Raw genomic sequence first — 144,179 nt, forward strand, 5'->3', positions numbered from 1 at the left:
GGGTGTGACTTTGGAGCAGAGTGAAAAATCAGGCCTCAGACTTGGATGCCAGTGCTTTTCTTAGTGCAGTGTGTAACAGATTTCCAAAGGGCTCCCTTTCCATTGAGATGCTGCAATACACAGTCAGGTTTTCAAAAGCACTCAGCATGCCAGGGGCCTGCTGGGTACAGAATTCTTGAAGATCCAGCTGTGGTTCACAGCAGTCCTATAAAGTAAGGACAGGAATGAAGAGATGCGTGGGCCTGGCACTTAGCTTAGCTGAACCTCAGTTTTTATGCTCTTAGTGACTTTCTAAATAATATTTGCACTGAATTGCTATGCCAACACCATGTATTATTGTTTCTTAATCTGCCATTGACTAAACCCTCACCCGCTCCAGATCTCTGAATGTGAATTTGCTTTCAGATCCTCACAAACCTCTAATTTCACAGGAAATTTTCCAACACAGTTGGTCTAATTAGTCTAAGCAGGAAGTGTAGTGATACTCAGGCCAAAGGCACAAGGGCAGTCACTTATTCGTATGGAATACAGCAACCAAATGACAAAATGAGCTATAAACAATCTATAGACAACCCATAAACAATGGTTCTAAGAGATAAGGCTTGAGTGACAATATTTGATTTGATATCCATTGCAAAGCATCATCAGTAGCCTGGTGCCAGTCTTTAATGAGACCATTAAAATGATAAATAGCACACTCCTCCATGATGTGTGCTATAGTTTGGATTTCACCACACTCCCTAGGGCAGTGATTCTCCACCATGGTGCCACAGCACCTTGGAGGGCCTTAAGATCCTCTAAGGGTGCCCTGGGATGCCATGTAATGTTAGTACTGTTAAGGTGTGCAAACATGATTCTCAAGATGAACCCAGAGATTTCAAATAAAGCAGAAATCCATAGTGTCATAGTTTCATAGTAGCTAGGGTCAGGAGGGACCTGAACAGATCATCTAGCCTGACCCCCTGCCACAGGCAGGAATGAATGCTGGGTTCACAAGACCCCAGACAGGTGATCATCCAACCTCCTCTTGAATTTGCCCAAGGTAGGGGCGAGGACCACTTCCCTGGGAAGTTGGTTCCAGATTTTGGCCACCCTAACTGTAAAATATTGCCTTCTGATCTCTAACCTAAACCTATTCTCCATCAGCTTATGACCATAAAAGCATTCTGACCTGCTGTGGTTCTTCTGTGTTCTTTGCAATGAAATAATTTATCTATTATTTTTCTCTAGTGAATAAAACAGTGAAAACTAAGAGCGGGCATTTTCTGAAGGGCACCTCAAGTCGAGTAAGGGGTGCCTCAAGTCTAAAAAGGTTGAGAACTGCTGTACTAAGGGAAAATGGTCTGAATACTTTGATCAACTAATAAGTCTGTTTTAAAAGTCATATTGAGTCAAACAACTCTGATGACTAACTAGCAACACGCTTCTCATGTACCTGCTTTGAATTGGAATATGTGGGGACTTTTGTTTTCAGTAGCTATTGAAAGCATATGCCAATGAATAATATAAAAATATTTCTATTTCATAATAAAAATTAAACAATAGAAATATGTTCATTTTTAAAACTTGGATGACCTAAATAAAAATGAAACAATAACTAGCTTTGCTAGTTAACTACAAGAATCCCAAAATCTTGTTTTTTAAGTGTTTGACTCAATATGACTCAAACTTCCAAAAGAGCATCAAGAGCAGGGAAACAGCCAAATATATAAGAATATCACAAGGAATACTGTACACAAGCAAAAGTGTTGAAAGAGATGAATATGCATCTAATTAAAGGAAGAAAGGACGATTGATACCAATATATAGCAGCACAAATGCAACAGGTCTTGGAATGGAAATGCCAGTGGATATGACTAAAATGTTCCTTTTTCCCTTATTTCACTTGTCCTGTTCTCTCACTTATATAAGTCTCCAGAGGAAAGACATTTAAAAATAGAAAGCAAAGACATCAAGACAAAATTATGCACATAAAAATAAATGTGGCTTTGCTATCTTTATACAGTTGCGTAATAGCCCAGAATCTGGCCAGGAGTTCCTTTCTTTGACTGATACTCCATTTTACTCAGGCTGGATTTTGGAGCTCTACTGAGAAATTTCTGTCATCTCTTCTAATCACATTTTGTTTCCTCTGCACTAGCACAAATATCTGACACGCAGTGCACTTACAATCTTGTGTTTGTAATCGATAAAAGATCAGACCCTGTACAACATCTTGCCTAGTTTGTTGACATTACAACATTTTTTAAAATCCCCACACCTTTATTCTCTGTAGGTTTTAAAAGTTCAGTAGTCTTTCTCATTTTTTTCTTTAAAAAAACCCAAAACACTGAGCTCAGATTTTAGGCTTACACTTTCTCAAAGAGTTCTTTTTAAGTGTAAAAGCCAGAAACTTTCTAAGCTTATCTCTATTGGACTTCATAGACTGTCAAAATAGCCTTTCACTGAGTGAGAGCATGCAAAGGGATTCACACTATTTTGGTTTGTATAACTCTTGGCATGTGGAGTGAGAATTGTTTTTAAAAGGGATCATTATTGTTTGCGTACAATAGGCTTATATTTAGCAACAAAAACATGTTCTTAATTCAAATTTGTGTGAAAAAAATCCCAGTAGCTTCAATTAAGGGGAAAGTTTTTGCAAAATTAAGTTTGTAAAGCTGAAAATCTTTTTGGGAAAATTCTAGCAGTTTCACCCACAGTGTTGTCTCAGTCCTTGTGTGTGCCTAATGAGAAGAGACTGCATGATTTGTTTCTGCACCAGCTTTAAGGCAGTTTCATATATTAGTCCGTGTTACTTTAGATTCTGGCTTTAAAGGTTTTTCTAGTAATATATTTCCATATAGCACCCTAAAAATAGAGGCATTTGGCATGTCTACAGTGTCTTCTCCCTGTGTGTGTCAAAGTGCTTTTCAAGCTTGGATGAACTAATCCTCAAGCACTTTATAAAGGAAGAGACGGATGAACAGAAAGGTGAAGTGACCTGCTTAGCATACGGCCAGTCAGTGTCAGGGCAAGAAGAAGGCCTTTGATCACCAGACTCCTGGTCTTACATTACAGTGACAGACTGTTTCTCACCAGGAAATTCATTTATAATGATCACTATTATTATCACAAAATCTCTTGCCTGGTATATTGAGAGGGAGAGAAGCTTCTTGTTACGGTCTATAGCTGGTGCCCTGATCAGAGCTGTGGCTGGCAGTTTGTGTACATCTCCCCTAACACCAAATACATTTAAAACAACAACAACAGAAGCTTACTCTTCGCAGCCTTGTTTAACTTTCTTTGTTCTTTGTCTCCGGCCGACCTGTGACCTCAAGGCTAGTTCTCACGCTATACAGAGCTGTTGCACTAAACAAAAGTGGCATTTTTGCCATCTCTCATTGTAGCTAAACATGATCAGGGTTGGGAAAGGGAACCAAAAATAGTCTTGGAATAGATAAGAAAATGTTACAAGAGAACAATATTGCTCACAGTTTGTCTGAGAAACAAACCTGCCATTGTCTTGCTATCCTCCCCCCCTTGCTGTGGGCAGAAGCCTAGTGAAGAGAGCAATTATTTTATAGCAGGAGTGTCAAACTCACCTGTGGCCCCAGATTTGGACCATGTGGCTCCTTGTGGGCCATATCCAGACTGCAATGAGATCTGGACCTGGCATCAGGAAAGCAGTGAACACGTAGCCCTTGCTCACCATACCCCACTCCTACTGCCAACACTGCAACACTGGGAATTTGGGCCCTACTTCCTCCTCCTCCCCATGAACTGATTGAAATAGGTCTGCAGGCTATATCTGGCTTGGAGGCCATATGCTTAACACTGCTGTTTTATACCAAAAAATAGAGAGCGTGGCCAACCGGTTACGTCAAAGCAGCTCTCTGAGGGATGGACTTTCCCTATGACTCCAGGCTTCTGTCTGGAAAAAGGGATTCTGATCCTTTCTCAGGTGGCCAGATACTGCTGGAAGAGCCATAATAAATGTTTTTCTCAGGGCTATAATATATGCCACAATGAAAGGTTTTGCTCCAGCCCGCTATCTCCAGATTTTTAGTTTCTAATTTAGCTGCTTCACTGCCAGTGGGGACCATTAAAGGAGCACTCTGCATTCTTTTTGTCCGGTGCATTTATTAGTTTTCACATTCAAGGCCTTTAGAGGCTGTCCCACGGGATCAAGCTGCAGATGACACGGGAAGTGCTGTGTATACAAGGGCACATCTCTGCAGGCAAGCAGCCCACAGAGAACTGAAAACAGGTCGGCTTTGTAAAACAGCACTGGACACCAAGCTACCTCCTTGTCCCAGAGGTGTTCCCATGAGGGCAAAGGTGAGGCCTGACAGTTGGGGCGATGGCAGGGGGAGTCTGCTCATGAGCTCCCTCTTCCACAAAATAAACCCAAGGACTGCAGCCCTTGGTGGTGTCAGTCAGCACCTCCCAACAGTGCCCAGCTTATAGTGCCATTTCTCAAAAACTGGGGAGGTTTGACACAGTGCACTTGATCCAGACACCGTGCTGCCGGTTGGGATTCGTAGGCCTTAAAAAAAAATAAATGTGTGCATTTGATGCACTGTGTAAAAAGCTGTCAGGACAAACCAGGGAGCTTCCTCTTGCTTTCTTGCCTCATTTCCGCTTGCCTGCCAGTCTGTGGATGGAGACAGGCTGGCTTGGTGCTCAGGCACTGCCAGGCTTCCTCATGGCCTCGACTGCCTGCCGAGTGCCAGTGGCAAGTACCTCGTCTCCCCCAGCATCACGAGGGGGGAAAAAAGGGGGTTCCTAAAAAAGGAAGGCACATTTCAGGCCTTTGTGCCTCCCTGGAAAGCCCAGGCCAAAGCTGCCTGCCGCTGCCCGCAGCTGTGCCCAGGGGCCACCTCCTCTGCTCAGTCACTGCTTGGGGACACTGGGACACCCCAAAGCAAAAGGAAGGAGGGCAAATATTCCCCTCCTCGTAGAGCCCTCTCTGCGCAGGAGTCCCAGAGTGCTGCACACCTCCCAGCAGCATTGCCAGGTCTTAGGGGACAACGACAAAACTGGACCCGGAGACAGCGAGGAAGACAGCAACAGGATCAGCAGCAGTGGAAGTGACAGCGACAGCAAGTAGGACAGTGAATGAACTGCAAATGTAAACCCCAAATGGAGGCTAGGACTAAGGGCCTGTGATAGGGTTAGGGAAAGGGCAGCAGGTGGGTGTGCGGGGGGGCAGGGGAGTGGGTGCGTTTATTGTAACGGGTGCCCTGTTTCTTTATGTGGTTTAAGGTGTGTGATGGAAAGTTTACACTAGGTGCTGTATATATATAACTATATATACTTATAGAAATATATTTTTACAAAAAACCCACCTATTGTGAGGTCTTAAATATGTAATTATTGTATTGAAACCTCAAAATCATTGCCTTTGCTGAAAAACTATCGTACACTGAAAAACATGCAAATACATATGCAAATAAATATACAAATAAATCTTCTTATTTACTTTCTATTGCTCACTGTAGCTCGCCAGTGAGTGAACGAGAACTGGGTCATCACAGTCAAAACATCTGTTTATTTTCATAGATGCTAGGGTTTCGGAGGGGCTTAAATAGATCATCGAGTCTGACCCCCGTTTTGGGGTAAACCGTGATGAGAAAGTGCTGGCTATAAGCCCAAAATTTGGTGCAGGGGTATGGGTGTGCAGATTTCTTTGTGCAGTTTAAGGTTGTGATAGAGGAGGTGTGTGTGTATACATACATATCTATATATTTTAATAATTAAAAAAGCCCCCCAAAATTGGTTGATCCTCTTTTGGGTGTTGCATTTGCTGCGTGAATGAGCTTCCTCAGAAGTTATCGTGCACGTTGGACACTTTTTAACTAAATACATTTTTTTAAAACCCCCAAATTGGCTGATCCTCTTTTGGGTGTTGCATTTGCTGCATGAATGAGCTGCCTCAGAAGTTATCGTGCACGTTGGACACTTTTACTCTGAAAGCATCGCGCACGTTGGACGCTGTTGCTGTTCTTCACGCTCGTGTCCCGGGGCCGGCACGCGGACCGACACGCCCGCACACACGCTGCGGCCCCTCCCCCAGGCCGAGCCCGGAGCCCGCGGTCTTCAGCCCGGGCTGCGAACGCCGCGCTGTCACTCGCGGGGCCGCGGCCAATGCGAGCGGAGGGGGCGGGGCGAGGGGCGGGGCTGCCGCGGGCGCACCCGGCGCCATTTCGACGCTGCACCGGCCGCGCCCGGCGCCCTTTGGCGGTTGCGCCACCTGCGGCCCCGGCTGCCGCTGTCAGTCGGGTCCCAACATGGCGGCTGCGGCAACTGGGGCGGCCGCGGGCTGCAGGGCCGGCTGGGGCAGATGGAAATGCTGATGACCGTCCGGAGACTCGCCTCCATCTGTACCATGGTGAGCGCCCGGCTTGTCCGTGGTCTCCACGGCAGCGGGCCCCTGCCCCTGTGCGGGGTGCGCGGGGTGCCCACAACGGGCAGTGCGGGGCGAGCGGTGCACCAGCCCCTCCTGGGGCCAGCGGGTGCCCAAGGCGGTGAGGAGCAGCGGCCCCACTTTAAACAGACAATTGCCGGGCTTTAAGAGCCCCCCCCTCCCCCTCCCCCCAGCCCTGACCCGTAAGAAGGTTTGCAGGAGCTGGTCCAGGGGCCCGGGCCGTGATGCACATGAAAGGCCGTAGGCAGTGACCGCGTTTCACGACCGAAGGGGACTAGCGGGGCTAAGTGCTGCCGGGACTATCGAGCGTCACCCTTACTTTTCTTTTACTGGCATGAAACAAGCCTTATTCTGGGCAATAAATGTAAGTCACCTCCCAGCGGTTGAACGTGTGCAGGAAGGACCGCGGGGGTTTCACACGATGGCGTTGTGGCGCTCGGGTTCGCGGGGCCGCGGTGCTGGGCGAGCTTGTCTTTACGCCGGGTTGTAAGTCTAGAAAAGACCGAGCAGTTAGTTCGTTGCTTCGCTAAGGTACAGTTGCCTCAGAAGCAGCATATTGCATCTTGTCAGCGGCGAGGAAACACTGCAGTAATTTGAGAGATCTTGTTAATGCAAGGCCCTCGCTGATCCAGTACAATTATATCTACCTGGGCTTTAAGGTGGCAGGACTGGTTGTTCCAGTTGGAAATGGACTTTAATACCTCACTCTTCATATAATCCAAAGGGATCTGAATTGCCATCAGCAGTCCGACTTCCGTTTTACTTTTTCCAGAAAGATTTCTGCCTAGCACTGTATCTGCACAGCTTGGTGGGATGCAGTGTCAATTCAGTATGGAGCTGAAAAGAAGGTGCTGTTCCTGATTTTCAGGGCTGCTACTCGCTGTCTAGAGGGGGGCTCTAATTTAAAATCCTGACCAACCACTTTTGATTAACTTGAAATCGTTGCTGGACCACGCGATGTGGTTGGATGCAGTGTGTTTAAAGTGCGTAGAACCTATTTTAATACGAAATATGAATATGTTCAACTAATCTTTGCTGCTGAATGCCTCCTTGATCTCAATGCTTTCCGGTTAACTGAAATGGAAAATGTAATATGTCTGTAATTTTCTGGGCTCGTGAGGTTTTTCCTGTAGTGAACTAACTGCAGTTTCATATCCTCCTCATGCACCGCTTTGAAAGTGTTTGCTTATATTTGTACCTGCGCTTTCCCACCACAACAGCAAGTGAAATTAAACCCATAGGAAGTGGGTGGACAGCTGCAGAGCACTCCATTTAAGTGGATAGCCTTGGGACTGAAAAAATGCTGCTCCTGATGTGCACATACTCCAGCTCAATGTAAACAGCACTCATGAACAACAGGAACAGTCTGCTAAACTTTTTTCCCTTCATTTGGGCTGGTGACTTTATTTCTCATTTATTTCTTTATGCTTCTAATGGCAACCTTGAAACTGACTGGACCCGGTCAGTTCAAGGCTGTTTGAGAAGCCTTATAATTGACGGTTCCTGATCTCTTTCACAAGTTGCGCAGTTAAGTACATAAAATTATCTTATAAAGTAGGCAGTGGGGCCAAAAAAGGTACGGTTAACAGACATGTCAAGGAACAGCATGAGCCAGGGATGGGCAATTGTTTGGGCTGCAGGGCAATTTAAGAAGCTTCTGTGAGCTGCTGCAGGCTGAGAGAGTGGGTGGGGGTGTTTCTAGCCCAGTGGGTGGGGGAAGGGCAATTGATCTTATCCAGCCTATCTGCCCTGCACCCAGGGCTGGGAGTGCCAGGCAGGCGGAGTCTCCATAGAGATGAGCCCAGGATGTGCTCAGCCCAGTGGATGGGATTCATAGAGTCATAGGGACCACGGGCAGGTGGGGAGCGGTATGTGAAGTGGGACAGGTGAGCAGGGCCAGGTTTGCAGAGCAGTGACAGAACGGGACCTGCAGCAGAGTTACAATCCTCCCTGCATGTCCCTGTGACAGGTGTCAGTTCTGTGGGCAGGGGTCTGTGGGGAGTGGATTGTGCCTCCACCCCAGGCTGTGGCCTCACTCCTGTGCTGTCATTGCCCTGTGATCCTGGCCCTAACCCTGCCTACCCATTCCATTCCCAGACGATGCCCACCGCCCATCCGTGGTCCCATCCCATCTGCCTGGCTAAGCGTGTCCCATCTGTGGGGGTCCTGGCTAGTCTCCATAGGGACCTTCCGCAAGCGAGATAGAATCCCTTGGTGGGCCAGATCTGGCTGACCCCTGGTGTGAGCAAAAGGCTTGAAACTGGGGCTGGTGTCATGTTATGCAGTTACAAGAATTGTGAACCTCTGCCATAAGTAAATGCACTGTACTAGCTGCAGAATTCCCTGACCAAAGGCAGCTAATGTTTTGGACACATTCCCTAACCCAGGTAGCCAATTATCTGGTTAAAAAGGCAAATGTAAAGCAGTGCATTTCCTGTGCTCATATCACTAAGACTCCCTTGCAGTGTTCAACGGCTTTTTCATAGTAACATTTTCATAGTGGCTATTAAGTATTAGCTTTTGGATTGTTTCTCTTCCTGTCCTGATGTTGCAGTAGATGAACAAGTAGCAGATGATATCCATGTTGAACCAGCACTCAGCTTGAAAGTCAGCTTTGTGCAAGAGTGAAGGTAGTTACTCCTGGTTATCTAGCTCACCAAATTACAACTTTATGGAACCACATTTTAGATGCATAAATCACTCTTGGTTCAAGGGGAGAAGTTATTTATTACTTCTCTGGCAAAAACTGTTTGTGCCTCTGGCAGCAAAGAATGACAGCCTTTACTCCAAAGAAAATTATTCCCAATTTATGCACTTCAGAGGTTGTAACAGCATTTGCCAGGATGAATGTACCTACAAAATATAAAGTTATTTAATTTACTGTGACTTGAGTTTATTGTAAAGCTCACCCATAGTTTTATTTTCAAGTAATACAGAACTTTGGTCTGTTGTTTGTAGTAGTTTTAAGCAAAACTATCATAGTTTATACCTACTTTGAAATTAATGACTAGTAAGAAAAAACCCCAATGCATTCACTTTTACCATAACATGAAAATGGATTGCTTGGCAGAAAAAAACCATCATTTATTAAACTAAATAATTTATTTACTTTAATGAGGTGTATTGAGATGAAATTTGTTTTAGGATTTTATTAACACATGGTTCCTACTTCAGTACATATCATATAGACAGTTCTTACAATATGTCGTCCTGAGAAAACTAAAGCACAGGAGGTGATTCTCTGACTCCCAGGATGAGTTACAGGTAGACGCAGAATTCTTACATTTTGGAAGCTAGGTCTCCCAATCTGTCTCGTGATTGATCTGCTAGACAGTAATGCCTCTTTAAATTATTAGTTGTATTCTGTTTATTTTGAGTTCCATCTCCCTGCTAGGAAAGGTAACATGTAACCAAGCTTCCTATCCTAAAAGGATTTCCAAACTTCTTGGAGTTTGAATCATGAAACTGTCTCCCAAATACTCTGTTTTGTGTACGTGACCATGTCTCTTGTGTTGGTGATTACATAATATCCTGTGGTAACTGCACCAGTGACAAGCAGTGGAAACTCATAAGAAAATATTTAGTGTGTTTTAGCTGCCTGCTGGAAAGGAAAGTCAACATCATATGACTAAACAGATCCTTACAAACTACCAGTGAGTTCTGCATAGACTAACATTGCCTGAGTATTTGTCAGATTTGTCTGACTTTTTTTTTCCTTTCTGATCAACAATTGTCTATGTCAAATGCTTCAGGAATGTTTCTGTCTTTGGTAAATGACTGTGAGACTAATCAAGAGTCTGTCTTAGAGAGAATATTGGTGACATTTCATTTTATCTTATGCTACCAAGACAAACACCAGCATATTTTCCCTGATGTTATTTAGCATCTGATAGCTGTGCAGGGGTGTTCCTCTGTGTGTCCATAGCAATTGCAGTAATTAAAATGATGTTCAGTTTGGTTGCTGCAGTTTTCCTGAGAAGGAGAGGAGAGAGGGCACTATTTTTCATAATGGTAGTGCTTTTTTTCTGTATAGTTTCTCCCTCGGCTTCAGACTTACCCTCAGAAACGATTTAGTCAGAAGTCACCTTTTAATTTTTTTCTTTTCATTGTCAATAGCACACGAACACAACCAAATGCTTTTACAGCTGTTAGCAGTAAAGCACCAATCTGATCATTTTCCTCCTTCAGAAAATGCAACAGCAAGTAGCTAACTAAAGTAATAGTACATTTCAGTAAGCTAATTAAAGCCACTTCCCACTAGGTCCTTGTCTAATTGCTCTGAAAAAACTAGCAAGGCATGCCTGGAGAACCCTCATTCAGCATTTACATTGATGGCAATCCTATTTTTGTTCTCCATTTAAGTATAGCATGGACCTAATTATTAGTTTCGGTTCTGGAAGGGGGAAGGAGGGGACCTGAGTCATTTGCAAATAAACTCCAGTCCTAGCTACATACACCAAGAAAATGATGTTATGTCATAGAATCATAGAAGTAGGGTCAGAAGGGACCTTGTAGATCTTCAGGTCCAACCCCCTGCCTGGGCAGGAAGAAAAATGGGCTCAAATGACCCCAGCCAGGTAGGCATCAAGCCGCTTCTTAAAGACCCCCAGGGTAGGAGCCAGCACCACCTCCCTTGGAAGTTGGTTCCAGATCCTAGCCGCCCTAGGTCAAGGATGGTTTTGCATTATTTTGTTTTTAAAAGAGGTGTAAAATGCATTTGCAAGTGAGATGGCACTATCTTATTGTTAAATATTTTCTGTGCACGGAGGGGGAATCATTCAGCTTCAAAATCCATCCTCCATACTGAACTGTGTTCCACTTCTTGATTTAAGATTAAATTAAAGGAGGTCCTCTTCACATTGAGAGTTTGTTGATGAACACTAGCAAACTGTACATTTTAGGGGAAGATATGTCATTGTCTGCAGCCTTGGCAAGCCATCTGCTAGATTACTTTCTACAAGATTCATCCACTAGCTTTTAATGCTCCAATTTAATGCAGGGCATAGGTCAGCAGTGACTTGGGGAGGGGCGCGTGGGGATATTCCAGGCTGTTAGCAGTTCTGAGACTTAAAGATGCAAGGATATTTAATAAGCAAATGAAGACTGTACATGCTTTCCTGAAGGGTCAGTTCTGCCTTGTCTTCCTCCATGTCTGTGGAGGGCCTCTTTGTTACAGAATTAGCGTGGTTTTACTTTCCGTTGGTAGTGCTCTCTAACTTTTATCTCTCTCCAGACATCTGCTGCCTCACTTTCTAATGGCTAGCCCTGCAAGGGCATAAGGGACCAGCTGAAGAGAACCCTTTTAGCTTAAATGAAAGTGTTAATTTTGGAGTTGGGGTTTTTAGTCCCAGCTACATGGGGTTGTTGTGTGATTTGTCTAGTAATTTCCAGTTGGCATCACATGGGTTTCTTACAACAGAGTGGAATTTGGCAAGCTCATATAGGGGCTGTGCACTCCTATAGCTGTGTGTGTGTCTGCTTAATATGCTTCAGTGGGGATTTGCATGTGAGGCCAGTGGCCGTACTTCATGGCTGCATTGACGTAGTGTATTGTAAAAGACATCCTACAGTTGCTTAGCTGGGTGTGGTGGGACATTTGGCTATCACCATGGACTGCACTAAAGGGAGGTTTGAATCTCGGATAAAGTCCTGGGTCAGCCCCCTTCTACAATTCCAGTGCCCTCCCTGCATCCAGCAGTGAGGCCTAGGCTGTGCTTCTTGATAATCATTTCTAGTTCTGGTGTATGCTTGTGGTTTTCACCTGTCTCTTGACTTGGTCTCTAGCTGGTAGGTAGCTGCTAAATTATTCCAGGTCATGTTCTGATAGTATTGCACACTTAACAGTTCTTTACTTGCTGGTAAGACCACTTGTCTCATGGAGCAGTAGCATGCCCATAGGCTTTTTCAGCATATGTACAAAAGAAAGAAACACATGACTTCTCAACCAAAATCAAACTAAATGAGAACTGTGTGTCCTGTTTTTGTAGTTTAATAGGTCATATCATTGGGTATCATGCTGTCCTTTGCTGTGAAGCACAGACTGTAGCAAGCAGTGGCTGTTCTTGCATGCAAAGGAGAGCAGCAGCTGTTACTTCTCTTTCCTCCAGACACTTCAGAAGTCTCAGGGGGCCATAAAGCTCAATGTGGAGGTAGTGAAGAACATCGTATAGCTGTTCTCTTTGGTGAGGTGGGTGCAATTCTGACTCTAGGTACTGATTTGCAGCACCCCCCATAGGTGGTGGAGTTTTTGAGTGTGTGTCTATAGGCAGTGCATAGTAAGGTAACTTCTGAGGAAACCTCTGGAGGTGTAGGTCTCCATATGGAAACTTTTGTGGGCAGTGATGTCCTGATGTGTACCTTGTTTTAAAGATATCCAAAGGTTTAAAGACTCAAGCTCATGGCTGTTCATGCAGTGGGAGACCTGTAATCTCCTTCCTGTGGAACCACAAGGAGACTGTGGGAAATGTGCAGCCCATCCCAGGGAAGCTGTGATGCATTATTTATTTGAAACAATACCTCAGTGTTAAAAGCCCTTCTGACATTTTTCTAGGACCAGTTAAAGCAGTGATCCTTAACTTTGCTCCACTTATTCTTAGCTTTCACTCATTTCTTGATCACATAAAGAGAGTAGAGTAGTTCTCCTGTTGCAAACAACTCAGACCATGACAAGTTAGAATGCTTTTGACACTGCTGATTCCTTTTTGAAATCTCTGGGCTTTACCTTTGAAATGACGTGCAAACATCTACACACCTTGTATTGTACAGCATCCTGTGTCACCCTTAAAAGGATCTCAAGGTCCTGTGTCATCCTGGTTGAGAATCACTGGCTTAAACAATAAGGTGTATAATTAGTTAAGGAAAGTCAATAAAGTAGCAGAACAGATCAGTTAATTCAAGTGGGTTGCCTGTATTATTCCATCTTCCATGCCTGGTACAAGAATCAGGTTTTAGGAAAAATAATGTAAATGCATACACATCCCTGATGCCTTTATATATCTTTTGTATGCCCTTCTGCAAAAACATACCAGGCTCCAGTCTTCCATCTCGCAGATGTCAGTATGGGAGGTCTGTCATCTTGTGGTCAAGATAATGCATTGTGTTGTAAACAATCATTTTGTGTTGTCTTCTCTGCCCTTTCCTGCTCCTAAGTTTTTGACTGCATGCCCAATGACTTGCCTACTTAAGCCCTCATGCATCAGGGTGTGATTGCAGCTACTGATAGGTCTTGGGACTGAATTTCTGTACTCCTCCATTTCTGTGCTAACTTAATCTGTATGCATTTAATATCTGAAACTTCATCCCTAGCATTAGGCTTTTCCTTTCATCACCACCTGTTTCCTTTATTTCATTGCTCCCTTTGGTCATTGTGTTGGACTGATGCGTGAAGAACAGACTGTGTTTTTATTTATGGTTTGCAAAATACTTGCTGATAATCTGTATCTGGGTCCAGGGGACCCAAATGTGTTCTGGTGAGCTCATTTCTATCCAGAAATATTGCCCTTTAAATCTGGAAATTGTACTGGGAGGACACATGACTGCTCTGTCTCTTCAGCGCTGGGTCAGACAGTGGGAACACAGAGACAGGGAGTGATCCTAGAAGGGGCTCTCTACCTCTTGCATATACCTGAAGGGAGCAGCAGTTGTCTGACAGAAAACCTCAGCTTCAAGAGGCTATAGAATACTGGAGACAATGACTAAAGCCAAGAGACCAAGGAAGGAAGCAGGACTATTGGTTATTTTGTTTCAGATTTTAACCGTTACTACAGAAAACTTTCAGGGGAGAACTGGAACCATCTGATAGTTTGGAGTTTAACTGCACCTCCCCTGGCTGGTGGATCTGCTCATCAGTAATGTCATATTACTATTGGACAAAGGTTCCAAGCAACTTGTTCAGGCTCTCAGCTTCTTCAGTTGGTTCTGTATCACCTACCCTTCTAAATCTCCTACCCCCCTACCTCCTTTCATATCTCATTTCTAACTGGAGGTTTTGCAGCCTCATTTTGAATACATACATTATCACTGGAGTGCATGAATTACAGCATCCCCATACTGAATTACTACCTTGTATGTGAGTAAATAAGGACCAGATTCTAGGAAGTTACAAAAGCCTTCTGCTCATTGTTTTCTTTTCTGTGCCTTGCTGAATAATCACATTAAATTAAAATGGATTACCAAACAGATGCTACTGGTTTAGTTAAAAAGTTCAGTTTCAGTTAGTGCTCCATAGGAGTAAATTGACTTTGCATGATTTTGTAGTTTTCAATGAGGCCTGTAAACTTTGAAAATTAACTATGGCACCTTGCAGTGTACATTCTTAAGGAGTTGGCAAAGATGGTCATTTTTTTTCACTCAGTTTGTAAAGCCTGTAGATTAGTGAGGTTCAGCTTAGTGAGATTCTGTTGTATTTACCAGTGCAGAAGTGCAGTGTATTTACCAGTCCTGCCAGATCTTTGATACTGTTATGCTGATTCATTTTACCTGCCTAATAATAGTGTTGAAATCAAAAGTTCAAGTTACTTGCTATGCCTATTTGAAGCTTTATTTGACTAAAGCAAAGGAGATCACTTTAAAACATAAATCATAGCTAGACAGGCTGAACTGACAATTTTTTTTATATCCGCATTTGAGGCTGTTGTACTATAGCAGCACAACTCAAGAAGTTAAGGTTTGGAAATGAAAATCTCGTTTTTGAAGGCCAGTTTTGGTGTACAAGTCCTGTTTCTGAAACAAAATGTGGGGAAAGGTACATATTCCACAAATTGTCTCAGATCATGTTGAAGAAAAAAATACAAATACACTTTAAAACAAAAAATGACTATTTAATTGCTCAGGAAATAGGAGCAGCTGCTTGTGGCTAGGCTAGCAATGTGAAGGCTGCTAGACCTGATGAAACTCCTCACTCTATTCAGTTTCCTTGCTCCTACTCATAAAGTTCTAACCGTTTCTGTTTTGCCTGCATCTCGTTTTTCATCTTGGGTCACTTCTTTACTCATGCTGCAAGTGTACCCACTTGGTGGGGCCCCATTTTAAAGCCCACATCCTCTGATTTATCCTCAAAGCCTAAAACTTGTGCCAACTTCTAAAAATAATTCTTCAGATAAAACAAATGATTAGCCAGAGACACCACCAGCAAGGCTTATTAGGCAAGTACTAGATTTTATGTACTGAGCTGTACTTATTAGGCATATAACACATTTTATGTACCATTTTCCCTGTTTTGCCTCATCATTCTTGAAGATACAAGTTCTTTGGGACAGGGGAAGCATCTTGAATGTCTCTGCAGTCTTGGCTGCTAGTTCAGTGCAGTGAGGTCGAGAGCTGAAGCATCAGCAGTGTCCAGGCTAGTATCTCATATGACACTTGTTTATTTTAATACATACCAATTCTCTAGTTATTTTGTGGTTTCCATTTGATTTCATAAGGTTCCTCTGAAATGCTGCAGAGCCTTACTAGACCAAAACATATGGTATAAATAAGCATCTGGTTGAAAGCTACTTGCAGAGGCTCTGTCAACTATAACTTGCTTAATTTAATTGTACTGGCATGTATTAACTGTAACGGGGTAGGGAGCATTCAGTGACACTCTGCTTTGCTATGAAATATGTGATGATGGAGTAAATATTCTGCACTGAATTTGAGTGTTATTGTAACCAAATTATTTTGACAGAAAGTTGTGTGGTCAGATTTCCCTGCTATATGTGAAATTGTCTATCAAGGCACCATTTTAAATGAGCCAATGGCGCTTCTGTCTCTTAAGAATAATGTTAGAAGAAAGTATTATGGGCCAGCAGTATTTTTGGGCAGAGTGCCAAAAACACCCCAACCTCGACCTACTGTAAGATGTTGGCATGCCAGGGGCAGATGGCGGGGGAGCCGTGAGGGGCCTGATACTTGTTGCGGCAGCACAGCCCCAGCCCCTTCCCTGCCATCCACTCTGAGGTGCATGTGCTCAGCAAAATGCCTTTGCATGCCATGCTCTGGCAGGTGTGCCAGGGGTTGCTGACCCCTGTATTATGGTATAGTCTTTGAATATATTCTAAATAAGGTAGTGACTAATTAAATTTGGGGTAACTTTAACTGTGCATAGTTTTTAAAATAATATATGCTGTAGGGGTTGTTTCTGTTGTTCTGAGAACATTTGTACATTCTATTGAATGGTACTGCTGATTTAAGTAATTCGTGTGAAAATGTCCTGTCTCCATGTGAGTTCTGAACTTAGTGTCTGAAATGGCAGAATATCCTAAAATTTGCACATCTATACATTAGCCAGATGTTGTCAGGATGATTTATACAAAATCTCTACAAGAATCTGAGTAAGCAAACTTATACTAGCAGACCAGCTGTACTTTAAAGAAACCTTACTGAGGGTGCAGGAACAAACCATCCTGATATGCAGGAAAACTAACAAGTATGGCAGAAAGCCAGCTTGGCTTAGCAGGGAACTCTTCAGTGGGCTAAAACACAAAAAGGAAGCTAATAAGAAATGGACACGTGGACAAACCACTAGGGAGGAGTATGTGAGTATTGCTTGGGCATGCAGGGATGAAATCAGGAAGGTCAAAGCGCAATTGGAATTGCAGCTAGCAAGGGATGTGAAGGTTAACAAGAACGGCTACTACAAGTATGTCATCAACAAAAGGAAGATCAGGGAAGGTGTGCATCCTTTACTAAATTGGTGAGGCAACCTAGTGACAAATGATGCGGAAAAGGCTGAAATACTCAATGCCTTTTTCATCACAGTCTTCACAGACAAGGCCAGCTCCCAGATTATAGCACCTTGCAGAACAGTTTGGGGAGGAGATGAGCAGCCAAGAGTGGCAAAAGAACAGGTTAAGGACTATTCAGAAAAGCTGGATGTGTAAAAGTCCATGGGGTTAGATGGGATGCACCCGAGGCTGCTGAGAGAGTTGCCTGAGATGAATGCAGAGCTGCTCGCCATCATGTTTGAAAACTCATGGTGATTGGGAGAGGTCCCAGATGATTGGAAAATGGCAAATATAGTTCCCATCTAGATTCATCAAGGACAAGTCATGTTTGAGTGACCTGATTACCTTCTATGACAAGATGACTGGCTCTGTGGATGCAGGAAGAGCAGCGGACTTGATGTACCTTGACTTTAGCAAGGCTTTTGATACGGTCTCCCACAGCATTCTTGCAAGCAAACTAAGGATGTACGGGTTGGAGGAATGGACTGTAGGGTAGATAACAAACTGGCTGGATCATCATGTTCAAAGGGTAGTAAGTAGTCAATGGCTCAGTGTCTAGTTGGCAGCTGGTATCAAGTGGAGTGTCCCAGGGGTCAGTCCTGAGTCCAGTTTTGTTCAATATTTTCATCAGTGACCTAGAAGATGGGATGGAGTGCACCCTCAGCAAGTTTGTAGATGACACCAAGATGGGGGCAGTAGTAGATATGCTGGAGGGTAGGGCTGGGATTCAGAAAGGTCTTGACAAATTGGAGGATTGGACCAAAAGAAATCTCATGAGTTTCAACAAGGACAAGTGCAAAGTCCTGCACTTAGGAAAAACAATCCCCTGTGCAGGCTGGGGACTGACTGGCTGGGCAGCAGCTCTGCAGAGAAGGATCTGGGGCTTACAGAGGACAATAAGCTGAATATGAGCCAGCAGTGTGTCCTTGTTACAAAGAAGGCTAATGGCATACTGGGCTGTATTAGTAGGAGTGTTGCCAGCAGATATTGAGTAGTGATTATTCCCCTCTATTCAGCACTGTTGAGACCACATCTGGAGTACTGTGTCCAGTTTGGGACCCCTCCCTCCCCCCCACTACAGAAATGATGTAGACGAATAGGAGAGAGTCCAGCAGAGAGCAGTGAACATGGTTAGGGAGCTGGGGCACATGACTTATGAGGAGAGGCTGAGGGAACTGGGCTTATTAAGTCTGGAGAAGAGAACACTGAGGGGGAATTTAATTGCAGCCTTCAAGTACCTGCAGGGTGGTTCCAAATGGGATGGAGCTGGACTGTTCTCAGTGGTGACAGATGACAGAACAAGGAGCAATGGTCTCAAATTGCAGCAAGGGAAGTTTAGGTTGGATATTAAGAAGAACTTTCTCACTAGAAGGGTTGGAAGCATTGGAACAGGTTACCCAGAAAGGTGGTCGAATCTCCATCCTTGGTGTCTTTATAAGACCTGGCTAGACAAAGCCTTGGTCAAAGTAACCTAGTCAGGCATATTCCTGCTTTGAGAAGGAGTTGGATTAGATGACCTCCTGAGGTCCCTCCCTAATTTTCTATGATTCTAGGACCAGTATTTTGGTTGGGAAATAAGGAGGGACTTGTTCTAAGGCTTAGTGGGTTTTGTTTTCCATTTTCTTTTTGTTTTACTTTCATGGTATTTTTTCCCTCCAAGGAAAAATCATTGCAGAAAAATATTTGGCAAGATTAGTGTCTTTTTGGCACTTATAATTCCTACATTCTTTCAAAATAAACTTTTAATTTGTCTCATTAGATTGAGTTATGGTTATTTCAACAGCAGGAAAGTCAGGTATAAACTTGCTGACTGCCTCATGCTTTTGTATATCTTTTTAAATGTAATATCAAGAAAGCTGTGTAACTTGAGCATCTTGGAAATACCTCCTCTACTGAGTTAATACATACGTTTCAAAATTATGATTAATCTTATGAATAATGATGTTAGAATTTCTCAGGGTTGCACATGAGAATAAAAAAATAAAGTGCTTTAATTACTACTGTCAAAAGAAACACATGAAGTGAAAACTAAATACCTTAAAGGAAAGTAACTACCATATCCAGATAAATAATATCTGTTTTGGATGCACAGCTTGTAATCATTAAAAGTAAAACAAATGAACAGATGTGGCAGTAGTTCATCTCACCTGTTTTCTTTAATGTTTGGTCAGGTGGATACAGTCAGATGGGGGCATGTTTTGAGTCAGTTTAGTTGAAAGAGGGGCAGGGGGAAAGCAAAGGATCATTCAGCTAATCAGGACGGAAAAGACTTTGCTGCTCACCCTTTGTAGTTGGAAAAAATAAGCCAGTTGTTCACCATATACTTTCTTTTATTTTAAGAATGTCTATTAACTCTCTTTTGAGTTCCTTTTAAAAATGCAGCTTGCTTACTTTATGGTGTCTGCTTTTGTCTTCCCTTCCTTCTATTTTTTCTTTAAAAAATTGGGTAACTATGACCTATGTGGTTGTGTGCACACATTCATGCATGCACCTCTTCTCTGCCTCACCCCTCTACAGACTTCTCTCTCTCAAATTTTTGTCCCGCTCCTGTCAACCTCAACTGCTTCTTTCTTGATATACAACTTCTTTTCCTTTTGTCCCATTACATTACAGTGTCCACCCCAGTTAGACAAAACTCTTGGACTCGATGTGATATCTTTTTTTAGACCAACTAAATAGTAGCAAAAAAAAATCTTTTTTTTGCAAGCATATGGGTCCAAACTCCCTTCATTAGGCAGAGGAGAGTTCAAAGACTGTAGAAGTTCTCAGTTGGTCTAATAAAAGATATCACATCTACTCAAAGAACCTTGCTTGCCCGGGTAGAAAAGAAACTTCATCTTGCACAGGGGAGGTAAAGGATGGTGAGGTTCCCCTGGGTTTCAGAGTCCATTTGTGAAAAAGTTGCTCTGTGAATATGCAGATTAGGCAGAGAGACAGCTCCAGCAGGTTTCTTCCCTGAAGGTGGGAGATGTCAGGCAGGGAGTTGAGTTTTGCTTATTTCCTGTTTAGCAATGAAGTTTACATTTCCAAATGGCTAACTATAATATCTTCCCTGTTTCAGGGATATAGTTTGTAGCAGTGTTAGACAAACAGAGCTGGCTACAAGCTATATCCCTGAAACATGGAAGATACTCTTACCCCATTAGGACATGTTAAATAATGTATCAGGTGCTTAATAGCCAGTGGCCTCTACTAAGATCCAAGCAACAACCAGATGAGGAGCTTGCATGATTCTGAAAAGCAGCCCTGAGACTGACACCAGATTGTTCATTTCACTATCTTTAACTTTAGTAAAGTTTGTCAGTAGCAGCATATGCACTGGTGCAGTCTGCCTCCAAATTTGGGAATGTAACTTTGTATCAGTTTTATAGCAGTTTCATATTTATAAAGATGCCTTTGTAATGGCAAAGAAGTTTAAGTAAAAGCTTGCATTCTGCTAAAATTGACATCATTCTTCCAGAAGGGAAAAATATTTTCATGCTGTGTGTGAGAATTTTTTTCAAGCCCTGCCTTTATGTGAAGTTAATCTTCTCTGGCTTCAATACTGCAGGAATTGTGTAGGACTGTAGTTGAGGCTGTCATCAATATTCCAGTAGTGGTGCATCACAGTTTTTCTGCCGTGGCTTGTGGAGGACTAAACTTGTAATAGGATTTGGACTTCAGTGCAAGTTGAATGTATTTATAATTGATAGTACCATACTTAAAAGATACAATTGTAACTTAAAACTTGAGGTTTTTATTTGGACACAGATGATTCTCGTCCCTAGACCGTAATTCTCTCTTTGCACTGTGCGTTTGTTCTAAGCTACTCACTTCCTTTCTTTTGTTCATATGAAGCCTGAAGAGCCCCTCGGGTACTACAGGATTGGCAAAGTTAATAACCTCTTTGCAAAATCCAACTATGATCTTTTTTAGCTTCCTTTCCTCCAGACTTTGTTACCTTCTGGACAGGTGCTGGTCTATAATCCATTCAGCTGTAGAAAACAAATAGTAGCTATGAATTTAAAAGAAGTTACGACACGTATTAATCTCTGATCTCTTGAGAAAACTACTGTGTCCACATCTGAATCATTTAAATCTGGCCTAAGCAAGGCATTCAGATACGCTGTTGGAATAATCTTGCACCCGGGAAGCAGTTTGACTTGATACATCTCTTCCTCCAGTTTCAGCAGTTCTGAGAGCTGGCAACATAATTGGGCTGGAATGTGGGTGTATGCTCCATATTTTCACTTGCGTGAAGTGTTTCTCAGTAAATAAATCCTTCAGCCTTCATCAAGGAAAAATGATTCACTGCTCGCAGGGCACCAGAGATGAGTTCTCAGTTCCACACTTGATTTCCAGTCAAAACTGGAGTCAGTTGTAGGGCTTTTTCAGGCAGCTTGTGAAGGACTTGCTCAGATAGTGCCTCAGGTTGAGTGTTTTTGAAAGCTGGTCTCTTCACCTCACCAAACTAAATACAAGCTGCTTTAAAATACTGTTGTTTGGGGTTCTTTGGCTCAGTGTTGCTCCATGTTATTCAGTCACTTTCATTCTGCCTTTTTTATTTGTTTGAAGCAAATATTGGCCGTGTCTTCATTGAATCAGTGTGGGAGATGAAAGATGAAATCAAAGTTTGTCTGTAATTAACTGTTTTCTATGGATCACTAGCAAGGTAACAGTTTCTAGATATAAAATGTTTAAAATTACTTTTAAAATCATATATAGATCACTTGCCTTTAATATCTTCTGTCTTGCTCCATTATCTCGAACCAAATTTATTTTAACTTGGTTTGTACCCTTTAAAAGGATATTCTTTGGGTCTGATGCTGGTTGGCAGGGAATGAAGTACAGTTATTCTTGGAAAGTTCTTCCTAATGAGGATGCATGCATGAAGCAGTGCTCTTTGGGAGAGTCATTTCAAGAACTACTGTAGAAAATACATCCTCCACAAATGCTGATTTCTGATCACAGTTTAACAGCTGGCAGTATTTCTGCTACTTGCATGAACAAAGAGAAATAGATGCTTTAAATTTGCATGATTATTCTTACTTTGCAAGAATCCTGAAGGTAGGCTGACATCATTTTAGGTGGAATAAACTGCAGGGTGGAGATTTTGTCTCCTGTCAAAAATTGCAGAAAAAGTTAGTACCAGAGCTCTGAAAGTGCAGTTGAAGTTGTTAATCCTGTTCAGAGGTAGCCAATCATTTGGGACAGGGGTTTTGAACCTTTTTTAATCAGTGTACCTCTGGCAGCTGGATGCGGAGCCAGCGGGGGGAAGAGGGGGTGATGCGCAGCCGGACACGGAGCAGCAGTAGCATGGGGTGGTGGGTGGCAGTGGTGGCTGCTGCATGTGGTCTCCCCTCCCACTCTCTCCTCCCCCCCCCCCCCAGCTGGCTGGTTGGGCAGCACGTGTGGCCCACAGAGGGAAACCGCTGCCCTTGCCCCAGTCCCCACCCCCTCCGACTCTGCTCCTGGGAGGTGGTAACACAGGGTGGTGGGTGGCGGTGCTCCATCCCCGCCTGCCCGTACATACCCCCTGGGGCTCTCCCAAGTACCTCTGGGGGTATGCATACCCCCATTTGACAACCCCTGATTGGGATATTTCCATGGACCTCAGTGGGCTTTGTAGCAGTTCTAAGTTACTGGCGCTGTTAGGAAAAGAACTCACAAGGTATCTATCAGAACACATGGCTGTTATTTCTTGAAGCCAAATGCGGTATGTAATTTGCTAGAATTTGTTAATGACAAGTATTAAAATTTCAGTAGCGAAAATGGTTCAGGGGCTGTGGCATATGACTTTGAGGGAACTGTACTTATTTAGTCTGGACAAGAGAAGACTGAGCGGGGATTTAATAGCAGCCTTCAAGTACCTGAAGGGAGGTTCAAAAGAGGATGGAGCTGAACTGTTCTCAGTGGTGGCAGATGACAGAACAAGGAGCGACTGTCTCAAGTTGCAGCAAGGGAAGTTTAGGTTAGATACAGTATAAGGAAAAACTTTCTTACATGGAGGGTAGAAAAGCACTGGAACAGGTTAACCAGAGAGTTTGTGCACTCTCCATCTGTGGAGGTTTTTAAAACTCAGCTACCTTGGAAAACAGCCTTTGTACAAATGTGTATCTTGTACAAATCTAGTGCAAGGGCAAAGCAGGTCTTTATAAACTATAAAATTGGACTGGAACTTCTGTTTTGTGATTCCATTGTTAACAATGCACCACAAGACTTCCCTGAATTAATTCCTGTTTTGATTACTAGAGTATGTCTTTTTAGGGAAAAAAATCTAGTCTTGCCTTGAAAATTTCCTGTGATATCAAGAAACATGGTGCATAGTCCAAGTTGTTCCAAGGGCTAATTATCCGCATTATTGAACAGGAACTTATTTTTTTTAGGCAATATTTGTCTAGCTGTCAGTGCTTGATACACCTTTATCTGTTGCTTTGAAATCTCTGTGCCCTGTACAGGTACTTAGACTTATTAAATTGCCCCCTAATCTTTCGTTAAGCTAAATGGATTAAGTCTTTTGGCATTGGGTGTGTTTTCCAATCTATGTCAATTGTATGGCTCTTTTCTCACCTCTTTCCAATTTATCAACATATTTTTTGATCTGTGACACCATAACTGGGCACAGTATTCCAGTAGGAGTGCCAAATACCCTGATAGAAAATATGTGGAAGAAACCAAAAAACCAGCTGCACGCCAGAATGAATGCATAAAAATATCCAATTACCTATGGGTGCACACTTCGCATATGTCAGTCACTCCGTGTCCAATCCCTCACTTCTGATCCTCAAAGGAAATTTACAAAACACCTTCCATAGACAAACCTATAAACTTCACTTCATAAATCTACTGGGTACAAAAAATCATGGATTCAGTATCAGGGGCAATGCGTAGAGGGTGCATGTGCACCCCCAGCACGTGGTGGTGAATCCCCTGCCAAAAGGCACTGCCGCTGGCGGCGTCTGCAGGAGCTCCCTGCTCACTGCCGCTGGGCTCCTGCCAGTGCAGTGGTGCCCCCTCAGCTGCTGGAGTCACGTACCATTCATGCTCACTGTAGACATTGGATTTATAATGCATTACAACCTGCCCGATACCTGATTCACTGGGTACCTGGCTGACCTTACCATTTACACTTTTCTTCCCCCGCCTTCCTTCCCTCCTTTTCTACTCTTTGTCTTCCTAATTTCCAGCAATTTGCTGTTTTCACAGACTGCCTCTCTTCTACCTTGGAGAACTCAACTACAGTAGAGTCTTCCTTACTTACCTTTGGCATTATTTCCTCCTCGTTTCCCCTCTCCCTTCCCTTCTCTACATATTGGTTTCCTAATTTCCACCTATTTACATTCTTGCTGACATCCTGTCACACTTTTAGCTTCTTTCATTTCTTGGAGATCTTAGAACAGCAGAACAGCAAAGATTCCCAATGCCTGAAGAAAGGGTGCTTGTGCCTGAAAGTTTGCAAAGAACTTTTTCCCAACTACTCAGTTGGTCTAATAGAAGATATCACATCAACCCAAAGAAGCTTGCCTGCCCCGTGTGTGTGGATTTTATTTATTTATTTATTTTGGAACATAATGTGAGAATTGTGTGTGTGTATGCATGGTTTTTTGGAATTTTTTTTAAAGAATATAATTGAGCAATTAATTGAATCGCCATACTGCTTAAGAGCGTTTCATCTTAAGTCCTGCAACATAATGGTGAGAAAAGTTTAAAATATGTTGCTACTTGGGGGATTTTATAATTGCTTGTGTGGAAATTTTGTTCCTCATTTCTGCAGGCTAGAGTACAGTGGGTGCCTGCACCATCACTGCAGTTTTGTGTCTCATGTTAATAGGGTTTACTGATTTGTTTCTCTAGTGTTAAACACCTGACACAAGATCATAGGGAGGATAAGAGGAAGTTCCTGCAGTCATTTAAACAGAGTTTTACATGTCTGAACAGTGTTGATCTTTCTTCCTGCATAATGTGAAGACAGGCGTATCTTTAGGCTGTTCTCAGCCTGTTTTTATAGACTCTAATAAACTCTTGAAAGTATTTCTTCCCACATGTTTCCACATCATTTAGCAAAATAAGGTTCTAGTTCTTATTGTGACCATTCCATGTTTTTGTAAGATAACAATATGTTGTTGTTTGTCTGAAGCCCCATTTAAAGAGATGAGTTATAATACTAATGTTTCTTTCTGATAGTTCGTTATTCCTGGTGTCATTAGTAACTGTGTTTGTCTGCCTAAATTCCCACTGCTATTTCGATTGCATTCAATGTTGTTCATTTTCTTCCTTGACCTTTGCAGAGTATTGCTGTGTGCTTTTAAGTAATTGTTGATTATCAGTTGTAATAGAACTAATTCATGTTTGTATTACACTAGTGTGTAGAAAATTTTCCTATGAGTAGTTGATGTATGTTCTTTGAAAAGCTATTTGTGATGAAAGGCATTATGTAAATGTAACAAAATAAAGCAGTTTGACATGGTGGGAAAGACGATATTGAAGGTGACATCTCACTTCAATTAAGAGGATATAGCTTGTAACCTTAGCGAGGAAATTTTCCCAAGGGATATACATAAAGAAACAGCCTTTCAGCTTTGAAATTTTGTTGTGTAATGATTTACTTTACTCAGAAATATGCCTTTGTTAAGCATGGCTGGGGTTTTTCTCATGTTTATGTTTAATTCATATTAGTGCTAAGGAGCTACATAAATCTCAAGGTGAGAATAAACCTTCTAAATGTTAATTTGGTTCTTGGTGTTTGGGATACCCTGAATTTTTCCTCAAGAAATTCATAACTGTTACAGCCTGTGACCCTCAGTAAGATGCAAGCACACTTCAGGTCCCTCATATCTCATTTTGAGCAGACAGAGCTCCAGGGACATCACTACATTGTAGAAAAATGCAAATGCATCAAAAGCAAGAAAACTACTTTGGGACAGGCACGTTTGGCAAAGACAAAAATGCTAAGTGGGCTGTTTGTTAGCAACACTAGACCTGTTGTTCCAGGTACCTACAACAGCGTTTTTGGGAAAACACCCTTCACGGCAGTACTATTAGTTCAGTTGCAGTGGCCATAAGAAATGATAGGAGTGTTCCTATAGATAACAGTGGTCACACTAGCACTTTTATCATTGCTGCTGTGGAATGGTGATGGCAGCATAGTGCCCAAAAAATTAGTGTAGACAGAGCTTCAGAAACACTAGTACATGGTAGGAAAAATGCAAATGCATCAAAAGCAGTATCTTCCAAGAAAACTATTGTGGGACAAGCACGTTTGAGTGATGGCATGTTGTTTTTAATCAAATGTGAAGACTGAACCAACTGTTTATTAAAAGTAGTCTGAGATCTTCAGACCAATAATAGAGTAAACCTGAATTAAAACACTACAAATGCAGCAAACATTATCAATTGCACGCATACTTTTGAAACTTTTACCCTTAGGAACCTAAGTCCCATTTTCAAAAGTGAAGTAGGTAGTTAAAAGTATATGCTCAGTGAAGGGGTCTTAGGCTTTTACGTTAGTTCTGAAAATCTCTGATGTTCTTAGTTTTAATATGGAGTTTTAAATTGTTTTACCAGAAGATTAGATAGAAAAGAAAGGACGCGTGGGTGTTTTTTGGAAAGGAACCGTAACATACTTGGTTTCAGTTCTTTCCTTTCTCTTCATAGGTAGAACTGCCATTCAGTACAACTAAAATCAGGTTTGTGTTTTCTCCATATTACTGATAAAGGTCTTTTTCCTGTCAGGATTATGTCATCTTTGTTGATAAGTAGAGCTGGATGAAAAATCAATAACACAAGGTGCTAAAATATTTTAAAGTACTGCTAAGATTTCTAACCTTATCTAAGGATAGTCTATAAGCAAGGATCACAAACATGTTTGTGTGTTGTTGGGGTTTGGTTTTTTTTGGGCGGGGGAGTTGTTTTTTGCTCCAAACTTGGGAGGAAGGATAAAGATTGAATATGCAAAGGCACTTTTTTAACAAACAAACAAAAAAAATTGCCAAAAAAATACTCTGTTCTTCACTCGTGTTAGACCCTCACATTGTATTTGGGCCATGTGTGGATCTACCATTAATGTCAGTGAGTGTGCGGGGAGGGAAATAATATAGAATATTCTGCCCTCCAGCTACTCTTCAGCTAAGAGAAGAATTGTGCCTTTAGTCTAGCTAATATTTTCCTTTAATGTTGATTGAGTTGATTAATGATGAATGAAGAACAATGCCCTGCCATTTGAGGCTTCCCAAATGAAAGCAAAGAGAATATGGGACATAAAAGTAACTAGGCCAGTGATGAAATGAAATAAAAATTATCATTACAGTAACACAAGCTGATCTGTAAATTGTTGAATCATTACAGCCGTGAAAACAAGGTTATGCAATGTTAGCATATTGTTCAGTGTAAGACCTAGCAAATCACTTGGGAATGCTGTAGTTTGGAGATAAATATCTGTCTTTTTGCATATTTTAGGGCAGGGGCAGGCAATTATTTCAGCTGGAGGGCTGCTTAATGAGTTTTGGTGAGCTGTCAAGGACCACAAAGGTAGCCTCATCCCTTGACAGGCACCCCGCCCACAGTCATTATCTTGGGACCAGAAGTCTTGCCCCCTAACTCCTGACCTTTGCCACCAGAAGTCCCTTCCCTCGCCCCCAGAAGTACTTTTGGGAAGAGGATTTGCCATCTTGGAACTAGAAAAAAGGCAAATTATATACTAAAAATCAAACATTGACAATAACATATTTTAATTTTTTGTTTTAAAAAAAATATTTTTGTCCTGATTTGTGTGCATTTGCATTGCATATATAGAGGTGATTGCATAATACCTCAAAATGATGTCTTACTCTTATATATTGCGGGGAGTGTGGTGGGGTGTGTGGATGGGTATAGGGTTTGTTGGGGGCAGTGTGTGCGGATGTGGTGGGTGTGGGTGGGAATGGTGTTTGTAGGGTGTGTGGAGGGGGAAGGGGGCTGGGGGGGGTGTGGGGGGAGTATGTGAGGTGTATGCTCATAGTAGTGAGTGGCAATTCCCCCCAGAGGTACATGGGTGTGTGTTTGGGGAGGGGGAGGGTGTGGGTGGGTGTGGTGTTTATGGGGTGTATGATTGTTTGTGGGGGAGGGTTTGTGGGTATGGTGGGGTCTGCATGGGAGGTCTCTGTTGCATCCCCCTGAGCTGGTCAGCACTCACCCCCACCCCACAAAAGCCCAGAGCCTGCGCACCCTGTGGTGCCTCCCCACCACTGCCAACAGCGCAGTCTCAGCCCTGCCCCATGCCTACTCCGGACTGACCCTGGCAGGAGTGGATCAGTTGGACCACCTGCACACACAGACCAGACCCCAGCCTGCTGCGTGCCTGCTCTGAACTGCCTGCCGGTGGCGCGTCCTGCCACCCGATGAGCACGCAGCGGGGCTGGGATGGCTCCGTGGCTGGACTCCCTTTCCTAGACAGCCCAGGCAGCAGCGGCTCCTTCCAGCTGCCGCTACTGGTCCCAGCCCTGCAGTACTGGTGGGGATCTGCATGCATAGTTCCAACCTGGTCCATCCCGCATCTGCCTCAGATTCACCTGTGCTGAACAACAGTGATGGCTGGGTAGAAACTTGCTCAGTGTTGGGGAAAAGTGGCCCCTTCCCCTCGCCCCTGTTGGGCTCTTCCTGCTGCAGCCTCCCAGAGCTCACGCAGGGCTGCCCTGCAGCTGTTCTGCACTGTCACCGCTGTCCCGCTGTGATGGTGGTGGAGACGCAGGGCAGCCTGGCATGGGCTCCGTGCAGCTGCAGCAGGAAGAGCCCGGCAGCGGCAAGGGGGAGGGGCTGCTTTTCCCCCATGGTGAGTAACAGTTTCTGCCTGGCTGCCACTGCTGCTCAGCTCAGACAAGTCCGGAGTAGGCGCGGGGCAGAGCGGAGCTAAGCATACGGGTCCCCACTGGTACCATGGGGCTGGAGCCAGGTGTGGTGGCAGCCAGAAGGAGCCACCACTGCCTGGGCTGCTTAGAAAGGCATTCTCGCTGCAGAGCCACCCCAGCCCTGCTGGTGCACAGGGGGTGGCAGGATGCACCATGGCTGGATAGTGCCTGGGCCAGGTGAGACCAAGGGCCCTGCTGCAGGCCAGACAAAGGCCCTTGGGCCATATTTTGCCCACCCCTGTTTTAGGGGATTAGATGTGTCTTTAGATGTCAAATCTGTTTATTTGGTAAATTGGATTAATTTAATGAACAATTTAAAAAGGAGAGAAGATCATTTGAGAGCACTTTTTTCTTTACTGTGTAAAATTTAAAAAAACCCTAACCCAAAACAGTCCACTCATTTCTCTCTCAAATATGGTACTGAGTTCTGTATTCTGTCTTAATGCCACGATCAGCTGAAAGTGTGATCAACAGTAATCCCATGGTAGGTCTGTTTAGAACAAAACACAAATGTTTTAGAAAGAAGTAACATTAAATCAAGATGTTTCCCATGTTGTCTTAACACTCTCTAATGTACTTAGGCATTTTCAAGCACTTAGTTAATACTTGCAGTTAATTCCCTGGGGGTCAGATATGGCCAAGGGAAATGTGCTGTGGTTGCACTGTTGCAGTGCTTCCGGCTGCTGTCAGTTATTGATTTTATTGGATGCTTACAGTTGTCTGTATGCTTTAAAAAAACAGTGTGCAAACTCTGACTCATTTAACATTGCAGTAAAATTCCACAGTTGTCACAATGTGGAATGAATCTGTGTCTTGGGAATTTATGTTAAATTAGAAAAGAAAGAAAATCCCCAAATTTCACAATGGAAGACATGGAGACAATATAGAAAAATAATGAAATACCCTATTGAGTGATATCTTTATTCTTAGCAAATATCCTTTGTGAGCACTGTTACATGCATTTGAATTGCAGTTCATATTAAAATGGAGACTGTGATTACGTGCAAAGACCTATGTTATGGTCCTGTAGTAAGCCATCAATCTCATAAAAGCAAGGGTAGTCCTCATAAAAGCTGCTTGTTTTAAGCCTATCATATTTAAATACTTAAGCGTTCCCTGTTCTTGGTTAGCAAGTGTTTAAGTGTGGAGACACATTTAAGCAGAGCAGACCCAAGTGAGGCGAGGGTGAATGTGAGCTGCTCTCTGTGGGCTCAGCGCTCTCAGCTCTGCTCCCTTTGCCCTGGGAGCCCCGTGCCGGCTGCATGCCCCCTGCCCGCCCAGCAGCGGAGGGGCACAACTTGCTGCCCCCACTGCTGCTAGGTGGGCAGGAGGTGCACAGCCAGTGCGGGGCTCCTGGGGCAAAGGCAGCAGAGCAGGAAGCCCCAAGCCCACAGTGAGCAACCTGCATTTGTCCTATGCACAAATCTGGGGGGTAGCATATTCCCCCCCATGCATCCCCTGGGGTACGTACACGGTAGAGTTGTGCAAAGCTATGGTAGCAGATTAGATTTGGAGGAGATTTGCCCGATTCGGTGGCCAAATCTCTGAATCAGGAGACCCATTAATCTCTCTGAGTCGAATCAGAAGCCTCCAAATCTATCTGGAGATTCAGCCATAGACTGTACATGCAGGCACTAGGCAGTGCTGGCAGGAGCAGTTGAGGGAGTAGCTGGACGAGCCCCAGCTTGAGCCAGTAGCCCCAGAAGAAGCTGCAGCTTGTCCGGCTGCTCATCTGGCTGCTGCCCGCCCACCCCCCCCCCCGGCAAGGCAGGCAGTGCTGGCAGCCCCGGGAAAAGCTGCGTAGGCTGGGGGGGGGGGGGGGGGGGGTGATTGGGGAGCTGGGGGAAATGAACAGGGGCTTCTTCAGTTCCTGGTTCGATTTCCCAGTTCGATCCCCCAGCTCGCTGATCGTTCCTTCCAGCCCCTGAGGCTTTTCCCAGGGCTGCCAGCACTGCCTGCCTCGCCCTGGCAGCAGAGCAAGCAGATGAGCCACGTTTTTTTCTGGGACTGCTGGCTCAAGCTGGGGTTTGTTCGGCTGCTCCCACCGACACTGCCTGCCTGTATAGTCTATGGCCGAATAAGATTCGGTGCCAAATATCTTTGGATTCATCTGAATCGAATTGGGAGAGTGATTCGAGTCAGCAGATCGAATCACTGTCCTTCTAAATCGCAGAATCTGAAACGAATACTTTCCACTTTGCACAGGCCTAGTGCGCAGTGGTTGGGAGCCACCCCCTCCCTACATCTCCTGGATGAGCTGCCCATGGCTCCATCCTGCCCCTCACCCCAGCCCTGAATCCCATGCACACCCTGGCTGGGCAGTGTCCCCAGACCCTGCCCCACTCCTTCCCTCACTGTGGGGTTCTCAATCTGTCCCACCACCACCACCCCCTGCCCCTTCTCCTCCTTAGACGTACCTGCAGGGAGCTGCTCTCCACGGTGCTCAACTGTATTCCTGGCCACGTGCATGTGTGTGGCCACACACATGCACCCGGAGCCCCCTGTGGCTTACTCTCAGCAGCCCCAAGTAGGGCCCCTTGCAGGCTAGAAATGCTGCCTGCCTGCCAAGGGAACCCAGGCATCTGGGAGCCCTGTCCCCATGGGGAAGAGGGAACCCCGGTGTCCTGGGCTCTGGCCAGAAGGCATAATTATCAGTAAACATTTCAACTACAATGGCCCAAAAAAGCTGGTAGTCAATAATGTCATTTCCTCTTTTACCAGGGTCAGTTCAATATTTAACTGATATATCGGTCTAGTTTCCTCTTACGTAAAAATAAAATTTGGTGAAATTCTGTGATTTATCAAAATGGGTACTGGTGCCACTGAATGATCAGAAATGGTTGAATAAATGTGTATTGAATGTTGAGAAAGTATAAAGCTGCTAGCCAGTATAAGTACGTCACCCTTTGGGGAGCATATCTTCCAGGAATGTACATGTTTTGCAGAAAGGCATCCCTCTTACAGGGCACTGAGCAATAATTCTCCTTTTTTGGTGAAAAAATCTGCAGCTATCACTCCTGATCTTCACTTGGCACTATCCACTCCCATTCCTTCATCTGTTGTATCTGACTGCCATAGGCCTGTCCCTCAAGTCAAATCCATATAGCAGACTCAAATCATTTCACTGAAACCATTGATATGAACCAACTGTACAGTTGGGATAGAGTGGGATGACAACCATGTCTGTTCCAGCCATACAGTTGGTCCAGTAAAAGTACCCACAAGAATTCTTGCCTCTCATTTTGAATTACCTTTTAAAATCTGTTCCACATCAGAGATTTTTAAAAATATAAATCGTATATACCACAAAACTTGACATATCAGATGTCCAGTATTTGGAATCTTACTGTGCTGGGTGATGTGATTCATCAGGCTTACAGCTGCCGTACCAAACGGCATTAGTTAAGAGCTGATCTTAAACAAATATATAGGACATATAGGAGCTGACTGTCTTCAAGAGCAAGAAGATGCAGGGGTATAACATTGTATGCAAGATGGTCTGAACAAGTAGAATATGTCTTGTTAGTTCTCTCTTTCTCTCTTTCTGGTATTATTTTTCCATTGCCTGATTTCTAGAAATGTTCGAGATTTTTGCCAGTACATATACTTGTCTCTGTCTCTTTAATTACACTTGATCTTATTTTACTTTTTTTTTTTTTTTGGTATGTTCTTAATTAACATTTCATACATAGTGCAGTTCTAAATTTCTGGATACCTTTAGTTTTTCTAGTGTGTGGGGGAGAGGGGAATCTCTGCCTACTCGTTTAATTGACACTGAACATGAGTATCTCTGCTCCTTCAGATCAGATCAGTCTTTTAAAGCTGATTAATATAGTGGGATGATGGCAGCAGTGTGTGGCATTTCAATTTGTTATTCACTCATGTTAAAGAGCGTTTATCTCAAATTTATAACATTGTTACAGTAATTGAGGTTAATTAAGCCACAAACAATATGAGCAGGAGCAATTGGGCTATTTTTAAGCAATCTGAAATGTCATTTGACAATAGAATTAATTTGCAAACTTTGAAGTAATGGCAACAATCTCTGCACTCAAAGCCTAATGTCATGGGGGCAGACTGTTACTATCATCTTGATCTTTCGGAAGCAATGTGTTTTAATAACACAGTTGTCTTGCACCTGTTTGTTTAGCTGTGCATAGTTATATATCCTAACATGCTGAAATGTTTAGTGTAAACATGTTGGCATCTTGTACAACCCTGTTTCACTCATGACTGTTGCAGATTAGTTTTTGGAACAAAATGCTGGGCTTTGACACATTTGCTCGCAATACCTTATTTAATTTTCTCTGTTTCAGTGACAGGAACACAGGCTAAAGGTCTTACATCTGTTGGCTACACATATGAGCAGGGAGAATCTCAGTGCTTACCTTTCTTAACTATTTATCAGCTAAATTACAGAAGATCATCTGCTGCTCCGGTCTCATGATTCCTTTCTGTCTTTTTATCTAGGTCGTTCCCTAGGTCATTGAGTGCAAAGAACAAGATCTGACTACAGAGCTTCTATTCCTCCAGTTAAACTAGGCCCTTTTATAGTATGCTTTCTATTTCTTATAACAAGCTGCATCAGCCCAACTACAAAATCTTCTTGCCTATCACTTATCCTAGTGACTGATAATAAAAATGTTTATGATATCTGCTCATCCATCCCAAAACATTAGAAGTTGGAGGGAAAGAGATGGGGAGAACTTTGCAATGCTGAACAACAGTGAACTTAAGTTACTAGGCACTCATCATGATACTCCAAATGACATGACACGACATGAAGATATGGCTGTACAAGAGACAGTTAGATGGTCCTGTGAAAGATACAGGGGAGAAGGAAACAACAGGTGGAGAAGAGAGGCTAGAGACATGTAAGATGTCATGAGAAAAAACTTGAAACACAGAATGAGAACACAGTAACAAGGCATTGGAGTATGGAGCAAATTACAAAAAATACATAGTGAGACAGTTGTGAAGGGGGGGAAATGCATTTTTGATACTTTAGGGTTTATGTATAAAGCCTAAAAATGAGGGAGCTAGGAGGGGGTTTTCTTTCTCTTTTTTTTTTTTTTTTTTTACTGTTAGACATTTTGGATCATCTCTAGACTGGAAGTCTTCAGCAATTGAAGAATCAGTGAAATGGTGACCAGAGCAAGTGTTGCAACTGAACATCTGACTATTTTTAGTCAGATTAATTTTAAACTTGACTAAAACAATATTTGGTTGAGTTAGAGAAGCTCTTTAAAAAGTCTGTCATGTTGGATAAAGTGTTAGCACTCTTGCTCCATAAATTGAATATTAAGAGCTATCGATCTTTGTGATTTCCTCAGAGGTTGCAGGAAGAAAGAGCAGATGTAATGTCTCTGACATTTCAGAATTTCTGAGAGAGAAAGCAAACAGGAAACCACTTCAGGTTTCTCTCTAGATGGTACAGAACCCAATCAAATGAAAAAATTCTTCCCAGGTCACCTTGACAGGTGAGCTTCCACTGAAAGCAGCGGGTTGTGTAGTGTATTTGCTGCTTTTTGATATATCAATAAGGCCTAAGGAGATGTGTGGGGCATAATTTTAACTTAGTAATAAGAAGTGCAAGTCTACTCTTTGTGGTTTTACTGGAGGATTTGTATCATGCCTGTAGGGACATACTGTGTATGAACTTTCGTTCCCTTGTATGAGGAGCAAGTTAACAAAACCAAAGGCTGTTTTAAGCAGTCCAGATAATAATAACTTCTACCACTAATGTTTTTCTGACCTAGTCTGTTTGTCTTAATCTTGCCCATTTTCCAATTGCCTATACTGGTTGCCAGGAAAAATAACAATTAACATATAAACAAAAGCAGAAAATATAAGCTTGGGAGTAAGGGTAAGGGCAAGCCTCTGTCACATAACATACAGGTGCAAAAGATGTACAACCCATTTTTTTCTCTGCCCACCTGTCTTGCTTACATTTTGCTCTGTTATACATTTTCAAGAAAAGCATGAGCAAAACCGACCAAATAGGTATTTGTGTTGAAACATCAACTTTTGCAGTTCCTGATTTCTTGTATGTGATTATTCAGTTGTGCAGCTGTTAAAATATTGTCTAGAAATCCAAAAATTTTAATTTATTTTTTTTAAACTGATGCAGCAGTGAAAAGATGTAAAGAGACTTTTATGAGTCTTCAAGGCCTGTTGGAAGTGTCTTGATATTTTAAAAAGAGACAGGTAAAATACTTGTTTTTAGTGACTCAGATGCCTTAAAAATGCTAAAGCTATAAATAGGCTGTTCACACAAGACTTGATGGATACCTAGCAACTGATAGGAGCAATTTTAGACTATCAATGCTTTATGTATGTTTTCACGGATAATATACTCTGGGAATTCAAATTTTTTGTAATTTGACTTCTGGCAAATGTCAGACACACTTCCCTTTCCTGCAAAGCCTACTCCTTTACTTAAAGAACTGTTTTCTCTCAATATCCTTTTTTGCCTAGACATCTTCCTGTCCTCAAATCTGTTTTTAATCTATCTATAAGCTAATTTATTTTGGGTTCCTTGTTTGTTTTTCTAGCACATGCTTCACTAAATGTAAATGACATTCTTAGGTGACAACGATTACTCTGAGATCCCTTTAAGTCAGTGGTTCTCAACCTTTTTAGACTCAAGATGTCTCTGAATAGACTTGAGGCACCCCATAGCAAATACCCACTCTTAGTTTTTACTCTTATTTTTTGTAATTAAAAATGAAAGAGTTTTTCTTTTGTAAAGAATTCAGAAAGACTACAACTATGGTTTCTGTTTGAAATCTGAGTTTATCTTACGAATTATGCACGTAAGCCTAACAGTGCTAATGTGTGGCATGCCACAGTATCTCTCAATTCTTTGAGATTCCCCAAAAATCTCAAGGCACCCCAGTTCTGGAGTATACTTCCCCTCCCCCTCCCCAAAAAGATATCAAAATCCCTTAGTTTGACTAGGATATGATGTAGACTTCATCTCAAGTGAAGTATATTTTTTAGTGCAACATTGGGCTGTTTATAAAATTGAGTCTTTAACCGGAAGCAAGATGAATTAAAAATAGAATGTTGTACTATATTGCTGTGTTGGGAGTTGGACAACTAACTGCTAATAGTGTCTTAGGCCCTAAACCCACATAAAGTGCCATGCAGTTACTGCTGTATACTTATTCACATGGATACACTATTTGGTAATACTGTTGAAACTTTCAGATTTCTCAAATTATTTTTTCCATGTTAGCCTAAAATGTCAGCTACAGCTGTTGCATTTTAAAACAGTAATTTGTACAGAGAGCTCTCGTGGGTTTAATGCTCCAACAAATCATGTAATATCTTTGGAAATGTTCAAAATGAGCATTTTAAAAAGTTGCTAAAGGAATAACACTTTCCTGTTTGCTTTTTCAATTCTTTCCTTACTTATGAACAGTTAGTCGCTTTTGTGCGTCAGAGCGCTGCTCCTGGTAACTTATCCTACTGGAGTTGGCTGCCACATCATAGTTGTCTGGGTGTTATGTATTAATATTACATTATTTCTAGCCACTCCTATCTGAACCAAAATGTCTTTTGTTACTGACTTCATTCCTCCTACCACACATCACTGTGCACTAAATCAGTGTTTGAATTAGTGTTCTGGAGTCCAGCAAGTTCTCTGTACCGTTCAAATTTGTTGCAGTTCAATATTTGACGTTCTAGCAGATGATAATATAGTTCAATTTATTCGTCTCTAAAAACACTTACTCAGTTACTTTCCTATTCTCCTTTGAACCTGATAAAGAAACAGTGAATTAATTTTTGATAAATGGAGACTTACTAATTAGATAAATAATGGTACTAGATTAATGGCTAGCTCTTACTTAATTTAAAATATTATGTAGTAAAACAACTCTCTCTCTACGATATTCACTGAAGGTTGCAATCCAAGCTACAGGCTGAAGAACTCCTTTTAATAAAAAAAAAAAAAATGCTCTGCATCTACCATTATTAAATATTCTGACTGCCTTATGCAGCCTGTAAAACTGTGGAATGAATAGCTGTGTTCCCACTTTCTCGGTAGGGTTTTTTTGGAGATATTTTTCTCTTGTAGTCACATAAGTTTTTTTTTCCTAGGGCGCCAATGCCTCTGCTTTGGAGAAAGAGATTGGTCCGGAACAGTTTCCTGTGAATGAACATTATTTTGGCTTGGTCAATGTGAGTGACTGACTTATTACTTTTTTGTGTGCTGTTTTCTGTTTTGGTCCTTCAGAAAATGACTGGAATTTCTTTGAGAACCTTATCTGTGGGTAGGTCTGGCACAAAGTGAGAATCTGCTTAAACACATCTGTAATCTGCTTGCAACATTTTATATTTTCATTATTAAAAATAATATTTATTTTACATTCTTATTTTGCTGTACTTATGAGTAAAAAGTCTAAGAGAAGGACTCAGACTTGAGCATGTTTTAAATATAGGATCATAGTAATCAGAACTGGAAAAGGTCCATTAAATGATGTATGTAATGTGATTTAAGATCTATCTTGGACATTAAAAATTGCCTAACTTATGATATAGCCACTAAATTAAGAATTCTGAAACAAATGCAACATTATAATAATCCTGTTGTTTAGGATAGGGGTTGGCGACACACAGCTCACAGGCTGGATCCAGCCCAAGAGCCACTGGATCTGGCCAACAGAGCCTTCTGGCTCTGCCCAGGCTGGGGCTGCACTGCTGCCATTTCTCCCCACCCCCTAATCCCTGGCTGCAGCATGGGTGCAGTTTCCAGCCAGTGGGAAACTGAGCTGGGGCTGGCTGTGCCTGGGCTGCAGCAGGGGTGGAGGGAAGGGTAGCAGCAGTGTAGACAACTGCCTGGCCTGGGTACATCTTCCCACTGGCTGGAAGCTGCAATCACTCCTCAGCCAAGGAACAGCAAGGCTGGGAAAAGCAGTGATGGCACAGGCACAACTCCCAGCTGCCTGGCTGTGATGTGGGTGCAGGCAAACCCTACTTGCTGCTGACACACCAGCAAAGCCACCTGATCTGTGCTGGACTGCATCCTGGTCGCTCCAGTCCGTGGCTTGAAAGGTTGCCAGCCCCTAGTTTAGGACATCAGACTAGTGCTTTCAGATTGAGAAAGCAAGTATTGTACCTGATCTGTAGCATCCTTTTATTAATGACAGGATGTAGGAAATGAAAACACATATAATGATCACTAGGTATAATTCATTTTTAAGGCAGAAGTACCCCTTCTGCCACTAATGGGTATTTCACATCAAAACTGAAGAACAAACTGAAAGTATTTTTGAATACAGTTAATGGATCTATTAAATATAGTTTGTATAGGGCTACATGTCTACAACCAAGTTTGATTTAATTGATTTTCATTTTGTCTCTAGAAGATGGTGTTCTCAGAGATTAACAATCTAAACACTCTGACTCATCTTCCTTACGTGTCATATTAACTGCTGTCCCAAGCCTGTTGAGATTTGTCTCATAATGGGAATGGAAGGCATGTTCAATTGCAACATAAATAGCAAAGCTATGGATAGTTTGAAGAAAAAATAGCATTCTAAAAATAACAACAAAAATAATGTTTTGCCGTCCACACACACTGTTCACAAGGACACAGATGGCCAATATTACTGTACTTAATTTCCTGTCATGAATTCTTTGGGCACTCACTTTTCCATCCAACTCCATTGCCAATTCCCTAATTTTCTTCCTCCCAAATTATTCCCAGCCCTCACAGTATACTTTGAAATCAGCTGGATCATACAAAGAGATACAGATCAGTTTTAGCCCACTTTCTGAAACATAACATTTTCAATTTTCAAGACTTTTGTCTTGAAAATGCAGCCTATGAGAACCCTTTGATGGGACATGTAAAAGTACTTTAAACTGAATTAAATTTCAAGAAGGTGAGAGCTAAATATCTTTACAAAGCTTGTTTCAGTGAAAGAGTTGTGTGGGGTTTTTTGGGGGGATGTTGTTTCTTTTTTTATTTTTTTTAATAGTTAAAAAAATTTCAAGCTATTTACTAGCCTGAGTTCTCCAGTCACATTTGCCTACATTTTAAAAAAATCTCTGCTGTCACTGTAAAAACATTTCTCTATAGTGAAAGAGGAAACATTGAAATTCAGATGCAAAGTGCTGGTAGCTGTCAATCTGGCCAAACAGCAGAAACCCATCTAATTTATAATATATAAATGTTGGTTTTCGAGAGTGCTGGTCTATAATACAGATAGGTACAAAGTCAGTAGCTGTGGGTCTTGGACCCTTGGATGATATTCTGGCCCTGCTGAAGTCAGTAGGAGTTCTGTGGAGCCAAGATTTCATTCTTGGTTTGGTTTTACTTTTGTCCTTGAGGCTCCAATATAATATTTGTGGTATGTGCCTCTTGCATTAATGAAGTATCCAGCATGCTTTTGGATGCAATATCATTAAACTACAAACAAAAGGCAGATAGGTGATTGGAGGAAAAATATCTCATATGTTAATATCCAATAATCATCTAAGTAGTTGCTAGTAATAGAGCATATTTTTAAAAGAAGGAACATGTAGGTTTTTTTGTTTTGTTTTGTTTTGGTTTTAAGTTGACTGTTTCACCATATTTCTTAGGAGACTATTACAATTACACAGCCTTTTACATCCTGCTTGTACAAAGCTTTTTTGTTAGTTTGTCTTATTCATGCTTTTGGTTTTGGATCTCTCAGTTCAACTTATTCGTTCTGTCCTGGATATTTATATCCTTTAAATGTTTGAAGACCTGTATAAAGTGTTTTTGTGTTTCTCTCCTAACTACACTGCATATTTTTACTTTTTCCCCAGTCCCCTATCATTCTTGTTTCTCTTCTTTGAATAAATTCTCTTCCTTTCACCTTCATGCCTTGGAAATTTGCACCAAATTGAGGCAGTATGCTCATACTAGTGGTGTGCACAGGGTCTATTTATTCCATTCTCTTGTGATTCCTGTGGGTGAACAGTCTAAAAATCCAAGTTGCCTGTTTGCTTTCTTGTTGTAGCACAAACTTTAGTGCCTACTATCATGTCTACATTCAGCAAAGCTCATTTCTAGGTTTCCACTTTCCATTAAATGAATGTGAGTTCTTTTCTTCTGAAAGTATTACTTACCTGCTCTTCTCAGAGGAGTCTTGGTTTTTTTTTTTCCTCTGCCAGTGTTTTTAATTATTCCAGGTCCTATTTCTCTGTTCTCACTGGTGCTGGCAACTCTTACCAATTGTCTATCTTCCACAAATTATGCTAATGTGATGCTTTTTCAGTCATGTGTATCAGTTAATAAAGATGTGACTTAGCCTGACTTGCACATTTGTTTTGGTCATATAAATAGCAGTTCTAACCATCGTTTCCTTTTTCTTATATTTGCATAAGCTTCAGTTTGTATAAAGTATATACGGCTGTAACCTTTTGAGCTGTATGAATTAAACTCTGATTTTGTATTTGCCCGCTCAGCGAGTTGGCTGTCAGTGTTCAATCACCCTGCTATAGTAATTATATAAAATTCTGGTGAGCACTGGTAGCCATGTTCTCAGAGTACCACTTAATGTTATTATCAGCATTCTACACTCGGATCATCTGTACGTTAATTTTGTTTGTTTAAAATATTTCCCTCAGAATGCTCTTGAGATGCAGCATCTCATTACAGAAGGATCCTGGGGAATGGGAAACCTGGAATCACTGCTGGCTCCTTTGCAGAAGCAGTATTGCACAATCTAGCCATTGTAAAATAAATGGCATGTGCTACCATAAACAGAAGAATCCAAACCAACAAAAACAGGCTATTTCATGTAGCTGTATAAAAGCATCCGATTTTCATGGGTTAAACATTTCTCCTTGTTAGGCAATCTGGGATCCTTTGCATCTAAGACATTGCTTACCATCATTACTGTCCTTTTTTCTGTAATGACACGGCCTTCAGATAAGGCAAATGTAAACCAGCTGCTCTCTAGATAGTTCCACATAATACTTCTGCCAATGTTTCACTGTAAAAGGTTGCATGTACTGTGATATATTGTACAATAGTATTAAAAGGGGTTTTGGTGTCCAATGAAGGCAAGACAAGGCTTTCTGAGTAAATCCAATATCTTTTATTAGATCAATTCAAATAATTGTAAAACATCTTCTTAACAAGTTTTCGGGCACAAACACCTTTCTTCAGGCTGCGGAAGCATCTGCAGATGGTCTGTGCTCTTCCTGCCAAGAAGAATTTTTCTAACAATTTGAGTTGCTCTGTTAAGGTTCTTTGTGTAAATCTTTTGTCTGCCTATGTCTTTAGACCAACACGGCTACAACCTACACCCCTGAAACAATGAAGGCAAATTATTTCACAGTTTTATCTTTGAACATTTCTTATTTTAGTATAGCTGATATGAAGGAACATGGTGATGCTTTCAGTTCCCATCTTGTCATTTTGTTTGTTTGGCTTGTGTACCCTCCAAGAACTCTGTGGCCCCTCTTCGTATAGACCACAGCAGCCTCTGCCCTGCCTAGGACAAATACCTATATCCCATGCTGTCCCTTGCCAGTTTTACCTGCCTGGGCGAAGTTTGGAAACAGCCATAACTTGAGCCAGATATTAGGATTCTTTCAAGAAACTAATTGTATTACAATTCATTTAATTTACCAAATGAATTAATTTTACTACCACCTACACTACACAAGAAAACCCCTGCAGATAATAAAAATGGTAACAGTAGTATCCATCCTCCACAGCTTTGAGAAAGGTATTACTGGTATGTCCTACCTCAGCTCTCATAATGGAGAAGGCTTACTTTTTAATTTCCCCAGCCTGCTGGAAACTGTGACCATAATTTGAAACTAGCAGTGATTTTTCTTTTGTCTGCCCATACCAAGCCACCATCCTGGGGCTTCTTTTCCAAAACTTTTTTTTTTGAGTGGGTGGCTGGGGAATGAGGGAATGCAGGGAGAGGAGGGGAGAAGCCTTTTGAGGTATATTGAATTAGGACCCAAAACGTTGCTTTATAAAAATCTTGGTCTGTGAATCTTTGCCTGTTCATTTGATTCTCAGTGGGTGTCCATCCACTGTTCTTTTCTTTCTCTCTCTGTTTTTGTTTGGTTTGGTTTGGTGTTTTACTGTTGGGTAGACTATTAATAGCATCATTGGCATTCCCCACTCAAACTTGAAGATACCCGCTGATACTAGTAGTATTTTTATTAAAGCAACATAAAAAACTCTTTAGCATTTATTTAACAGCCGCCAGATAAGCTTTTGGGGTAGAGAGGGGGATGTTTTGTTGTCTGTTTTGTTTTTTAATTGAGAGCTGCCCACAAGAGCATCACCCATAAAAATAAGCCTCCTCTTCTCACGTTAATATTTATGTATTTAATTGGTGGAAAAAATCAATAGTCTTATGCTTTACCATCAATACCGATATTGTGCTTCTAAATTGATCATCGCTCAGAATGCCAAATTTCATAAATACAGTTAGTATTACAAATGGCACTATGAAGCTAAAAATTGTATGCAGAAAATATTTTTGTAAATACCAGATACAATCGATATAATATGTTAAATATCTGAAATAAGTTTCTCACTTGCTTCTAATAATTTATGCTCTTTTGTTTCTTTCACTTTTCTGTCTTTGGACAGAGAAATTGTCACTCTTTCTTGAGGTTTCTCACACTGTTGTGTTAGGTTTCCAGTATTTAAGGTGTAATATCTTGATTAAAAAGTCAATTTTTAGTTTTATAAATGTTTCTTTACCTATTAGTCTTTGTAACACCTCCTGTCTTTGCAGTAGCAATCTTAATGTTCTCTTGTTACTTTGTAACAGACATAATGTGAAAATGTGTATTTGTTTCTTTCTTGGTTTGTTTTAATCAGTTTGGCAATACCTGCTACTGCAACTCAGTCCTACAGGCACTTTATTTTTGTCGTCCGTTTCGGGAAAAAGTTTTGGCATACAAGGTCCAGCCCCGGAAGAAGGAAAGCCTACTTACGTGCCTCTCCGATCTCTTCAATAGCATTGCCACGCAAAAGAAGAAGGTGGGGGTCATCCCTCCCAAGAAATTTATTTCTCGATTGAGGAAAGAAAATGGTAAATGAATAAATGAAGTACTTGCAAATTTCCATATTGGATATTCAAACTGCACATTGATATGTGACAGTAACTTTCTTTTCAAGTGTATCTAAATTGACTGACTTTTACAAACTTTAGCAACCAGATATTGAAAGGTTCTGGTCCCAATTTGTGATTCAAGTTTTCCCCACTTTTGTGGTATAAAGAAGGACCTGATGTCCTTGTAGGTGGGTTTTCCTGTTGCATCCATTTTAGTACAGGTCAAACACATGGTAGAATATATGCCAAGAACTCACAGTACTCTGTGTCCAGACTCCCTCTTCTTCTTCTCTGCCCCAAAGTAGTTACCCAGGGTAACTTTTTGCATTTTTGGCAGTCAGCACCCATTAAACTGGAGAGCTGAATTAAGTTTTATAAACTTGCCTTTCTTGAAAAGCTAAGAATTAGGAGGAGTAATCTAGAGTACATAAACATCACTGTTAGAGTGGTATCATGCATGTTTTTTTTTATAGCAACTTCAGTCGTATATCCCAAAATGATCTGAACAGTTCAGTAATAGCTGTGGCTTAGAAAAATTCTTGATTATAGATGAGAGTAGTACCCATGCAGTGATTCCCATGAGCAGTTTAACATGGCATTGTTAGTTTTAGCATATTACGCTCTTTCATTCTCCCAAACCTCTTCTTTCCAGAGTTGTTCGATAATTATATGCAGCAAGATGCACATGAATTCCTAAACTACTTACTAAACACTATTGCTGACTTGCTCCAAGAAGAGAAAAAGCAAGAGAAACAGAATGGCAAACTCCAGAATGGCAGCATTGAGAGTGAAGAAGGGGAAAAGACTGATCTCACGTGGGTCCATGAAATCTTCCAAGGAACACTAACTAATGAAACCAGATGTCTTAACTGTGAAGCTGTACGTTTAAAAACCAAACTGAAAAAACCCTTTTTTATTTGATTTTCAAAGGTCTTCAACCCTTTTCCCCTAACTCTAAGCAGTTTTTCATTTATGAAGGTAGATGAAATAGAACAATGTGTGTTCTAATTAAAAAAATAGAACCTAACCTATTTTATGACTGTATCAGCTGTCCATTGAAACTAATACTCGTTAAGGTATGTTTCATCCATCATCCCCTTCCTGCTTTCCCCACAGCAATCTGTGCCTGGCTGATATGAGCAGTTTTTTTGTCTTCACATAATTTTTTGGCAAAGTGATGGATAGTGTACGTTGTTTTTATATGAGAGTAACTCACCATTATTTTACCTGTTGCAATAGCTGAATATAATAGTATCTTAAGTTAAAAGGATGAATTTCTGGGTGTTGATCAGTACTCATTTGAAAACAAAAAGCATGCCAGAAAGACTAAAACTAAAAGAACCAAATGACCTTTAGGCCAAAAATTTTGTAGTTAGCTACATAGTAATGAAATCCTAGCAGAGGAGAGAAAAGAGAAATGATAAAAATATCTGGCACTAATGCTTTCAAGTAGCTCTCAGTGTTAAAAGTGTTTCTGAGTCTAAAATTATGGCTATATTCTGAACCGAGACTTTGTACAAATTTCATTATGGGGTTATTCCAGACTTTGAGCCGAATTGTAATTAATGCACAGATCAGAAGATGGTTTTCCCTACTGCCAGTATTTCTGTCTCAGGAGCTGAATGAAAATCCATCTTTCTTTCTGCTTTTATACCATCCCTATATTGGAGAAATACAGCAGATAATTTCACCAACCTGCAAAATAGGTTGGAATCCATTTTAAGTCTGCAAGAGAACTCACTAGTAAAAAAAATTACCAGTGAAGTAAGCAGAAGTGTTTAAGGCAATGTCTGTTCCCCTTCTGGGCCAAATCCAGGACCACTGGATAGATATTATAGCTAACTGTGTGTGGCCCTGAGCACACACCAAAGATGCCTGAGTTGGAGCACAGCCCCTGGGGTATGCAGTCTGGAGTGCACCAACCCAGTTACACTGCCTAATTTTCAAGTTCTGGTGCACATAAGGTAGGTTCCTGTGGGCAGGTGCCATACACATCAGGTGGCAGTCCCAGGCTTGTACACAAGCCCCTGAGGGTACAAGGGAGATGGAAATTTTGTGGAGGGAGGAAGCAACCTTTTCTTATTTAGTCTTTTTGGGGACTGTTCTGATTCAGGCTGTATCTGTATTTCTAGAATTGTTCAAAAAAGAGCCCCTGAGTGCATTCATCAAACTATGAGATGTTCTCATTTCTCTCAGGACCTGTGCCTTTTCAGGTGTGTTAAACCATTCTAAATCTGCCAGATTACAAGCTGCTATGATTTATTTCTCCTTATTTTTTCAAGGTTAGTAGCAAAGATGAGGACTTTCTGGACCTTTCGGTTGATGTGGAACAAAATACATCAATTACTCACTGCCTAAGGTAAATGAAAGAGAGACTCTGTGGGTATATGGAAAGGACACCAGTGCACACATTCAGAGCAGAATGTCTGGTTTAACTATCAAATTGGGCAACAGTTAATGTTCACAGCTTACTGTGAAATTTTTCTGCTCACAATCCTGTTGTGTGTCATTTCGTTAACGCTGTAAGGAAGTATCCATTTAGTCAGATCTAATAAAGCTGCTGATTTCTTAGTATTCTTGGGTACATCAACACTTGCACTTTACTGCGGAGTAGACTAATTAGCTGCACAGGAAAACGTCACTGTCTACACACACACACCAGTATTAGGGCACAGTACACTAATTAACTCCACAGTCGGAGACAGTACTCTCTTATGGCAGAGTAATTAACTGTGCTGAAAGACTTGTAGACGATGACTGGGCAGGGGTCTGACTCCTGGCTGCTGCCTAGCCACAGCTCCACAGGTTATGCACCCTCATGCTGCAGTCAGCCCCAACACCACCATCTGGAGCCTGGGACTGACTTCCTGTATCCCCCCAGCCCCCCACCAACCTGGGCCTGCCCCATCCAGCCTCAAATTGCTGCCATCCCAGGCACACAAGTAGGTGCTGTGCTTGGGAGCAATCTGTTCTGGCTCAAGCAGCTCCTCAGTTTATTGCTTCACCTTAATTCCATGTGTAGATGCACCCAGTGTGTGTTTCGTAGTGGGAACTCAGAATAGGATGTATCTTTTTGATGGGGATTTGAAGGGCTACTTGATTTGTATAAGTTTTAGCAAAGTTAACTCCATGTATTCAGAATATTTTTCCCCTTCATTTTGCTGAAATGCTTTTGATCTTTGCCAGGAGAGGGTTGAGTTTCTTGGGTTAGGTGTTGTTAGAATTCACTGCTCTAGAATTCACTCTTTTTGGGGGGGTGTCTGGCAATGCCTGTGCTTATCAAATGTAAGGATGCTTTGCAAGATGCACATTGAACCTAGGTTTTTAATACCAGGTATGGGTTGTAATGATGACTGAAGGTTGGGGAGTGATTTGATCATGTGGCCAAATGATAGTTAATGATCATGGGTTTTAATTTTTGTACCAGCACCTGAATAGAAATGTGAAATAGATAATGTTACAAACAGTCATGGTCAGATACCAACCAGTTTATGTATGGAAAGAAGCCACGTTCAAGAAAGAAACAGATACCACAGGGGGACAGATAAAAGTAAAAGTAGTGGCTTGGAGATGCCCTAGTTTGAAAGAGGGGACTTTTCATCATTTCTCGTACAGGTTTCTTTTGCCTGATGTTAGTAGGGTAGTAGCTGATAACCAGATGGAGATGACTGAGTTTTCCTGGGTTTTCTGAGTTTGACTGAGTTTTCTAGTTCAGTGTTTTTTTTGCATTTAATTTCCACAGGGGGTTCAGTAATACTGAGACTCTATGCAGTGAATACAAATACTACTGTGAGCAGTGTCGCAGTAAACAGGAAGCACAGAAAAGGTAAGGTTAGGTTACCCTGGAACATGATGATGCTTTCTTGGTGCTGGCAGGCACCTGCATAACTATACATTGTTAATCTAGTAGTGTTTCTTAACACGTTCTGATTGAGGGTGTTGTGCTTTCTTTTCTCTCTCATAATCAAAGGAGAAATCAGTAGGTCAGTTTCACATTTTTCCTGTCTTACCCAGCATACTATTGTAAATCCATCTTTTACACTTCTTAGTTAATAGCAGTTTGGATACAAGGGCAGAGGCTTATTCCCTTTCACTTCCGTGATGTTGATATAGATTGTGTCTAGCACTGGCAACCCTCTGTCTTTCATCCAAATGTCAGTTGTATTATAAATCTTTCCCACTCTTCCTAGAGTTACATTTTTTTGTGGCAGCAACCTTTCTGCCTTCTAGCTAGATTATTTTTTGGGAGAAAAAAATTCAAGGGCTGCGTTGTAACATGTTTTCTTTTGTTTTTTATGGTCCAGAATGAGAGTGAAAAAGTTGCCCATGATTCTAGCTCTGCACTTAAAGAGGTTCAAATACATGGACCAGCTGCATCGATATACCAAACTCTCCTACCGTGTAGTCTTTCCCTTAGAGCTTCGGCTTTTTAACACTTCAGGCGATGCTACAAACCCAGACAGAATGTACGACCTTGTGGCTGTAGTTGTTCACTGTGGCAGGTATGTCTCATGCTTTTAGAGATTTAGGTGAATTTCCATGAGAATTGCACTGAATTGGTCTTTCATGTTCTACTCTATGCCACTGCAAGGAGCACTCTTAGTAACTCAGCTAATCTATTGAAAGGATAAAAAGTGGTTCAATAGTTTTAAGTCTAACACTTTTTGGAAATTCTTTTATACTACTTATGCCTTTTCATAGTCTCATGCTTGCTGGGCTTTTTATTTATTTATTTTTATTCAGCTTAAAATATGCTAAAATTTCATTCACGCAGGCCTTGTCCCAGCAAAACAGGAGAGGAATCAAAAACTACAAGTGAGCAAAATAACATAAAAGGAACTGTTTAAAAACTGTTACTAAAGTGGAATTTGTACATCCCATCTTGGTACTTGATAAAATTTTCTTTAAAAAAAAATGGTGCCACCAAGTGGCTAAATTACATACTTCTGATTTTATTTTTTTTTTAAACAGCTACGTAATTTTGACCTCACCGGTTTGAAACTGATTTAAAACCATTGCAAGTAGTAGTTTGGTTTTTTTTTAAACAGTACACATAGGGAAAAGCACTCAAAACATTGGTTTGTCAGGAAAAGTCTTACACTTTTAAGAGAAGCCAGAAAAAAGTGTTTAAAACTGAAATACCTCTTGAAAGGTAAATCTTAAAATAACTAGAAGTCTGGTGCAGTGTCTTTATAGAATATCAGAAATATTTGAAAAGCATCAGTTAGGAAAGCAGAGGATCAACAAAATCAGTACACTGGTGTTGAAAGTATTAATGATAAATCTGTGCTATACCTAATTCTAATCTGGATGATATTGTGAAACCACTCTGCTGCGGTCACATTATTGCAGCGGCAATTTGCTCAGATCCCAACCTTGCAGGTTTTTAATGTGGAAGCTAAACCTCTAAGATTATACTTGTGTTCATTGTAATAACCTTCAACCATGGCACACAAAAATGGTTATAGGGAGGATTTTTGTTTTACCAAATGACTCAGGAGTTCTGCAAAGCTGCTGTCTTGTAAACCTGGGGCTTTTTCAATGAATCAGCAGTTTTTGCTATTTTTAACACTTATCAGGCTGGCACTTACCAATTTATTTTCTGATAGTTTTAGATTTTTCAATACATCTGTTAAAATACTTTTATGGTTTCGCTCATTCATTTACTTAGACAAGCTTTTATTTAAAAGTAGGGAAAGCATTAGGCAAACATAAAATAGCTATTGTTGTCTGGAATATTATATTATTTTCCTTTGAGGACACAAGTTTAACGCATCATTGGTCTCCCTTTTTCTGGCAGTGGTCCAAACCGTGGACATTATATCACCATTGTGAAGAGTCATGGCTTTTGGTTGCTGTTTGATGATGACATTGTGGAGGTAGGCATGCAGGTTACTTTTTTATGTCCTCAAATCTGTGTAGATAGCATGATTTTTGGCTATATGCAAGGGTTCCTTTTTAATTTCTAAGATATTACTTTGTATCTGTAAAAGGATTTTTAGCAGTGGCTGTACAGAAGGGTTCTCAAAGTTCTGACTTCCACAAAAGTAAGTTTTGTGTTTTACAGAAAGGCTTCTTGTATGAATTGCCTGGAGAAACCCAAACCTAACTGAGGGCTGCATTGACAACTGGGCAGAAGCCCTCAAGATTATGGCTCTACAGTCTAAAATACCTTATACGAGCTATAACTTCAACTTTAGGGGTGTAAAACACTAGTTCAGTTTTCTCCACCTCTTTTTTGCTCTATCTTAGGACCAATAACTATATCATCATGCTGATTTTGACAACATTTTGCTTTTATGTTGTAAAAGGAAATTAAGAACCACAGAAATTGAAAAACTTTTTTGGCATATAACTAATTTAGATACCAAATTATCCATATAATGTTTGGACTTTTAGCTGTAGTGTATGTAAACATGTTGGTAAAACAAGTATTCTGTACTTTACAGAATACTTGACCTATAAATAATGTGCATCTAAAATGTACATGCTTCAGATAGAGACACCATCTTACACCCAGCTCCTACTTATCGTGTGGGAGCCCAAATGAGGGATATTTTTTTTAAAGCTGCTTTTAAAAATGAATGTTTGTCTCTTGTCTTTTATTAGAGCCATTTCTAAAGATCTAAGTCCAAACTTTGATTAATAAATAAGCAAAATTTGTTTATCCACATCTGAATACCAGTGATGATATGGGAGAATTTTCAGAATTCTTTTTGATCCATCACTAGCTTCAAGTGCTACGACGTGACTTCTCAGTGCTGTGCCACACATCATCTCTTCGTATCCTTGGTTGATCATCCTCTTCTTTGATGGCACACCACCATTCCCTCTACAGTTATTGACTCAAAGTTATTTCCCTTCATACAGCTGGTCTTAGCAAAGTATGTTTCTTAATTTCCACAATAGACCACTTTTCTCCAATAAGTTTTCTAATATAAGCAGTTATTCTTTCTGTCTGGAGATAAGCTTGTCTATAATCTTTAAAAGTAGATGTAAAATAGCCTTCTTACTGTTTTCTTTCATTTATTCTCAATCAGTGACTTCCACGTTATCTCTTTCTCTCTGGTCAGAACAAAATTTCTCATTATCTGCAAACACTGACAATTTTTTTGGATCTCTCCAAGAGCAGAACGGTTTGATCTTTTGTATGTGTGCTGGTGTGTTTGGGGCAGTAAACTTGAGGAGTTCTGACTATGAACACACTGTTACAGATTTGTTTGAGAGATGCTTTTTTTTTTCCTAATCTCTTTCTTACCTTAGTCATGGTTTAAAGTAACATGACATTTAATTGTTACAGTACTACCTAGTTGATTTGAAAATAGCACATCCCTTGTGTAAGGGATTCCCTCTAGTCTTCACAACTGTTGGGTTAGAAATCTAGTTTTTCATGTTGCGAGGTAAGGGAAAACTTTTCCCCTTACATATGCAAGTCAGCTTCTGTAGAACTAGTTTTCATTTCAGAATGATTTCTTTCCCATGTAGCTCTGAAGGCAAAAGCTTGAAAAATTGAGGGTTGAGGGGATTTAGCACAGTCTGGTTCAGTCTGTTGTGAAGAAGGTGATTCCTACCAGGCTGTGTCCCTGACCAGGGCCATCCCTATGGGGAAACGAATTGGGGCGACCACCCCAGGCCTTGCACTGTGGGGGGCCCCGCGGACAGTGCTGTACAGGCCCCGCTGCTGCCACTGGCCACCCCCACCCCTCAGCCCTGCACAGGCTGATATGCCTCATGCCCCGCACACCCCTAGGAACAGCTCTGTCCCTGACCTCTTCTCACATTTGTCTTCATATTGGCATTTGTCTAATAAATACCTGATAAATGTGAAGATTGCCCTCATGCTGGACTTGGAAGCAGTTCTCTCTTCTGTCCCCCTACAGCACCCTTGAATATGTGCTTGTGGGGATCATCCTAGCTATGGAGATAGAATGGTCTCTGCTACTCCGCTTGCTCACATTTCAGGCAGCTAGAATAAGGTTGCCTTTGAAGCTTTGTCTATTCTACCCCTCCCCATCCCCCAATCCCTTCTTTGGTCATTTTATATGAAGTAGCTCAGCTCCCTGCTGCTGCTTTAGCTTTTGTGAGCAACAGCAAAGTAAAACTGAACAGATTCCTGTCAGGTTCATAGTTGCCCACAGGAGTTTAGATATCAGCTCTGAAGCTGACCCAAGTAGTTACACTTTCGGGCTATTGCTGCTTGACATCGTAGAGCTTCTTCAGGAAATAGCCCTGCATCAGGGAGCAATTCTCTTCCCAACTGTGAGACCTAGGAAAGTAACTTAAACATGAAGATTTGATTCTGTAGTTGTCATCATAGGACTTTCCATTTGCCAAAGGGAACTTCCTACTTACCAGAGCAGAACATGCAAAAGGATTTGGTCATGCTCTAGAGATTGTCTTCTACATGTGAACCAAACACACAGTGAAACAAATAATTTGTCAGTACACTCCTGAAGTCAGGTCCAAAACTTCTGTGCTTGCTCATATGTTTTTTGAAGCAGCTGCAGAGCAATGGGGGAAAACTTTTATCCCTTACAGTTTTACAATACACCAGAAGCTTTATTGCACATTTGTTATAAATACTATGATTAAATACATTTGAAATGTATATAGGAAGCTGTTTACTTTTACTAGCCTGAAGCTATGCCACATGCCTGTGAAAGGGTGAAGGATCAAATTTCAGGCAAAATATAAAGTAGGTAAACATTTAAATATATGTAAAACTCTGTGTATTGCAGCATGTGACAAATTATCACATCAAATGCAGAATGCAAATTGTTCAAATGAAAAAGCATGCAAAGCCAGATTGCTTGAAAGAGCTGTAGGTAAATGTTTGTTTCCTGTACTGGTAGCTGTATAAACTATCAGGTCAGAGCAACAGTATTGTACCACAGTGGCAACTTCTGTATGGAATGGAAGGAAAAGTGTCTATCCAAATTGGGTTTCCCAAATTATGATGGAAAAGTCAAAAGAATGAATGTATAGCCTAGTAAAGTATGCTTGGGTAAGAGAGAGCTGTTACTTGGAGGTTGGAAGTGGTATCAAAGAAAAGGAATTGTTTGTTGTGGACTAGAATAATATAATAGTGTGAAAACAAGCAAAGAAATACTTGAGCTCAATAATAAAAATATCCCTTATGTCAGGTCAGTTAGGTATAGAACAGTCTCCAAGAGAAACTTCAACCAGTTTTCACTTTAAAACTAGACTGGACAAAACTCTTGAGTGTGCTGTGGGGAGCAGTCCTGCTATGGAAGGGGGAACAAAAAAAGGTAATCATAGTTCTTTTCCATCTCCAATTTGTTGTTCTGTGAATAGTGAAAGTCAAAAAGAGTTAAGAGATGCAGCTATGCTACTGAAGACACTAAAGAGCATCTGTGGGATAAATGAATCTTTAAGAACATTTCTGAGTTCTGTTTAAAATGCTAAGCTGTGGAAATAGATTTGATTGCATGGTAAGTTAGTTAGCAGTTAAATTTAAATAGTGGCAAATATTTACAGAACTGCCTGACATGAAGTCTGGAGAATAAACTGTTGTGATTAGTTTTTTGGGGTTTTTTTTCTCTCATGAATCCTTCTCTGCAGTAGTTTTGTGCAAGGCTCTGAGAAAGTGTTTTGGAAAAATAGACCTTTTTATATACCTCTTCCCAGGACTTCAGAGCACTTTGAAATACCTGCATCAAGGACTTTTGGATTTTCACACCATTTAGTGTCATGCATGTCCTTGTTTCAACTTGCGTAATGTGTAATTCCATCTTGCATATGATGCATCTTTCTGGTGACTTATTGTATGTGTGTGCGTGCGTGCACATGTGTATGATGCCCCTTCCCCAGAATGCTTAAATAAGCAGGTTACATTATACATTCTCTTCAAAGCTGAGGATACTGATGCTTTGGTTTATATAACCAGCACTTTCCACAGGTCATGAAAACAGTTGATGACATTATGGACCTGTGCAGGCAATGTTCAAAGAGCCGCTGAATTTGTTCCTCCTGTGTGTTAACATAGGAAGGAACAAATTGATTGTCTTTCTGAGCCTCATGCACAAATCCACACTTCTAGGTTCACCTGTGCACTCTGCATTTCCTATACTGAAACCTCCTGAAAAATGGTTGTGGTTAGTATTGTGCTGGACAGTCAGCCTCAGTATTGTATATGAAGCCTCATTTTTACCCAGTGGGTCTAAGAGGAAGGGCTTTGGGAGTCCCTTTTAGCTTTCTTGAGTTGCTTTTCTGTTGGCCACATTTTCATTTGTGTTGAACACTCCTGTTTTTATCATTGCTGGTACACTGTAGTTGTGATTTTAGTTTGCTCTTTTTTGTTTTCATTGGACCACCTCTATTGCCTTAGAATGGCTGGCAAGCTAATGACATTCAGATGACAGTCTCTGTAATGTGAATATATTCTTGACAGCCCTACATTCATAATGCTGCTTGTGCCTTGTTCCAGTATACCTACTCAGGCATGTTCTGTGCCACTTTAAATTTTTAAGGCTTCCCAAGGACCTGGGGTATCTGGTCTTGGACAGACCCCTCAAAGTAGGTAAATGCAATTGAGTTGGTATTGAGCTTTTATCCTTTAACACCAAATTTGTATGATTCCCCAGGAACTTCTGGTATGAGAGAGCAAACATAGTCCAGGTAGTCCAAGCCCTGTGTACCAGTGCTGTCTGCGTACTGCTGCATGCTTTTTCTCATACTGAGCAGAAAAGATGGGAAGAGAAGAAATGTCAATCTTCTTTTATTCTAAATATTGGACTTTATGGCTCTTTGGGTTTAGAATGAAGATGATATTGATGCTGTCACTCAGTCATATGAAGTACTGTGCCCTTTTGTTGCTGAGAGAGCTCCTTGGCTGAATCCTAGTTTGGTGCCTTCCTTTCCCTTCTTTGTTTAAACAGATAATGTTCCTTGCTAATCCCCATACTGTCCAAGGCAGAATTTCTTCTTTGGATAAGAATGTGGGCTCCGTGGCACCCCAAAGTCATTTCTGCTGCCATTTGGATTATCATTAAAGGTCACCAAGCTTTTTTCATGTCCTGCATTTCTCTGGTTTCTAAATCTTTTTGGGGAGGCATAATAAAGGAGACTATGACATCACTGGTAGTAAGTAGTCTGTCGTCCACTCGCATTCAGGCCACTTCAGCCCATTGCCTCTTATCTCTGTAGATTCAGTGCCCTGTGACCTTACTGGTATTTTAAAATACTAAAGGAGATGGATTGCTCACTGAACAGCACAAGTGTCATCACAACCACTTCATTTCAGTGATTCAGCTACGGCCACTGAAGAGAGAATCAAATTCAGGGTCTCTTCATATTCAGTCTTGCATGGGATTAGGTAACCAGGAAGGTATTAGTTCTTCCTGACTGTGACTTCCCAGTACAGCTGCATACAAATTAGCAATGGGAAACAGATCATTGTCAGAAGAATCTCTTAGCCCCAGGTGATAATGATCCTGCAGCCTTGCCCCGCTGAGTATAAATTGAAATGCTCAGTTCATTTTTCTCTGCTCTCACAAGTTTTTCACAACTTAATTTTATGTTTGTTTAGGCAAGAAATTTAGTTTTTGTATAAAAAGAAATCATTTCACTATCAAAAGAAAAAAATCCTTGAGGCCCCTGATGTGTTCTGCTACACTGTACCAAAATGCCCCAGAAAAAAACAGTGAAGTACAGACAGTCAAAAAGTCTGGGGCTGAATTGATTCAATCTTTACAGGTTAGTCTAAGCTTTGTAGACAGAACCAATAAGTAAGTGAACAGACATTTGCTTTTGATTCTGGAAATGCAGCCACATGCTTGCAGTGGCCCAAGCCAGAACTTGGGGGCCACTGGAGCACACCTCCCTGCTCCTCTGCAGCGGACAGCTTGGACCAAGGCTAGCCCGCCTGCCCTGTGTGTGTGTGTGTGGGGTGGGGGGGGGGGGTTGCAAGGGAGGTGCAAAGCATCCTGGGATGCTGAGGGCCTGTGAGTTGACTTGAGTCTGGAAGGAATCAGGGACAGGGGTTCAATAAACCAATTTAACTTAAATCGGTTAAGTGCGATGCTTCATCCATCCAGTTTTATCTTAAACCGGTTTCAGCCACTTTGAAAGCAGTTTATGTGCCCTGAACTTCTGTTGTGTTACAGATTTGAACTGTTTTCTGGTCACTTATACTGGTTGATGTGTAACTTCTGTCCCTAGCCAACAAGCCCAGTGCTGACATTATCATGCAGATCATGTGAAAAATAGAGATTGAAGGTTGTAAGCCATAGATGAGTAAAATCTATGTATTTTTAAAGCTCCAGTAACTATCCTGTGTACAGCAAACACCTTACTTAGGCTGCATGTTGAATTTGAGAACTTTATCTCTGCACTCCCAGTTATGCACTGGCTATATTTCCTTCAGTCAAAAGCTGAATGCTTTTCATTCCCATACGCAATGTGTTTGAGTAGGGGAAGGTAACTTCACTGAGTATAAAGAGCTGAAGGGTGAAAATATGTTGAACTTTTAAGAATAGGTCTTTACAAATCCTCTCTGTGAGTGGTATTACAACGTGTAATTTATTATTTTGTTTTGTCCGGTAACCTTATCATTTATCCTCATTTCCTTTTACTTTTCAAAGTGAAGTAGGTGAATAATCTATTGAAAAAAGTGCTAGGCATCATAGTGTATTAATGTTGGGTATCAATCTTTCCTTGTAACTGGCTGAAGGTGGCAGTTAAGTTGGGTAAGAGGGATGCATGCTAAGTGTATGTTTTTTAGTGTTTCTAATGTTAATGCTTTTGTTGATTTACAGAAGATCGATGCCCAGGCCATTGAAGAATTCTATGGGTTAACATCAGACATTTCCAAAAACTCAGAATCTGGATATATCCTCTTCTACCAGTCAAGAGACTAAGATGAAAATGATAAATGTGTACAAATAAAAAAGGGATCAAGGTTATGTCCAAATAGGACATCATGGCGACAGCAGAAACAATTCCTCATCGTTGCTGTAGGATCATGAGAGATCCAGCAGGGAGAAGAAAGGTTTACCTCGGCCATTTCTTGGAGGATTAGTGCTGACTGCCATAACAAGCAGAGCTTTTGCTCCACTTTTCTTTCTAGGCTTTTTTTACGTGCTATCTTCCAAAATCTGTGTTACCTCGACTTGAAACCGGGCTGCTTATTTTGTTTGAGAACTGAAGAAAGGTTTTTAAAGTAGCATCGTAGAATTCTTTTTTTCCATTCAATGTTGGCCTGAAGCCATACTTTGGTTTCTATCATCATCGTTTTTCTGTATTTTAGCAGAATGATTTCAATATTCAGTGTTAGCTGAAGACATATTTTAGAATATGTGCTGCAGCTGATTGCTGGATATTTTTGGTGACTCAGACATGAGAAACAGTACAATGCTAAGACATATGAGAAATACTGAGTGTGTAATTTTTAAACACTTAGATAAGAGATCTCTGCAGCACTGTAAATTCCTCAGTATGTATCATTTTGGTTTTAGATAACACTAATAGCACCCTGTTTTATATATTTTTAATTCCTTCCTGCAGAAGATGTAAATGTTTTTTCCATATTCAGACTAATCTTATTGTACTTTTTACTTTTTTTAAAGTGGAAGTTTGTGAATTAAAGCCACATTGCTGCAGATTAAACAGGAGAAAAACAACAAACAAAAACCGGTCCAACTTTTAAAAGTGCATGTCTGGCAGCCAGTTGTAGAAAGTTTAACATTGCAGTATTTCTTGGAGCTATGACACAAGCCAAAAGTGCCCTCTTCTGAAACAGCTGTTCAGCATTTCATTCAGTGTATAGTAAACTGAAGCAACTGGGATGGGATCTATGCTAATAGACTGAAGCAGCACTAATTGTGAAGGGTTAACCAAGGGAAGCATTTATTGACATAACTAATCCAGTTGTTCTTAGTCTTTTGAAATAATGGATGTTTAAGGAAGGAAAAAAAAGATATACCCACATTTCCTTGCCAAGTGTTCCCTCCTCATCTGTTGTTAATGTTAGTTGTGACATGGGAATCATTGCCCCTGAAAATGCTCTCTGGTTTGTTGTGTTTCTATAGACCTTGCTTAACAGGGGGAAAGTACATTAGTCTTATGAAGACTGACTTGAGGTAATATTCTGTTATGTGTCTGTGTATATGTGTTATAATCTCAAGGATAACTAGACAGAAAAGATTAAATGGAATTTATAAGAGATCTCTGAAAACCTTATGTAACTTCTTTTCTTTTCTGTTAACTGTGCCAAAGCTTGTCACAGCTGGCTCTAAACCATGAGTAGAAACTGATATTTTCCTTTCTTCATCTTGTTAGGTAACATAAAAGCTGTCTTCAACCTTGTTGGTCCTGGTACAGACATCTGTAGTACGTACCTGTGATTGTTATTCATTGAGGACATTTAACTTATGCAATCTGTGGCTTGTACAGGATTTAAAATATTTTACCAAAATACTGTCCTCATGATGACAACACATCAGATGCACACCATTATTTTTGATGGCTGTACTCCTTCTCTGTTCCCTTTTGCAACCAGAAACATCTTGCTAGCCATGAATTCCTCTCTTCAAAGTGAAAATTAGTAAACCATGTTGTACTCCAACTGAGGACAAGTTCCATTCTCTCCGCACGCCTCCTCCCGAAGATAAAGTGTAGACATCTGACTGATGATTTTTAGTATGAGAAGTCATGTCACTTTCAGAAGCATTATCCGTGACAGCAGAACCTTCTTGTCTTTTTGTCCCTACCTGTGTGAAGATTGCTCTTGGTTGGGAATCTTCTCCCCTTGTTGACACACAAACCCAGCGCCCCCTTGTGGCGGCACTAACAGAAGTCTGTCATTAGTGAATCAAGCAAAAAAAAAAAAAAAAAAGAGAGCGCACTGAGTTTAAAAAAAAAAAATCTCAACAGTAAATACAAAAAAGTAACATTAGGACATTAGACATGTATTTTGTATATCTGGCGATACATTTTTACAAATAAAATACCTGATTGAGAGAGAATATTGAAAGATATATACTATAGATTAAAAAGACCTGTTAAAAGTGCACTTTTGCTACAGATTTATAAGGAAACTAAATGGGATTAAATTGGAAGAAAATGGTGTGATGTAATTCTGTATAATAAATGACCCCAGCTGTCTCCAATAAAAGTAATGTATGGTCAAATGCACAAGGCCCCAGTGTTTTTCTTTTAAGGGTGTGACTCTTGCTCAGAGGTGAAAAATAAAGTAATTGATTGGTTTGTTTCACCCTAGTTGGGGGCCTTTTCTGTTTTATTCTCTTTGTGTTGGCTGGTTTAGATCTTACTGGTGGTGACTTGTAACCAAGAAGCTATGTTTCCCCTGTCCTTTAATTGTTAGATTTGAATCATGTTGACTGCAAGTTGTTGGAAAGGCTGTGCAAGTAAAGGGGCTATGAAAGTCCTCTTGGCCCTTTCCATGAAGACTCTGTAAGACATGGCTACTGGAATATTTTGTTTTGCTCATCTGGTGTAAATCCAACTGAAAAATTGATAAAATACATAATAGCACAATGCGTGTGCTTCAGTCTCCCCAGAAAAAAATAAAGGTTCCTCCTTGAACAGTTTACACAAGTTAACCACTTTGTTTGATGGGAACCCTTGATAAAGTATTACTCAGCTGAGTAAAAGTTTATAGAACCAGAGCAGACAACATTTAAGTACAATGTAAGCAAATGCAACTTTGGAAATGTCAGCTCTCTTTTAAGACACCTTTTAAAATCCAAAGTGCACATTAACTGTAACCAAGAAGAATTATTTTACACAGGGAAGAATGAGTTCAGCTATTATTGGCTTCAGTGGGAAATTAGCTCATTTGTACTTGCAATGAATCAGTTCCGTTTTGGTGTCAAATTAATATAGAATGTTTATATCTGATCATGATAGGTTCATATCTTGATTCACAGCATGGTTCTTCTGGAATAACTCCTAGCAAGATTCTGCCACCTTAACTTGCACTTAGTAGATTGGTTGAGAACTAAGCCACTTCCATGAGACTGCTCTAGAAGAAGACTACCACCCAATGGGCACATCTACACATGCTATTACTGTGCATGAATAAACTCTGGAACAATAAGCTCCGGAGTTTATTCATATGCAGCATGTGGAGCCAGGTCGGAACAACCCTGGCTGACAGGGCTCCCAGGGGTCGGCCTCCCAGCCTGGGGCTTTTCCCCCTCAGTTCAATGTGCTGCAGAGAGGCTGGTCGGGGCACGAGGGAGCTTCAGTAAGGGGCTAGGCAACAGGCAGCCTCCTCCCTAAAGCACCCTTGTGCCCCAGGTATCCCCTCCAGTGTCTACATGTGTGCTGCTATGGTATTTTTTATTTCACAGCAGGATAGTACTTTTATTTGTAAGTATTATCCTGCTGCAGAGTAAATTAGTTTATTCCAGCCTAATAGGAGTGCATGTGTCGATGCCGAGATGTTTACTGCACAGCTAATTGGTCAACTGTGCAGTAAATCCTTGTGTAGACTCTCCCACTCTTGCTGTCAGTGGGTGACCCTGATCCTGTATTTGCTGTTCATTATTTATCACTGCCAAATGTGGCAGAAAATTCCCCTCCCTTCCATTAAACTTATAGTCCAGTAGATCCTACAAAATAGTTAGACAAGAGTCCCACTCTTCAGATTTTACAGACTAAGAATGTTATTTATGAGTTTGTTATCAGCACTAGAACTGAAAGTCAGCATGCCAACTCACTTTAGAGCACATTTAAAACAAATCAAAGGTGCCTGGTATAAGGAGGCAACTAGACTAACAAAGGTCCCTGAGTCCTCAGAGAAACAATCCTCTGAAAGGTCACAGATTCTCTAAAATAAAGTCCTACTAGCAGTTGCTACTGCTGCACTAATTAACCCTCTGACTTTTGGATACTTTCCCCTCCTTCCATAAAATCTGTGCTATCTCTGTACAAAGCTGCTTTTGTCTACCCTTGCTTAGTCTGTTCAGATTTTGGTTCCTAGGTGTAGTGGTGGAACATGATTTAGATCTTTTTTTTTTCTCTCAGCAATGAAGTTAGGCAGTGATGGTTGACAGCAGGAGCGCCTACACAAGATGCTTAACTGCGCAGTAAGCATTCACGTCTACATGTGCGCACAGTTACCACGTAGTCAAAATCCCTAATCGTGAGTAGATGTGATATCTGCAAATGCAAGTATCGAATTTACCTGTAATTAGTTACTGTGCAGTAGCACACGTGTAGATGCGACCCAGGAGCAAATTTGCTCCCAGGTCAGCCCTGCCACTAAGGGACTGGCCTTAAGTTAGCTCCAAGCTGGGAGCCCCTCCTACCCCAGGACTGGGCTGCCTCAAGCCTTTAAAAGCCTTTAGGCGTTTTGAGCCCTGGGGCAGACCAGCCAGCAGCCTGGAACAACTCCAGGCCTTGTGTCTCCCTAGGTAAGCTGCAGGCTAGCCTCAACAGCCTGCTTGCACACTGGCACTGCTGCCTGGCACCACAGTGCTGCGCACCTGCCAGGCCGTGCTGTCCAGGCCTTCAGGCTGCTGCAGGCTCCAGCCAGCCCTGCCAGCACCCAGGCCCAGCTGCTGGCAACTTCTGGCTGCTGGGGCCAGCTCCAGCTGCCCACAACCCACCCCCAGCAACCTGGCTGGAGCCTGAAGGTGCTGCAGGGCATTGCCGCAGCTGTCACTCCCAGGCTGGGCCCCTGTGCTGGGAGCTGCAGGCAGCTATCCAGACCCAGCCACACAGGGACAACTGCGCAGAGGCCCAGAGGGCACTTGCCTGTGACCCACTGTCCAAAGACACCTCACGGAGCTGAATGTCATTGCTGATGATGCCAGCTAGGCAGGCACGGGCCTCTCACATACTGAGGGAAGCATCAATGCTGGTGGCAACATCCTTCTCAGCAGCGTGGGGCTAGGATGTATAGCGCAGCCACAGGCTTTTCCAGATGGTGGAAAAGTTTGTGAGGCAGGCCAGGCTTGCCCCCCACACCATTGTAGCTCAGGGTCCTGTGCCAGGTGCACAAGTTTGCCTGGGGCACCATTGCCATGAGCAGCAGCAGGGCAATGGTGGGTTGGACACCCCTTGGTCTGTGCAAACAGCTCCTTGCACAGTGCTGAGGACACGTGCAGCAGGGGCATGAATGGGGGAGTCTACCCAAAGACTTCTGCAGGGAAGGCAGGGGTACAGGCAGCTGCTCCTTCCAGTCATCCAGGAGCCCCACACCTCCTGAGCCTAAGTACCATGATCTGGGTGGCAGTGCAGGAGATGGGCTGGCCTGCAGGAGAAGTCAGGGGCAGCAGGGTCTGGAGCCACAGCAGCAGGTACTGCCAGGTCCTGCCCTGGGAATGGGGCGGGGGAGGCAGGCTACCTGTGGCCAACACCCAGTAGCCTGCTGACCTTTGGGGAGTGAGTGGGAATGGGATTTAGCCGGCAGCCATCTAGGCCCAAGCCTGCCCGCCCAACTTACCATGGTTCCTGGGCACCCGTGCATGCCTGACTCCTCATCTGAGGCTGGGCAGTGCACAGCACTTGGTATAGAGCATCTTATCTCCAAAGTGTTGTAAGTGAACACAAACAGCTTCTTTCTCATGTCTCTACAGGCCCTGAAGCTGCACATGGGGGAGAGGCCACACTTGGCAGCTGGGATGTGGCTTCCAAGTCGCCGGGGCCCAACAGATTCACTGGTTCTGCTAAAAGAGGACCCTGGACAGGATCCTCCTCCTGGACCACCTGGTCATGGCATCAGAGGACCAGCTGGCAGATGCTCAGTGGGCAGAGGACATAGCCTGCCAGGACAGGTGGCAGTCAGAGGATGTGGCCTACAAGGGTGCATGGGACTAGTGCGAGGAGGCACGGGACCTGGTGGAGCAGCAATTGTGCGTGCAGCTCCTGGCCCTGGAGCGTGAGCAGGTGGAGGCGCTGTAGGAGCAGACCACAGTGCTAGGGTGGGGTAGTGCCAACCATGGACGATGACCGCTGGGTGCTGGACACCATTCTGACCCTGGCAGTTGCCTTCATGCTGCTTGCTTCCTGGTCCCCAATCCTAGCCCCACCTGCCCCTGGCAGCCACCCATCACCCAGCAGCAGCCAGGAATCCCTGGCCCTACCCCCGTCCCTGGGCCTGTACCACCCATCCCTGCTGCTCACCCTGGCTCCATGCAGGCATGGAGCTGCCTACCGTGGGACCAGGACTGCACACCAGCCCTGTTGGCCCTAGACACTGTCTGCTGGAGGGGAAGCTACCTGCACTGGGGGACCACTGACCACTGTCACCCCTGGATGAGCCCCTTGCCTGCCACACCTGCTGCAGCGTGCACACCAGTGGGGGAATGGCTAGAGGTTTGGGTGCCGGCCACCTGTCCCCAGGCTCTGCCCCCTAGGCACTCTCACCCCTTGGCCCCCCTCCCAAGGACATCACATAAAGGACATTGTACATAGTTTTCACAGAGAAGGTTTTTTATTGTTTGAGGGAGTGGAGGGGCTCTGTTTGTTGTGAGGGGCTCTGTTGGGGAGGGAGTGGGAAGAGGGGCTCTGGTTGATGTGAGGGGATTAAAAACTTGTTTTTCTGAGATGTGTCTGCAGTGAGCATGTTGCAAGAGGGGTGGGGGGTCCATGGGCAGTGATGCAGGCGGGCTAGAGCAGGGAGTGCTAGAGGAAGTGGACAGCCAGAGCCTCTGGCGCCCAGTGCCCTGGCTCCTGCTGGCAGGTGTGCTGCCTCAGGTGGTATTTCCACTGCCAGGCATCCTCCACACATTGCACTTCCTGTGCCCGGGCCTTGCAGAACAGCTGCCCCCTGGCTCTCACAGATGTTATGCAGCACGCAGGCTGCAACAAAGACCCGGGGGAGGTAGTCTGTGATGAACTCAAGGCAGATGGTGAGGGTGTGCCAGTAGCCCTTGAGACGGCCGAGGGCAAACTCCAGCCCAAGCAGTAGTTACAGTGGGACTGGCAGGGTTCCAGGTGGCTGGTGCAGGGCCACATCAGCCAGGGCAGGAGCAGGTAGGCAGGATCCCCTATGTGGAGGGGTGGGACCACCACAGCACCCAGCTGCAGGTCCAGCACCCCCGGCACGAAGCGCCCACTCTTCCCCAAGCCCAGCAGGCCACAGTTCCTGAAGACATGGGCATCTTGGGTGCTGCCCACCCAGCTGGCACTCGTGTGCGTGCAGCCCCATGTGGTGCTCCAGGCTATCATGGACCACCAGAGTGAAAGCCCCTCCAGCTGTAGTAGGAGCAGTCTCCATGGGGTGGGAAGGTGATGGAGATGTGGGTCCCATCCAGGGCCACGATGCACTGGGGGAATCCCAGAGCATAGAACCCCGCCACCACTGCCAGGGGGTTGTGCATGTGGAGCGTGGTGTCCCTCAGCACGTCCTGGAGAATGCCGCACACCTCCAGGATGGCCTCCCCAGCAGTGGCCTTGCCCACACCAAACAGGTGACCGATGCACTGCAGGCAGGTAGGCATGGCTAGCTTGAGCAGGATGAAGGGCTGTTGGGTGTCCGTGGGGAGGGACGATCACATGGCAGTGTCCTGCTGTACCAGATGTTGCCAGAGCTGCTCCAGGAGATTCTGGAAGGTGGCCTGGGTCATCCTGAGGGCCTCCAGCCACTGTTCATTGTCCCAGGCATGCTGGACAACCTGCTGCCACTGGTCCTGGCTGGCCTAGCAGGCCCATAGATGGAGGGGCTGGAGGCCCAGGAGGGTGAGGATGGCCCCAGCAGTGGCATTGTGGAGCCTGTCGTCTGTGCCCCAGCCAGGTGGACGGGGTCAAGGTGTCAGGTGTGTGGCAGCAGCCCTGGGACAGCGTGCAGTAGTCGGAAAGGTGGTGGCCGGGAGGTGGTGGTTGGCGTGGCAGGCCAACAGGGTGAGGGCACTGGCCAACAAGAGCCTGGGGTGCTGGTCATTGCTGCCAGGGGCAGGGGCAGGGGCAGCCATAGTGTGGGGAGGCAGAGGCGGAGAGGAGAGTGCTGCCACGTGCACTGCGTACACTGCTCCTAGCAGCAAGCCGGCTGGCTTTTGAAAAGGGCTGCCACAACTGTGGCTGGAGCCTGGAGCTCTCCCCAGTGGTGGTCACGGCCCATTGCAGGGGCCCCAGGAAGCAGGAGCAGATTGGCAGCAAATCTGCTCCTGCTTTGCTGAGTGTGTACATGCCTGCCTGACACAGTTTACTCACAAGTAATTTACTCACAAGTAAACTGGTGCTGCAGCAGATGCATGTGTAGATGCGCCCACTAGCACTTATTAATGGAACAATTGCACAGGGTATATATATAATGGGTTAAACTCCGCATCATTTCGGTCTTTTTAATAGGCTATTTGCAAAAATTAAAAAAACATACTTTATTGGAAGAAGCAGTGTGTTACTTCGGCCCAGCTCTGTAGCATCTTTAAAGATTGGGCGCTTCAGCGGGGCTTTTTGATGCTTTTAGCTAAAACTGGGTCAATCTGCTATTAGATAAAAGTACCAAAAAAGCCCCACTAAAATACAGCTGTCAGGTGAGCTGGGTACAGCTAAGATGCTGCCTCTTCTGAGTATGTGCTGGGCTTGGTGCTGGAATGCTCTGAGTTTGAAGTGCCACCTTTTTTTTTTAACATCTGCAAGCAGCCTAAAGATCAGGTGCGGCTGGTGAACTCTGAGACAGGCGAAGCAGGTGGAGAATCACACTGTATCATCCAGTTTCAATTTTTTTTAATTTTATTTATTCAATTTTTGTTTGTTCGTGAAAACAATGCTATAAAACATAACATGTTATATTTTATGTTTATCAAAACTAAACCCCCCAGCTCCCTGGCTGCAACCCCCCACCCTCTCCGGTATTTCTACTGCTCATGCGCCACTTGGGTGGTAAGGAGATCGCCCCAAGGTGCTTACTGAGCATACTCAACTTTTTGTTGTGTATGTGTAGTAGACAAGCATAATCATTGATTATGTTACTAGCAGACAGAGGCAAGAAAAAAATTATTACTACTTTTGTTTATATTGTTAATTCAACTGACACTGTATTAGATCCTTCCAATTATTGATACTATTATTTTTATTTATTTATTTAGCTGATGCAGTTTTTATGTGTCTTTTTTAAACTGGTGGGGCAGTGCCTGAGCACACCCTGTTGACCAGCTGCCACTGCTAAAGATCAAACACTTCTGCAAATGAAAATACAAGGTTATGTTTTATCCTTAGCCATTTATTTTTACCCACTCATCTTGCGCGGGAGTGTGCTGCAAACAGAAGTGCATTAAGCCTACTCCACAAGATTACACTTAACTTGTACTGCAGTAGCAGTGATTCTCGTAGCTCAAACTCCACTGTGCTAGGAGCTGGACAAACATGACGCAGTACATGACTGTTAGACACATTCACACCACTTCTAAACTGTCTGCATAAACTGGAGGAAACTGTAGACTAGAGCTGATGCAGTCATTTATATGCTTTGTTATTTGTGATATGATAGCACTGAAAGACTATAGTCAGGATGGAGGCTATGCTGTGCTATACAGGTGAAAACTGGCTTCCTCTATACAACTGCTGATAGAGAGGGGGTGTGTGCAGCCAGAGTAGGCATACCGGAGCTTGCCATCATCTAACAGTGAACATATAGCAACATAACCTGTACAGGGACATGGAGACACTGAGCCATGTTCTCTGCTTGCTAATTGCGCTGGAGGACATGTTACGGCAGCTTTGCTGAGTTTGTTACCCATGCTAGCTGTATGGCTATGTTAGGGTCCTTAATCATGCTTTTGTTTGGCTGTGTGGGCCTTCCCTCAGAGAACAGGGGAAGAGAAGATGAGCATAATATAAAGGAAGTGTCATTACTCAGGCTACTAGCACTGTGCCTGTTTTGGTGCTTCTGAGTCATGTATAAAGCTATTTTAACAGAAGAGATCTAACTTGAGTGGATGTCAGCAATTCCCACCAGGCACTAGCATAGTTTCTAGTCATAAATTAAAAAAAGAAAAAAAACTAGCTACCAAACCTTGTCCAGGAACTGCTACAAACTGAGCTTGAAAGATATTATCATGCAGAACTTTGGGCAAATCTTACTTGTTGCCTGGGACTAGAGCACGTGGAAGAGGCAGTTGATACTACTAAGGAGTTTGGGGATGTTGTGATACCTCTAAGGAGCTGTGGAGACTGAGACCAGTCAGCCCTGTTCCACACCTCCTTTAAGGGAATGAATACTCAAGAAAGCAGCAGATTAGCTGTGGAATAGGGCTCAGGTGGTAATTAGGTACTTACCTCCTGAACATGCTGTTGGGTGACTTCATGGGAGGGAGAAAGAATAGGGCAGCATGAAGACAAACCTGCCAGAGTCGCTCAGCCCTGAGGAAGACGCCTTGTTGGGTCCCTGCTTCAGAGGGAAGAAGTGTGTGAGTCCAGTGCGGGTGTTTGGTGGAGGGGGCTGGGACTTGGATGCTGCTGGGCTGGAGCACGTGCTGGCAGATCCCTAACTGAAGGAAGCAGTTGTAAGATGGGAGGGAGAAGGATGCTGAACCTGAAACCATGAGAGGAAAGAGTTGGGTCAGGAAAGAGACTATTTTGTAAAGGATTCCAAGAACGGACATGAGAGGTGCTCTGGGGCCTGAAGATATTACTGGAAGAACTAAGGGAGACCTGAAGGCAGAGAGCCTGCAAGGTTACACTGAACTATGGGGGAACATGGTTTGGGACAGAGCCTCTGTTATAGACCACAAGGCTGGCAATATATTTCTCAATAGAGTTTACATGGATTTGGTAATTGTTACTACAAGTCAACAAGGTTCTTTGGGTAAATGTGATATCTTTTAATAGACCAAATAAATAGTTGGAAAAAATATTCTTTGCAACTTTTGGGCACAAACACCCTTTTTAAGGCATAGGGAGAGTCTGCTGTTGTTTTGCTTTCTCCTGGATGAACTAGAAGCCAATATGCAAAGTGCAGGTCTGTGAAAATGCAAATGCGTGGCAGTGAGGATCTGAGGTGATGGTAGACAGTACATGTGAGATGAGTAGGTGGGGAGGGGAGAAGGGGGAATGTTGATCTGGTGCAAGAATGTAGCTGGTAAAATATAGAGAGGTTACCTGGGGTTATTGATGGCAGGCAGGCTATAATGTGCCATAAATCCAACACACTGGATCTATATGTAGTTCGTGATGTTGTGTATCCAGTAGATCTATGAAGTGAATTTCATAGACTCATCTACAAAAGGTGTTTTGTAAATTCGGTTTGAGGATTAGAACTGAGAGATGGGAAAGAGAGTAGTTGTCTTGCAAGAAGTAGGCCCCCACAGGTAATTGGGTAACTGGGTATTTTTGTCTTTGATAGATTTCTGGTGTGCGGTCATTCTGGTGTGCAGTTGTTTGGTTTCTTGCACATATTTCCCATCAGGACATTTAGCGCACTGGATGAGATATGTTGCATTTCTGGAGGTGCAGGTGTAAGATCCAGGAATGATGATGGCTCTGTTGTGGGATGTAGTTATTGTGGGAGTGGTGGAGACGTGTTGGCAGGTTTTACATTTCTTGCCATGGCATAGTCTCAACATATTCAGTATGTTTTGGGCCGTAGGAAGTTTGCTTCTGGTGATGAGACTGTCAAGGTTCGGTGCTTGTTTAAAGGCTAGGATGGGTGGTTCTGGTGGTACTATATATACACATAATGTTCTTCATAAGTAGTATTATTTACTAAAAGTCTGTATTTACAGACCATTTTTGAGATAGCTCAGTCCCATGGGGCTTACAAACTAATTCAAACAAATCATCTAGGGTTGAAAGACCCCAGAACAGAGCAGCGGGGGGCTGAGTTATGTGAGCTGGTGAACACACATGTACATGCACACGCGTGCATGCCCACCTTGTTTCTTTTGTAGCTTGTATTTAGATGTTAAAGTGTGCTTAATGTGATTTCCAAGGGAGGGAAAGTCATTCTGGCTCAAGAACAGGAGGAGGAAGAGGAGTAACCTGAGATGGAAGCAGCGATATCATGAAAGCAGTCAGGATTTTTTCAGCCTCAGGAACTGGGGAATAGAGGCTTCAATTGGGCAATAGCAGAGAGATTCAGTCACTAGCTGGGACTGAGCAGCAGGCACCAAAGAAAATGGAATCTGATGGAGCTTGAGTTACTTCCCTCCACCCTTTAAAAATGCAGATGCAAAAAAGAGAAAATAACAGGCCATTTTTATTAGGAGTTGGAGATAATGATCTAATCATTAACACGCTCCTAATAATTAACAAGCTCTAATAGAGTATTAATTAGGAAGCTGTTTCCTTTGGTGAGAAACAGCCTGCCCATGTGGCAATAACATGATGAGTTATCAAAGGCAACAAGGTGATGAGCCACAGAGTGAAACGATGCATCTGTGCAGCTGTGATCCTTGATTATGTGCTCTCACCTCTGGGAGCCTTGTGGAAGCAGGTGATTTCCAAGGAAGGGGTGCTCAGGAGCAGAGGAGGGTTCACTGAGGATTTCCTTCAGTTTACTCCAGTTGTTTTCCCACCTACAAGATCCTAGGTTTACTGTGTCTTTACTGAGGACTGGGATGTACTTTGGTGCTTTTCTGGTGTGCCTCAAAGCCATCAGAAACCACAGGGCTCAGTCTCCAGTGATGTGTACTTCACTTCACCACCCTGCAGTGCAAGCAGTAAGCATCCTAATGTGATGGTGAAAGCCCCTAGGTGAGGGTGGCAATTATTTGGACCCAAGGGCCATATAAGGAGTTTTGAGGAGCTGTTGTGGGCTGGGTCACCTCCCACCCCCAGGCAACTCACTAAAACTCCCTATGAGGCTTTGGGTTGGTGGGGAGCAGCATTCAGGAGCGAGACAGATGTGATCCTCTCCCTGCATGCCCTCGTCTGTGAGAGCAGGGTGTGCACGTGTGGTGGGCTGCCTGGGAGTCAGCTGCAGGTGCAGGGGGGGAAGGGGAGGCAGGGCTGCATGGGAGTGTGTGGAGGGGGCAGGTACATGAGTGGGCCTGCCTGGGAGCCTGCTGGGGGAGAAGGGAGGCACATGCAGCAGAGCTTGCCTGGTCGTGGCTGTTCCTGCAGTGCCCCACATGGGGCTGAGCTCCTCCCAGGGCAGCCAGCGCTGTGCTCCCACCCACACCTGCCGGCCCTGGCCCCAGCCCAGACTTTGGCCAATGTGCAGCTTCTGGCGGGGCTGTTCCCAGAGTGGTTGCAGCCAGTCAGGCTTGCATTGTCACCGGGAGGCAAGGGGAGCAGAGCAGCAGCAGGCCAGCTGCAGCCACACCAGAAACTGCTCACTGGCTGGGGCCGGCGGGGCTCTTCTGCTTCCCTCACCTCTAACTGCGGCTGCTGCTCCTGCCCCCTGCCATGTCACTCTGGGTGGACAAGTAGGAAGCTTCAGCCGGGAGGCTTCTGCCCAGCTCATGGAGCTCCGGCCACCTTCCACCCGCTCTGCCCACCCGATGCGATGAGCAGCCCCTGCGGGCGGATGGAGCAGGTGGAAGGCTCCTGGAAGCTGGAGCCAGAGCTCCATGTGCTCAGCAGCAGCTGCCTAGCTGAAGCTTCCCCGTGCCTGAAGCGGCGCAGCATGGCAAGCGCTGCAGCTGGAGGTGAGGGGAACAGAACAGCCCCACTGGCCCCGGCCAGCGTGCAGCTTCTGGTGGGGCTGCTCCCAGTGCAGCTGCAGCTAGCTGGGTGCTGCTGTACCCCGCTTGCCTCCAGTGGCCACTCCTCCTCCCACTCCTGCTGTGCTGTTTTGGGTGGGCAGGAGTGGGTGGGGGGACGCTTCAGCCCAGCTGCTCCCTCTGGAGGTAAGGGTAGCAGAGGAGCATCCATCCGGCTGCAGCCACATTGGTACCAGCCCTGCCAAAAGCTGCATGCTGGCTGGAGCTAGCGCTGGTGGGAGTGTGGTGCAGGCAGCCTCAGGGGGAGCAGGTGGTACTCCATCCCATGTGGAGCAGTGCAGGGGCAGCCGCAGGCCAGATCCAGCCAGTTGGTGGGCTGGATGCAGCCTACGGGCCATATTTTGCCCACCCCTGCCCTAAGCCCATTTGCGAGCGTTGTATCATTTGAACTTCACTCAGGCAGGCAGCAGAGCAGTGACATCGAGGAGTCTATTTTTCATGAGTGTTTGAAACTGCGTGAGTTTATTTATAGGGCCCCTGGTCAGCAGAAGGCATAAATCTGTTACAGCCCTGGGTAAAAGCATGTGGCCTTTAGGTCATGCAAAAGGGCCTCATGCTGGTCTGTCTGGAGGTCCTCAGTTCATTTCTATGATGTGTGACTCTACTATGGTCACCTAATCAAATCTGGGTGCTTGAGAGCATGTTTACAGAGAGAGTCTGCAACAGGGTCAAATTGAAGTGTGCTTTTGAAAGCTGCACAGTAATTGAAGACACATTTTTTCCACATCTATTCAAGCTTAATTAGAAGTCAGGAAAGCTGAGTGGTTTAAAACACTAGATTTGCAGGCCTAGCTCCTTTCCTGGGTGGTTGTTCTGATCTTTGTATGGAGACATGGGTTCAAGTCCCACTTATGACACATGTTTTTATCCAAGTTTGCAGACAACACCAAACTGTGGGGTGAGTACACAAACTAGAGGGCAGAGAGTGAACCCAGGCAGATTTGGACAGGCTGGGGAAGTGGGCGGAACAGAATGGGATGCAGTCTAACAAAGATAAGTGCCATGTGTTGCACCTGGGGAGGAAGAATCATCAACACTCCTATAGCCTGGGAGGTACCTTTCTAAGTAGCACAACTGCGGAAAGGGATGTCGGAGTCATAGTCGACTCCAAAATGAACATGAGTCACCAGTGTGATGAAGTAATAAGTAAAGCTAACCTCACTCTTTCTTGCATAAGTAGGTGCATCACAAACAGGTCTAAGAAGGTAATACTTCCCCTCTATGCAGCACTGGTGAGGCCGCAGTTGGAGTACTGCATCCAGTTTTGGACGCCTCACTTCAAAAGGGATGTAGATAACCTGGACAGGGTTCAGAGGAGGGCCACCCGTGTGGTTAACATTTTGGCGGGACAGTGTTTTGTTCTGAGTTTTGTTTCATTTCGAAACCGCTGTTCCATTTTGTTTTGTCAAAGTTGTTTTGCTGTTTCAACACTGTTTTGATGTTTCTCCCATAGGCTATAATGGGGAAGCATGAAACTGCCTATAACTTTGTCATTTCTTCCCTGATTCAGTTGAAACTTTCAGGGCTGGTATTCCTTTCCGCGGCCAGGAAGCCTGCCAAATTTCAAGGAGATAGGTGCAGGGGGTTCTGGGAAACAGCACCTCAAGCTGCTGACACACAAAACTTATGACATGTGTGACTCTGTGTGTGTGTGTGTGTGTGTGTGTGTGTGTGTGTGTGTTAAGGCATAGCTGTTTTTCCGTCCCTCCCCCAGAGCACTGGGATTGGAAGGGACCTCAGGGAAGGATCACAATCACTGGCCAGCTACACAGTCCATGTGAGAGCAGTCCTTCCCCCACTCTTCCCCCTCCCTCTCCTTACTGTCTGGTTCCCTGCAAGCAAGCCCAGCTTTGAAATTTGAAATGTTTCAAAACTTTTGAAACATTTTGACTGCTCTCATTTTGTTTCAAGGCTGTTTCCAAAGATTTTTGTTTCGTTTTGAACTTGAAACAAGTTGAAATGAAACAGCCAGCAAAATTTCGCACAGCCTATTGGACATCAGGAAAAAATTCTTTACAGTAAGGGTTGCCAAAATATGGAATATATTGCCAAGGGAGGTGGTGCTATCCCCTTCCTTGGAGGTATTTAAGAGGAGATTGGATAAACACCTGGCTGGGGTCATCTGACCCCAGCACCTTTTCCTGCCCATGGCAGGAGGTCAGACTCAATAATCTAATAGGTCTCTTCTGACCCTAAAATCTATGAAAATAAATCAGTGATCAAGCATATTGTTAAGCATGAAGCTTTTCCAGTATCTTCCTCTCCATCTTCACCCCACCAGCCTCTCATTTTCAATACAATAATGGTTTCACTAATTGCGTGAGATTGGAACATGCTGCCAAGAATACTATTTTCCCCCACCAGTCCTATTACATTTTTATCTTTTGAACTGTTCATTTTCAGTTTTTGAGTCACAATATTTCTCAAAGAGAAAGGGCAGCATCTTGGGCAAAATCCAGTTCATTTCTTACATTTTATTTGGAATTGCTTCAATCCAGAGCAAAAATGAAAGTGTCAAACCACTCGGGCAGCTGTTCTGCATATAGATCTAAAAACCCTGGCAGGCTTACTCAGCATTGCTCATCTGACTAATGCAGGATAAAGGACTGAAGCATTTCTTTCCCTGCTGTGGGCTTTCAGCTGCCACGATATTTAATCCCCAACTTGTCCTACCTATGCAAAAAAGGATGAAAGGAGTCTGGAACGGCCTGAGTATTGAGGTGGTAATTGCAAGTGTGGGGACCAATTTATTCCAAGTAATGAGGATAAAGCATGAAGTTAGGGCAATCAAATGCAGCAAGGGCAATTTAGGTTAAATAAGGTGGGCAAAGCTGGTGACTATAACCTGGCAATGAAACAAGTTATGAAAATGCCCTTATTCAAAACTAAACATTAAGGGTGCTGAATGAATTTGTTCCAAATGAAGGGGATGGGAGTAAGTGCAAGTGTTCTAATAAACCTAAAACCTAGAATGAAAGAAAGATATGGGAAACCTTATACCATATAATGGTCTTTGTTCCAGCTATGCACAATTCAGAGCTTCAGGTTTAGTGTTATATGAACAACAGAAGACTGGATTGGAGGGGAAGTTGCTGGGGTGTCGTTATTCACTGCTACAGAACGCTGGTGCACGCTGTAACATCTTCTGTTCCCTGTGATCAGAGCTGGCTCCCCCCACAGAGAAGTGGGTAAAAGGACTAAATGTCATCTCACTTCTAATGAGATGTAAATAAAATAATGTGAGCTGTAAATGGAAACTCAAGAGGTGGAGATGGATGGCCAGCTTCAGATAGGCTGATCGCATGTCTTTAGCCAATGGCAAGGAAAGTTAGAGTAAAGCCAGGTGGGGGCAGGGAGGCTTTGGAGATTAGCAGCAAAGAGGACTTTCAGGACTGAGCAAGGTGACAGGTTCCAGGACGTGGGAAATGTCCAGGCAAAACAAAATGTGAATATGTTGATTAAGTTAACCTGAGTGTGAGGCTTAGTGACAGGATAGATTGAGCTTTTGCCCTAATTTTGTACTGTGTTATGGAGGAAAAACTTGATATAAATATACTTAAGAGGGTCTTTTCCCACTTTTTCCCATTTGAATGAGTCAAGTCCACCTAGCTTAGTACCATCTACCACATCTCAAGCCCTCTGCAATTTAAAAAATAAGCCAACAATGTTGATGAGATCTGATGTGCTTGAGAGTTGATCATGTTATTTCACTTTTTCAGGCTTCAAATGTTTATGGCAAAACAAAAACCTTTCCTAAATAACAAGCCTGAAATCTAGGGGTCTAGTTTAGTGCTCTCTAGAGACCACGGCTCAATTCCTGGCTGCATAATTGTGGGTTGGGAGCCACAATTAAAAGGGCAGTAATTAGAATGATGCTGTTCCTTTATCCCCTGAGGCATGTCCCTACTGGAAGGAAGTGCTGGCAATGAGCCAAGGTGGAAAAAACCTGTTGCATTAAAAGGCTTGTGCTGGAAAATCTTTGCATGCAATAGCAGCATTGCAGCCTTCTTTAGGAGCACTGTGTACAGCCATGGTATAAAAGAGCAAAAGAGCTAAGGAAGATAGATGAGGATTTCAAAACCAGTGGGCAAGAAAACTTCCCACTGTGATCTTGCCTGCAGTGAATTAGACTCCTGGATACATCAGTGCTTATGGCATGTAACCAAAAGATCAGCAAGACCCTTTGGTTGCTCTCTATCGGTGCAATGCTCTGCAAATGAGGTACGTGGGAAACCAGCTGATTTCTGCATGTGCCCCTTGTGTCCCAAGTGGGTCTAGAAGGGCATTGTGGTTACAGGATTAAGTGTGTCCCCGGCCTGTGGTCACCTGTGACTTCAGAGATCATGCACAGGAGACCATCTTAATTGTTTTTATAAGAGCAAATCAGCATCAAACCTTCTGGGAATTTTGTTGGCTGTTTTGTTGTGGCTGCTTGGTTTCATTGCATTCATCACTCACCAGTGGATTATTAATGCTGTGAATCCTCTTCTGGGAAGAGAGTGTAGAGGGGCTTGAAATCATTGGGAAGGGGGAGAAATGATGTGGGGTTGTTTCTGCAGTGCTTCGCTTCCAGTGGGGGACAAAAGAGTCTGCTGAGAGCTGCCTGTATTAACACCCATGGCAGCTGACTGGTGCTGAAGAGGTCTGTGGTTATTTGTCTAGTTATTGAGATGGTGACTGTCTCTGGTATCTGGACCTTCACTGCTGAGCAGTGCCATTCTAAGCAATGGAAATGGATTGAGGCAATCATGGGATAAATCCAGGACTTGCTGTCTGGGCCCCTTTGGTAACATGGATGATAGCTCTTGGCTGGGCACTTTGATTAGTCACTTCTTTAACAGCCTCCTTCCCCCCTTCCCCAGTTCCCCAAAAGCTCCTCTTTTTCCAATCAAACCACACTATCACTGCATCTTTGCATCACATCTCCTTTCCTTTCAACCCACTACCATACACGGCCCTCACACTTATGTCCACACCCTCAGCAACATCCCTGGTCACCAAAGGTCCCATCATCCATTCACTTCCGTGTTCTTCCCTTGTTCGTGTGCCTAGGCGTTTTTTAAATGATTCCCCAGTCAGGTCTCTGTCCCCTTGGATCCTGGCTGAGGGAGAACATTGGAGAGACTGTAACTCCTCCCAGGCCAGGCATTAGAGAGATGAGCTGGATGCAGGAGGCAAAGGGGATTGCAGGTGGAGGCTAGAACCACGGGTCGATGCACACAATAGAGCCTTCTTCCAGCATAATGGAAAGAGAAGTGGTCCAAAGAAAGCACACCCTCCCTACTTGTTCTTACACCACACACACCAAGACCTGAAAATGAAGTGATGCCACCTCAAAGTGGCCCAACAGTGAGCTCAGGCTCTGTTTTAGGCACACGCTGAAGTGGCAGCATGGCCTTTCTTCTAGGACTGGGAGATAATGGAGCAGGAGTCTGTGGATAGAGCCTGCTTCATGGCAGTGCTGAGGAGGTGAGCTGGGATCGGCTGGTACAAGCTGCCACATGACCGGGTGTCTCTTCACCTCCTGTTCAGGGGACCAGATATTTTGCCTTGTACCTGCATGTCAAGAGAAAAGCTAGTGCCTTTGGACACTGTTTTGGGTTGTGCAGCAATTGCTGGTGTACCCAGGGGCTGTCAGGCATGAGTCATGCATGGATCACAAACTGCTTCTTAAACACTGTCAAAGTTTGTGTTTTGTGTGAAATGAGAGGTGGCTTCTCAAGCTCTTCAACTGAACACCCGCCCTCCCCCCCAACCCATTTAATCATTTGCAAGTTAGTCATATGCCTAAGAAAAGAAAATGCAGCAGGAAGGTGAATGACAGTTACTAAAGAACTGTAACTAATTATATTCTGGCACAGTGAAAAATAGCATGAAAAGCTGGAGTAGTTTTCTGGAAGGAAGCCCAGCAATTCCTCTTTGAACAACTGTCTTCAAGTCCAGGGATTTCTGGTTTCATAAAATGACTGTAAAAGCTTGAGATTCCCCATTAGTGGTATGTCTTCTGGTCACATGCATCCCCTTCCCTGGCATCACAACCACCTTGCTGACCACCAGTTTAGGAAGAGAGGTGATTCATACAAACTCCACCTCAGATTTTCCACGGGAGCCAGTGTTTCCGAGATGGAGTCGGTCAGAAGCGTTCAGTGAGGCTTCTACAGACCTCCACCCGAGTCTTATTCAATAAAGCTGCATTACCATAACAAGTTGCTATCTACACAGTGGTATTGGAATATGCTGCTCATAATTACCTCAATAACTCTCATATCAACTTTGTTTAGTTTACCAGTTAAAAAAAGGACTTTTTCTCACTTGCCGCAGACTCACTCATTTACTCGTATTGCCATAAACTCACTCTGGGTTCAGAAACGTGGACTGGGCTCGTTCCATCTCGTGCATCTTTTGCTGCTAGTGGCAGCTGCTCTAGTGTAATATTGCCAGTGTAGCCCAGTCCTGCAGGTATAACATTTTGCTCAGGTATAAAAGTGAGAAGGGCCTTCAGTGTACCACCAGTAGCTATTTTCTGTGAGCCTGAGTAACCGGCAGGATGTCAGTGTTGCCTCCAATGACTGAGAAAGGAGACAGAAGAGAGGGGTGATGGGGGAGATTAAGACCTCTCTCTTGTCCCTGTTGAGCTGGCAGCCGGATGTCCACATGATATCTGAAAGGTAGGCCAAGATTCAAGGTTAAACAGCAAGAGGCAGGGCTGTAGCAGAGCAGATCGGCAGATGAGTTTGTATATATAGATACGATGGCCCAGAGATAGGGCGTAGATGGAACAGAGAAGGGGACCAAAGGCAAAACCCTAAGGAATCTCCAGAGGAAGCTGGTAATCGGAGGGTGCATCTACACGAGACACTACAGTGATGTAGCATTGGCAGGCATGAACTGTGATGCCAATGCTTGTTGCTACTGTGCAGTAGGGTCAGAAATGACTTGTGTGCCACCGGGACTGTGCAGTAATGGTGGTTACTGTGCAGTCATTTAATACTTGCTTTAGCAACTGTACACTCGGGTGCAAGTGTAGATGCACCCAGAGAGAAGTAGAGGAACACAAAGGTGAATAAGTGCCTGGTTGAGAGGTTCTTCAGGGACATTTGGATTCTGCTGTGTCACTGAATATTGACTGATCCTCCAGCCCTCTTCTGATGCTTCAGCCTCCTTGCTCTGCCCATTTGAGGGTTGTCTCTTCCCCCTGGCACTGTCTATAAGCAGTTCTCTCCTGAGTCTCTCTCACTTAGCACAAGCCAGGCTCCCCTATGTCCTGAGGTGGCAGAACTCTTGGGCGCATGGTCTGGAAGAAGAAGGGCTGTTGGTAGAAATGCTGTGAGCATGCACCTGAGAAGGTGTTGAAAACCCCAGCTGCACAAGTGAACCATGTCCTCCTGCCCGAGAGGAGATGTTTTGCTGTTGTCTGGCCCTAGCTTCTTTCTCTAATCCAGACACTAGCCTCCACATAGCTGAGGAGGTGGCAAATTTCACACTGCAGAAAAAAGATCAGTGATGACAGTGAAGTGAAGGGATACGAAATCGGAGTGTTAGCGAGACCACTCAGTCAGGTCAGGGCAGTGTATAGAATTGATGGGGCCAGATTTCAAAATCACAATTACTTGTAAATCACCAGTGACTGATGAACTCAGTGGGCTTAATTGGGACTTTATACTGACCCAAGTTAGATCAGATCAAATCAGAAACAACCCTCCCTCGCACAAGAATCGCTTTACTGGATCAGCCCCACAATCCAGCTGGTCCACTGGCCTGTGCCCAGGAGTGGTCAGCGCGAGGTAGCAAGAAGCCCATAGAAGGCCGTTATGAGATAGATAGTGTCCCCTCACTGTGGGGCTTTTCCTGATTTCCATCCATTAGACATGGTCCTGAACACAGATTTGTGAGGTAGAAAATTTAAATATTTAAAACACTGGATCTTCTTGTCACCCATATAAATATCCAGTCCATTTTTACACCCTTTCTCTCTCTGAATCAGAGCAGGGTGCGATACATGTCACCTGCACCCACTCTGTGCAAGAGGCTGTCAGAGGAGGAGTGCTGCATGGAGAAGCTTTTGTGTCGTACGGGTAGGAGCACACATGACATGGTGTTTAAGGTGCTGCCACGTTCTGCTGGTGACAAGGAAGGGAGCAGCAATGAACGTTAATGAAGAGTTGTTTTTAGGGGTCTCTTTTCTTTCTCAAGTTTAATTAGTGGGTGGTCTGACAGGGCTCACAAACCTGTCCCAATGTGCAAACATTGTGCCAAGATTTCTTACTTGGCTGTTTCACTTCACTTATTTTATGATACTACAGTACTCATGTGAGGGGGTCTGGGAGCCTGGGATGTGACTCCCAACTCTGCTTGTTATCTGACACATGGTATTTCTTAATGAAACATCACTCCTCTTCCACAAAGGGAGGTTTTCACCAGATGTTAATTCCTTAATGACCACAGTCATCAACCAAAATGCATCAAGGAGAGGGCAAACCCAGCAGACTCAAGTGGGGTATTCAGGGCTTGGGAGGACTGTCTGAAGGGTCTAAATCACAGCAAGGTCAAAGGAAAAATGGATCAAATTCTGCTCCATAGACCAGATTCTTCCCTATTATGGTGGCTTAAATCTGAAATAAATCCACTGAAATCAATGGAATCACTGCAGACTTCATTTTCTGTGACTGAAGTGAGGCTCTAGTCTAAGCCTTTAGGTTTATCTTCAGACATGACATTTGTAGTGTTTCCTCCTTTTTATCAAACACACAGTAGAACCTGTATTGTACCCATCCCCCTCTGTCCTGTAGGCAGCTAAGATGCCACTTGAATGATCACCTATCCATTGGAGTCCATTGCTTTTATCCTGGGGAGGAAGCTATAGTGAAATGCCTTATGAAGAAAGGACATTGTATTATCTTGAGCACAATCTCCTTCTGCTATCTCAAGGACCTGTATGTTAGTCATGCATAGCAATATTTGGCTTCCTAAAATAATGGATTTGTCATCATTTTCATGATAAAGCCCTATGAGTCAAACTTTTCTATATATACAGATGTATAGAGGCTAAGTATTAAATTTACCAGAAGGGAGAACAATCAAGGGCTTTAAGTCTATTTTCACCAAAGTTAAAAATATTATCTGTTTGGGTCTCATGCAGCTTTGGGCAGAAATGTACATGTTTTAAGGCCCAGGGTTTATGACCACTGGATCAACTAGTCTTATGTCCTGCATAATACAGGCCATAGAGGTTCATTTATTTACTCTTGTAGTGACCTCACTAACTAGTGATGGACAACTGCAAATAGCCAGCCAATCTTGTGAGACAGCAACAGGGAGATGTGCAAAGTTTCAGTGGCTTCTTGTGAGCACATCAAATGCCTTTGCTTCGAATAATAAATTGAAGAAGTGATGAATGAACAGGCTTGTACGTGTTAGACTCATGTGGGGTGTAAACTGAGTGCCAGTGGAAAGGGCAGACTGACGGGGCTGCTTCTAGTCTGTGCCACATGGGTTGTGATCCCAAGGCATTCTGCTGAGCGAGCAAAACTGCTTTGGCATTTACAGAAATGCGACTGAGGAGAATCTGGCTTGGGCACCTCAGCTTATCAGGTGAAGGCCTCACATAGGGCCTCCATCATGAAGGAGGTGACCACCTTTGTGAGGGAAGGATGGTATTTTCAGACTCCACAGACTGAAAAATGCTGAAACTTTAGCTTTTGCTGAGCCAGGCATGAGACAGACCGAGGGGTTCTGACCATGGATGTGTATCTATTGGATGGGGGTGCCACCAGATTCATTTGACATACAGCACATAGCAGCCATCAAGCAGCAAATGCTACTTTCCTATCCCAGTGAGTGAACAGTGAAAGCCTCTCTGTCCACCAACAACTGCCTGAACATCCTGGTCCTTGTGAAATACAGGCAGTCCTTGACTTACAACGTTTCGAGTAACAACATTTTGCACTTAGAACATTTACAAATTGTCACCCTGTTTCAACTTTCTGACATCATTTTCAACTTTACAACGCTTGATCCAATGCAATGCCATGTCAGCGAACAAGTTTTCTGCATCGTTCATCTCCCTGGAGAACATCTGTCCAAACTTCCTTGGGCGCTTTCTTTAAGAAAGCAGCCAAGACTCCAGAAAAACCTGCAGCTGAGACTCCTGAGAAGACTCCAGTCTAGAACCCTTCAAAAAGTCCAGCAAAGTCACCTCAAAGAAGTCCTTCCAAATCAACATGATTGCTAGTTACAATATAAATACACTAATGTAGCTATATTACTCATCTATAATTGATTGAGTACAAAATTTTGGGTTATATTTGGTGAAAATAGGGTATTGGGCCTTGGTTCAGGAGCCAGTCCCCCATTTATAACATTGTTTCCTATTGGAAAAATCAGTTCCAAGTTACAACATTTTGACTTAAGATGTGGTTTTCAGGAACCAATTGTGTCGTAAGTCTGAGGACTGCCTGTACATGCATTGCTTTAAATAACTCCTTTTCCCCCAGTGACATGAATCAAGGCAGAAGTGACAGCTTCAGCTCTGAATTTCATGTAAGTTGTAGCTTTTAAAATGCAATTTTGTTATCTTCTAATTTCTTACCATTTATTGGTCTTGCTTTGGGATTTAGTTTAGGCACACGCCAACTTATATAAGGTATCAATTATTCCCAAAACTAGGCCTGAGACACCATCCCCAACTGATACTCCGTGTTATGGCTCAGAGCATTTACTTCACTATGTATAGCAAGCTGTGACCAATAAAATAGAATCCAATATTAAGAAAAACACTTGGGTGAAATCCTGGCTCCTTTGAAGTCAATGGCAAAACTGTCAATTACTTCAGTAGAGCTGGGATTTCTTCTTTGGTGAACTCTGTCAAAGCCAAAGATCCAGTAAGGTGATCCCCTAGGAATCTGGACATACCCACTGGGATTTACACTGGACCCAGGACTTATTGCTTAAGTCTTTTAGAACTGGACTAGCTAAAAAACTTAGAAACATAGAATCATAGAAAATTAGGGTTGACAGTCATATAGTCCAACCCTTTGCTCAAGGCAGGATCATTCCCAACTAGATCATCTCAGCCAAAGCTTTGTCTGACTGGGTTTTAAAACCTCCAAGGATGAAGCTTCCACCACCGCTCTGGTATCCTGTTCCAGTGCTTTACTACCCTCCTAGTGAGAAAAATCTTCTTAATATCTAACCTAAACTTCCCTTGCTGCAACTTGAGCCCATTGCTCCTTGTTCTGCTATCTGTCACCACTGAGAACAGTCCAGCTCCAGCCTCTTTCGAACCCTCCTTCAGGTATTTGAAGGCTGCTATTAAATTCCCTCTCAGTCTTCTCTTCTCTAGACTAAATAAGCCCACTTCCCTCAGTCTTTCCTCATAAGCCATGTCCCCCAGCCCCCTCAACATTTTTGTTGCCCTCTACTGGACTCTGTCCAGTTTGTCCACATCCTTTCTGTAGTGGGGGCCCAAAACTGAACACAGTACTATAGATGTGGTCTCACCAGTGCTGAATAGAGGGGAATAATCACTTCCCTTGACCTGCTGGCAACACACCTACCAATGCAGCCCAGGACGCTGTTAGCCTTCTTGTCAACAAGGGCACACTGCTGGCTCACATTCAGCTTATTGTCTACTGTAACTCCCGGGTCCTTTTCTGCAGAGCTGCTGCCCAGCCAGTCAGCCCCCAGCCCGTACTGGTGCATGGGATTTTTATATCCTAAGTATAGGACTTTGCACTTGTCCTTGTTGAACCTCATGAGATTTCTTTTGGCCCAATCCTTCAATTTGTCAAAGTCAGTCTGAATCCTAGCCCTACCCTCCAGTGTATCTACTACTCCCCCCAGCTTGGTGTCATTTGCAAACCTGCTGAGGGTGCACTCTATGCCATCTTCCAGGATGTTGATGAAGACCATGAACAAAACCAACCCCAAGACCAACCCATGGGGCCTTCCACTTGATACCAGCTGCCAACTAGACATTGAGCCATTAATTGCTATTCTCTGAGCCCAATGCTCCAGACAGTTTTCTATCCACCTTACAGTCCATTCATTCAGCCCGTACTTCTTTATCTTGCCTGTGAGAATGTTGTGGGAGACTCTATCAAAAACCTTGTTTTGTGAATGTACTATGAGAAATATCCTGACACTGGTCTCGGAAAGGGACTTACTATGATGCATTAGCTGCCACAGTAAGCACTACTACAGGGCTTCACCCCTAGGTGAAGGGAGCCCATAATATCCTCTTTGCATTGTCCATTTACAGCATCTAATGAAATAAGCTGTCACCTATGAAAGCTTATGCCTTTCTGAACAAGTTAGCCTCTACCTGCCTTGCCTTCTGCCTAACTTCAGACTAAGGTAGCTAAGTACATATCTCTGTTTGTCCTGAGCAAGCTGCTACACAATTATACCTCTGCTGGTATAACTTACACCAATATCTTTTTACCCCTGAATCTTCCCAGGGCAACTCTACACCAGATTTCGGTGCCAGATGTCTGCTCCCTGTTTACACCAAAGTAAGGGGCAGTTACATCACAGTAAATGTGTCATGTGTCCAGGCCTTTAGAAAGGATCAGATTGAATGGAAGGCTGTCTAGTTTTCCTCTCTTAAAGAAAGATAAATACTGCAGTGGATACAGACAGATCACACAGCATAGAGCTCTGTATCCTGCTCTTATGATTCAGATCTGTCCCAGCCCTTGAGTGCTGGTATCATCGAACCAGGGCTGCAAGCCTCAACCAGTCCTGTGTGTATCTGCTGCAGCAGCTGTAATGACAATAATGGCAGGTGGTGCAGAGAACACAAATAAAATGTACCTTTCCCTGTAAAGGGTGACAAGCTGTAATAAATGCACTGAAACCCTTCCACATTGCCCTGGGGTTGGGAGTCGCATGCAGTGGGGCAGTCTCCCTGCCAGCCAGGCTCAAGCTGGCTCTGCATCAAAGGGAATTACACTGTGTGTTTCTTCCTGGCATGTCTCCCTGCTGTTCTCATGGTGAATCAGGGAGAATTTAAGCTGAGCTGTTTTTATTTGATGACGCTACAGGTTCAACATTGTGGGTTTGCAACAAAAGAGCGGGTTGTATGCAATTAATTTGCATCTGGTACTCAGACAGTACCATTATAAATAAACCAGCTTAGCTATTAATCAGAGCATCACAGAAACACTCTCATCCACCTCCTGCTAGTTCAGGACTGTACCTAAGAATAGGGGAGATACTAATGGGTTCTTGTCTGGAATATTGTGAGTGCCCCCAGGAAGGAGGAGTGAATATTACATCTGGGAAAGATGAACATGTTCAAGGAATGCAGTTCATCACATGGCTCTGCAGTTTATTCTACGGACATAATCACTATATTATTAGCATCATCATTATGATTTATTGGACCTTGTCACTGAACATGACAAGGATGGAGATACAATCTTTGTGCTGACGGGCATGCCATAGCAATATGGGTCAATACAGGTTTCCCTCATTTTATGTGGGTTCTGTATGTGCAAATTCATTCTTTTGCGATGATCCTTTTTATACCAAAAATTCATTATATGCGAGGTGAATTCACTATTAATGGGATCAGTGTGGTGAAAGCCCACAGTCAGCTGCTTTGTGAGGGTGCATTGCACAAGTGACGGGCATCGAAACATAGTCTCCTATGTGGATCTGTGCTCCACGCTCGTTGTCTGTGATGCGTGTTTCTGTAGTTGCCGTCCCAAATATAATAGTGCCCTGTGTTTGTGTGTACTGTCTACTGTTGGTGAGTACCAAAATTGTCTTGTAAACGTGGTAGAAATGGGTCTGGGGGTCAGTATAGTTAAGGTCTTGGAACGTCTCCCTATTTGTTACATTGTAAAGTGGGTTCCCTTTAAGCAAATCCAAGTTATGCGCTATTTTCCAGGAACACATGTACAGCAGAAATGCACTAGTTGATCTCATAAGGGTATAACATATATGTTGTTGTGGTATTTGACCAAGCTGAGAACCTCCCGCTCATCTCGCACACAATTAAGGATTAGCCAGCACCCCACAGTTTCCAAACGTTCTGGTTTGTTTGGGCTAAGGCTGTTGGTCTGGGCTTCTTTTCTTTGCTGTCTTCCAGCTTTTGCACTGCTTTCCTGTCTTTGGCCTGGCAGCTGCAGTGCAACCAGTACATCCTGCTGTGCTTTGTTGCATCCTATAGGACCAAATTCAGAAAGTTCCCTTGATGCTGCTGGGGAAACAGGTTTGGGAGGAGGGTCTTGGTCCCTGTGGACTCCTTTCATTTGGTGACACAGCAGACTGGGAAGAGATGTTTTTCCTTGTTTTTCTTTTATACAAAATATCTGAAGGGTTGGTCTTTTTTTAAGGGGTTGGAGACTAAAAATAGATGTTTGCTTGTCTGGAATATTACAGCATGAATCTCCAGCAGGCTGCTATTCACCACTGACCTTCAAAGCTGAAAAGCCAGCTGTGTTAAGTTTGTTGCTTCCTGCTTTCACCTTTGTGAATTGACTGGTGACTGTTCCTGCACCGGGCTATTTAAAGGGGAGATTTGCCTCTTGTACACTGCAGAAAGAGCCAGTTGATAGAAACTGTGCTTGCTCCTTCAAGTGGCCAGCAGATTTACACAGAAGAACCCAAACTGACGGATCTGGGGCTCAATCCAAATCAGTCCAGGCAGCATTTTCTGAGACAAACTCCTCCACTGAGAAATGATTGCAGCTGCAAAACAGTCTTTAAGGACAAGAACATGGAGTGTTTTTTCCCCACTGGGGCCCTGCTTCATTCAATGCATGGGATGACCCTGCTCTGGTCCACAGATCAGAGTTGTGTAGGAAAAGAGACTAGTGTCTGCAAGACCCCTGCTTCATTGGTTCCAGAAGCTGCACGGTGTGGCACGGCTGACATGGGGGGGCTGCAGGAAGAGCGGTGCTGGCTTTAGGGCTCGGGTAGTGGAATCCTGCCCTCGAGAAGAAGAGTCTTGTCCAGGGTCACACAGGGACTGCGTGGTGGAGGCAAGTCACTTGAACCAAGCTGTCCTTGGATGGTCACTTCCTGCATGTTCCCCATGCCTGACCTGTAGGCTCTAATTTGCCACAGTGTTGAGCATTCACAGCTGTGCCTGAAGTTGGTGAGAGCTGTGCATTAAACAAATAACATCCTTTATAATGCTGAATACTCTCAAAAATCACATCCTGTGTGTCTTGGTTTGGGAAGCCAAATTGACCTCCCTTTCTGTCTGGCTCAGGGTGAGATGTGTAAAAGGACCTGAGCAGTGAGGCTCTCCCACACCCCTGCTTACGTTCAAAAGTGCCATCCTCAGAGCCCTCCACAGCTGCTACCTAACCCTTGAGGCAACTACAGTTCTTCTTAATCAGTGGAGCAGGGACTGGAAGCCTGGTCTTCCTCCTCCCTGGGGAGTGTCACCCGTCTAATGTGTTGAGGGTAGAGCGCCATCCTCTTCCTTTGGCCGATGAATCTCTACAGGCAGTGTTTAAAGAGGAACAGCTTCAACAAGACACGCTGAGAATGATCCACCCCAGATACTCTGCTGAGAGGTACGTTTGAATCCCTTCCCTTCAGCAGGATAGATCTGGTTTCTACTGGTGCTGGGATCACTTGTCTTTTGCTTATCCATGGAACAGATATGTCCTGGGCAGGGGCAACACATCTGCCTTTGGTGCTGTCAATATGGCAGCTCTGGCCAGCATAGCAGTCACTTGAATGGGTCCTGGAAGCTGTGCACTAATTACTTGAGCAGATTTTGTTATCTCCTCCTTAATATCTGCCACACTGTCACTGCAGAAAGTCTTTATGATTCAAATTTTATTAGTGCACTCATGAATCTGCCCCCAGAGATCGATTACACTGAAGCGCTGGCATAGACACCTCGCAAATCAGCACGAGGACACCAACAGCTGATCATTCCATTAATGTAGTCTCTGGTTTTATTTTCATTTTTTAGAACAATAAATCAGGGGAATGAGGCCCCAGGTTTCATTCCTTGTCAGCAGGGAAATCACATGAAGTGTCAGAGATGACAAGGGAATGAGTGAAATGGTGACAAGAGAGGGGCAGAGGAGCATGGCTCTTCCTTCCACCCCACTCCTCCCTCATTCATGGAATCAATCAAAGAGCAAGCTCCTATTTGCTCCTTCTCCAGCATGCTCAGAGCATTCCTCCCGCTTCCCTTTGGGATTGAATTTTCCCTTTTCTACCAAGGGGTGAAAGGCAACTCTCATGAGGCTAGTAGGACAGAGGCTACAAAACAGGAGAAAGCTAAATTCCTAGATCCAGCGCTCACATATTCACACTCATTTATGATGCATGCATTTCTCTTGGAGAGTCCAAATTCTGCTGGATCCTTCTAAGACATGGCCATTTTCTCCCCCAAAAGACTCCAATCTGAATTTGATATGACACAACAATTGGGGGCTTTCTATTTACCCTGGTTTGTCCTGCTGTCGTCCTAATATTGTAGGGTCAGGTTTCTAAAATGTTTGGCGGTACCTAGAAAGATCTTCAGCAGATTCCAGGAGTTTACATCCCATTACAATTAGTAGAAATTTGGCACCTAGACCCTTTTGAAAATCCCACTTGGCCCCACTCTGCTTGGTTTCGAAATACCCGCAAAACCCAGGCTGTTAGCACTTTCTAGAAGAGAGACATTGGCCACAGCAAGGTCCATTGCAGTCTTCATGGAGCCTCTGGTTCTTTTCCTTATCAATCAATCAATCAATCAATCAATCAATCAATCAAAAAAAAAAGAGTGGAGTGCCAAGTAAGGATACTAAGTAAGTAAGGACAATAATTACCATAGTGAGACCATGACTATCAGGAACATGGGAACCCATGAGAGAGACCCAACACATGGCTTACCTAGTGATCCCCAAATACAGGAGCCCATCTCAGGGCTTCCTGGTTCTGAGTGTTACCTCACAACGGGGAGACAAGAAGCTCTGACCGATCAGGCTCCCAGCCCTGGGGCAATTTGCAAAAATTCAGGCTGGATCACATCAGAACCAGGCCTTGGGTTGGGCAAGAGTTCATCAAACCAGAAATGTTTTGAAGTAAACCTTTCAGGTTCAAAGAATGGGCATTTTCTGATAGAACTTCATCGAAGCATTTCCACCAAGTTCTACTGAAAAAACACCCAGGGGAAATGTGTTGAGGAAATGATTTCCTGTGAAATACCATATTTTCTTGCATACAACATGCCACCAAATAAAATATGCACCTTGTGTTCGGAAGACAGAACATAGGAAAAGCAGATTTTTTTTTCCAGAGTCACACCTGTCCGTGTGCCATTAAGTAAGTCTTCCTGGGAATATAAAGTGTCCAGGAAGCATGGCATGCCAGGAGCCAGTCTGCGTGATGAAGTTCCTGGTGCCAGCTGCCTCACCCAGACAGTCTCCTGAGATGCCACATTTGCTGAACACTGTTTCCAAAAAAACTTACTTGATGCCTCACAAGGTTAGGTCCCAGACCCTTGCAATGGCAGTAGCAATACTGTTGGTTTTTCACTGTAAGTAGTTCTTTATATAATTTCAAGTCACTAAAGCATTGTTTCCACATCACACGCCTCGTCAAGATAACTCCCAGAAGTTCACTAGTTCAGGCCAAAGCTACAGCGCTCAGCCAATAGCTACGGCTGTAAGAGGGTTAACACAGGACTTCACCCTTTCGGCTTCCCGAGCCAGACAAGTGTCAGACATCTTCGAAGCTACATGGCATGCACAGTGTCTTTAGGCTTGCTTCTTTTCCAGTGAGGAAAACAGCTTCCCTGCTTAAAACATGCACCCCAGGTTTGGTGGGCTGATTTGAGGGAAACGGTGTATGTTGTATGTGAGAAAATAGAGTATTTGGTCAGCTCAGTGTATAACCAATAGGGGTGTGAGAAGTGAGCCCTATTTGATTCAGATTTGGCCCGAATCAGGGACCGTGATTCGATTACTTGATTCGGATCACTGTCCCCGATTCAGCCGAATCTGAATGTAAAGATATGATGCTGATTTGGAGAATCAGCGATTCGGACATAAATACAACTTTAAAAGTTTTTTCTACATACCTCGAGGTACCAGCGTGGCTCATGATCGCTGCAATACTGGGGCACATGGAGCGTCCCACAAGAATGCGGGGGGCCCTCCACATGCTCGGCAGTGAACCTGGAAGTGGACCAGAAGTACTTCCGGTCCACTTCTGGGTCTGCTGGGGAGCACGCTGGGTCCCCCTCCCTGCCCCCCATTTAGGTGAACAGCTGCAGGGGGACCCCAGGCACCCCCCAACCCCAGAGGCACCAGTCACCAAGCCAGGGAGGGTGCTCCCCTGCATGCTCCCCAGCGGACCCAAAAGTGGACCGGAAATGCTTCTGGTCCACTTCCAGGTCTGTTGCTGAGTGCGCTGGGGAGCCCCCGTGCTTCTGTGGGACGCTGCATCTGCCCCAGCACCACAGTGTTCAGAGCCCCCGCTACCTAGAGGTATGTAGAAAAAACATTTAAAGCTGTATCTATGTCCAAATCTCCAAATCTTTTGGAATCTCTCTGAATAGATTCGGAGGGTTCCAACACGATTCAGAGAGATTATCGGGTCCTCCGATTTGATTCAGAGATTCAGCCACCGAACCAGGCCAAATCTCTGCTGAATCAAATCGGGGTCTGAAGCTTTGCGCAGCCCTAATAACCAACAATTACTGTCTGCACAATTACACGTGTCACTGAGGGTATCCCGACTGCCTTGTTACTTGGGTTGATGTGGGTGGAGCAGGACTGGATAGGTGGGGCTTCTTCCCTTGGTGGCACAACTGAGCTCTGTTTTTGCAGCACAAACACACCTGGAGGGACCCTCGCTGTGCTGGGAAAGGTTTGAAGCTCTTTTTTTTAATCCTTTTTGCAGTCTAACCTCAAGGCTATTCTGTTATAAACGGAGAACAAATGATTCAGGCTGTTGGCCATGCAGCTCATCTGGCTATACACCTCAGAGAGAAAGGATCATTGTTTCGTTGTAGCTACATGCATCAATGCCCTTTACTCTAAGCATCAGCAACTGAGTGCCGACACTGTCATATTAAACCACTGAAATACAACCGCTCATTCCATTCTTCAGCACATTGAAATTAGGCCTGTGCGAAGCGGCTAGTATTCACTTCAGATTCGGCTGATTCAGGGGACAGTGATTCAAATTTGGTGATTCGAATCACTGTCCCGAATTGATTTGGACAAATCTGATTTGGAGGTTCAGCTGCTGCCGACTCTCTGAATCAAACAGGCCCCATCCCCCGCCTGTTCCCAATGGCTGCCCTGCCCGCTCCAGCTCCCGACTCTTTGGAAACCCCCCCCCCCCCACACTCACCAGCTCCTTTCAGGCAGGGGGCCGATCCCCACTGCCCCACGCTGCGTGAGGGGCTTTGCCACAAGCCCCCAGCTGCAGCAGTTGGTGAATGTGGGCTTTTGGGGGTTTTTTGGTTTTTTTTAAAAGGCCAGAGCTGGGGCAAGCAGGATCCATGGTGGGGCTGGGAGAGCAGGCAGGGGATGGGGGGCTCATAGCACAGTCCCCCACACAGCATGAGGCAGTGGGGGGGCAGCAGGGATCACCCGCCGACCTGGCAGCACCCAGTGAGTCGGGGCTTACCAGCATGGAGTCCAGGTCCAGCTCCCTGCTGCAGCAGATGGGTACTGCCTGAATCACCAAAGCTCTCCGAATCTTTTCCAAATCAATTTGGAGAGCTTCAAATCGATTTGGACCTTTTAATTGGTCCCCTGATTCGATTCGGAGATTTGGCCACTGAATCAGGCCAAATCTCCTCCAAACTGAATCAGCACCCGAAGCTTTGCACAACCCTAATTGAAGTGCCACGTTTGGTCAGTTCAACGTATAGCCAGAAAAGGCTGATAAATCCCAGAGTATTAAGCGTTAAAAATGTTTCCATTGTTTTGTTAGCTCTATATTATACTGCCTTTTTTATGACCCACCATCTTTCTGTGCTTCTCTTGATGTCTATTTGACAGATGCCAGCTGTCCTCTAGGCTTGCAAAGACAAATGACTAGGTCTCACTGACTTGCCTTATCAACTGTTATTTCAGCTAGATGATATTTTAAAGGTTTTCCCCCTCATGAGTTTTGTGTGTGATTCTAGGACATGGTTTTTGTTTGGTTGTATTTTGTTTTTTGATTGGGTGGGAGGGAGAATAGAAGGGAGTCTACTTTTACAGTACAACCAGACCCGACGTGCTTATTCACAACTAGTTTCTTTCATTATTCTTATTAGTTTGTGTTACTGTGTTGGACTGTAGCTCCCAGCTACAATATTTTTTTGTCTAAAAAATTGTCCATCAGAGTAAATGTGAATAGAAAATAAAAATCCATCATCATAAACACTGAAACTAAACTCCAAGTGATTGTACGTTAAGGTACCCATCCAGGATTTTGATATAAACATAAACCATTACATAAATATTACTTTTATTTTTTACGAAGCAGAAATGCTAATGATGCTGAAAACAGCACAGTCAAGCCCAATGTCCAGAACTTGTATAGGTTTTGACTCAGAAGAAAGCATGCATACTGAATTGTTAAGGTCATTTTTGTGAAAGTTAGACTGTCCTTGAAGGACCTCTCTCTTTGCTCAATCAACCTGGCTGCTTTCCAGGAACCCTTCCGGAAGCTAGGCTGGGTGGTAGGAGCTGATAAAAGGTTGGACCTTTCTCTCTGTGTATGCTGGTCTCTGCAGTGGTGAGACCACCAGACCCCCAGTCACTCTTAGGGGGCAGGCCTACAATCAGTGCAACCCTTACCAGCCCTGAAAAGCCACTCAAACCCACTCAGTGCATACCAAAGCAATGAAGATGCTGTGAAGTGGCCCTGAGCATGTTGCAGGACATATACTTGAGAAAGAGACACAAAGAGCAGTTCAGGGCACTGCCTCAAACCTCCCTTTATCTTTGTGGGCTGGCGCACACTGAGCAGGAACGGTTGGGTGGGGAGGTTCAACAGGCATTGCACAGAGAGGGGGTAGACCCTCCTGGAGTGGTTCAAACTCCCTGCAGAAGAAGATGAAATTTTGCAAGAACTTTGTGAACTGTCGTGTTGCCCCTTTTTCTCTTCCTACTTCCAAAAGAAAAAAGTTTCCTTCTTTTTTTTATTTTTTTTTAATAGGCTGCTCCTTCTCCAGTTAGTGTTCCCGGGGCTGTCTAGTCCTGTGTTGTCCCAAGCAGAAGCCTCCCCAGTTGGCCTCTTGGGGTTTCTACAGTCTTCTGTCTCTGAGCATTCGAGAAATGAGGACTGAGGGCTCTGATAGCCGTCAGTTGTAGCCCTCTGGTAGAGATTCCTAGATGCTCAGACAAGAAGTGGGGGTTATGCTTCTTGGTAGAGATGGAAGGATGACAGAATGAAAAAAGCAGTTCATCCAGGTGACAGCAGTTAGCTAAGAAGAAGGAACAGGAGAATGGGATCTGAGGAACCACAGATGGGTTTAAGGTTAAATAACTGGTTCCCCCTTCTAGCCCCTATGAATTCTCTGACATACTCTGATGTGATCAGAGAGCTTTTACTGTCAAAGAGAGGTGGTATGAAGAAAATGTGTACTGTGTCTGCCCAAGCTGTTCCTATCCATAGTTAAATAGAGGGCTTCATAATCCTGGGTCGTCTATCTGGTATCTTTTGGCAACACCAGGTAAAACAATTTACATGACAGTAAAAGCACTCTGATTGCATCTTAATATACAACAGGGAATCATAAGACAGAGAATTCCCTGGCTTAAGAAGAATGATGTGGGTTCAATAACCACGTGACTGAAAGTGCTGAAGGAACAATTTGATATGCAGTTTATCCCAGCTCCTTGAGTGAATATTTCTATGTACTGGTTAAGAGCTGACGCAGGAGAGGGTGTAGTGAAATGGTGACTGTAGGTTTAGTAGTGTTGTCAGTGAGATGCACCTTGTTATCTTGCCTCTGGTCAAGGGTGTGGAAATCTCACATGGGTTTATTCCTTGATGGAAAGGACTTTATCTGGCCAAACTTGCTCCTGCTACCTATAGCTTGCCTCCTAAGAAGTTAGAAATAAACTTCCCTTTGACTCAGGACCAAGTCACATGTGCACAAAGGGTCAGGTTTTATTCTACCTGTTAGGCATCTAAATTCATAGTTTCATAGTTGGTAGGGTCGGAAGGGACCTGAGCAGGTCATCAAGTCCGACCCCCTGCCATGGCAGGAAAAAGTACTGGGGTCGAATGACCCAAGCGAGGTGTTCTTCTAACCTCCTCTTAAAGACCCCCAGGGTAGGAGCCAGCACCACTTCTCTTGCAAGTTGGTTCCAGATCCTAGCCACCCTGACAGTGAAGTAGCGCCTCCTGGTGTCTAGTCTGAATCTACCCTTTGCTAGCTTGTGACCGCTATATCTAGTCACTCCTGGTAGTGCTCGGGGGAACAGGGACTCCCCCAATACCTGCTGGTCCCCTCTGACCAGTTTGTAAACGGACACTAGATCCCCCCTCAGCCTTCTCGTGTGGAGGCTGAACAGGTTCAGGTCTCGTAGCCTCTCCTTGTAGGGCCTGCTCTGCTGCCCCTGATCATGCAGGTGGCCCTCCTCTGAACCCTCTCAATGCTGTCCACATCTCTCCTGAAGTGCGGCGCCCAGAACTGAATGCAGTACTCCAACTGCGGCCTGACCAGTGCTGCATAGAGGGGGAGGATCACCTCCTTGGACCTGCTCGAGATGCATCTGTGGATGCATGACAGGGTGCGATTGGCCTTCCTGACCGCGTCTGCACACTGTCAGCCCATGTTCATTGTGGCATCAATAATGATTCCAAGATCCTTTTCTGCCTCTGCACTAACAAGAAGGGAGTTCCCCAGCCTGTAGGGCTGCTGCTGGTTCTTCCTCCCCAGGTGCAATACCTTGCATTTGTCAGTGTTGAAACCCATCCTGTTCTCATCCGCCCACCCCTGTAACCTGTCTAGGTCCAATTGCAGCCTATTCCTCCCTTCTAGCGTGCCCACATCCCCCCTCATCTTAGTGTCATCTGCGAATTTGAACAGGGTGCTTTTTACCCCCACATCTAAGTTGCTGATGAAGATGTTAAACAGTGCGGGCCTGAGGACCAAGCCCTGGGGAACCCCACTGCCCGCATCCCTCCAGGTTGACCTGTCCACCACCACTCTCTGGGTGCGCCCCTCCAGCCAATTAGTGACCCATTTGACTGTGTAGGTGTCGATGCCACAGTCCCCTAGTTTTTTAATGAGAATGGGGTGACAGACAGTGTCGAAGACCTTCCTAAAGTCCACAAAGACTACGTCCACCATGACACCTGCATCTAAGGATTTTGTGACCTGGTCATAGAAAGCCACCAGGTTGGTCTGACAGGACCTGCCTCTAATGAACCCATGTTGGTTGCCCCTAAGCATAACCTCCCCTGCTGGTCCCTCGTGGACATGCGCCAGGATAATTCTCTCAAAAAGCTTACCCAGGACCGAGGTAAGACAAACTGGCCTATAGTTTCCTGGGTCCGCCTTCCTCCCTTCTTTGAAAATGGGAACCACATTGGCCCTTAGGTAAGCGTGATTCTATTCTATTCCACCTTGATTCAATTCCACCTTGCGCAAATCTTGAAAGTCCAGTAGTGCTTCTACTTTAAGTAACATGCCATTATCTTACTCTTAGACTGAGTCACAAAAAAACAATGAGGAGGAGGAGGGCCCACCCACCTTTTGCATTAATGGATTTTCAGGGACTTGAGCATAATGAAATAGAAACACCTAGTTTACTTACACCCCTAATAGGGTGGAATAGGATCTGGTCTATAGTCTCCATTAATGCTTTGAACAAGCATGGACACAGCAACAAAACTTAGACGCATGCAAGTACCCTGATGATACTCCAGCAAGCTGCAGCTCTGTTCACTAGCTCCACTCAAGTGCTCCTAATACAGAAACCAGCCTCCAGGTACTGTGGCAAATCTGTGCCACACTTCCACATCAAACATACCGCAGCCCTTGCTACAAACAGGTGCCTGTCTACTTGCTAGTAGGTTTAGTGTTACCTTGTCCTTGCCCCACACTCCCCATAAGTCCCTTAATACACTGAGGGTATTTGTTATTAATTAATAGGGTTCAGATCCTTGAGTGATGGCTCTGGGCACTGTTCAGTGCAAACAGTAAATCATTATTTTCACTGAGTCCAAATCACCTTGGTGAAACTCATTGGCGAGCAAGTTTTAACAGAGATGCCCGAAAAGGTGCAGAGGATAGCTTGTCTTTCTCTACACTAGCATCTCATGCTTTGCTCTTTCACACCAATTCAACTGCTCCCATTCCTGATACCCACTCTCAGAGACAGGTAATGTTTGTCGTGTAGATAAGACTGAAGCGTCTTAAGCACTGAGTCATTCAGCAGAGCTTGTGCAGGGATGAGGTCACCTCAAATACATCTTCAGTTAATGAATGTGTTTTTTCCATATCTTCCCCACTCTTGTCACAATCATTTCCCTCTCTCTCCTATTCTAGAGACTCTTGAAGGTGTCAACTGAAAAGTTATCAGGTAAATAAAGTATCTTTCCTCCACTGTAAGTAAGCATTATGCCTCGGGGAGCTTAGCTGTGCTGCCCCCACATGTCTTTCACAGTACACACTAGTCACTTGGCCACAGCTAAAGGGACTACACAAAGCTAGAGCACCCTCAGAGGTAGCATTACAAGAACGGGCCAGTGCAGAGGTGTAACTACCAGGGTTGTAACTACCAGGGTCTGTGCTTTCAGTGGCAGAAACAGCAGTGGCAATGGTGGGGGCTGAGCTGGCTGCAGCAGCAGTGGTGGCTGGGCTGTCAGAAGCAGTGGCTGCCATTCTTGTTCCCCCACTAAGTGGATGCCCAAGTTGCCCCTGCTCCCCACTTCATTATGCTACTAGACCAGTGGAAATGGGAGGTTCTGGTATACTGGGATGCCACTGCTATACCTGAACTTACTTAGGAGGACAGGCCAAGTCGGGTGGATTTCATGTGAGATCCTTTCCCTGACATCAGTGAGAGTTGGCCGAGACTGTTACTTACGAGTTTAGAAGAACGTACAACACAGGCAAGGCAAAATCATTTTCATGCCATCCACGGACTCTAACTTCCTATGACTCTTAGGGATCCCAGATCAATCCTCCACCAGGGAAAACATTCCTTTGGGGCCCTTGGTGGGTTTTGAGCAGTTGGTTTAGCCTGTAAAGTTATAAAATCAGGGGGATATTTTCTGTGTTTTTGTGAGAATGAACCCCATAGGTCTCTAGCCAGCTAGAGACACGGAAATATATTAAAAGGTTCTCTCAGTCCATTCCATTTACTATGTTGTGGAGATAATTGTTATGTGGAAGCACTGAAACTGGTGATTCCCTGACTCAACAACCATGTGACAAGTAGTAAATAAAAACAATGACTAATGTTGTCTTGAAATCAGTGCCTGTTTCTTTATTGCATTCCCTTCTCTGCTTTTATTTTTAGCATTTTAGAATTTATGAACGAAAAGGATGCTACTTTCAGGCACACACACCATATGGCATTGTTTAGAGTCAATTAGAGTAGTTATTAAAACCGAGCTAGTACAAGATGAGACCAAACACAAATACTCCCAAATACCAAGACTAAAGATTATAGGCCAGGCTCACTGTAAACATAAAATGAACGTGGGCTAGTAGGACAACCTCAGTAATGTCCATTCAGAGTTATGGAAGGGTGAGCAACATAGCAATGTGAAGTGGGGGTTCAGAAAAGTTAGCCCCCAGTGACAGAAGATGCACTGAATTCTGCTGATCATAGTAGAAAGAATAATCATGTACGTTTCTTTCATTCGAAGCATTTAACTGAACGAAATCAGCTGAAATTACCGTGTTTATACAAAACAAGGCACTGTGGCTAAAAGGCGTCAATGAACAATACTATTTCTCTAATGAAGAACTCTAAAGTCAGGGTTTCCCAGAAGGAGGGAGAAGAACCAGAGGCAAAATCACATGCTGATGTTCCAGTCTTCTGAGGTCACCGCGCAGCCACTTGGCGCCGTGGAGCCATGACTGAACTGTGCGCAAACTGAAAACTGATTACCAGCGTGATTTCAAAACGGTGGGCATGCTACTGTGGCATTGCGACTGAATAAATAATTCCATAGAGCTCTGGGAAAACAGGAAAGGGCAAAATTAAGTCAATACAATTTTAAAAAGCAACAAAACAAAACAAAATTAGCTGGAAAGCTTATTGGTAAAACTGTGGGATTATAACAAACAGTATAAAACAATGGAAAACCCATGGCAGAAAGTAGTCTGGTCTGGTACTAGAAAGGGAGTAGCTACTTCAGGTGTTTTCCAATCCTAACTTCCCTGACACAGTGGGCTAATTTGCAAAGATGGTGAATAACCTCGGGACTTTCAGCTACGGGAGTTTATCGTCTTGGCAAGCTAGGCCAGTCAAATACTTTCTCATGAACTAAACTTTTGTCTCATCTAAAAGCAAATTTGATGCTGCAATGCTGAACAAGGACCTGTTCTCCAGCTACTTTACCCCACATGGAATTGGGCCCCAAGTTAAGAGGATACAAAAGACAAACCCCGCATGGAATTGGGCCCATGTGCTGGATGGAAGAGCCTGGTGGGCCGTATTTTGCCCGCCCCTGTGCTAATTGTACATCTGCAATCAATTCCCCAAGAGTCTCTCCCTCCATATCTTTTCAGCCTCCTGCAGACTCCCTTTGAAAGGCCTAATGCATAGGTAGAACAGCCCATATTTTTCACTCTTCCTGTCCAAAGAGTTTCCAATGAAGTTAAACAGTACCTTGAAACAGGGATTTGCAAGTTTCTGCTTTTTAGTGGGTAGCCACTAAGTAAAGCCACATCTGGTAAAGCTGGTTGAGTGTGAAGCTTCTCTTAAAAGTTGTGGTTAACTAGAGTTTAGCTGACAGCTCATTGGGATTCTAATTGTTTGTGGTTGTGTTTTCTCCATCATAGAAATCCATTAGCATAATTAAGGTATTTCTCACTCTCCAAGGAGAACTCACTGAAGAATCTCTATAGCAACGAGCAGTCTGTTCCTGTTAAACAAGTGAGTCATCAAACACAATTACACTGATATCAGTGAAGATGATCATGACATGTATCTCTGACGAGAGCTGACCTTTTGGGCAAAAAAGCAACATAAAAATAATGACAAAAAATGTGATTGGAACAGCAGCAGTTGACAGAGGTCCTTTTCATCTGCCCTGGCAGAGTCACAGCTTTTTTGGTTGGTGACTCCCAGAAGAGGGCCCTATTTACCAGCAGATTATTTTGGTTCAAGTACAGCTATTTAATAGGTTCTAATATAATAATATGCCCTCTGTCTCTGCTGCTATCTCTTAAGGCCTGATACACAGACATAAACTTCAACAGTTGTGGGGCTCCAGCCCTGTTTGCAGGTGTCTGAAATCCCATGTTATTCATGTATGATGAAGCCAAGAAGCAGTGACGCAGCTTGTTCCAAATATGAGCCAACATCCTCTTTCTACTGCTCCACTGAATCATGCCTTTTGTACACATGCCACATGTACAATAGTCCCCACTCACCAATGGTCCCCACTTTAGAGGTGAACAAGAAAAGAGATTTAAAGATACCCTGGAGGCCAATCTGAAGAAATGCAATATTAATATAATTACCTGGGCGATTCAAGCACTGAATTGTCCCCAAAGGCATCATAAGCATTGATTATTTTTCATAAATCTGCCTCCCTGTGGAGGTGGATAGATAAGAGAGATCAAGAGAGAGAGCCACGGCCTGACATCACCAGGATCTGCTCGTTGCTCCTGGAACTACAGTATTTGCCACATCTGCAGTTCAACATGCAGATCTTGAATCAGCCTCCTCAAATCATTTGTGGATTCACTAACGATTCCCCTATTTACTGGAGGACGGTTCTCTTTGTATCAAGGGACTACCATTGACAATGATGACAGTGACAATGATGAACATGTATTTTAAAGCAGGATCTCTCATCATTCTCCAGAAAACACCATTGGCCTCATGTACAGCTATAGAACAGATAGCCATACGTTGATGTAAAGATTTTGCCTGGTGCTGTATTTCCTTTCTCCTCTCTCAGACTGCCTTTATTCCATGAATCTAACTATCCAGACCTGAGCAGGACGAATAAACTTCCCAGGAGACCCATAGTGTTTTTATCCACTGGAAGATCAAGATTCTAAGGTCATTGATCCCATAACCCACCAAGGTGAGAAGCAAACACCTTGCAGCAATTAATAAAGCCCTAAGAAGTCACAGGATATTGGATTTTATACATGTCACTGGATGAGGCCTGAGTTTGCCCTGGGCCATAGTCCAGAGTAATTTGGAGGACAAATTGCATAGGTGGCAAAGAAGGAAATATTTCCTTGGCAGATTGAGTTTTAAAATGGCAGCTGTTAGGAGCCAGTTAGGGGTAGAGAATAGGAACGGTGTTCCTGCTGAGAAGGATCACCGCCTCGAATGCAGCACAGGTGCATGATATACTCCATGTGTCACGTGGATAAGGTCATATTAAGCAAACAATCACAAGCCAGGTTTGTGAGGGCTGGGGGAGGCAGAGACCACTCTGCTGGGAAGTGTTTGGCTCAGACTCAACACTCAGGCTCCTGGAAACGTCTCCTTTTTCACGGAGGGGTGTTGTGTCAGGATTGACAGTAGTCTTATACAAAGTTTAAATTATGGTTTTGTATGGGACGGTTTAGATAAGGACGATCCTGCCTCAGGCAGAGGGTTGGACTAGGTGACCTCTGGAGATCCCTTGCAGCCCTACTTCTCTGTGACTCTACAAGAAAAAGCTACTCCCTGCAGGGAGAGAGCACAGCGCTCTCCGCAGCCTGGCCCTGCCTGTGTGCATGCATGTGTACACGTATTCTGTTCCACGGGACTCCCTGGCTGAAAGGGAAACTTCCACTCACAGATGCACTCTGTATGCGTGCTTCAGGTTCAAGGCTTTACTGTGTCATCTGGCTGCGCTGCCCCTGAAGGGCTCCTACAGTAAATATGGGCTGGTATCAGGCACAGCAGTGGGGCTTATGCTCAGTAGAGGTGGGGGGGTCTCTGCAGTGAAAGATGAGTTTGCTTGTTTGAAAGTCAGGAAGCCTTTGCCATCACTCTTCAAATATTCATGGCTAGAAAGAGTGTTTCCTGCATAATTGATCAGGACATGAATTCACATATATACACTGAGCTACCAGATGGAATTGTACATTTTTCAGTGTTAAATATGCAGTCCTCACTATCTAAGCTGAACTACTTCTGCTCCTTTTTCCTGCAGTAGCAAACACGTGGTCCTTACTGCGTGGAATTGTCCTGTGGATTTTCATAGGGATTAAATCAAGCATTTCCTATGGATGGTAATCAGATGTGGTTCTCACCATTTTTTAGATGCAAGGCACCCCTCATGCCCTCAGAAAATTCCAGCTTTCAGCTTTCACTCGTTTTTTGACTATAGAAAAATAACAGAGCAATTATTCTATTGCAAAGGACTCAGAAAGGCTACAACAGGTCAGAATGTTTTTGGCAGCATGGATTCCTTTTTGAGATCTCTGGTTTTATATCTAAGTTATGAGTCATGAGAAGTCTCCTATAGCACCCTTAAAAGGATCTCACCGCATCCCAGGGTGCCGTGGCATCCTAGTTGAGAACCACCGATCTAAACAATTATCTTTGTGCACAATGTCATGGATATCTGCAGCTCTCACAAGGCTGTTAGGGTGTATTGACACGTGCTTCAGGGTGGGAGTAGGGGTGGGGGTATTTTAATTAGAGCATTTTTCAGGAACCTCTCTATTGAAACTCCTGCAGCGTCTCATATTCAGCATCCCACACTTCAAAATGGCAGCGGGGGCACTTTAACTAAACCTCATTTGATAGGCTTTAGATAAAGTGCCCCCCCACCATTCTGAAATGTGGGGTTGCTGAATACATGTGATGCTGCGACTGATGGAGCGCAATAATTAGATTAATCGAGTCTGCTCTGACTTAGAAGTCATCGGAGCAAGTGTTGAGCCCGTTTATAGGTGCAGCCTCGTGGCAAGCAGTAAAAATTAAACTGATAAAAGCCATGATCTCCCCAGTCACAAATCAAGTGTCTAAGGGTGTTGTTACATGTTACAAATCACACACATTGAGGGTTAATATCCTGTATAATGTGCACAGCTCTGACTTGCCATTAGAGGGCTGGCGACCAGGGGCATGGCTAGGAGCTGCCAAGTCTGCTCCATGCTCCCCTGCTACTCACCTGTCCCCCTGCCCCATGGCTCCTGGAAGCTCCCCATTCATCCCACAACTGCTCCCTATTCACCCATCCCTGTGTGTCTCTCTCTGGGTCTCTTGTGTGTGTGGGGGTAGGAGGCTGGGACCAGTGTATCCTCAGATACTAAAGGACCACAAATTGGTGGTCTGCCCTGTAGAGCAAACTGACATTATTGCAACACGAGCTGCTTCACACCAGCTGGAGAGAATCCTCACCCAAAGAGGTGCAGCTCTGAGAGGCTTCGAACCTGCTTAGCTCATCTTTTCCTGCCATAACATGCAGGAGTGTTCCTGTCTTAAGAGCATTTAACACAAAGGAAAGGTAATGTCTAACAATACCCTCACAAGATCTCAGGCCAACTCTGGTGTTAAGACATTTATTACTTTCACTTCTATCCTCTAAACCCAATACCTCTCCCAGCAGAAAAAGAGCACATTAAACATACCCTTTCAAATTGTGTCCTGTAGGTTTGGGAATCAAGCAAACAGTGGAGCTGTTAAAAATTCATAGAAAAATGTCTATGTCATTTTCAGGACATTCCAAATTTATTAATAATAAATTATAATATATTGCACATGCATGGATCCTTTTCTATACAGACTGCAAAGCAATTTGCAGACTTTAATTACTCAGGCCTCATAACATATCAGTGTGGGGAAGTGTTGTTTTTCCCAAACTACTGTATGGAAGATGAAAGGGAGGCAGGGCAAAGTGACAGCAAGTCCTTAGAAGACCTGGGAGGTCTCTCATGCCACTAGATTTTGAGAGAGACAAAGGTCCTTGTGGGTATCATCTTGAATTTCCAAGGTTCTTCAAAATAATTATGCTTAGAACCTCAGATTTCAATGAGATCAAGTTGGCCCCACAGCCTAACTGTATAGAAAGGGGAAATTCTGTCATTTTGAATGTCTTATAATGGTTGGTGAAGTGGAAGTAGCCCACAGTGACTAGAGAGTCTTTACCAGCAATTGGTTTCACAGGTGTCTAAAACCAATTTATATCTGTGCTTCTACTGTATTGGTTTTGTCCAATTATTCACTATGTGCAGCTCCATTGCCACTAATGGGAACTGGGCATGTACGTTAATTAATTCTTCCTGGCCTAACTGTAGGATCCTTAGATAGAATAACTAACAAACATGCAAAATACTTCTAACAGTGATTTGGTGCAGGCATTGCCCTACTAGGAAGTGCACTGAGATGTTCCAAGTTTCACATAGGGCAGCTGTAAAAATAGTCATGCTGAGTGCACTGTACATGGACCTGTGGCCTAGAGGTAAAAGTCTTCATGACTTCTTACAATGCCCTCAGATATTTATTTCCTGTATCTTTCACTTTGGTATAGTTGTTTAAACTTTCCCTTATTTTTTTGTCAGATCCCATTTTAGATGATGGAGGCAGAAGGCTTGAATTGGTAGTCCTTATTCTTGGGATAAGTCCATTTGACTTTAGTTGAAATACTTAAATGAGTAAGGTCTGCAAAACCCGCTCCAAAATCTTGTTAATTCTCTTCCCCTTTTTTGCTCGAACATTGGAGGTCCTAAATAAAGAACACCTACAGTTTGGCTTGATTGGGGTTTTTTAATCATCCAAAGATAAAGTAGTGTTGAAATGTCATTAAGGCATCAATCCCAATCACATCCTTCCCCCATGGAGTTGTACCACAAAGTTACAGTCCCGTCCCATGAATTCACAGGCCAATTCTCACCAAAGGCAGACTAGACACATAGTGATATCAGTGACCAGGCAGCAGGACACAAGCGCTGCATTCTTCACAACCCTGAAAAGACTCGGCTGAAAGGGCAACCTGGGGTACGTTAATTTATGTGCATGCTGCTATGGAGTGTATTCTTATCCCTGGGATGACAGCTGTACCATCTTAGCTTCCAGTCCTACTGTGAGCTCTCTGTATGTGAAACCTTTAGGTATGCACGAAGTCCCACTGATTTCAATTCAGGCACTGCCCCACAGGAAGCTCCTTGTAGATCAAGGCCTCAGTACCCAGCAATTGCACTGCTTATTATGAAAGTCATCTGGCACTTCTCATTGTAATGTCCTGTTTATACCTGCTTCTAACCTTGCCAGCTTTGACTGTTAGGGATGACATTTTCATGCTAGGCATCCATTCCAGACTGGTTTGGGTTTAGGTTGAATACCAGCCAAGATGTTTCTGCCATTTCAGAGGAAGCGATTAAGAAAAAAAATCCATTGTTTTTGCCCCTGGTAAATAAAAAATGTTGATGACCTCTGCTTCAAAGGCTTTGCAACAGGGAATGAGTGGTATTACCTGTCAGCTCTGTGTTCCTGAGGGAGCCCTGGCACCCAGCTTGCTGGACTTACAAAGGACTTTTTCTATCCCCCCCATCCCACTCCCCCACACACATACCTCATCTACCCAGAACTAAGCAGAAGAAAAGTTTAATGGGCATCTCAGGCCATACATTCCCTGGTCCCAGAATGGGAGGCCTATTTAAACTTGATTGACTAAAACTCAGTCGCCAGGTCAGAGAATGCTGAGGCAAGAGACCGAGTCAGAGGGGTATGGACAACATTTGAACAATGGTTAAGGGTTGATCACAGCATCCAGCCTGTTGGAGACCTGACCACAAATGCTGTCATACTTTTCCCAGGATGACTGGTGGAAGTCCTCCTCACAAAGTTTATGAACATTTCAAGTAATCCCCTTAAGTCTGTTAAAAGACTACAGTAAAATCTGAAAGTCATGCTAAGCTGAGGCTTATTCACAACAGGTAAAATACAAAACACTGATCCTGACTTCACAGTGCAAGCATAACTAGGCCATCTGTGAAGAAACAATGTGGTATCCCTTCCAGTATATCTTCTATATTCATCATAATTTCAAGCTGGCTCCTAGATATCTACTTACTCCTTAAAACTTGATGTTTTTCCTGGTTGTTAATCAGTTCCTTGAGATGTTCCAAACCAGATAACCCCTTGTCACTGAAAAAGGTAATTCATTTAAATGTAAACTGTTTATATAACAGGGTTTTCCCTGTCGATTATGGCTTGGGACCCTCTTGATTTACACAATTAAAAGAATGTTTTGAAGAGGCTGGACTAAGGTATAAGAAAGCTGTAAAGCAGCAAACAGTGTGCTTCAAGAGGGAGAAATCTCTCTGACACCATCTGCTGTTGTTCTTGAGAAGCTGGGAGAAACAGATCCTAGAAGGATCTGCTGGGAACTTTGCTTGTCAACAAATCACCCAAGTGCCTTGGAACGGGGAGATCCCAGCTCTTGCTCACTCTCTCTTTCTCTTTCTCCCTCTTTCTCTCTCTTTTTCTTTTTCTCTCTAGGCATAGCTTTCTGAACCTGAATTTTCTTAGTTAAGCTTGAGCTAGGTTTCCCCAAATACTCAATTAAACCAGGGTAATATTGTAATTATGTTTGTTTGTTTTCCCTTGCATGGCTATTACCACTAGTACCATTATAAATTTCATATACTTAACAATAAATAACTTTTATAGTCAAACTGGTGGTAACCGGGTATATTTTTCCTTCTCTACTTCCCCTTCCCCACTTGTTCTGCAGCAACGCTTCTTTTTCCTAAGCCAAAGATCCCTGTGAAGCCCAGAACTACTGTGGGATCCTCTCATCAAGTGGCTACAACTACTAGGATAGTTAGGACAAAAGATTGGGATGTGCTGAGTTCGAGACACACAAGGGGATCAGCTTGTATATGCTGATTGACCCAGTTTGGCTCAGACATGCCCTAATGAACTGAATGCTGTCCCATGAGGGTGTCAGCTGGACACCCAGCTGGATTCAGAGATATTCTGTTCACCTGTGTGCTTGTGTCTGACTGCATTTTATTGTTACCATAATGAACTGATTCCTGGCATATGAGGGTGTCAGCCTGTACATACTGATCAACCCAGCCAGGTCAGGCGTGTCACGTTAATCTGTGTGTGTGTGTGTGTGTGTGTGTATATTTGACTGGTTTGGTGGCTGGAGAAACCCAGCCCCACTGAAACTGAGTCCTGCAAGATAGCTCCATTGGGGGTGAGGACTTGCAGAAGGGAAAGATACAGCTCAATGTAGAAACACAAGTAACACAAGCAGCACATTAATAGAATTACCAAGACCTTAGAAATGTATCCCTAATAAATGAGCACACCCCAAAGTGATGGGCAAATCTGGTAACAGTGGGAATGTCTCGACAAGGGGGCTAGGGCTAGAAACTAGTGTGGGAAGATAGACTTGATAAGGATGCAGGGATGTTAGGGAAGAACTGAGATGGACTGGGCTAGCAGACTGAGACAAAGTGCCAGGGAGGGTAGGAGTGAGGGGGTCTAAGACTACATGAGGAATCCAAGTTGGGGGAAAAGTACATTGCTGAAAAACATCTCAAAGGCTTATAACTCAGCCAGTTCTGCACAGATTCTCATAGAAAAGGAAAAGGCACATTCCTTACACTTACCTGCCAAATTTCAAGTCCCTGCTCCAGAGCCTCAGAGCAAAAGAACCTTTCCATGAAAATGTCCTAGAATGTTTTAACATTGGCAACAACTTCCCCCTCCCCTGCCACCACCTTGCCAGAGGGGGGAAGTGTAAAAGGGGGATGAATTAAGGTTGCAAAGGAAAACTTAATTTTGGTGTTTCCTAACTTCCGAGTACCTGGCTCTACAATTTTAATACCGTTCTTAATGTTTGAATTAGAACAACAAGATGTTATAGGAGAAGCGGGGAATGAACTGCATTCTTGTAAAAGAAGTGAGAAGCTGAGAGTCAACAAGTGCTTAGTAACCCCTTCTATGCTAGTCTGGGCACCTGTGTGAACGCAATCAGTCTGTAGTGATATGTGACATTCTCTCTCCTTATACTCTGCTTTCTGCATGTCCTTTCATAGCATCTGTTGAAATGACCTTGGGTTCATGAAAGCTTGTGCTCCATATAGACATACCTCTTAGTTAGTCTATAAAGGTGCATATCCATCCTGCCTTCTGGAGAACTGTTTGCCATAAAAGAGCAGAAGAGCAATGCTGTGTCTGGAAAAAGAACCTTGAAACTCAGCTGCGTTTCCCAACCAAATAGGTGTTAGGGCTGTGCAAAACAGCACCGCTCCGTTTCGACTTGCATTTCAATGGAACAGCATTTTGCTTCGAATTTCATTTCAATTAGAAACCACTGTTCTGTTTTGTTTCATCAAAACAGTTTCACTGTTTCTACGCTGTTTCAATGTTTCCCCCAGAGGCTATAATGGGGAAGCTCAAAACAGCCTATACCTTTGTCATTTCTGGCCTGATTTGGATGAAACTCGCAGGAATGGTAGCCCCCTCTGAGGGCATGAAGTCTAACAAGTTTCAAGGAGATAGGTACAGGGGTTTCAGGGAAACTGCACCTCAATATCTTGAAAGCAAAAAACTCATGTCACATGTATGTGTTAAGCCACAGCGGGGTCAAAACTGCAGGCATGCTAGCCCCTGCTGCAGCCACGAAGCCTGCCAGCTGTCAAGGAAATAGGTGCAGGGGCTTCTGGGTTCTGGGGCCCTGCACCTCTAGCTGCTGACAAGCAAAACTCGTGACATGGGTGGGTGACACTGTGTGTGTGTTAAGGTGCACCCTCATTCAACTGACACCAAGGCAGAAAGCAGGGCAGGTCAAACCATGCTGCCTTTTCTGCAGTTTTTCCATCCCTCCTCCAGAGCACTGGGATTGGAAGGGACCTCAGGGAAGGGTGACAGTCACTGACCAGCTACACAGTCAATAATGAGAGCACTCTACCCCCCCTCCTTCCCCCTCCCTCTCCTTACTTTAGTTTCTGTTTCCCTGCAGGCAAGCCCAGCTCTAGCTTCAAAACTCGCAACATTTCAAAATTTTTTAAACGTTTCGACTTGCCTCATTTCGTTTTAAGGCTGTTTTGAAGCTCTCTCTTTCGTTTTGATTTTGCTGTTTTGAGCTCAAAATGAGTTGAAACAAAACTCCCGGCGAAATTTCTATTAAACTATTAAGCTGAGTCTCCCTGCTCCGCCATTGACTGAACATCTGATTTGAAAACAAACAACCCTCCTGCTCCCCAGACAACAGCATGACCCTCTCGGCTAGAGTGAAAGCACTGGCTTTGCTCCATAACCTGGCTGTCTTTGATGTAAGACCCAAGATGATGATATAGCACTAACACCTCCATCAGCATAGTTTCTGGGTGTGAATACACGACTTAAGGGAACAAGCAGTGTGAAGATCTGTATTGTCCGCTCTGTCCTTGCCTTTCTCTGGGCAGTATGGTCCCTGGGGAGCTGCATATGTGGGGTTACTTCTAATTAGTGTTCCGCATTTTCAGTTTTTACTGATTTTCACCGATAAATTCCCTGATTTTTTTATTGAAGTTATTTGGTTTTTACTGATTTACACCCATTTTACTGATTTACACCTATTTTTCAGTTCACTCAATTTTACTGGGTACAGTAAAATCCCTGTCACTGGCACTAGTGGGAAATGGCTGGAGGTGCTGGTAAGCTAAAAATGCCGGTTACCCGAGGCACAGGTTTCCAGCCAGATGTGGGAAAGTGACTGCACACAGAGGGGGGTACGGTGGCCGCATGGGGGCCAGGGAAGGATGGGGGGAGCTGCTACCTGGGGGCGTGGGCTCCCAGCCCTGATCCTGGGTGGGGTGGGAGGGGCCACGGGAATCTGTCCCAGGGCAGGTGGGTCCCAGCTGCACCCCAGCAGCTCCAGATCACACCCTGTCCTTAGCACTGGGAGCTGCGAGCCCTGCTGTGGGGGCAGGCAGGAGAGCCTGGCCCCTGTCCCTGCAGCGGGCACTGCACCCATCTGCTCTGCACGGGCCCACAGGGCTCCCAGCTCTGACCCTGGGTGAGGTGGAGGGTGCTGGTGCTGGTGTTGGGGTCAGGATCACCCTCTCCCACCGCATCTGGCCACGCACCACTCCCCCCCAGCCCCTGGGCTGCGCCATGCCATGGTGCAGGCAGGTGGTGTCGGCTACTCCTGAGACTGCTGCAGCAGGGGCTGGGGTGAGTCCAGGGTGCATGGGTGTGGGAGCTGCCTGCACCACAGCATGGCGCAGCCCAGGGACTGGGGTGAGTAGGGACAAGTGGAGCCTCGGGGGGTTCGGGGCACGGTGCAGTCCAGCAGCTGTAGGCAGCTGGCATTGGCCACTCCTGGAGCCACTGCAGCAGGGGCTGGGGTGAGTGGGGACAAGCTGTGTCATGCCCTGTGCCCCCCTGGGCTCCGCTTGTTCCCACTCACCCCAGGCCCTGCTGCAGCAGCCCCGGGAACAGCTAATGCCAGCTGCAGAGGGAACTGTAAGTCAGTGGGTATGGGGCGTGGGGTGGGGGGCATGGCTCTTGCTGCTACATGCACCCCGGGAGGGCTGCGGGCTGGGGGACTGCGCCAGGCTCTTCCTGGGGGGTGCGAGACCCCGGATCTGCAAGCCAGATGAGAGCAGGCTGCCACCCACCCTGAGCACTGGGAAGACCCCGGTGCTGCTGCTGGCCCCAGCCGGTAGCAGCAGTTTGCTCTTATCCTGAGCACAGATCCCGGGGCATGCACCCCCCAGGAATAGCCTGGCACAGTCCCCCAGCATGAAACCCTCCCGGGGTGCACATAGCAGCAAAAGCTGTCCCACCGCCCCGCACCCACTGACAGTTCCCTCTGCTTTGCTCCCTGCTGCAGCCCTGGGAGTGGCTGGTGGGCTGCGCCACACCCTCCCCCTGCCCCTTCCCTAGTCCTAGCCTTACTCCCTCCCTCACTGCCATGGGAATGTATTATTATTTTCCCAGATTTGAACCAATTTTTTTTCTTTTCTTCCTTTTATCCCAATTTCAACTGAGTTTTATGTTTGGAAAATAAACCCTGAAAAATGCCCAGATTTTTTTTTTTTTTGAATAAAAGCTGAACATGCAGAACAGTACTTCTAATTCAGGGGTAAGCCCCATTCTCTGACCAGATGAGAGCATGATAGGGTATTCTAGCAATTGTTCTGCAAACGTGTTTGCCATGGAAAGACCCATCCCAATTCCCCTTGCACTTGCTTTTCTCTAGGAAGATGTATATGGGTTGCTGACACACCAGTGCTGTGACACAGCTTGTGATAAATGGATGAAAGGCCCTGCAGGATACCTCAGAGTATGTGCTTTAAGTCAAAAGCACACACTCCATTACCAACAGCAGCTCAAACTTGAAAAAGATACTGGGATATTTAATTTACAGGCCTTCAAGAGGTGCTTAGGAAACCAGCTACCACTGCCTAGGCATATTGGCAAGACTGATGTAAAATGCTGACCTGGATTCCAGCCAGCACTTGAGTGTGAAACTATTGAAGGTAGGTGTGAATGCCTTTCCTCTGGCTTGTCTGGCTGAGGGAAAAACAGCTGAGTTTCATTAAGGGCAGGTGGCCTCTTTAGCATTAAGCAACCCAATTAAGGTAGCCTGATAAAGTCACCTAGTTTCCATAGCTGGAAGGATGTGGAGTGTAGTGGGAAGGTGTGAGTTCTGGGTCAAAATACTGAGGAATAGAAATCTGATCTAGGTTTGAGGTTCTTCTTGGGGTTTTTTTTTAAATATATGAGGGCAAATAGAGCCAGGTAGTCTGCACTGAATGCTTAATCTCTGTTTTATCTTGCCATCCTGTCAAAATTCACTCAGGATAGTTCTCTCATGATAGCATGCTAAATAGCTGGCTTCCTAGGACACTTATTTGAAATACATGCACACCAGACAGAGGGCAAGGAGAGCTTGCCTAGGATATGTGCACACCAGACAGAGGGCAAGGAGGCTTCCTAGGACACTTAGTTGAAATACATGTAGACCAGACAGGGCAGGAAGAGAATCTAGAACAAGAAAGGAGAGCTTGTGAGTAGGTGCAGTTCCTGTTTTAAGATCAGAGGCCATGATTTGAAATCCACACAAAGCCCAGAGTATTTTTGGGTGAGGTGAGCTCCTGCTGCTCTTGTTTTGCTTGACTTCAAAAGCAGGGCATTTGCTCTTCTGCACGTCTCCCATATCACCTAGCAGGAAATGAATTGGGAGGTTTGAAGTCCTCTTGCTACCACTTCACATTAACCCTATGTGCTCTCAGAGGTCCAGCCTGCAGCTTTCCCCTGTCACAATGCAAAGCTACCCCATGCTGTCTTTCCAACTGAAAGGTTTGGAAGGTGACAGTCCTACCCCTGGCTGCTTTCTCTGCATTCCTCTTTTACTTTGGGAAAATGACTGTGCCTTCAAATATTGCTTCTGTTCTTTGCACTGAGTTGTGCACTAAAGATGGCCTTGAAATTTCTGCCTGGCCTGGAATCTAAATTCAGAGTTAGAGCTTGGGAACAGCCCTTCCTGAGATCACCTTATTCCTCTGAATAATAGAGCCCTAGAAAACACTCTCCAAATAATACAGCTTTCTGTTTGTCTAGGACTAAGTGTGCACTGTTGTGGTCTTCTGTTTCTGAGATCTTGGGGGCTAAATTAGAGATACCCCAACTCCACCTTGTTGATAAGCATGCAGTATTACTAGCCTCAGTTCTACTGATAGGGGTTGCCCTTATCTGTTAAAGGCCAGGCAGATGGAGCCTTTTTTTCCCATTCCACAGGCTCAGGCCTTGCCAAGACCATGTAATCCCACTGCACCGACCAGCCTCTGCCACAGCTCAGAATTCACTGATCATTCTTTAAGGGATGTTTCTCATTCACTATTAGTACAGAAGATGAGTGTCTTTGGCCAATGGGAACTCCCTGGGGGAGTGGAGGCAGCAATCCATGTTGCTGCTGAAACAGCATGGGCTAACAGCAATGCACATCCTATCACATTCCAGAGATCATAGTTAATAGTATATGTTAGGATGCCCTATTACAGGCTGGGGAGAAAAAGACAGGCAGGGGGTGCAGTGATCTGAAGGCAAGCGTGGGAGCTGGTTATCAAGATTTGAGTCAAGCTTTCCCCATCTGGAAAATGAAAACTGATTCTTCACTGCCTCACAGCAGGTAGTGAGCTAGCTAATATCTGTCAGTGTCCTGATACCTTGGTCACAAGAGCAGGGAGAGACAAATGCAAAGGGGCTTTCTCCTTGCCTGTGAGGTGCAATTTTTGCTTTTAAAGAGATTGAGACAGAGAGCAGAGACAGATCCAGCAGAGTCACGTTCCAGACCCACACCCCCCCTTGCAGTGCCCAAAGCCCTGGGTGGGAAGAGACCTCTTGCAGAAGTGCTTGAAGAAGAAAGGAAAGGCCACATAGCTCCAGACTTTGACTCATCTGCTGATATGTGGTGCCCTGCCTTTGAATGGACTAAATGCTCCATAATGTCCACTCAATGCATTTGCATGCAATTACTGCCAGATGTTATACTACCCCTTCCTAGCTCTGAATAACACTATCTATTCCCAGATGAGAGTTGATTGAGAATCTGTGTAGTAGTAAAGCAAAGCTTATACAGTAATCTTATACAGACCTACCTTCCCTCCTTTTCTTTTTGTTCCTTTTTTTAACCTTTGCTTTATTCTTCATTGTTTCTGCCTTTTCCCAGTCCTACATGTCACCTGTTGATGCAAATCAAAAGTCTGACTTGCCCATCGGTTCAAGTCCACAATTGGTCATATCTTTTTTTAATCTCTAACACCACATGGCTGATTTATTCTAAGGTCCCCGGGATTTGGGCACCCAAATTTAGACCTCTTGAAGGAATCTAATTTTTAGAAACACTCAGCATGCAGCCTCTAATCATAAACCCCTTTCATGCCCCCATGCACAACCCTCCCTAAGTGCCATGCATTTAGAAATGTGTATTCCATTTGTGCTGTTAGGGGGTGGAAATGTGTTATTATTACCGTATTCTATTTTCAAACATAAAATTGCACAAATTACCATCGATTACTGTTATTATGTCTTTTGCTTACTCTAATGTGTATTTGCATGCAGTGCTTACTGAAAAGTAGTTAAGGCAAAAGCAGCTCATTGCTAGAGGAGAACTGTGCTGAATGGGCTGAATGAGTAGCATAAATAGCTGCTCTCAAGAACACCACCTTTTTTTTCTTTCCTTTTATAACTGTATTGGCATTGAACCACAGCCATTCAGCTCATGCAGAAGCAGATCTATTTTTTTTAAAGGAAGGTAGTTAACAAAGGGAGATTTTCACTCCCAAGGATGGGCTATTGTTCTGAGAACCCGGAGAGATTGTGGCGTCTGAAGCACAGACTCAAATGCCTGCTTTGCAGTTGTAGCAGGTTCAGTGAAAGCCTGGCTCTGGAGATTCCTTCCCATCAGAGTCTGTAGGCCAGTTTTCTGAGTTTTATGAATCACCCATCTGTAGTACGGCTTGCAGGCAGATTGAATGGCTCTCCAAGAATAAATTCCTTAAAGGTCTCATTCTCTCTGAGATGCCTAACATTATGCCTGACCCTTTATTAGGAAGCAGGATTCCTCTGACAGATTGTTTGTTTTCATGGTATACCTCAAGTCTGTCAATCTTACAGGTTAATTGGTAGTGAATTTAGCACTCATGAAAGAAGGACTGTTAATGTTGATTGACACAGGCACAGCATGGACACATTCCTCCCCACATACTGTAACACTGCCAGATAGCTTTCACTCTTGACCTGCAGCTTCTCATGCTAATCTGGCTCTGGATTTTGCTATAGCTTGGCTAATAATGTGTTCATTCCTGATATAGCCCCACACTATTCTTGGGTTCAAATACCAAGTTGTTAATAGACCTGAGTTCCAACTAGCACCATCCTCTGCTATTCTATAATCTCTGATTCTGGTACAGATTTGCTACTACACTTCATGCTTCTGTCCCAGCATATGGGAACCAGCTCACAACCACTTCCACCGCAAACACAAGCCAATACACAGCTTTGCCATACTGACCTACAGCCTGCCCAGCTATTCTAGTCCTGATCCATCTTTACAAAGCAGCCCATTATGGCAGGCTGTGCCAAATTGTGCCAGAGCTGAATGACAGGGAAAAACTCCCTACCAAGACCAGACTGTTTCCAAAATAGTTGCTCGGTATGAGTACACACAGAAATCTCTGTATCTGCACTCAGTCCCTGGAAAACAAAACCACCTACTATTGTTTGGAGAAGTGTCCGTGAACCATTTATTTCAAAATTAGCTTTTATTTTTCAGTTGAGGGTTCAAGAATCTGTATTGCCTAATCACAGAGGGTGTGAATGTGTGTTAGCTTTTGAAATGGGGTGCTGCTCAATTCAGAAAAGTTTATGGAGGTGAAAGCCTCAAGTCAAAGAAGTGGTGCATCGAGTCTGAAAAGGTTGGGAACCACTGGGCTAGGAGATAAAAGAGCACTGAGTAAACAGTATCCTATATTGATTTTCAAAGATATTTAGACTCCTAAAGAGGATTCTTTTTTGAGGCTCATTTTCTCCCAGTCTTTCCCATTAGTCCATTATGTTAAAGAACTAATTATTGGAAATTTGCTTTAAATACCACCCAACCCCATGAAGGATCCTAAAGCACTTTATACCAATGCATACTAGGGCTATGCGAGACTTCGGACAGAGCTTCGGATCCGGAGAAGCTTTGGACACTTTGGGGTCCAAAGCAGCATGTCCGGGTCAAAGCGCTGGCCTCATTCGGCTTCCCAAAGTGGTTCAGAGCTCCTGAAGAGCTTCAGAGCCACCTCAGAGATCTGGCCATAGGATATAATGGAGAAACAATAAAATATCCATAATTTTGTTGTTTTTTGTCCACTTTGGATGAACTTTTCAGGAGTAGTAGACTCTGCAGACAGCATGAAGCCTGCCAAGTTTCAAGAAGATCGGTGCAGGGCTTTGGGGGTAACTACACCCCAAATGCTTGAAAGAAAAACTCCTGTCACATCTACGTGTTACACCACAGGGGGGTCAAAACTGCAGAGCTGGTAGCTCTTGCTGAGGCCACAAAGCCTGCCAAGTTTCAAGAAGATCGGTGTAGGCATTTTGGGGGAACTGCCTCTCAAGCTGCAGACAAGCAAAACTGGTGCCATGGGTGACACTGCGTGTGTTAAGGCACAGCGGGGTGGCAGCTGCAGGGATGGTGGCCCCTGCTGCAGCCACAATGACTGCCAGCTGTGGAGGAGATCGGTGCAGGGGGGTTCTGGGGCCCTGCACCCCTAGCAGCTGACAGACAAAACTCGTGCCATGGATGCTTGTGGGACTGACTGTGTCTGTCTTGAGGGGTGGGAGAGACTACTGCAGGCCTGGTTACTAAACTACTGTGTTACCAGTTACCAATTAATCATGATTCACTCAGGGACCAGCTCAATACACAGGACCTCGCTAATGTAGCCAATTAATTGCCATCAATTAGCACCTACAAAACCAGACTAAGGAGAGGAAAAAATCGATACAATCAACTGCCCCAAGACATACACGGTCAGTCCCACAAGCACCCATGGCATGAGTTTTGTCTGTCAGCAGCTAGAGGTGCAGGGCCCCAGAACCCCCCTGCCGGTACCGATCTCCACAGCTGGCAGGCGTCACAGCAGGGGCCACCATCCCTGCAGCTTTCACCCAGTCCAGAGCTCTGCCATCCCAAGCGGCTGGATCCGAAGCCAGATCAGATTGCTGCCGATTCGCACAGGCCTAATGCATACCACAACGTGACTAACACACGGCCACCTGTGAGTTGGAGTGCTGCAACCAGCCAGTGCATAGGATACTGTACAGTGACAGGAGAGGGCAAACTTCGGCCCAGGAAAGCAACCCCCATCTTTTCCAAAAAAACACCAAAAAAACTCTACACTGAGGTCTTTACTATCTGTGTAGAGCAGACAGGACCTCAGCCCTTCAATCTTACACACCAACGGTGCTATCCAAGGTTAAGTTAATGAACCCTAGGGAATAATTACTCAAAAATAACCAACTCCCTTTAGTTAAAAGGAACTGTGGACCATAATAAATCTCAACCATTTGGAAGGCATCATCCAAATGGTGGAAGGATAAGAATATCAACCTTCAACTGCTTTGTGCCTGGAGTTCCTTTGGAAGTGGAGTAAGCGGGTCTCTCCAAGTGTAATCCTAGGATTACAGGGCCAATTCTCACTTTACAAGTGTTGTTTTGCCCCCCTGGGACTCCATGGACAGAAGGGATCCACCCCACTCTAAAGGAAGTACCAGGCTTGCATTACCAATTGCTGATCTGTATATAAGCATGGGCATGGACATGGACATTTCAACAGGCCATGCCAAAGCTGGGCCTCACTAAGCAGCATGAACATCCGTGTGCCATGCAGGGGAAGTCTTAGAGATGCTGCTCACTGCTGAGCACAGTTGTAACAGGCACCGCTGGGAAGTTTGGTTGATCAGGAAGCTACTGCCACTCACCTCCTATTACTGTGTCAGTTGCTCAAAAACCACTGGTGTCTTTAGGCAGCTCAGCTGCACATACCAAAGTCCAGATTTTGCTGGTGCCTGGATGTGCAAATACGGTATAATGAGGAACTGGTCTGAATCATTCTGCCCCTTTCCTGATAACTAATTGTTGTCAGGCAGGTCACAATATGCTCGGATTTATTATTTGCACTGATTTGCCAAACAATGTCCTTGCTCAGTAGATGAAGTGCACGCTGCATGCTTCAACATGGTGCCTGTAAATAACTGCATGTACAATTAAATGCAGGAGCACTTTTCACAAGTTGGCTGTCTAATTGCAACTGTTTGGTGTTACACTGTACTTCCTCCATCTGCATCTACCTGTAATGGCTCGTTTATACTCCCATGGTAAGAAGGGAATATCTTTTATAAGTGTGTCTGTGGTGCCTGGCAATCAGGGGACTTCATCTTTTATTGCTCTGCTGCAATTCAAGAAAAATAGCAATCAAGTACCTGTTTGTCTGAAGCTATGAAAATGCTCCTCTAGTTATTACTGTGATGTTTTGGGTGAAACAGCAGAAGCCAATCCTGTAAATTGGGCCGTGAAATAGGTCACTAATTTTGTCCATAACAAGAAGTTTTGCTTTTACTCTAAAGCAGTTGGTGCTGGCTGCTGCCAGTCAGGATGCTTGAGTCACTGAATTTCCACTAGGATCTGGTTTAACAAATTCTCCATTACTCTGTTACTAGCAGGGCTTTTAGCCTAAGCTCAGCAACATAGATTTTATCAAATGAAGAAAACCCTGTTTCTTCATGATGTCATTAGAGGGGGCTGAAACATTCAATTTAAACAGCTCTGCTAGTGAAAAGGACAGAGGTGGGACAGCCTTCTGCTCCCCAGAGGCAGCTGTGACAGGAACGTGGCCTCATTTTTTTCAGTGCTGTATCTGTGTAGATTATGCAAAGCCCTTTAATGCAGAACTTCACACAGTTTCCAGCTGAAAACAAACAGACCTGAGAGCTCCCATTTGGGAAGGCTTGCAGGCCCAGCGCTGTTTTTTGCCACCTGATTATTCAGCACTGCTAATTATAGCCACGCTCAACTTCTTATAATTTCAAGCACCAGTGGAGTAATAGAGAATAACAGAGGCAGCCAAAATGAGGCCGCATCCATGTGCCTCATAAAAGGCTCAATCTCTGGTATAAAATGTAGGGTAGATATTTGGAATATTTCTCTGACATTTATTCACTTATATAGGATATTTTAGGGTCCTTTCTACACTGGCTGAAGCAAAATTAGCATCAGGTATTGAAACCACATCATAGAAACATTAACCCCCATGCTTCCCTGCCCCGTGGAAAAGCCCATGGAAAAGAGGAACACTTTGTGTGATTCCTGTTTAAGGCTAAGTACAGACAGACAAAAATCTTGAGGCTGAATCAATTCAATCTTTGCAGGTTAGTCTAAACTGCAGAGATTAAATTGAAACAGAAATGAACAGATATTCAGGAAATATAGCCGCATGCCTGCAGTGACTTAGACCAGACACCAGGGGGCACTAGAGCACAGCTCTCTGGTATTTCTCGTATGGACTGTGCATTTGTTGCTTCTTCCTGCTGCCTCTAAGATCTCTGAGATTTGCAGTCCAAAATCACAGCAGCAGGATTCTACAGGGTTGCTCATTACTTCCTCTTCCTGCTTCCAGGTACCTCTGGGATTTGTAGTCCACAGTTGCAGCCAGCACTAAGTTTGAGCTGATGAAGGGGTCTTTAACTCTTCCCCCTCCCCCCACAACTGGTCTCAGAGCCAGCCAGGGTTTGCCTGGAAGGCCAGTCCCCTTCTCTACTTGCAGACTGGGCTGCATCCCCAGCCGGGCTTGCCCCTCCCACACCTTGTCAGCCATCTCTCACTGCTCCAGCTAGGGCGCAGAAGGGCAGGGCCAGCCCTGTTCTCTGGGACAGACAGCATAGCCCAGCCCAGGGCTGCAAAGCATGCTGGGATACTGGGGGACTCTGTTTTAACTTGAACCAGGAAGGGGTCTGGGTCAGAAGTTTCACAAACCAATTTGACCCAAATCAGTTAAGTCTGATACTGCATTCAACCAGATTTATCTTAAACCAGTTTCAGCCATTTTGAAACTGGTTGTGTGGATTGAGCTTCTGTTCTGTTAGAGGTTTAAACCAGTTTCTGATCACTTAAACTGGTTTATGTATAACTTCTGTCCCTAGTCTAAGAGTTCCTGGCTCATTGATCCATATGGGGGAAGTTAGAGGCAAGGCAGGTTTGTGAAGCTGAAAATTTGTGTGATTTGGCCTTGCTCTAGATGTTATTTTCAGTTGTGTTTTTAATGGCAAGAACCACTGAACTTCAGCTGATAGACAGGCTGTAAATGCGGTGACACCAAACATGGAAAGAATGGTTCTGCGGATGTCAGTCTGGAGCCAGAAAAGCTTATATCAAGGTGTGTATGTGCCAATTCTATTCTTCGGCATCCTTTTAATTACCATAAAATATACTATGACCTGTCTAAGTAGGGTTTGGTCTAGATTCCTCAGTGCTGGTATTCGGCCACATTTACAAATGGAGGTGGGGGGGATGTAGGTGAGTTGGTTACCCATATTTGTGTTCTCAACCTGCCATATCTGCATGCTCCAGGCAAACAAATTGGCTTTCAGGTGATTTGATGCATGCACAAAAAGGCTACTTGTGGATGTGTGTACCCAAGTTCCATGCAGTCATAGGAACAGGATGTACGTGATGTGTACAATTGTGCACACAGCTTTGCATGTTTGACCTCTGGGCGATTGTCTCTAGAAATTTGCCCCTATTGTCTTCCAGCTGCCACACTGGAAAGTGGTAATGCTAAGGTCTTACTGCATTTCTAGACAATTATGTTTTCAAGCACAAAGGGCAAACAGAGACTCTCTATCTGAAATGACTTTCATATTTAAATCAAGAATCCTCCACCAAGAAAAAAAAATGAAATATTCTCTCCATGAGAGAGCCCAGAGTGTTACTTTTTCACAAGCTGCTTTCACTCTGGCACAAGATCTGACTGAAATACACATTTTGAACTTTACAGGTGCTGCACCTAACAAACCAAAGGCATCCCAGTTTCATTGCTACATAAACCACATGATGCCCACTCTGTCCAAAGAAGTTTTTACAAACTGCTTTCCAAAAGATAAACCAAATTAGGCAATCCTCACGTGAGCAGAAGCTTTATTTCTCTTAGTGTTCAACACCCACTTCAAAGTATTTGAGGACCACCAGAGTCTGATATGTGAAGAGAAAGTTACATTCCCTAGGTGGGACATATAAGTTTTTATTAGTCTTTTCACTTTTTCAGTGCCTGTTTCAGTATATGATGAAAAAGCATGGAAGAAACAATTGCATGCTTCAACAGCCAACTTTAATTCAATAACTACTATGGGGAAATGCACAATAGCTCATGTGACCCAGAGAAAGATTATGATGCCTTGCCTTAAAATAATAAATTAAGTCAATGCTTATGCTTTATAGTCAAAAAAATTAATAGAGGATTAAATAAGCTGTTATATTTATTGGAGCAAATGTGTCTGGCCTATATTTTTATAACTGCACATGGCAAATAGCAATGGTTATATACGAAAAACTGCAGTACTGTAGGCATATGGAAGAAACTGTTAGAGGCTTAAAAAATAATCATAGTAATTAATAATAATACATAGTACTGAGCTGGCTGAGTCACGCAAACAGCAACTTACACAATATTTTTCAAGTTTGGCTTGCTTTGATTCACAGGGTCTTAATATTTGGTGTTTGTCAGCTGCTGTCCAAATATTGCAGCTCCCCATATCTTTTCAGTTTATTATTATTATTTAGTATTTGTATGTGCGGTATTAGTATTTAGTACTTGTATCATAATGTTGCCCAGGCACTCCAAGCAGATGAGGCCTCATTGTGCAGGGTACTAAGCAAATGCATCCTAAAAGATAATGGAATCAAGAAAGACCTGCGTGTAACATGGCCATTTGTTACAGATAGGAGATGAATACACTATGATTGCTTAGGTCTGAACGCTGGCCCAAGTCCTCCTTTATTCAGGGTTCTGGTCATTCAGAGGACAGAAATGATATCACGTGACTTAGGTAACCAGTTACATGCACTGAAATGAACCATTCATGAACAATCTAGCCGTTGAAATTCTACTGAATCACGGAAACAATATTGGAAGGGACCAGAAGAACCTGTCTATCCCAGCCCTCTGCTCAAGGTACGATCATCCCAGTCAAAGTTATCCCAATCAAATGGTTATCTTCCCTGCACCTAAAAGCTTCCAACAGTGGAGATTCCACAGCCTCGCTAGGTAACCCATTCCAGTGCCTGAATACCCTTGCAGGTCCTCCTAATACCCAGCATCCTACAGTTCCCTTTGTTGCAGTCTAAATTCATTATTTCTTGTCCTGCCCTCTGTGGATACAGAAAACAATTGTTTGCCACGGCCTTTTTCACAGCCAGGTTTGTAATGGCAGGCTGACATTAAATCCCACCTTAGTTTTTTCTTATAATCCCAATATTTCCAACCTTCCTACAGCTCTCATGTTTTCTCAGCCCCTTCTCATTTTTGTTGCTCTCCTCTTCACTTTTTCTGGTTTATCCATATTTGTGCACCTTGATGCCTATAACATATTTGCTGAATACTCACATATGATTAACAAACTGTTGCTGAATGGGGAGACTCACCAGGACTGTTTCTGCTTCAGGACTCATCCCACCAACTCTGCTTGGTGCTTCCACAGCACGTTTCAACTGAGGATCTCAAAATGTTATATAAACTGGAATTGTGGTAAGAATCAAAACATACATATTAGGCAGGCACGATAAATATTATCCCCATTTCAATAATGAGAAAATGTAGGTACAGAAAGGTTTAGTGACTAGTTCAAGGTTATATAGTAAGTCAAGGTTATATAGAGATGGGATTAGAAAATACGTTTCTTGACTTGCATTCTAACCACCAGACCACCATGCATGCCAAACACTTTTGTGTCTCAGCCAATTTCTGAGCCTCACTGAGAAAGACAGATAGTTATTGTGTTGTAGACAAGCCCTTAATCATGATCAAAAAGCACTGGCCTACATTTCACTTACATTTTCTAGTGATGTACCCTACTCTGGTCAGTCCCAGAGAGAGGATAATAGACTAGATTAACCCTTTGATCTATTCTTTTGTGGCAAATTTTAAGACCCTATGAAAATGTTAAATTAAATGAAAGGCATAAGAGTTTTAAGAACCTATTCTTGTTCACGAATGTTACTGATGGCTTGTCAACATATACTTGTATAGTTAGGCATGCTCTAGTGATACTTGCTAGCTTTTACTCTTTGGTGCAAATTCTATAATTTGATTACACAGGGAGATTATTCTAATATAATAAAGGGCTTAGTCCGTCTGTCCATAACACTCTTGGAGCATTCTGATTGGTTACTGAAACAGCCAATCAGAGTGCTCCAAGAGCGTTCCAGACAGGAGACAGTAGTGGCAGCATGGAGGAGCACCGCCACGATGGCAGGGATGGAGGGGACAGAGTGGGGGGGCCAGCACTGCTGGTCTCATCCCCTCCCCCCTGGCCCTGCTCCCTGGAGGCAGTGGCAATGGAGGGGACAGAGTAGGGGGGCCAAGCCAGCAACACTGGCCTCATCCCCTCTCCCCTTGGCCCTGCTCTCTGGAGGCAGTGGCAATGGAGGGGATGCAGGGGGGGGGGGGGCGGCAAAGCCAGTGCCACTGTCCTTGCCACCCTTGGCTCTGCTCCCTGGGGGTGGCAGTGGTGCAGGGTGCTGGCTGAGGGGGATAGAGGGGCAGCAGGGCAAGCTTCCCTCCCCTGCCTCCACCCCTCCTGGGAGGCGGTGCAGGGTGGTGGGTGGTGGTGCACCATCCCTGCCTGCCCCCCACCATCATTCCTGATGGGCGATTTGGCTAGTTCAATATATAATATAAAACATTCTTATTAATTTAATTGAAGTGCAGTTCTTAAAATAGCATCCCTAAGAAACCTGTAGTCACTCCCCCAAGCAGAGTTGTAAAGCCTGTAGTCACTCCCCCAGAGTACACGGGGGCCCGAGGACTCTGGCCCCCCTCAGGAAGAGGACTGTCACCTGCAATGCATAAAACTTTCCACGTGTCCATCACTTACGCTCCCCACCCCGGGCAAAAATAAAAGTCAGTGCCTATACCCCAAGAGTGTAGTGTAAATCGCAGTCTGTCCTGAAAGGTGCAGCAACGTTTGAATTATTGGTGGTTATTCCTGTGCTTTGTTAACATGCTCTGCTGAAATTGGTCAGAGTCTGATTGTTGCCATCACAGCATTAATTAACCAACCTATCTGATGCTAGATCTTCAGTTGCTCCAAGCATGCTCACCGCTGACTTCTCTTGCTACATTGGAATTCCAGCTGCACAAGCGAATACATCACCTGGGCTGGGGCCAGAAGAGCCAGGGCCTGGAGGACTGTCATGGGGAGAAGATGTCTGGAGCAGTCCTCTTTATGCTGTTTGTCCAGTTCCTAGCACTGACAGTGGCCTCTAGACTCTTCCTGTCACCCCAGCATTTAAGAATTGCCTGGGACACTGATCTAGCTAAGTGCCTTTCCCAAGACATTAGTTGATCTTGAACTTCCACCTGGGCTTTCAAGCACAGATAAGCAGAATAGACTTTCATTTAGGGTCTCCTCTGGAAGTATTTGAGAGCAATGAGATAATGAACCCTCTGGCTTCTACGGGCAACCACATCAATGCAAACAAGGGTGGGCGATATTTAATAAATCAGTCTGCAGTGTACAGAACCAAAACAAAGGCATCTTTAACACAGCAACCAGGTCAGTGAGACTTACGGCAGATGTATCCTGAAGTGTATGACAAGATCGGAGTCTTTGCTTCTCAGAGACGAGGTGCTCTGACAGAACTGATCACAGAAGAGCTAATAAGATGTGGCCCTTGCGTTCTCAAAAACATCACCTTGGATACTGGAGCTGCACGGCCAATTTGTGCTCTCTGCCATCACACTAAGAAACATCCTTGAACCAAACAGGTGCTGATGTGATTGACAGCAGGGAGGATGAAGCAAAGGAGGGTTGATTTATTCTCCCAGGAGCCACAGGTGTGTTTGGCATCTTAATGAATCATAAATCTTTTTGATACAATGCAATCTTCCTAGAAGGGAAAAGAGCTGTGAGTGCCCAGCAGCTTAACGTAATCACACAGGATATTCCTTAGAAATCACCAGAGGAGCTGTCATAGGGGAACTCGTTATTCTTGCAGAGCTTTTGGCAACAAGAGCTGTTGCACAACAGCAGTTCAGTGATGCCATGTGAGCGTGTGTGCATGTAAGCGTGTGTGGGGATGGAAGATGAGCCAGGAGCTGCATCAGAACATGGAATGGGCATTTCTTTCTGCAGTGGGCCTCGATTCTGGCATGTCCACATCCAGACTCTGAATCTTGAGTTTATCTTTAGGGGGTGAGGTGCCGAGTTGGGGCTTGTCTGCGCATGCAGTGTAGTGCTGGTAGGTGGGAGGAAAGTGGCACAACCCATGCACACATAGCAGCAGGGGGAAAGTGTGCAACCTAGGGGCACATAGGTCACACCAGTGTGGTCCATGGGGCTTGCAGTCCCTGCTGATGCAACCTGTACAGCATCTGGCCCCCTGCTGCTTAGAAGCTGGGCATCCCTGAACTACATCCTACCAATCCCCCACTGACAAATGCCTAAGAAGAGTTAAAAAGTAACATTGATTCTGAAATGTCAGATATGATAATCTAGGGTCAGACTCGATGATCTGCTGAGCTCCCTTCTAACCCTAATATCTATGAATCAATTAATCTATGAAAGCAGACAAAATACTACCATATTTGTGGATAAATATTTTCATAATTCATCCAGCTCTGATTTCTCTACAGCCTGAGTAATGGCCAATTAACCTGCTGCAGCTACCACTCAGGATGGTATTTGCCATTGGGTGTCTTGTGAGAAGTGCCACTGCACACACAAGATCACTGTTTCATCATTATCATCATCAGTGTTGATTGACCATCTTGATTGACCTGTACTGAGCCACACCACAGCCTAGGCTTTCCAGTTCTTCACCCATTCAACATAAAATGAAAGGAAAAGTCCTGTGGGAGAGACTAGGCTGTAGCCATAATAGTGAATCCAGGTCTTCCTTTCCAGCTACCTCCAGTTCATTAGTTCAAATTGAATTAAAGTCTCATGCCAGCCTGTACTCACTAGAGTACAGGCTGTACAGCACACTGAGAGCTCATCTCATACAGCAGCACAATGCCAGTTCTAGATGCCAAGCTGACCACAACAGTCAAAACACAGAGCAGCCCCCTTCCTCTCACACCACTAATCGAGCTGGAAAATGGCCAAACCTGGTGGTTAATATTAGAAGAATGACAGGCTTGCGCGATGAGCAAACATCATAGCCGTTCTGAAAAATTTGCTTCCTTGGGTCTAGCAAGAAAGGGAGTGACAGAAGTAAACACTGGGCGCATCTACACTAGACGCTATGTCACTGTAATGACAAGCTATGGTGACATTGCTGATGCTACATCACCATAGCAATGAGCTGGCATGAACCATGACACCAATGTTGCTGTGCAATAGCTTGTTGCTACTGTGCAGTAGGGTTGGAAATGACCCATGCACTGCCAGAACTGCATAGTAACACCGGTTACTGCATAGTCATTTAGTACTTATTAAAGCAAGTACTAAATGACTGCAGTAACAACTGCGCAGTCGGGCACACGTGTAGACATGCCCACTGGGAAGTGTGATTCTCAAACTCCTATTCTACATGATGTCAGGACAGTTCTATACGGGCAGGATTTGGTAGCCTCAACTAAGGCTGGTAGGGAAGTTCCCTTGGCTGGAAATACTGTCTTAGCACAGGCTTGGAAAAATGTGGTATGCCTCTATCAGTCTTTGCTTTCTGCTATTGCTGCTTGAGTGTCGTCGTCGTTGTCCCCCCCCCTCCCCAACTGGGCACAGAATGTCAGAAAACCAAGGGGTTTTGTCTGTGCAGTAAGGATAATGGGGCTACTTGGAAACCAGAATCCCAACAGTCGAGGCTGGGGTACCATGAGAAGGACCCATTGGGCTGTTGACTCCTCATCCTTTTTGTGAAAGACAGTTGTCTTTTAGCAAGCTTTGCAATTGGTTGCAGACATGAGTCTTGGTAGTTAATTCAAGATCATTTGTCTTTCTAGTAGCCTGAGAGCTGAACAGCTCCTGCTCACTGTCTGAATGAGGTGATGGTGACAGTGATTGGGTTGTGATGTCTGCAACCTTCACCTCTAAGTCAATTTACCTGAAATGTCTCTGTTGCTGTTAACTGTTGGATCCTAGTCATTTAAAAACAAGTGCTCAATCTGATGCACTTTCTTCCATCACTACTGGTTGAGGAACCAGACACTGAGACAAGGGACAGTGGCTTGCTGTCCATACTTGCTGAGCTGAGGAATGAGTAAATCAACCTCTTGGCTCCCGGACTGAAAACATGTTCAATCTTGCCCTTGGAAGAGGAATGCAGGAGATGTTGTCTCCCTCCAAAGCCAGTCACCTCACATGGTTTCTAGTTGGCAAAGATCATTCCCACAACTTCTTGGAAGCCAAAAGTTCCAGCTGTCCCTTATGCAGCTGTCTAACCCTGACAATCTCGATAGCTCAGCTATGGGTTTTCAACACAGAAATCTACAATGCTTTGAAGACTTTGTGAGTAGCCTGAAATGAATTGATTTGCATAAAAAATGAACAACCTGGGATGTGGAATTGACTGCACTCTGTTAAACAGAAAGAGAGGAGCACTTGGACACTGCTGTATTTGCATAATTCTGGGGTAACATTTAGCTTGCCCGTGGCCCATAGCATAGAAGGTCTTAGCAGTGGGTGTAATATCAGACGCATTAATAAACTATGTGCCATAACTACCTGGCATTTGTGACACTGTTCACTGTATAGAAACACTAGTTGATCACAGTAACATTTTCCCCCACTTATATTCTAATAGTGTCATTAAATGTTTTCATCATGATTATAATTAACCTGAGCAGTATTAACCAGTTTTTGAGGGACTGGGATTTTTAACAGGCCTGATTTGGACATTGGATCTAACTAACAGGAGCATAGGGTTACTGATTAGTTATTTTACTCAACAGCCAGGGCTCTTCTTGCTTTATATCTGCATATAAGCATATATTTTTATTTTCCATTTCCCCTGGATGGATTGGCTGCATCTTTTCTCAGCAAAGTGTGTGTTTATGTGTGTGTGTGTGTGCATAAATATGTCAGGCAGATTTATGGATCTGATAGATAATTTCAAATAAGGGCCAGAAAGTCGCTGTTGTATCAGGGGATGTTCTAAGCAAATACACAAGTCTTACCAATGACACAGGGATTGAACAGTATTAATCAATGACTAGCCAAAGCTTCCATCAGTATGTTGCACACAACCCTTACTGATAGTAGTAATAGTAGTAATAACATTCATGGACAGACCTAGGATTTTGAAAGGGGGGGGTGCAGATGTTGTGATGCACCTTCATATATAACACAACACTTGTTTTTCTCCAGTTAAAAAGCTAAGGGATTTACTCATATGCTAGGGGCCTAGGGCTGTAGTATTCAGCTTAAGATCAAAGTAAAAACAAATATAATTTTGTGGGAATGTGCACTAATTTGCTATGTTATATATTGTGTATAAAACACAACCAACTAGGCAAAAATAATCAAAAAGATGTTTCATTAGTTCAGTAGTCATTAGAATACAATGCATATCTGTTACAGATGCATAAAACAAAAGCTAGCCTTCTTGGGCATATTGGCAGTGTATCCAGTGCCTCATTAAAAGTTATTTGAGCACCTGGGTTATTGTTTTTAGCTAGAGTTAAAAACAGTTCACAGGGCTGTGAATTAGCTGGATTACCAGAAACAGCTAACAGACATCAGAACTGTAGAAGAAAGGATAGATTAATTAGTGGAACATTAAGACCATGAGAAAGGAGAGTGTCATTAACACTTCTGGAATGAAGAGTCTACAAGGAATCTGGTAGATTGTAATGAGCCATGAAGTCAATTGACACCCTCCCCTCTCCCCACTGCTGCCTGAATAGAGATGCTGCTGCTGCTGCCAGGCAGTTGGTTTTAAATTTTATTCAGAGTAGGAATCAAAGGTGGGGAGGGGTGTAACTGCAGCACCCGGAATCCACCCTGGTAATATTCAACATTAATTGTGTAGAGCCTCAGGGATAACACTCATTTCCCTCCAGTGTATCAGTCATTACTACAAAATGTTGTAGTGTGTCTTTTTAAAGGCAGGCAGTAGCCATGCATTCACCCTGCCTTCATTATGGTGGTATCAAAGTTCCTGAGTGCTCCTGGGTATTATAGAGAATACAGTGGCCTCGATGTAACCTGTTTACACTGGTGCCCCAGATACCACTCTCCTTCCTGTTCTTTGCAGGTACCCTTGCCAGCCACTGTGCCCATTGATATCATGTGACAAAGTGCAATAGCTGGATCTTCAGCCTGACATCTGGGTGAAATGATTCCTCTTTATGATCTGCCCCTGGCCTAAGCCAGATTGGTTTGCAAGTTTGCATAGGGAGACCTCCCCCCCTACCCCCCAATCTGATCAGCACAGTGGCACCTTAATAGGGCACTGGACATACACTACAAGGGCAAGTCGTACAGGCTGGGGAAATGTCTCATCTATTCCTAACCCTCAAGATGATTGATGTACATGCCACAATCTACATCTAGTAGTATCCAGGGCACACTTTGCTGCTGCTTAAAGGAGCAGCTCATTGCACCCTCACTGCGCATATTATCCCTATCTGCTATGGGGACAGGTTCCCTTTTCTGCACAGTATAGAGTCTCCTCTCCTCCATGCTTCAACAGTCAAGGCAGCAGCAGCTTTAGCTGTGTGTCAGCACATAGGACCAGAAGGGGCCTCCTGTAGACAGTCAAGTCTAGTCGTCTGCATTTGCAGTCAAGGCTTTAGCCAAAGGATCCACTGGGCCCTCGAAGCACAGAAAGTTTGCAGAAGACCTAGTCTCAAATGATCCCAAAGAGGAAATTCAGTGTGGGTGCATCTACATGAGACGCTACATGGCTGTAGCAATGAGCTACGATGACATAGCTCATCACTATGGTGATGTAGCCATAGTGGGCACGAATCATGACCCCGACACTACTGCACAGTAACAATGAGCTAGTGTGCAGTTGCTCATTGCTACTGTGCAGTAGGCTTGAAAATGACCCATGCACTGCTGAGACTGTATAATAATGGTTGTTACAGCACAGTCATTTAGTATTTGCTAAAACAAGTACTAAATGACTGCACTGTAACAACTGCACAGTTGGGCACATGTGTAGACATGCCTACAGTGCATAACCAAGAGAGGGAATTAAACCAATATAATTGCTCAGGTCCCCTGAATAGGGGGAGGCAGAATCAGCAAAGCAAAGATAACTGGTATATATAGAATATGGCCCTGAAATACAGCAAGGTTAGGAACGAGGGGCTGTGGAGAACTCAGGCCTGAATGGTCAGTCTTATTTGCCCTGTTATGATTCCATGGTTGCTGGGAACGTAGGGTTTTTGTATTACTTCAGAGTCAGTTGTATGAGTTGAGACTACTTTGGTGGATCTACTGTATGCATCTAGGTTCATGTGATTTTTTTTTTTTTTTTTTTACCTGCTTAATTTTTCACTTTTACAGAATTTACAATCAGCCACTTAAAATATGAAAACAAAGCCTCCATTCCCAGGAGAGGCAATGCAGGGAGTTCAGGGTCCTGTACATGAACACCTTAAAGTGTTATCCAGGAATGCAAATGCCTCTCCCCCCACCCCCCCACCCACGCAAACAATCTACAAAAGGGGCACGCAACACCATTGAACAACAGCTTGGTTCCTCTGACCTCTCTAGGATCTACTTTGTGACACCAGGGAGCAGATTCTAAGGTCCAGTCTTAGTTTCTCCTACCATGGGAAAGCCCACAGAGGAGTCAAGAGGGGGAAAGTGCCCCTCATGGAGGTTATCTCTGTGTTTCACTTCTGGGAGGAGGAGAAGGCAGTTCTCTCAGTAGCTCCCTGACAAAAGGAATTGGCCAATGACATAGCAGAACCACTGGCACAACTGTTTGAGCACTTGTGGCACTTGGGACAGGTCCCAGAGGACTGGAAAAGGGCCAACGTGGTCCCTAGTTTCAAGAAGGGGAGGAAGAAAGACCTGGGTAATTATAGACCAGTTAGCCTCACCTCTATTCTCAGCAAGACCTTAGAAAAAATCATAAAGGATCACATTTGCAGTGAGACCAGTGGGTAGCATAATGTTAAACGGCAACCAGCATGGGTTTATAGCAGGCAGATCCTGCCTGACTAACCTGGTCTCTTTTTATGACCTGGTCACAAAATGCTTAGATGCAGGAGTAGAAGTAGATATTATGTAACTGGATTTTAAAAAGGCTTTTGACACAGTGTCCCACCCAATTCTTATGAGCAAACTGAATAGCTGTGATGTGGATTTTCTCACAGTAGGGTGGGTGAAAAACTGGCTTATGGGATGCACCCAGAGAGTGGTGGTGGATGGATCCGTTTCTCCTTGGGGGATGTGGGCAGTGGGGTCCTCCAATGCTCTGTCCTTGGACCAGTGCTGTTTAATATCTTCATCAGTGATTTGGATGAAGGTGTTGAAAGCACCTTGTCCAAATTCGCAGATGATACTGAACTATGGGGTATAGTAAACACATTAGAGGGCAGGGAGTGAATTCAGGCAGAATCAGACTGGGGAAGTGGGCAGATTGGAATAGGATGCAATTCAACAAGGATAAATGCAAGGTGCTGCACCTGGGGAGAAAGCATCTGCAACACACCTATAGACCGGGGGGTACCATTCTGAGCACCACAACAGTGGAAAGAGATCTTGGAGTCCTGGTTGGTGCAAAAATGAATATGTGCTGCCAGCGGGACAAGGCAATAAGCAAGGCTATCCGCACTCTTTCTTGCATCAGCAGGTGCATCACGAGCAGGTCTAGGGAAGTGATAATTCCCCTCTATGCAGCACTGGTGAGGCCGGAAATGGAGTGCTGCGTCCAATTTTGGGTGCCGCACTTCAAGAGGGATGTGGATAACCTTCAGAGGGTTCAGAGGAGGGCTACTCATATGATTGAGGGCCTGCAGGTAAGATCCTATGAAGACAGACTGAGGGACCTGAATCTCTTCAGCCTCCGCGAGGGAAGGCTGAGAGGCGATCTTGTGGCTGTCTACACACTCATCGGGTGTGAGGGGCGAGGGTCAGCAGGGAATAGGGGACACTGTTTACCAGGGCTCCCCTCGGGGTTACCAGAAATAATGGCCACAAACTGAAGGAGAATAGATTTCGATTGGACAAAAGGAAGAAATTCTTTACGGTAAGGGTTGCCAAAATCTGGAATGGACTTCCAAGGGAGGAGGTGCTCTCCCCTACCTTGGAGGTGTACAAGAAGAGATTAGATGGGCATCTGGCTGGGGTTACTTAACCCCAGCGCTCTTTCCTGCCTGGAGCAGGGAGTCAGACCCGATGATCTACCAGGTCCCTTCCGACCCTATAAATCTATGAAATTATGAAAAATCTCCAAAAGGGAAGACAAGGACTTCACTGTCCAGCCTTGTGGGGCCTCCTCAATAGCTTTGGGGCCTCCTATTTCCCTCTGCTTCCCTGGATAGCCTCTTTACTGCCCCTGATACCCATTCCCTTCCCCGGTGGGAACATATGCATGATCCTGGAAGAGCGGAAAATGCACTCCTTCCTCATACAAATCTTCCCCTATTTCTTCTTTCCTAAATGTATAGGGTGGGATAAGAGTGAAATCATAGGAACTCCTGAGCATACATTGTCTTTTGGTTATATATTTGTACAGCACCTGACACACATGATTTCTGATGGTACCCTGTCAAAGTCTCTAGATGTAGTTGTAGTAGTAGTAATAATTTGGACCTTAATCTCCTATTAAATTGCTGGGGCAAATTCTGTCCAAAATCCTTTTACATCTTATCCTTCTGGAGCTCCAATTACTGTTAGCTTGCATGTGCTCATTCAGCTTGCTCTTTATGACTTCCTCTTTTCTATGCTCCATGTCATTCTGTCTCTTTTTCACACACCAACTGTGTAACCACATGTCCAAAAACTCCAGGCAAGAGACTACTAAATCCATCTCAGATACTACAGAGACAGGCCTGACATGAGAACTTAGATATGTAGATGGCTTCTTGTAGGTGAAGGCAAATTTTGCCTACATTTAACTCGCATCTAAATCCTGACATAAACTGAATTATATTTGCAAGCAACTTTCTGTAAATCTAATTTAGCATCGTTTTATTGCATTATGTATCTGTAATCTGTATTTTTGAAAATGAAGGCACATTAATAGTCATTTAAATTACTAGTTTATTTGGCACATGTGATGTGGTTAGATCCTGTAAAAAGGATTATCAGTGGGATCATAGGGTTTTTTGTGATACACAAAATAATTAAGAACCTGAATATTTTACCTTGCATATTGTTGATTTAGGTTCTGAGCATCCTCTTATTCTAAAAATGCTACCTAATGAATGATTAACCCACTGTATCAACAGAAGAAATGACGTCTTTTGGGGGGTTTCTTTCTAAGATCAGTCCCATCCACCTCCACAGAATCCCAAGGCAAGAAATGCATTCAACCCGGAGTAAGCAAGCAAAACGGCAAGCAAGCAAAACGGTGTTGGGGGACATTGCAGATGTAGTATGTCACTGTCCACAGTCGCCCACCGCTGGAATACAAAGGAATAAAAGAACTAGAAGAAGCAAATGAAGCGCAAGTGATTCCTCCAGTGTTCCCTTATTACAGCGTGTGCCAATCTGTCTCTGCAATCTACCAACATCATTCACCACTCACGCCAAGGGGAGCAGACTGAGCCAGGTCGGATTTGACAGCCTCCTCCTTTTTTTTTAAAGCAGAAAAACGATATTAGACCCAAAATCCTGCTGGTCTTAAAGGGGAGGAGGGTGCAGCTTGCTGAGCTCCAGCCCGCAGCTTTGGCTACCTACTGAACAAAGCAAATGGCATGTGAGCACGCCGAGGGGTTGATCAGATGTGTCCCGGCACAGAGAAGCATGCCTGGGTGAGCCCTGACTTCCCTGCTTCTACAAGGCAAGACCCTCCCCACACGCATGCACACCCCCCAAACACACATCCCCATGCTTGCATGCAGTGACAGCCGCTCTCAGAGGCTAATTTCAGACAACGCATGTTTCTAACTGAGCTCCCAGCTCCATTGTTCACATTGCCCTTGAACTGATCTCTGGGGGGAAAGGGTCTGAACTGCACAGTCCCCGGGGTGCAGCAGACAGGGGCGCTGGCAGTGTCACAGCCCAGCAGCAAGCCCGAGCCATGCGCTGGGGTGGGCGGGGAAAAAGAAATCTTCCGCTTTTATCTCTGTGGCTTGATCTCTGCCCTGTTTCTTTCCGCCTTGCACCCAAATGCCACCCAGCCGCAAGGTGGAGGTGGCAAAGCTGTCACCTTGGGGGAGGGGTGTCCCTACGCCTCGGAGATCTTATGAATGAAATTCCTGGGGGAGGGTCCATGTGTATGTCCATGTGTGGGGGGGGGGGAGTATGCGTGTGTAGGAGGTGTTGTGTGTGTGTCAGGGGAGAATGTGCCCATAGGAGGGGTTGTGTGTGTGTGTGCAGGGAGAGTATGTGTATGTAGGAGGGGTTGTGTGTGTGTGTGTGTGTGCAGGGAGAGTATGTGTATGTAGGAGGGGTTGTGTGTGTGTGTGTGTGTAGGGGGAGTATGTGTGCGTAGGAGGGGCTGTGTGTCGTGTCCCGTCCCTCCCCCCGCGTGCGCGTGCCCGTGCCCGCGTGCAGGGCCCGGCGGCCGCCGGGGCTCGTTGCTATTCCGCTCACACGCGTGTGATGCAGCCCGGAGCCCATCATGAACAGGAGCGAGGACTTTGACGTCAGAGCGGAGATTTATCAGCAGACCCAATGGGGCAGGAATATTAAGTGCGAGCCGCTGCCCGCGATCCGCCGCCTGCCGAGCGCCGCCGGCCGCGGCATGCAGCTCCAGGGCCGGGACTGAGCGAGGCCAGGTACCTGCTCCGCCTGCCGGGGGGCGCATGCAGCCCCGCGTGCCCCGGGGGGGCGGGGGGCCCGTGGGGCGCGAGTGGGGGTGCAGGGCAGGGCAGGGCAGGGCAGGGGGCCCGAGTCCAACCGCGCCTGTCTCCCTCCAGCCATGCTGCAGCCGGCCGCCGCCGCGGAGCAGCTGAACGGCTCGGCCGGGCCGCCGCTGCCCACGGGCCCGAGCTCGGCCAACGCGTCGTCGCCGTTGCCGTCGCCGTCGCCGGGGGGCGGCGTGAGCCCGTGGGACATCGCGCTGTGCGCCACGGGCGCGGCGGCCGCCGGCGAGAACGGGCTGGTGCTGGGCGTGCTGCTGTCGGCGCCGGGGCCGCGGGCGCCCGCGCTGCTGCTCATCGGCTCGCTGGCGCTGGCCGACCTGCTGGCCGGGCTGGGGCTGGTGCTCAACTTCGCCGTGCGCTACGCGCTGCGGCCGCCCAGCGAGGCGTGGGCGCTGGGCGCCGCGGGGCTGCTGCTCGGCGCCTTCTCGGCCTCGGCCGGCAGCCTGCTGGCCATCACGCTGGACCGCTACCTGTCGCTGCGCCACGCGCTGACCTACCACGCGGAGCGCACGCGGCCGTCCACCTGCGCGCTGCTGCTGCTGCTGTGGCTGGCGTGCGCGGCCGCCGCGCTGCCCCCGGCGCTGGGCTGGCACTGCCTGCGGCGGCCGGCGGGCTGCAGCGTGCTGCGGCCCGTCACGCGGCCCCACGCGGCGGCGCTGGCGGGCGCCGTGCTGCTGCTCTACGCGCTCATGCTGCAGCTGTACGCGCGCATGGTGCGCGTGGCGCGGCGGCACGCGCAGCAGATCGCGGTGCAGCGCCGCTGCCTGCCGCCCGCCCGGCCCCGCGGGCTCTGCGCCGCCGCGCTGGTGCTGGGCGCGCTGGCGCTGTGCTGGCTGCCCTTCGCCGTGTACGCGCTGGTGGCCGACGCCCGCGCGCCCGCCCTCTACACCTACTGCCTGGCGCTGCCCGCCGCCGCGCACTCGCTGCTCAACCCGCTGCTCTACGCCTTCCGCCACCCCGAGGTGCAGCGCGCCCTGGGCTCGGCCTGCTGCGCGCCCGCCGCCTCCAGCGACGTGTGAGCCCGCGGGCAGGGCGGTCACTGCCAGGGCAGGGCAGGGCAGGGCAGGGCAGGGCGGTGGGGGGGCCCTTCCCATCAGGGCTTGCCCTGCTATGCAATAACAGTGCCCCGGAGGCCGGGGCTGAGGCTGGGGGGAGGGGGGTGTGAAGCCAAAAGCACAAGGGGAGATGGGGGGGGGGGGGGGAAGAAGCAGGTTTGGGGCTCAGGCCTGCCTGCTTTTGAAGCCTGAGGGGTGGGGTGGGGGGGTGCCTATAGGTTTCTATAGGGGTCGCGAAGCACTTTGAGAGCCTGCAGGCTGAGGCACTTTAGGGCATCGTCCCCCAGCACGCTGTGATTGACTGATTGCAGGGAGAGGGCAGGGACCTCCTTTCCCAGAGCGGGCTCAGGGCTCCTGGAGCAGAAGGGAAAGCTCCTTTAGGTGGTTTCAAACCCCCCTTCCCCTCTCCCTCTGCCCTTGCTGGGCCAAGGCAATCCGGGGAAGAGAGTCACAGCTGGGCTGTGCTCTGCACCCCTGGAGCTGAGGACCTGCTTTGCTCACTCCATGGCAGCTGTGACACTGCCATCCTGGCAGGGGTGACGTCAGCTTTAACAGTATTACGTTTCTAGGGCACGCAGATGTGTTACAGGGGGTAGGGGGGGCCTAACCCAAAGACTGGTACTCGCGGCTAGGTTGGGTGCCCCAAGGGGACCTCATGTAATCATGCGGTTGCTGTTCCTACCACTAGAGAGACTTGCTTCAGCAGAGAAGCTGCAGCCGCCGCCCCCCCCCGCTTTGTGGTGGCAGTGAGAAAGTGATGAAGTGCCCTTTCCCTTGTGCTTTGTTTGGGCCAAGTGGACCAGTCAGTGCATCCTTTTGAAAGCACGCTGCCCTTCAGAGCCGTACCCAGGCCGTGCTGGGGGTTCAGCCCACTGCTTCATCAAGGCACTGCATGGAAATTGCTTTTTGGACCCGAGAGCAAGCAGCTCTCCATGGGAGACGGGTGTTGCAAGGGTGTTGCTCTCCTTTAGAGAAGAAGAGAGACGTCGCACTTGCAAGCAGTAGCTCACCCCTGCAGGATGAGTGGCAAACCTGCCTTGGGTTTCTGTCTAAAAACGCAGGGGAAGCCCTAACAGAAATGAAACACAGAAAGAACGTAGCTTGTATATACCATAGTGACATGAAGGACAACATGTTCCTGCTTTATAATACAGTAGTCGATATGAGGTCACTTTGTCCGAATACAGGTGCCACCATATTCCATCTCTGGAACTGTGCAATGAAGTTCTCTTTCTAGCTCATCAGAAGCTCAGCGCACAAGGCAAAACTGTGAATCTCAAACGTGTGCGTTGGGCTTGGACTTGTTTTCTAGCTCCTGAAGGCATCCTCTCTTTCCTTTTTTTTTTATGAGCAATCTCCGGCATGCACAGATGTCACTCGATAGTTTTTTTTAAATTCTTTTGTTTCACATTTTGTCCCTTCGTTTATTATTCTGTTTCTGTGACTGCAGACAATCTCTGGCAGTTCCTAAATGTGAAGACTCAAGGCAGAGTTAATGAAAAAACATTTTGAACTCATGCTTTTATACAACCTGACCTAGAGGGGCAGGTCTTTATGTTTCTCTGGGCAGCTTATTTTGTATTTTTCAATAAAATGTAGCATTTCAAAATCAGCTCCGGGCACACATCTAAATTGAACATTCTGCATTTTTCCTTGATTTCCAGTTGATCCCTGTTATCAAAGACTTTTCCTCCTACAAAGTTAAATTGTGCAAATGAAATGTATTCACATGCAGGCAGTCTGTAGATTAGATCTGACACAGGTGTGTTATGATCAAAGCCAAATAATTTTCCTTTGTGGCCCTCAATGTTTGGCAACAGAAGGGGGAGTATTATTAGATCTGATTAGCTAAAATTAGCAAGTCACTGATTATAAACCAGCCAAATCCAAGATGATAGAAGCATCTCAAATGTTCATTACCTGGCCAAATCCGTTCCTTGTGTAGCACCACTGAAGCCTAGGTTAAGATGCTTGTATGAAATAACTTACTATATGAAGTAACTTACTGTACTCTATTGATACCATTCATAGGGAAAAAGGCTATTGGAGTCTGGCCCGGAGATGCTACACCAGAACGGTATGTGGCCTGTGCTGCAGTGAATACAAACTGTGATCATCTTGTTCTTTCCTTGTGGTTGTCAGTGAGGCTTAAAGGGAGCATTTCATTTTGCAGAGCTTGAGCTGTTTAGAAATGCTTACCAGGCTTTAGAAAGACTTTCTAAAGCTCTTTCTTTAAGAAAACCAGCAGAAAACCAATCATTTTCCTTAAACTGTATTTTCTTTTTTTAAAGAAAATTGTTTATTACTTCTCATCATTTTCATTAGCTTGCACCTACCACCTCCTCAGCCTCTTTATCAGTAGAAAATGCACAAGGGACAACAATGAGCAGGAGGAAGGGCCTAGAAATGGGAAGACCATAAAAACGGAGGAACCATGGGGTTCCTTATGCTGTGGAAACATTTCAAAATGTTTTGACTTGAAAAAACCCTTTATTTTTCATGGGATAAATTAAATGAAATTTCAAATGAGAAATGTTGGTCACATTCCAATACTGCACATCAATGTCTATTAAGGAGAGTTAGGTTAATTATTGGAGATAATTACTGAGTTACTGAAGCTCTTTGCCAGATGACCATTGGCAGCTGTCCTGCTGTCTTTTCAGTCAGAGGGCACTGAATGTCTCACCTGGGGCTGGTTCTCTTCACACTCACACCAGTGTAAATCAGAAGTATCTTCACTGAAGTCAATAGAGTGGAACATGGAGCAAGAGGAGAGCGAGAACCATAGATATTGGCTTACTAGTACAGTGGGTACTTTGCATCATTCTGATTATGCAAAACACCTGCAGACACAGTTTAACTAGCCAGCATGCCAGGTTTATGGCTGCTTTGCGTCAGAAGAATGACACAAAGCAATTGGAGCACAGCTGTGAATTTGGCCAATAGTTTTCCATTTTCTGGTATAGAATTTATTGGCAAGCATCCTCCTGTCGGGAAGCTTGTGACAGGCTGGTTGGAATCCTGGGATATAAAGAAGTCATCCTTGATTCAATTGCTGCTGTCTCAAGAAGTAGAGACCAGTGGCTGTAGAGAGCACGTGAGGACAGATTCTCGGCTGATGCACATTAGCACAGACCCTTTGACTTTGACAGAGCTATGCTGATTCACACTGCTGCCAATCTGGCTTCCGTGGGAAGGATGGCTCAGTGTTTAGTTGTAAAGGTTATGTATCCATAAACACATAGAAGCAGCAATCTTCAGACACTTTGCATACCAGAAGGAATAGAAAACAGAAGTCTTTATGGACCAAATCTTAAGTTTCCATTCATGCCATGTCCAGCAACCCACAGATTCTTGTTTCACTCTTACTTAAACTGCCACCTTTTCTAGACTGAATGAGTTCAGCTTGGCTCATTGAAAACTACAGATGACAACATCCCTGATATTTCCCCTGCTGGTTGGTCAGACAGATCTACCAAAGCTCAGTGATGTGTAGGAGCCCACCAAATCAACCACCTGCCTGGTGGACAAAGCAGTGCTAGCAAACTTTGCATATGGCTGTGGCTCCCCTATAGTCAAGTGCATCATGGTGCTATTCCCCTTCTCCGCTGCCCCCAGGGCCACACACTGCCCCCTTCCCTGCATGAGGCTAATATTGCTGTGAGGGGGGCAGAGTTGCTCAGATCAGCATGCACTCCTGTACCACTTTGTCATAGAGGTCTGTGGGCAGTGTGGCACATGGAGCCGCAGCTCTCTGCTTCCTGAGCACCAGTCTCTTACAAGTTGTGGAGTGCCAAACTCAACACTATCTTGGTGTGGTGCTTTTGCCTCTTCCTTCAGTGCCTCAAGATGCTGGTTCCACCTAGTTCTTCTCCCCTTTGCCAGTGGAGGCAGGAAGGATTTGGGGTTAACATTTGATCTTTAGTTCTTTCTCCCTCATTGAAAAGCAAGATGCTCACAGAAAGCAAAAGGCTTTCTGCTGACACTGTTGGGCCAGATCCTCATCTTAGTTACTCCAAAGTAATTCCAGCAACTTAGAGGGACTCAGGTTAAGCTTATGGAAGTTTAGTTGTGTGGGGAATTGGTCTGAAACAATAGCACAAAGTACAGAGCCCCACTGAAAGCAAAGCCAGGATTCTTCCAGCACAACCAGAGAAACATGAATCTGCTTTTTACTACTTTTCCACTTCTAGGTGTTTTTGTTTCGGGTTGTTTTTTTTGCCCCTTTCTTGCCCAATGTCCATTGCATGTGTTAGGCAGCAGTGGATTTGTAGGAAATGCTAATTGAGTTGGTATTTCCTGTTTTGCTGAGGAAGGAGGAAATGAAGGAGAAGAGAAGAGAAAACATTCCTCAGAAATGCAGTCTCTCTGAAAACTTGGGAAGTGGCTCTACATGGGGAACTGTCAAAAGCCAGATTGAGTTACTCCAAGGCTGGACCTCATTCTATGTATTTAACACTTCATTCTTATCTGTGTCTTTTTGACCATTGAAACAGGAGCATTTTTTAAAATTGAATTTATTTGCTACCATTAAAGTTCCTTGTTTACAGTTCAGCTTCATGTAGTCGGTGAAATGATAACTATTGGTTTCACTTCCTGTTTCTAGACAGTTTCACCTGACTAGCAGGAAGTTATCCCCTGTGGGTCTGTCAACATGTCGCGTGTCAATTTTTTCATCACCAACTGAAAGTTTTCATTGAGTTGCATTTTTGTATTAAGTTATAAGCCCCCCTTTTTATTTTTTACAAAAACCTTATTTTAGGAGAGCTAAATCTGATTGAGAGTGAGTCTTTCATTTCCATAGTTATTTAAATTGTAGCAATACATGTTATTAACAGTATCCACAATATACTGTTAATTGCCAAGAAAAATGGTATGTTGCCTATAGGACTTTTCCTGCAGTTCTTCTCATGAAAACCTGGCCTTTTTTCTTGGTGAGGTAGCAGCATTTGAGATTTGCTTAAATGTTCATTTGCATTAGTCTGATAAATAGTCAGTCACCAACTACAAAACAGCAGGTGGAAATGCCTTTTTTGTTCCTGTAACTCTGGAGGAGAGGGAATTCTACCTGGAAAAGTGAGTTATAGATAGAGAAAAAATCATTCTGGAGAAAGGCCTGAAACACATAATTGATCTAATACTATCATTTATCTATGGCCTCTGGGATATGTAGGTAACACAGAACTTGCTTATAAAACCACCACTGGGTTTTGCAAAACAAAATCCTACTGGCAAAATTGTCTGAAACTGCCCATCTCTGTTTGCAACTATTGTAATGCAGAAGAAAGAGGAAATCCAGACAGCAGTCTTGAGATCAAGTGAAGCATACTAGCGTGAAACCACATAGGAAAAATCAGACAGGCAATCAGCTATTTTGCCAACAGGAAAGGTTAAGGAGAGTAACAGTTGCCTTTAGAAATTCTGCTTGATGTCAAGTATAATTGAGTTTGAACAACGGCTTCCCCCTTGCAATCTGTGCATCCTGTGGTGGTCAGGAAGCTGTGTGTCTGACAGGGCATTACCACATCAATAGTTTCTGTAGTTACAGAGTTTTATGATTCTGTTGTAAGATCAGGTGATGGAAACACCTGGGTCCCCAGCTCTAATCTCAATGCACAATGTTTCAGGAGTGATCAGCTCTGTATGCAAATGCAGGTAATTCCTGGCAAAATAAACATGATTAGGTTGAAGCTCCTTGGCCAGCACATAGGGCCTGCTTCTCCTCTCCTTCAGGAGTTTTACAGTGGTGTCAATCAGTTTGTTTCAGTAGAGTCCCTCCTGATTTATGCTGACATGAAGTCACAATCAGGCTGACAGACTAGAGTGCACTGTGGGTAGAAATCGAATCTTAAAACTCTGATGGTTGGTTTCTGGTTTTAGCAACAACTCTGCTATGAGGGAGGGAGGGAGGAGGGGAGTGAAACAAATACCAATTAAATTTGCTGAAGAACAGAAGGTGCAGCTGGATTTTACAAATGAATTGAGAGAGACGGCCAAATTTCAGATATCCGGGGCCAGATTCTGCTGGGTTAGTCTGGTGAATGTCTAGAGTAACTCTTCTGAAGCCAGTGGACCAACCATGCTGCATAGGTGAAATCAGAATCTGGCCTGTGGTATTTAAAGATGTAGGACAGTTTCTGCCCTCCAGGCCAAGTTTTCTTTTGGAAGCACACGCACAACCCCAACTAAAGGTCAGCGGCTGACAGAGATTCTGCTTTCAGATATGCACAGGAAGGTCCACTGGAGTTTATGGGAAATGCAGCTATCTGAAGGGAGAATATAGCTGCCAACATCTGGCTGATAGCAAATGTGTTCTCTTTGTTTGTAAGATGCTCCTGAACCCATCATGTCTTTTGGATTGTCTTTGCATTCATTGACTAGTCATATGCCTGAGTTTGGGTCTTATCCTGCCAAGTTCTAAGTGACCTCAGACCCCAGTGGCTTCAGGAGGGTGTTGGGGGCACTCAGCTTCTTACAAGAGTTGACATGAGGTCATGGGAGGTTGGAACCTCATCTGACTGGGTTCTCTAGTCTTGGGCCTGCACCCACTGTGGTCAACAGGAGTGCTGTGAGCGTGTGCAGGCTCAGGCTCCAGGGGTGGAAATCTCCCCAGGGTGCAGGGCAGGCACAAGGCCTATACACCCCTGGAGAGGGGCCCTCAGCCCTCGTAAGGGTGAATGCCTGAGTTAGCAGTCTATCCCTGTTCAGTAAACCATCATACACCTGCTTAAAGTTAAGCCTAGGCTCAAAGAGCCCGGCTGGGCAAGGATGGACACAACTATGTGCCTAAATGCTTTGCTGGGACATAAGTGGTATTGAACCCTTGTGCTGAATCTCTGCTCAGGGCAATGTTTGACTCTCCACAATGGTGAAAGCAGTGTAAAAGCAGGCAGCCTGGTAAAGAAACCATCCTTTCTTACAGCTCTAGAGCACCGTAAAGCCAGCAAAGGTCTCTCTGCAGTCAAGGGACTTGGAGGAGCTTGTGAGATTGGAGGCATCATAGCTTGTTTGCCATAAATGCCTCAATTACTCTTCTGGGAAGTAGGAAATAATATGAACAATCAGGACAGCAAATTATTTTTACATAACTGTTTTCATTAACCTTTTAACTTGAATGGGCGAGTCGGTCTCAAAGGAAAAATGTATAGTTGTCTTTTAGTTGTGATTAAATCCAGCCCCTGCAACGCACTTTATGAACAAGTGAAAACAAATCAATGCTGTTATTGCACTGTATCTCTATTGTGTATAATACTATACATTCATCTGTTAAGAGTAATTTATTTTTATTACTGTAAATAAAAATGTTAAAGTGATTTGTCAAGAGAATATCAAAACTGAGAAGAAAAAAATCAAAATTAAAATGTTTTAGATCTGGGCTCTTGTCCCAGGTATGTGCCATATTATTCGTGTCTGTGTTTTTATTCCAGATAAATGAGTCTAGCAAATAGTATATAAAGCCGGGTATTCAAAAGAGCTGTTCAGTGACCTCTGTTAATTAAGCAAGTGGCTGTCAGACATACTGGCCTGATTCTACACCCTTTATTTATGAACAATCCCAATGAGGTCTGTTGGGCTACTTGATGAATAAAGATGGCTTGCACAGGTGCTGAACATTCCCAACTCATGTTAACATCATCTGGATCAGACCCTATCTGCTCACTATGATGACTTATTTTCTGTCAGTCTGTCTGTCTCCCTCCTTGCCTCTCACCTCCTTTTGGCATGATCGCTAAAGAGGCAGTGACATACAGCAAACACAACAATATTCCATAATAGCAATCCAAGATAATGGCAGTGTATTTGATCTGAACTTGAGGGGCTGGGATCATTAATGAAATATATTCTTTCCCTTTCTTTTAAACAACTAAAGGGGATGTGGTGATAAAACTATACTTCCCTCCTAGAAGTGATCCAGCTGGGTGAATGATCAGATAGGAAAGGCTGGGGTCTTGATAGTGGGTCTAATGAGACTGTACTATTACTGTGTGTGCTGGATCTATTATGGGATAATAGAGCTTTTCAGCCTCCAGGGCTATCAAACCACTATATTTCATCAGCAGTGAATTCTCATAGGAAAGACAAGACTAAGAGCATGTTAGAGGCCTCTGACAAGGGCTGATGGATTTAGTGCTATATGTCAATCCCAACAACCCAAATCTTGGGGGGAAAACCAGGCCTACAAGCATTGTTCAGTACAAAGGATATAAGACTTCTGTAGCTGAGGAGCCTATATCCAGCTCACCACCCTCTTTAGCAGGGAGAGAGATGATATATAACCCATTCTGCAGATCTGTTGCCCAGGTGTGGTCCCCTCCCTTAGCCTCTAGTCTTTAAATTAACAAGGACTAATCCAAGCCACAGCCTTGGCTTATGCAGGGAGGCTGCCTGTGATAGAATTTTCTCTGCAGCTCTATGCACAAGCTAACTGCATGTGCCTGGGTTTTATTGTGGTATCAAGGGGACTCTGTTTCCATTATACTTCCATGGAGATAGGCACTGGCTTTGAATTGTTTCACCCCTTTTCTTGTTAGTAATCTCACCTAGTCACATAAATGAGAGTCACTTCCTCTGAGGATGCATTTGCTTCCCATGGTACTGTTAAGGTAGCACACAGACAGAGTGGTTCAGGTGTCTTCTGACAGCCTGCTTTGGGCTTATACCAAAGTCTGTCCCCAGTTGACCCAGCTGTAAATGAGTACTTGGTCATTCAGCTTGGGGAATCAAAGGTGGGTAGACATGAGGCTAGGCACATTGCTCTCTTGTGTGCCACTAGCTAAGAAACTGGTGTGCCTTACCCACACTAGCCTTATGGGCTGTTAGGCTCAGGTGAACTATCTACTAGGGCTGTGTGAAACAGCACCATTCTGGCCTTGAGTTTCGAGGTTTCGATGGAACAGCGTTTGGTATCACATTTCATGTTGATTTGAAACAGCTGTTCCATTTTGCTTTGTTGAAACAGAGAGGCTTTTTTGACTGTTTCAGGGTTTCACTAGATCAGCCAGGGACAGGGAGTCAGCCCAGCTGACCGAGGACTCCCTGGCCTCAGCCCAATCTAGTACCAGGGATGGGAAGTCAGCCCAGCTGAACTGACTTCCCATCCCCAGCACTATGGTCAAAATGTTTAGACTTTTGAAACGTTTAGACTAGCCTTGTTTTGTTTCAAGGCTATTTTGAAGCCCTTTGTTTCATTTTGATTTTGCTGTTTCAACCTCAAAATGAGTTGAAACAGTGTCAAAACAAAACGGATGGCAAAATTTCACACAGAACCTACTATCTACCATCTAACGTGGTTTCATGAACACAATGGTAAAATGCATGATTTCAGCTGCAGTGTAGCTAGTGGATTTGATGAACAAATGCCATAAGCAAAGCCAATGCAGGGCAGCTACTCATGCCAGTTCTATTCCTTAGTATTTATAGTATAGCTATGTCCAGTCAGACCAGGTGCCGGACATATAGGCATGTGCAAGGCTGCTTCAACGCGCTGTAATTACAGTGCATCACAGCAGGGTAATTATCACACTCTGGCAGATTCTAGTGTCACATGTACCAGCATTCCCACACTGAAAAATGGTGGTGTGGGCACTTTAAAGCTCATTGAATGAGTTAAAGCACCCCCGCTGCCATTTTTCAGCACAGCTCTCAGAGTCGCTCTAGTTAAAGTGCCCCCCTGAGCAGGTGTATAAATGCCCATACAGACGCAGAGAATAAACCTGCCTCAGGTTTCTTGGGGGACAACAGTTTGCAAAGCAAGAAGGCTTTGTAGACTCTACTCAGCACATGCTGTAGAAGGAACAAGGTTAAGGGGCAGGATTTAAATGTTAACATTTGCGACCTGTCCCAAGAGCAAGGTGCTGCCAACCTATAGGAGATTCCTAGCAAGGACCATGGAATAAAGAAGAAATTAGCTCTCACCAGAGAATCCTTCCAAGATTTTACACTGAGCACAAGCAAGGTTATAGCAGGTCAGAGACAGCGGGATGGCACAAATATGGTCAATAAAACTCAACCTGACTCCAAGTGTCCCTTTAAGAAGCTCCCAACAAATGAGGGCACTACTTTCTTGTGAAGAATAATCTTTATGCGACTGGAGGAGACGGCCTGTAGATACTCCAAGTTTAAAAACTGCCGTAACAAACACTGCCATTACAGTGCACGTACATCTTGAGGAGTTGGGGGCTGGGAAGGATGATGGTTATATGCAGGCATCTGGAAGAATCGGCCCCCATATGCTACTGCTACGAAGTCTTGTGTTCCAAGCTGGTGGTTTGGTTAACCCTTCATTCATCATTAACCCTTCATTCAAAGTCATTATATCACTAGAACACCCATCTCCATTGGTCAGGAGGACTGACATGCTTGTATACATCTGTGCTGTGGACATATGTGTTCTGCTTTTTTGGAACCCCTTAGGTGCCCATCAACTTGCTATCTAAGCATAATTTTGCTTGTGTTGAGTTTGCCACTGAAGAGAGGGGAAGGGATGGCATCCAACAAAATGAGAGATCCAAGGAGGTCAATCAAGAGTGATAAAGAGAGGTTGCAATAGCTAAATCTGCCTTGTTTAGCTAAGTGACAACTAAGTGGGGAGATGCTACAAAGTGCAGCCCTGGGGCATACTTGGACAATCTGGGAGGAAAGTTAATATTCTGGTTGATCAGGAAGAAAAGCAGAACTTGCAAATTGAGCTGCTTTTTGACTCCTGCCTGGGGAAAGTGGTGCAATTCCCGGTGCGTGAGGAGCTTCAGACTGGAATGGGAAAAGCAGTGGGATAATTGTTCCCAGAACCAATGGAACTGGTGGAGTCTTTTCCAACACCAGTTTCTATTGTTCCACCCTATCACGAGAAGCTGGTTGATCTAACTAAGCACTTGAGTGTTTACAATGCATACAATGCAGCCCGGAAAGAAAAGACACAGAGGTGAATGTGAACATAAATGGACTTTCTTGTCCTGTTACACAGTTTTTTGCTTCTGGGTTTGTAATGAGGGCAACAGACTAATGAGCTGTGCTCATTGCAGGTGCAGCTACAAGGCAGCCTCAACCACTGCTAACTAGCTGCGCGTTTCAATTCATTTACCGCTTTCATCCTTTAATGAGCAAAGTAATTCTTAAGTGGGGCTCTGTGTTAGGTGACTCATCACACACACAATTCAGTCCAGTTGTATTCCTTCAGATGCCAATAATCACCATGTGACCAGATTGGTCAAATTAAGAGGAGTGACAGTTTCCAGCTAGGTCTTTCTCAGAGACAAAGCTGAATTCTGCCCTGTTGTAACTCCACTGATGTTGATGGAGTTAATTGGGGTGATTATGGCTTACTGTGATTTCTACGCTAACTTTGCAGGGAGGAGTCTGACCTAGGGATGATTTTTCAGCCTCACACATTAATCATGCGGATCACATCAGTGATTGCTGTAGTTCAGAGGTGTTCAATCTTTCGGCCAAATGGGTCGGATGAGTGACATGGGGTCAGGCCTTATGTGCCCCACGCACCCAGATTCAGCCTTATACCCCCAGATCCGGCCTCATGCCACCCTGATCAGGCCCTGCGCACCTGAATTCCCCCTCACACTAGCTGGATCCCATATCACACTGCCCAGAGAGGGTCCTGCACTGCCCAGATCAGGTCCTGTGCCACTCCAGCCATGCACACCTGATCTAGTGTTCACAGCTACACTCTTTGCCTACAGGGCTCCTCACCCATGAGTCCAGAAATC

At 44.5% G+C, this 144,179-nt stretch overlaps 2 protein-coding genes across 3 annotated transcripts; both read left to right on the forward strand.

Moving 5' to 3' along the window:
* Positions 1-6,168: 6,168 nt before the first annotated feature.
* LOC102560382 (ubiquitin carboxyl-terminal hydrolase 12) lies at positions 6,169-58,201 on the forward strand. Of its 2 annotated transcripts, XM_006263658.4 has the most exons (10): positions 6,169-6,370; positions 37,080-37,160; positions 42,811-43,024; positions 43,698-43,924; positions 45,328-45,404; positions 46,788-46,871; positions 47,350-47,547; positions 48,846-48,924; positions 52,250-52,314; positions 55,822-55,909. In XM_006263658.4, the coding sequence occupies exons 1-9, from the start codon at positions 6,323-6,325 to the stop codon at positions 52,265-52,267; spliced, it is 1,026 nt and encodes a 341-aa protein (XP_006263720.2). In that variant the 5' UTR covers positions 6,169-6,322; the 3' UTR covers positions 52,268-52,314; positions 55,822-55,909. The 2 variants fall into 2 exon arrangements, with proteins under 2 accessions (XP_006263720.2, XP_006263721.2); XM_006263659.4 differs by lacking the exon at positions 52,250-52,314 and having other exon boundaries at positions 55,822-58,201.
* A 73,259-nt stretch (positions 58,202-131,460) lies between these two features.
* Positions 131,461-132,456, forward strand: LOC132252228 (G-protein coupled receptor 12-like). The gene has a single exon (XM_059733122.1). It carries the CDS (start codon positions 131,461-131,463, stop codon positions 132,421-132,423), a length of 963 nt encoding a protein of 320 aa, XP_059589105.1. The 3' UTR covers positions 132,424-132,456.
* Positions 132,457-144,179: the final 11,723 nt, after the last annotated feature.

The sequence above is a fragment of the Alligator mississippiensis genome, chromosome 8, assembly GCF_030867095.1.
Source record: "Alligator mississippiensis isolate rAllMis1 chromosome 8, rAllMis1, whole genome shotgun sequence".
Taxonomy (NCBI): domain Eukaryota; kingdom Metazoa; phylum Chordata; order Crocodylia; family Alligatoridae; genus Alligator; species Alligator mississippiensis.

What these genes read in the sequence shown, in the direction of transcription:
- LOC102560382 (XM_006263659.4), top strand. Translation starts at nt 6,323, where the DNA reads ATGGAAATGCTGATGACCGTCCGGAGACTCGCCTCCATCTGTACCATG. An exon ending in TCGCCTCCATCTGTACCATG is followed by an intron (nt 6,371 to 37,079) that starts GTGAGCGCCCGG and finishes TTTTTTTCCTAG; the next exon opens with GGCGCCAATGCCTCTGCTTT. An exon ending in GTAGTTGTTCACTGTGGCAG is followed by an intron (nt 47,548 to 48,845) that starts GTATGTCTCATG and finishes TTTTTCTGGCAG; the next exon opens with TGGTCCAAACCGTGGACATT.
- LOC132252228 (XM_059733122.1), top strand. Translation starts at nt 131,461, where the DNA reads ATGCTGCAGCCGGCCGCCGCCGCGGAGCAGCTGAACGGCTCGGCCGGG.